Genomic DNA, 114,296 nt, shown 5'->3' with positions numbered 1-114,296 from the left:
GCAAAAGGTAATGTTGCGCATGACTGCCCAAGATTTGCTTATGGCCAGCAGCTTTCCATAGGATGTTACCGGATCTCATAGAGACTGATTGACTGAATGATTGACTAACTGATTGATTGAATGAATGATTGAATGAATTGAATTGATTCATTCAATTCAATTCATTGACGCATTGATTCGTTTATTTCATAGTGCAATCACTGGTGCTGGAATGGAACTGAAATTGTGGAGATACTACAATTTCAGCTTTAATTCAGTAGCTCATCTTTATGTTTCCGATGGTAATGCTTGGAAGGATTATTTATTGCAATAGCTAAAGGGGACGCACCATGGGTGGGTATGAGTATCTGGAGATTAAAGTAAATGGTGTTGCTTCCGCACACGTTTCACATAATTTCCTTTTCTACCACCTCTTTGCTACCCACGAAATAATTCATAAGGGAAATCACTTCCTCTGGCCAGTAACCCAGAATGGAGCGTCACGCAGCCCGCCTCCGCCGCTTTTCACTGTGTGAATGCCTAAAGGGGTGATGTTAAGCTGGTTGCCTCAGTAATGTCTGCACAGGTAGTGTATCTCTTCCCGCAAGGCACAGACTGTCACCACACCTGTCCTCGCCAGCCGCTTCCTGCAGCCTGACTCCTTGATTAACGTGCCAGTAGTAATGCACACAGATATTAATTACACACACACACACACACACACACACACACACACACACACACACACACACACGTCACCAGCACTCCCGTCACACTTGCCAAGACACGTTTCGGTTGCAGACAGGAATCTAGCTCACCAATATAGCGTTCAAGTATTGAACCCAGAGAGCAGCTGTGTCTCGGAGCTGCATGGACGTGAAAGTTGTTGTTGTGGGTACCAGTGTGTGTCCATCTTTGTGTCTTTACGCTTGTCTGTTTGTTTATTTGTTTGTCTGTTTTGTCTGTTTGTTGGTGTTTTTTTTTTTTCATTTGTCAGGCAGCCAGCAATTCAAATGTGGTCAATAAAATGGCTATCGGTCCTTTCATCCATTCATCGATCTATCTACCTATCAATCTTTCTCTTTATGTGTCTGCATTACTATCTGGTTCTACATTCACCTAACTGACTTTCAGCAGAATAGTTCATGAGACATCCTGCTCTCACTCTAAGTCACTTCACTTTACTTAGGCTCAGAGGAGGGAGGCATTTCAAGCGCCATATGATTCTCTCGTATTGTCATTTCACATCACTTAGTTTTATCACCAATGCCGAGAAGAATGAGTGCCTCGCGGGGAGAAAGTTAATATTTTGGTTGATTTTTTTTTTTTTTGTTATGTAGGATAGAGGGCCAGCCAAGGGCAAAAAAGAAAAAAAAAAAAAAAAAAAAAAAAAAAAAGGCCCACTTCGGTGCTGGTTCTCTGTAGGAAAGAAAAGCGTCAGCCAAAATTAGAAAGCAAATGCCTCGATACCTCCCTCTTAAAAGATTGATGCTGAAGTGTTTGGTTGTCGTGTGCGCCGTGACACCAACTAACACGTATTATGAAACTCTCTGCTCTCACACCACGACCATTTTCAAAGGCCACAGGGATTATCACCCTGTTTTTAGAGAGAATTTCCTTCCATTGATAATCTAAGAATTTTGTTAACCTGTCATTAAGATATTTAAAAATAATTCAAACCCGTGTAGCTTAAATTATACTAGTGTAATTACATGTCTTACTATTTATAGTTATTGACATCATCATTAATAATACTGTTGATACTATCAATATTATTATTATTATCATCACTATTATTATTTTTATTATTATTATTATTGTTATTATTATCATTATTATTATCATTATTATTATCTTTATTATCATTATTATCATTATTATTATCATCATTATCATTATCATTATTATTATTATTATTATTATTATTATTATTATTATTATTATTATTATTATTATTATTATTATTATTATTATTATTATTATTATTATCATCATCATTATCATTATTTTTATGGTTTTTATTATTGTTGTTATTATTATTGCTATTATTATTATTACTATTATTATTATTATTATTATTATTATTATTATTATTATTATTATTATTATTATTATTATTATTATTATTATTATTATTATTATTATTATTATTATTATTATTATTATTATTATTATTATTATTATTATTATTATTATTATCGTATTATTATTATTATTATTATTATTATTATTATTATTATTATTATTATTATTATTATTATTATTATTATTATTATTATTATTATTATTATTATTACTATTATTATTATTATTATTATTATTATTATTATTATTATTATTATTATTATTATTATTATTATTATTATTATTATTATTATTATTATTATCATATCATTAGAGTGGTACAATAGTAGTAGTGGTTTAAAGTTACCTACATGTCACCATGATACCCAGGTTTTAGGTGGTTACACTCAAGATGAGCTTGGGTGGTGATATGGGCCCTGATATGGGTACCACTATAAATAAAATTGCCTGCTCCACTAATGGGCGGAAGCTGAACAGCTCTTCCCATACACTCTTCAAGTGTGCCTACAGGCGCTTTAGGCCTTACCGTAAAAAAAAAAAAAAAGAAAAAGCAGTAGTAGTAGTAGTAGTAGTAGTAGTAGTAGTAGTAGTAGTAGTAGTAGTAGTAGTAACAGCAGCAGCAGCAGCAGTAGTGGTAATAGTTGGAGAGGTGGTGGTGATAAGGTGGTGAGCATGGGATGGGGCAGACGTCCACGCGTAGGTTCGAATCCCACTACATACCACTTTGAAGCTATGCCATTTGTCGAGTGGTTTAAAGTTACCTACATGTCACCATGATACCCAGGTTTTAGGTGGTTACACCAAAGATTCGCTTGGGTGGTGATATGGGCCCTAATATGGGCACCACTATAAATAAAATGCCTGCGGCACTAATGGGCGGAAGCTTTAACAGCGCTTCCCACATATGCGCTATAACTATGCCTACAGGCGATATAGGCCATAACATAAATAACTAAAAAAAAGTAGTAGTAGCTGTAGCAATAATAGTAATAGTAGTAGTAGTAGTACTAGTAGTAGTAGTAGTAGTAGTAGTAGTAGTAGTAGTAGTAATAGTAGTAGTAGGGGTAGGAACGGTAGAAGTAAAATAGTTATAGTAGAAATGTCATTAATAAACAACAAACTATAGATATGAAAGAAAAAATGAAGAAGAAAGGAATAATGAGAGAGAGAGAGAGAGAGAGAGAGAGAGAGAGAGAGAGAGAGAGAGAGAGAGAGAGAAGGAGGGGGAGAGGAGATGAGGAGATATGACTAATCATAAAGCAAACACGCTATCCCATTAATCTTTCATTAATCTTTCAAGGGCGTGCCACATCGTGATGAAGATCGAAGGACACACCGATGACTATTAGACCACTACAAGGAGGGAAAAAGAATCATCACTTCTCTTAATTCCTACATTTATTTTGTACCTGTCGAATAACTTCTAGTATATATTCATACCATAATTTCAAGCAAGGGATGAATTATGTTTGTGATGTTCAGGAATTGAATTAGGGACTATTATAATTTTTTTTACATGTATTTTTGTACGATATTTGGACAATGTAAGTGGCAGAAGGCGGAGGAGGAGGAGGAGGAGGAGGAGGAGAAGGAGAGAAGAAAGAGGAAGGGAGAGTGAAGAAAAAAATAAAGTAAGAAGATAAAAAGCTAGAAAGAAGGAAAAATAGAAAGGAAGGAAGAAAAGGAGGAAAAAAAGAAAGATGTTGAGCAGAATAGACGGGAAACAATGAAGGAAATAAAAAAAAGAAGGAAGGAAGAAAGGAGAGAAGAAGAAAGAAACATAATAATGATGTGGGCGAGGAGAAACGGAAGAGACAAAAGAATGCATAGCGATAGGAAAAGGTGCGGGAGTTTGAGGCATCAGTTGATATTTATTCAGAAAATTGTTAATTACGACATAATAGTGGTAGTAGTGAAGAAAGTGGTGGTGACGGTGGTGGCAGTCATGGTGGTGGTCGTAGTGGTGGTGGTGCTAAAAGTAACAGCCCACCCTTCCTACAGTTTTGAAATACTGCACAACTCCCAAGGCAGAGTGAACTAAGGTAACGAAAAAAGCAGGTGAATTCATAATCTTTCTTACACATCACCACTGCAAACTCATCATCTTCCGTAAGGTGACAATATGCTCTGGGCACCCTCGTCTTTGCTGTGCACCAGCCTGTTCACGAGTCGTCTTAAACCACTGACTTAATAAACCTAATGTACAAAACCATGTCATACAATTTAGCTATAGAATTTGTAACACTAATACCCCTATAATTATCTGGGTTTCCTCGATTTCCTTTCTTAAAAACAGTAAAAAGCTTAGCTCTCGACCACGGCATGGGGTACTGACCACTCATAAAAACTCTATTAAAAATGGTAACTATAGGTAAAAAGATGTGCATTGGTAAAAACGAGAATATGCCTGGTGGAATGCCGTCTGAGCCGCATGCCTTATCCGGCTTCAGATTCTGAATTTGGATAGACACTCCTTCAGGTGAGGTGTGGCAGTCCAAGACTGGTATGCTGATATCAGTACTAATATCATCATCAGGGGAACAAGTGGTGGATTAAGTATTCTCTCAGAGTGTACTTTAAACTTTTCATTGTTCGGTGCATTCTCTTCTCCATATACGTACGCATCAAAATTACCTCTCCAGTCAATAGTTCGCCAAACTCAAGCATCATCCCTGTCCTGTAGGAGTCTTTCTCATTTACCTAAATGACCATTCCCTACCTCGACATTGCTATTGTTGTTTTTACTCAATACAGCACAGGCGGTGGCCTAGTGGATAAGGTAGTGAGCGCGGGATAAGGAAGACGTCCACGCATAGGTTCGAATCCCACCATGTACCGCCTTGATACTTTGCTATTTGTCGAGTTGTTTAAAAGTTACATACATATCATCATGATACCTAGGTTTTGGGTGATTACACCAAAGGTACGCTTGGGTGGTGATATGCGCCCTAATATGGGTACCACTATAAATAAATTTCCTGTGCCATTAATGGGTGGAGGCTGAACAGCGCTTTCTATACTCTTCAAGTAAACCTACAGGCGATATAGGCCACATTATAAAAAATAAGTGACGTAACTCACTTGAAACCACAATTGCAAGATCATTCACATGATCTATATCAGTATTTATACTTACATCAGAAAAAACAGTCTAAAAAATCTGCCTATCGGTATTGTGGAAGCGCACGGGTCTCCTCGACAGCTTACATGCAGCATTAGGACTTTTTGCAGCTGAGCAGTTACCCAGATCTACAGCCCTCTCAAGCACATGGTTAAGGTTCACATCCATACAAGAAACAGTGAGGGAAATTGGGGCATGGTCCGATGGAAGAGCGCTCTGTTGCATTACATGAGAATCAGTAATGAATTTTAACGTATCAGGTGATGCCACACATGCATATTTATTTCTGACGTCCATGTGCCTTTCTTCTTGTACGTTTCGTTGTCAAGATAGTGTTTGAATGACGTTTTCAAGTTATTAATCACCAACAAATTATTCTTATAGCATAATAATGCCAAAAGATCCACATTGTCATTTACCGCAGTGGCATTATCTGACATTGTCGGGTAGGATAGAGACTCACTGTTAGGGACAGTAATATGAGGAAGCAAATCCCTGACTGACTTTCCAAACCGGGCATTCATGTCTCTCATCAGTATGCATCCATCCTCATTCTGACCAGCACACAACTTTTCCTGAATAGATGCAAAAGGTACATTGGAAATATATAGGGAATCACTTGGCGGAATATAACAAAAAACAAACCAAATTTTTCTCAAGTTCTTAAAAGTAAGCCATACCTGATCTCCTACACTTATGTCAACACTTTGCACAAGGTGAGCAATGCAAGCCTTCACACACACCACAACACCTCCTCTATCAGGTGTACCCACCACAGCACCACGATAGGACACATAACCAGGGATCATGACTGGTAAGCCTGTCTTCACTTCAGTAAAACAAACATCATATTGAAATAACACTTGCAACACATTTTTCTTCTCTATTGTTGTATGAAAACCATTAGCATTCCATGATATGATTTTCAGATGTAGACTATTCAGAAGAAAGGTTGCGGCTTCCAGCTATCAATAACACAGTTCAATGGCGGCAACACTAGGCGGTTGCCTAGGATCCCGAGTTTTTTTGGGTCCCATGAAACTCTTCCTACACTTATAGTTAATAGAGGTTTTATTATTTGCAAACATTATTTAGGTTTTTTATTTTATTTAAATCCATTTGCTAAAATGACAGCAGAATGATTATCCTATTAAGTGTGTCTCTGGGCCCGCTATGGATATACAAAGAAAACGGGGCCCCCTCTTCAGTCCCCACTATATTGGATTAGGTGAGGGGGACCCCAATGCCTACTTTTGCCTAGGGCCCCCAAATTCCTAAATCCGCCCCTGACACAGTTGTCCCTGTAGAGTTTTCTTTCACGTGTGTCGAGTCGAATCACAGCCTGCATTCTCCGGTCACTCCTCCATCTTCTCTGAGTCCCGAAGCCTTTGCCATTCCCTCCTCACAGATGGATGAACGTCTTTCTTAATGTATATTTTCCTGTATGGTTCACCATGTTGCTATAGCTTCTTGGCATAATCCAGAAAGCCACCGCGTAATGTCTTATCTGAGAGAGTCAGTAGTATAGGTCGGCAGCGGCGATTAGTTGCGTCGGGTCGCCCTAACCTGTGGTGCGTACCTGCCACAACGCCCGCATCCATCGCCGTCCATACCTTCCTAAGCAAATCGCTATCTGTTAACGCGCCGTCGAGAGCTTCACCATCATCGGGAACGCCCGGGATGACAACATTTGCTTCTCTCTCCTTCCTATCCAAACTCTTCATGAACAGTTGATGTTTTGCGATTATTTCATCCTGCTTCTCCAGCCTCGCTTCTAACACAGCGATCTTTTTGTTGGTAGCGCTCTCTGGCGATGTGACGAGGATTCTTAAAGATGCCAATTCATTCTTTATCTCAGTCAACTTCTTCGTGATCTCCAATAGATTATCCTTCTCATTATTCGCTGCTAGTATCACTTCTATCAGCTCCTCCTTATTTATTATTTGTAGCTGATTGCGTTGCATGCCTTTAAGGTCAAACAATTGTTTAGCCATCTTGTGTAAGCAGGTAAGGATTCAGTGTAACTAGCAGTCTTCAGAAGACAGGGTGCTCGAGCAGAGGGTAGGTGGTGATTACTTATGTTGCTAGGGACGCGTCGCTAAGTTCATCTGGGCATGAGCAGAAAGCAGCCGTCGTGAGAAGCAGGCCCCTGCTGATCAGTGGAAAATATTTAACTGATTTTCGACTAAGTCCAGCAACACTGTTTTTCCCTTTAGCCTGTTATGGGTTCCAATACCTCTCAAACACCTGCTGGTGCCCAGCTTGATTTGTTATGGAGCTCAGGGAGAGTATAAAACTGGCGATATCTGAGGAGCACTCACGCCTTTGTTTTCTTGCTACAACGCCCTCTAGCACACACACACACACACACACACACACACATGAAAAAAAAGAAAGAAAAACTATTCATCGAATTATATACGTAGTATTATAGTACCCTGTATTCCCTTCGCTAAGCGTCACAACACACTACGCGGGGAAGGGTGTACAATTCTAAGCCGAAAATTTTAAAAGTGACTAGAAATGAAATTCTGCTTTTTCGTTCCTTGAGTGTTGGATTTGTACTACATCTGTATCTTCCCGCCATTACATCATCTGTTGCCCACATTATTCATAATTTGCTTTAAGTCCATCTCTTCATCTCAATCTCCGTTTTCCATTGATCTGACATTTTTTTTTTCTTTTTTTGACAGCAAAATGATCAAATCAATAAAACCTTAACCATGTGAATTTCACCATTTCATCATTTTACTGATTAAGAGGGATCTAGGGAGGAGATGCTCTAGTCAGGAGGCTGTTTACATGAGGTTGCTTATCTTTAAATGCGGCAAACTGTTTGGTAGTTAGGGGACTATTACGTTACAAAGTGCGGCAAGACACCATGAGTAGTAATTTCGACCAAAGAGGGACAAACATCCCGTGAAAAGCCCACATGATGTAAAAAAAACATGTTATTTCGGTAAAAACAAAAGGTTAGTGATTTTTGACAAGAAACAGTTTCCACATGAGTTCAGAACACAGATATACAAATCTAAGATTATTCGTCTTGAAATTTCTAGCATGCTGTTCTTACGAAGACTTTCAGGTGCTCTTTCATCAGGTGTCCCACAAACTTTATTGAAATTGTGAAATCTTAGGAGCAGGATGATTCATGTTGATTGCTTCTTCTCACCTCTACTACGTTATTCTTTTTCTTTTATTAATACTGGAAGAATCATGGTCGTGCTCAAATCTGATAGAAATCCTAAAGACCGCAATCTTTACCCCTTCCCGCTCCCGCCGCCACCCCTGTGCTCCTCTTCCTGCCCTGGAGGAGTATCTCCTGCTAAGCCATCCCCAGAGCCTTCTTCCACTCCTCCCTCCCCGTCCTCTTCCAAGCAGTCCAGGGCCAAATGTCCCGTAACACACAGGCTCTTTCTCAGCCTGCTGCACTGCTGCCTGGTGATGACCCTAGTGGTGTTGTGGTGGCGGACGAGGGATCTTTGGGTCGGGATGACGTTTGGCCTGCTGCTGCTCCACTTCCTGTTGGTGCACTTTGACATTATTGTGCACAGCTGCGGGTGATCTTTGTGTCCAGCAGATTAATGGCGGAATAGAGAGCTTCTTTCGGGGAAAAAAGGTGTCCATGATAAACATTGAAACGTGTGACACCTTCCTTTAGATAACATTTCTATAATAACTGGTCAAAAGTAGTAATATAAAACATGAATGTTTTCATTGATAAACTCTGGCACTAAATTGAAATCATATTTGTATCCTCTTACCTTTTTTGTGATGCGAGTTAGTTTGAATATGTAGCTAGTTAAGGTTTCTATCTGTTTCTTCGCTCCCCACTTACAGCAGGATCGCAGAGTCCGCCATGATCTACGGAAAGTGAAACACGAAAACTGTAAGTAAGAGTAAATGTTTCGAATAATTTCCCACCTTTGACAAAGTTAGTTGTGATGATTGTTTGAGTAGTACTGGTAACACATAACAATTGAAAATAACTCAATAGTAACTTTGTTACATGGAGATCTCTTTTTTTATGCTGCTCTCAATCAACATCAGAGTTGCTGCATCTGTTAAAGAAAATGAGAATACCAGTCAGTTTTAACAATCCTCAACGTCCTGCTACAGGCAGTTCTCCTGTGTACAAGCCTTTTCACGATATTCAGTAAAAGGTTGAAATTCCTATTTCAACCCAGACACGTTTAGGATTTCTGAAAAAGAGAAGAGCGATCAGCTCAGGCAGTTAGAGAGTCAGGATACCACAACCTCAAATAAAAGAAATTCTTACATTTCCTTACAAGAGAAGGTCTTCTAGTGAAAACAGCACAGTGAACAAGATATCAATGTATAATAATGTGTAGCCGTCCTATATTTTAAAATAAACTGACAAATAAAACTAACACGAGCGATGAAAAAAAAGGAAAAAATTGCTCCACTGACAAACAGTAAAGTTAGCGAGATGGTTAACTAGATGGTGAAAACAGAAGTTTTGCTAACTATCATTCGGATGACTATTGGATTCGTGCCCACCTCCTGCATGAAACGTACCATGTATGTCACGCAAATTCTGTGAATTACTGTAATAAAATCATAGATGGCAACAGTAACACACTTCCAGTGGCCAGACATTCTCACCACATGGAAAAGGTTTTGCTGCGCTGTATCCCGGGAGACCGTGACGAAGGTGACCACAACTTGGAGACGTGGATGAAACAGAGAGAGAGAGAGAGAGAGAGAGAGAGAGAGAGAGAGAGAGAGAGAGAGAGAGAGAGGAGGGAGGGAGGGAGGGAGGGAGGAGGGAGGGAGGAGAGAGAGGAGGAGGAGAGAGAGAGGAGAGAGAGAGAGAGAGAGAGAGAGAGAGAGAGAGAGAGAGAGAGAGAGACAGACAGAGAGGAGGGAGGGAGAGAGAGAGAGAGAGAGAGAGAGAGAGAGAGAGAGAGAGAGAGAGAGAGAGAGAGAGAGAGAGAGAGAGAGAGAGAGGGAGGGAGGGAGGGAGGGAGGGAGGGAGGGAGAGGAGAGAGAGACACACACACACACACACACACACACACTGCGTAGTGTAGTGGTTAGCACGCTCTGCTCACAACCGAGAGTGCCCAGGTTCGAGTCCCGGGAAGCGGCGAGGCAAATGGGCAAGCCTCTTAATGTGTAGTAGCTCCTGTTCACCCAGCAGTAAATAGCTACGGGATGTAACTCGAGGGGTTGTAGTCTCGCTTTCCCGGTCTGTGGAGTGTGTTGTGGTTCCAGTCCTACCCGAGGATCGGTCTATGAGCTCTGAGCTCTCTCCGTAATGGGGAAGACTGGCTGGGTAACCAGCAGACGACCATGGTGAATTACACACACACACACACACACACACACACACACACACACACACACACACACCACATAAAACATGCCACAAAGACACAGGCATATACAAAGAGTAGCAACAAACAAGTAATTCGTGGAGACCATAAGGTGATAAGAGAGATGTGGTCAGCAGCTACCAAAGAGCGGGCGACGAGCCAGGACGCAGTCCAAGTTGTCAGGTGTCAGTAGGTACAGACACACAGCGAGTAGCGGCTGTCCTTGAGGAAGCAGAACACTGACTTCTGTGCAGGTCAGGCAGTGTTGCAGGGTATTGCCATTAGGGATGTAGCACTGAGGGTAGGAGGAACTGGGCCACATCCACTTCCCCATCGACTTGCCATAGCAGCCTGTAGCCTAACCGGAGCCTGTCTGACACCACATTGTGCCTCCTGATCATGAGGCTCCGGCGACGATACTTGTATCTGTGGTGACGGAAAGCATCGTGGTGGTGGGTGGAGACACTTGCCGGCCTCTTATGGTTCCTGCGGTGGCTGGTGTCCAGAAGGGCGGCAGCATGAACCTTCTTCAAGCAGCAGGAGAGCGAGGGTGAGGGAGTCAAACCACCAGCCGGTAGGTCACAGGGAATCTTAACTAGGCTGTTTATCATGTCACAGGCCAGTATCCACGGAGACGGGCCTCTTGGACAACAACGTCCAGGCCGTGGAGAATGCTACACACCGTCATGACGAGCATGCCTCCACCTGGCTGGAGAGGAGGCAGACGTGATCGAGGACACACACACACACACACACACACGCTCTCTGGTCTCAGTCCTACGAGCTCTGAGCTCTTTCCGTAGAGGAAAGACTGACTGGGTGACCAGTAGACGACCGTGGTGAATAAAACACACACACACACACACACACACACACACGGCCCGGTAGCTCAGTGGTTAGAGCACTGGCTTCACAAGCCAGAGGACCGGGGTTCGATTCCCCGGCCGGGTGGAGTTATTTGGGTGTGTCTCCTTTCACGTGTAACCCCTGTTCACCTAGCAGTGAGTAGGTACGGGATGTAAATCGAGGAGTTGTGACCTTGTTGTCCCGGTGTGTGGTGTGTGCCTGGTCTCAGACCTATCCGAAGATCGGAAATAATGAGCTCTGAGCTCGTTCCGTAGGGTAACGTCTGGCTGTCTCGTCGGAGACTGCAGCAGATCAAACAGTGAATTACACACACACACACACACCGGTAGCTCAGTGGTTAGAGCGCTGCCTTCACAAGCCAGAGGACCGGGGTTCGATTCCCTGGCCGGGTGGAGATATTTGGGTGAGTCTCCTTTCACGTGTAGCCCCTGTTCACCTAGCAGTGAGTAGGTACGGGGTGTAAATCGAGGAGTTGTGACCTTGTTGTCCCGGTGTGTGGTGTGTGCCTGGTCTCAGGCCTATCCGAAGATCGGAAATAATGAGCTCTGAGCTCGTTCCGTACGGTAACGTCTGGCTGTCTCGTCAGACACTGCAGCAGATCAAACAGTGAAATACACACACACACACACACACACACACACACACACACACACACACACAATAAGATGTTAATTTTCAGAAGCAGCAGACTAGCAGTCGTCACGGAACTCCCGTCACAATACCGCATCATATGTAGTTGTTTGTTTTCTGTGTTTTGAGAACTCTCGAAACTCAAATTCATACAGTAATTTGATTATTTATTTATCCGCATAATTACTATAATGGTTATGGTGCTTCTAGCGTGAACGATCATTCCGTGACGACTCTTTGATGTCTACACCGGCATTGCTTTGTATGTGGAATGCATGGGTCACCAGAAAGTAAGCACCGCTCGAGCGCCCTATTTGTATACCGAGGACATAAATATAGAATTTAAAGGACTAACACGACAATGTAATGTATTGTTATTACTCGGCACGTGACGAATGCTCAACACGTTGCGAAACACAGTTGTTCGAACCAAACCAAACCTGCTTGCTGGCAGAGACTCACTCTTGCAGTAATTGCTTTACGTGGACAACGACGTTTGATGTTAGTGTTCTTCCATTCTTAATCCTTGTCCGCTTAATATTTTCTTGATTTATGAATCACGTGCTATTGAACAGAACTCGTATTTTGAAACGCTTTGCCCTCTCTTTAAGATTGTTTTCTAAGGTCACTGACACGATTGGCCAAGTTTTCACGTTATGAACTACAAACCTTGCTAAACTTAAGATATTAAAAAAAAAAAAATCTAAATGACTTTCACTGTAGCATGATGAAACCTATCTGGATAAATGTTGAAGTGTTTGAAAGTAATATACTTACTGTTTCTGAATCCCATCGGAACTGTGTGTGTGGAGAGCAAAGCAAACATAACCGTATACGACGAGCTTGCAGACTCCAGACCAAGGGAAGGATGTAGAGAACCTTTCGTGGTGCTACAAATTTACGGTCATTTTATACTCTCTTTATTCATATAGGCCTCGAGACGTTTGCCACTGAGTCACGCACAACAATATAACGTCCAACGACCCAACCGCCTACGCACACCTACACACTCAACCACATCCACCTGTCCACCTGTCCGCTCATACATCCATCCATCCACCCACATCCATTAGATCATTCATACAGCCCTCACTTTTACCAGCTTACTCAATCACATCCATCCATCCGCCCACCCATCTATTCACTCACACCTACCCGCCCATCCATACCTTTAAGCTCACCCACCCATCCATCCATCCACGCACACCCGTCCACTTAACTACATCCATCCTCCTATCCATCTGTTAACAATAATTAGTCCATGCAATCAGTCAACAACTCACATCCACCCACTCAATCAATTACATACACACATCCATACTCAACAGCACAATCACATCCACTCACTCAGCCGCGGCGCCATATGACCATCGTTGTTGCGGCACCTAAAGTAAAATCCATCCATCCATTCCACTCACTCAGCCACAAATAGTATATCCCCGTGTGTGTGTGTGTGTGTGTGTGTGTGTGTGTGTGTGTGTGTGTGTGTGTGTGTGTGTGTGTGTGTAACTATTCGCTGGAAAGCTTATATTTTGTCACCATAATTTCCTTTGTATGACCTCAAGGGCGTAATAAATCAATGGGCAACAACGTTTTATCTTTTATCTTTTTTTTTATCATTCTTCTTTTAAATTAATTCAGCATGAAACAACTTGCCCAAATTCGAGTATCATTTTTGAATGATTGGCATGACATTAAAAGGGAGGAATAAAGTTGAAAGTGGCTTCATATATGCTTGAAAGATCAAATTTTCAGATGATATTTTAATTTGTATTCGTTAAACTTGTATTTTAGAACTAACTTGTGTGAAGCAGAAAATGGATGATCTTACCCTGCTCTCCCTTACCCTTCATAACCCTTTCTATTGCTATATTGTACATTATGAGAACATTCAACGGTTTATTACATTGATTATTAATACCTTGAGTCCTTGACAGACCAATCAAAACACTCTTGTTTAAACCTTCAGGAAGCAGAGATATGTATAAACTGTTTCATCCCAGTAAGATTGTTGTTGTTGATTTATTTATTGCGCCCTTGGCGTCTTACAATGAAAATTATGGGAACTAATCATCAAAGATGAATATCAATTATTGAAAACTACAGAGTTGATTAATGCATGAAACATTACTATATGCCATACCTCCAGTGTTTATCTGTGCCTATGAAAATGGCTCCTAAATTCTTCTCGAGAATACAGAGGCACAATATCCTCCACATAATCCCTGACTCTCATAGGACGAGTTTGCAGACTCTCGTCTCTCCTCTCTCTTCTCCTCTCTTCTCCTCTCAGTTCCACTAACACTAAATCCATCCATCCTCTCAGTTCCTTGAAACTTCTTATCATCTATGAACAATGTCCACAACGACTACAAGAGAATCATCAATGAACTCTTCTGCGATGAGAAGAATGGTATCTAGCGTCTCCTGGCATTTTTGTAAGGCTCCGGAGAGCACAATCACTTGTTCAACTGTCCCAAACGGATTGGGCGGCAGGATGCTGGGGAAGCTGTTGGTGATCATTTTTCTATTTTTTACTCTTCCTCCCTCTTCTGTCTACAATATTGTCAGTCTCGTTTTAAGGATACAATGAATTCTGTGATTTCACATTTTACTACGTGCTAATACGGAAAAGAAACGCGATATTTTTACTCGGCGTCTCTTTTCATTGTTGTTTGGTGTGATAAGGACGTTGTGTTGTTGTTATTGTTGTCGTTGTTGTTGTTGTTGTTGTTGTTGATTAATTTATTGCGCCCTTGGCGTCATACAATGGAAATTATGAGAACAAATTGTAAGAATTCAGCGAATAGTTACACACACACACACACACACACACACACACACACACACATTGTTGTTTGGTGTGATAAGGATGACCTGGTGACATTCGAACCACCCAGCGTGTTTCGACCTTATACAGTAAATGGCCGAAGCCGCGACCCAAGGCGAGCCTCGCGGGGAGGTCGAGCGAGGCTACCTGGTGCTCAGCAAGGGCAAGGTGGCCAGTCTCTGTCCATAACAGAAAGGTGTAAGGTAAGTCTTCGGTTGCTTTAATGACTACTTGTGTGTTTTAGTGAGTAGTGATTATTGTGTTCTTAATGTTACAACGGTAACTTTGAACATATGGTCCCTAAATGGTATGGTTTCAGGTGGTGGTCTCTGCTATCAACAAGAAAATGTCTCCCATTGGTGTTGTTGCCTTCCTGACTCTTCTGGTTCAGGTGAGACGTTAGGACTTGTTGGATGTAACTTTAACTTTTAGACTTTAACTTTCTCGCAATGAGCGTCGGTTGTGTGATATCCGTTATGTTCTAAGAATCGAATTTTTAAACTACGGTATTTAATTCCAGGCACACGGCCAGATCCCGTATGAAACTCATCCGTCTTACTACCCGCAGCCGGTGCATCCCGTTACCGAGACGGTAAGTGTCTTTGTAACTGTGGTTACTGCACCGGGGACTGAATGTACTTGATCTAGTAATTACTATATATATTTGGATATCTAATGGTTAGTTAACTTTCAAACACTGGAAGTGGCAGTAACTCTTGTTTGCATTACCGTCACCTGTAGTTAACTTTCAAACACTGGAAATGGCAGTAACTCTTGGTTGCATTACCTTCACAGGTGACAGTGACAGAGACTCAAACGATTCGCGTCCCCGTGACGTCAGATATCTGGGTGAGCACAGCGACTCCTTACACTGTGCGGGTGACGAGTCTCGCGACTGATTACACCTTCGTGCCCGCCAACGCTGAGACCGTCACTGCCGTCGTTGCCGTCACAAACACTCCGGTAGGTGTGCTTCAGTGGCGTCTTCTTTGCTGGGTGAAAGTTGAGGGAATCTTGTCTGTAACGGGTGCAACATGTATAATAATTCACATTAACAGATCTCCGTTGTGCGCGAGACGAGCTGCATCAACCCAGTGCGGACGGCAGTGTCTGTGTACACTACTTTCTTGACGGAGACGGAGAGGAAGGACTTGTACCACACCGTTACCCACGTCGATGTGCATCACGAGGTGAGGGGGGGAGTGGGCGTGTGTATTGTCTCGTATGTATCATTATGCAGTACATCTTTTAGATAACTAACCGCTATCTGTTGGCATATCCCCGGAGACTTCAACCTATTGTTACTTCTCCGCAGATCAACACCGTGGCTGTGCCGTCTGTCCAGACCCTTGTACAGAGGGCTACCACCACCACCATCCAGTTCACCACTGTCACCGTCACCTCCACTACTTTTGGCTACTACCATTAAATTGAAGTGGTTAGACATGAAATTGTGTTGATATTTCTAATGTCTATCAGTAAAAATAAAGTCTTACTCTACTGAATGTCCTGATTATAATTTACAAATATTCGTACGGCTGTTTCTTAAACTTCCTTAAACAGTACGTGTAATTTTAACTATGTGTAGTAAAGTAAGTTACCTCCATTCTCCCTCTTACTCAATGCTTGCCTCCATCTTTTCCACTATAACCTCTTAACATGTCTCGCACCTCCTCAGTGTTGCTTCCATCAGTCGTTATGCGGTTACTTTTTAACATGTCTCGCACCTCCTCAGTGTTGCTTCCATCAGTCGTTATGCGGTTACAAAAGTACCATAATAGTTGTATTGTAAGACAATCCACCTACATATTTAACGTGTACCTTGCTTCCCTTTCTTCTCGCGGTGAACACTTGCCTTTTCGATCTTTGTTTATCGACGTAATACAGTAAAACTTGTACACTTTCCCCTATAGTTAATTTGTTAAGTGGCTGGATTGTATGTAACCTTGTTTCAAGTCATTTCTGATCAGTTTGTTAAGTTTCTGTAGTTAATGTGAGTTAAGCAGTAGATGAGTTTCTTGTTCGGAGAATTGAAGACATAGCGGGGGTGGGGTGCCGGTTCTCTTGCGAGGTAATACTTGGATTCCAGGTTCCAGGCAATAATAAAATTATTAATTGGTGTTTAAGTGTTTTACAAGCAATCTGAACCGTGCATGGTTTCTATGACCGTTTACAATAAAGCGCTGTGGATTATAGCAGAACCTTAGTATATATACATTGTAAGGAAATGACAAAAGTTTGAGGACACGCGAAATAAATAGGGATTCCTCCAAGCACACCCACAGTACTTGGAGGCTTGTCATCGTCACCAGAGAGGGCAGTCTGTCCTTAATACTCTCATGAATACTGCAACGAACACTCGCTCATCCCTGAGCCAGACCATCGCGCAGCTCATTACTTGGCTTCTGATGTGATTTGACATGTGGATTACATTAATCGTGGCGACGTTATCGTGTAAGCACGGCCGTGAAGATGTTCATTGTAATATCTACGATAATAAAATAAACAATGATGCAATACACATGTCAAGCCGCCCCACACACAGACGAAGACACACACACACACACACACACACACACACACACCGCGTAGTGTAGTGGTTAGCACGCTCGACTTACAATCGAGAGGGCCGGGTTCGAGTCCCGGGGCGGCGAGGCAAATGGGCAAGCCTCTTAATGTGAAGCCCCCTGTTCACCTTGCAGTAAATAGGTACGAGATGTAACTCAAGGGGTTGTGGCCTCGCTTTCCCGGTGTGTGGAGTGTGTCGTGGTCTCAGTCCTACCCGAAGATCGGTCTATGAGTTCTGAGCTCGCTCCGTAATGGGGAAGACTGGCTGGGTGACCAGAAGACGACCAAGGTGAATTACACACACACACACACACACACACACACACACACACACACACACACACACACAAACAAACAGCGTTGACATCAACCATTACCTTGGGTCTAGAAGGCACGCCCCTGCAACAAATTCTTCCCATAAAGAATTACGACATTTAGCCAATAAAATTCCGTAAAAAGCCCATATTGTATAGACAAAATGTAATGTGAATAAGGCGTTCCGAGATCAGATTTTTGCTTGAAATTTTTATTTTTTTCATTAATTGAACCCCTTCAATACTAGGACACATTTTTTTCTTTGAAATCTGTATACGATTAGACCCTTTTATTGACCATAGGAAGGGTCTATGGAAGTCAAAAGGTTAATGGCCAGTCTTCATTATTTTACTCTCCACATAAGTTTCTGAAGCTGTATAAAATCACCAAATAGTAAGCAGAATGAATATGGAAACGCTTCATGATATTCAAGGTACTAAATGTACGGCATGGAGAATTCTTTTCATAGAAGAGATTAACATTTTGACAAGCCGACACGTGCGTAATGCCTGGTGTTCGCCAAGATAACCAGACAAACTTTGATTTGTGCTATTCCTATCAACGCGAACTGTAACAATGAGAAGAAAACGCGCGATCAAAGATGGTCATTACACAGCAGTTAATTGGTGGTGGTAATGGTTGGGTAGTTGACTAGGAAGAGGGCAGACTGAAGTGGTGGAGGGAGAGGGAGAGGGAGAGTGAAGGCGGGAGAGAATGGACGGGAGGAGGGGAACAATAGGAGGTGAGGATGGGGACTGGCCTGACTTCGTGCCTCATTCCACACACGGCTTTCATACCAGCGGAATCACACTCCGGCAAGGTAAGGCTTTGGCTGTGTTGTTGTGGTATTTGTGGCTGTGTTAATGAAAATAATCTGTTTTGGTGTGTGTTGTGGTGATGATTGTGGTTTTTATTTCCAACAGATGAGGTGTTGGGCAGCATTCCTGGTGGTTCTGGTGGCTGGATTCCACTTTGTCCCCAGTATGGTGAGTTTTTTTCATACACGTCGTCTACCACATCGCTAAGGTTTCGCTTGCTGTTAATGGTTAATCTTGTTGGCTAGGATTAAACCTTGAGTGATCCTTTATCTTGTGAATCTTTGCCCAGGGACAAACTTACGGAAGCGGCGGCAGTGGCAGTGGCAGTGGGTTTGTGTCTGGTCAGACGGGGACACCCGGCACAGCGGGAAGCGGTTCTGCATCAGGTCAAGGGGCGGGGCAGTTCAGCAACGGTGGCACTGGCAGTGGCTTCGCTGGGTCGGCAGGTGTTGGCCGTACCGTCGGTGCTGGTGTCGGAACTGGTGCTGGAGGACGCGGAGTTGCCGGCTTCCCTAGTTTCGTTGGCACCGCTGGCCAAGGTGGGACCGCTGGCACCGCTGGCCAAGGTGGGGCAGGTGCATTCCAGCGTGGCACGAGCGTCATCCAGCAACAACCTACACCGACGGTCACTCAGACTGTAACCATAGACAGGTTCACAACACTCACGGACATCGTCTTCCAGAGCTACGGTGTGACCCTAACTCAGTTTGTGGTGGAGACTGCCACCAGGCCTGTGCAGCAGGTGAGGGAACGAGTTGAGTTTGCCCTTAACGTGTGAGGAACTAATAACTTTAATATTTGTATGTAGTTCTCCAACTGATGTGGATTTAGTTATAGAACTGACTTTATTCGTAGGTTGTGGTGACCCCCGTCAATGACCAAGTGGCCATCACCACCACCGTGCTCCACCGCCCAGAATATATCACACTCACGGAAACTAAGTCTGACTTCCGCCTAGCCGTGAGAACATCAGTCAGCCACGTCACGCTCACCCACACCGCCTACAACATCATGCACGTGCCCTTCACCATAACTGCCACCGAAACGTGAGTAGCCTTAACTATTTCTAATGCGCAGACACGTTGACCAGTAGTGATGCTTGCGGATCGTAAGGTATTAAGGTAGGGATTCTTCCTAAGTGTTTCTCTTCCTACTGTGTTTCTCGTGTTCTTGTTCCTGGAACTTTTTCTCGTTTTGTTGCAGCGTGCACCTGACCTCCCCGGTGGTGAGGACCGTAATCAGCACACAGCGGCAAGTGGTCACAGACTTCCGCACCATTGTCAACACCATTTATGTTCATGGCGGATACCACTAATACCCGCGAAACATATTGTGGAATCTATTGTCTTAACTTGTAATGCCGGGTGAAGTATTAATAAAAGTAAGAAATTAAGAATTTTATTAATTTTGTGTTAATCGTGACATCCTGTAAGTAAATTCGTCCCCATTACCTTTGAAGACATCGTCCCCCAAATAAACATCGTCCCCATTACCTTTTCAATAATCTTGTGTTAGTTGTGACTTCCTGGAAGATTGTCCCCATTACCTTAACTTAGTGCTCTAGCAATCAATTTTTTTTTTCCATACGATCCTTTTTTTTTTTTTTTCGTGCGATCCCTCCCTTATTTATTGCAGCGATGTTTGCTGCTCTCATCCTCACCGTAGACAACGATGACGACGATGATAGTGGGAAACCGGAATAAGTTTCGGTACCTAATGCCTGTTCACGAGTTGAGACTTGCGGGCTGTTTAAATGCCTGTTAACGGGTTGAGACTTGCGCGGGTTAACGGAAGACTGAATATATAAAGGGTGGCATAAGCTATAAAATGATGTTTGTATCTGGGCGCATGTGACATCACCGTGGAACAAATGTGCGCCAGCTGGATATCTCGGGGCGACCCAGCTCGGGTGTGTCCTCTTTCTTCGTGCTACACTCGCATGGGATGAGGGATGAGAACTCGTGCCATATTAGAGGCATTTGTTACAACACCGTAGTGCCGCACAATTGCGAACACCGTGTGTGTCCATGGCAGATACCACCGATACTGCATGATTTCTTAGTGTGGAATAAATTGTCTTTACTTGTTATGCCGGGTGAAGTATTAAAAAACTTATCTTAAGATAGGAAGTCATAAGTCCTGTGAGTCGTGACTTCCTGGAAGATCATCCCCATTCCCATAAGGCCCTTCCACACGACGGGCAACAGTATGGCGGGCACTGATGATTTGCCCGTAATTTTCTCGCTTTGAAAGGGTTACCAGATCAAACGGTTAAATAAAGGCGGGCAGTAGGCATAACCAGCAGACTAAGCTCAGACACCGTGCTGTACACAGTCTTACTTCTGCCACCTCTGTGCGGAATTTTTTTGTACGCCCATCAGGTTTAGGCATTAAAGTTAGGATTCCCACTGCCCCGTGTTTTTAACTTTGTTTTTTTCACTGTCCTCACCTTAGCGGCAACAGGTGTCTGTTGCTAGGTCGTCAGATTCTTTCCTCTCACCTACGGAGGATCCGCCTCGGTGAGCGTGTTTTTGGGGTGAATTAACACCGTAGGTTTGACGGGACAATCTGACATTAGGTAACTTCTCCCTGACCACCTCCCTCTCCCCTCCTGCAGGAGAGGGGTATACCCATCCTCCATGCCTGACAGACCTTTCTACTTTCGCTGATCGACTATCCAGACTGCCAGACTGAATATAGACCCCAATAAAGCGATATTAGTGACAATACATTCCAAGACTACCACGCGCTTCTCAAGTCACCTCATTTATCAAAAAGGTAAATTGACTACCATAATGGAAATGTGAACAATGTTAAAAAAAAAACTTGCTAGTGGTGACTTGTCAGTTCACACACTAACGTAAATCAAGTCAAGTCACTTTTGAAACGCCAGCGAATCCATGACATCGAGATCGAGGCTTCGATTCCGGTGTCCATGAACTCGTGTCGGGGAGTCGCCTCCCACCGCGATTTTGTGGATATGGAACCGACCGAGATCGTCGATTGCATGACTGACCAGGATGTCATTGAAGCTCGTAAAATAACTAAAATGGTTGACGGTACCAGAAGGAGCACAGCTTCAGTCATTCTCACCTTCAGTGCTGCTAAGTTGCCAGAGAGGGTTCATGTAGGGTACGAGTCGGTTCCCGTTCGTCCCTACATTCCGAATCCTCTCCGTTGTTTCAAGTGCCAGCTTTATGGTCACCATGGCAACGCTTGTCGGTCTTCCCATGCTTACTGCGGTAGATGCGCAGGAGAGGGCCACTCTGTGGACCAGTGCACATCCTCGGTAGAAAAGTGCCGTAATTGTGAGGGTGCTCACTCCACTTTCTCACGCGATTGTCCCGCGTGGAAAGTGGAGAAAGAGGTCTGCACGGTTAAGGCTACTGAAGGGATGGATCTCTTACTATGAAGCAAGGATGCGAGTGAAGCAGACGCAGGCCGCGCCTGCTTCAAACGTCTCCTACGCTTCAACAGTAAGGGCTCCACCTAAGATGTGCACTGTTGCCATTCAGACTGACCAGCTGCCTGCCCCATTTACCAGCATGCTTCACCTTCAACCTCTCCCTCATCATCTAGTAAGACTACTACTACTTCTACTAAAAATTTTAATCCTATCACTTCCTCTGCTCCATACCTGTCTGCTATTTCTCGTACTCCCAGTAAGGGTGAGAAGACAGACAAGTCTAATAAATTAAATTTAACAAAACTTGAACGTCAACGCCCTTCTCATGTCGTCGCCTCTCCCGCGCCGTCGAGAAGGGTTCACGCTCGCTCCTCTCGACGAGCTCCGGGAGTTAACAATTGATGAATCGATGGATGTCACCATTAGTAAGGGCCGGGAGGTCCCCGGCAGCGCCTCTGAGCGCAAAAGGACTAAGAAAACGGCCGCCACCACAACTCTTAAGCCATAATGTTCAAGGTGTTACAGTGGAATTGCAGAAGTATTCGGAATAAAGATCCATATTTGTCACTTTTAGTGAACATACACAGGCCGTCCGTTATTTGTCTACAGGAGACGAGACTGCAGGATCAGCCTGATCCTGCAGTGCTAAAACACTACCATCCGTATAGAAGATATGAGGGACACGGCGTTGCCATATACATACACAAAACACTGACACAAACAGAAGTGACGTTGAATACACCTCTGGAAGCGGTCGCGTGCAGGGTGAGATTCAACGACACATATCTGGCTATCTGTTCCCTCTTCTTACCTCCCAATACCCCCATTGTTGATGATGACATTACATCTTTAATTAGCCAGCTTCTGGGCAATAGGCTGGTTGTTGGCGACTTTAACGCCCATCATCAACAATGGGGAAGTGAGAGGTCAAGTGTACGTGGGGAGCAGTTAGTAAACATTTTATTACAGACAAACCTCTGTCTTCTGAACGATGGAAGTGTGACTCGTGTAGATGATCAGACTAGTAATGGGTCTGCCATTGATCTGTCATTCATTGCTCTCGCCAAATATACTCCCTGACTTTTCCTGGGAAGTCATCAACGACTCCCACGGAAGTGACCATCTACCCATCTGTATCTTTTATACACGCGACATCCCGCCCACCCCGCACCTTCAAGAGAGCAGACTGGGCAACCTTCCGTGGAGTTGCCGACGTGGATATATCTGGCGAGGACATTGACACAATGGTTAGCAACGCAACACAATTCATGTTACACGCCACCGAGGCTTGTATTCCGAAGACTTCTGCAGTTTACACTAAGCATGGGGTCTCATGGTGGACAACGGATTGACGACAAACACTTCGTGAGCGAAATAGACGATACAGGTATTTCAGCCAGCAGCACAGTCAAGCAAATTTCATAGCTTATAAAAAGGCAAGGAAAGTCATCCGTAGTGTAAAGAAGAACTCATTCAGACAATTCATATCATCTGTTAACCGCACCACTCCTCTCTCCAAAGTATGGAAAACTATAGATATCTTAAGTAACAAAAACCATATATTCCTATCACTACCCTTAAAATAAATGATATATAATTGATAACAAAACAGAAATAGCAAATGCCATAGCCCACCAATTCCATCAGGCCAGCAGCACAACTTACTATGACCCTACCTTCCTTCCAAGGAAGGAGGCTGAACTCACTGTCCCAAACTTTGCCACGGGAGGCGTAAACTCGGATTACAACACAGAGTTTACGTTGGATGAACTCCTCTTTGCCCTGAATTCCTGTAAAGGCTCCAGTCCCGGTCCAGACAATATTTCATATAACATGTTACAACATCTCGGCCACCATTCCCTCTCAAAATTATTAACACTCTATAATAGAATCTGGACAACCTACACTTTCCCTCAGTCTTGGCGTTTCGCCTACACCATTCCAATCCCCAAAAGGACTGGACGCCCTACGGATTCCAGTGCATTTCGTCCTATTGCGCTCACGAGCTGTCTATGTAAGGTCATGAAACGTATGGTAAAGCGAAGACTACTTTTTGTTTTAGAAGCGAAGGGTTTGTTAGGTGATCAACAGTCGAGTTTTCGGAAGTACCGAGGCACGATGGATCACCAAACACATCTGGAGCATTGCATTTCAGAGGCATTTGCCAAAAAAAAATCATGATAAGGGTGTTTCTGGACATCCACATGACATGGCGACATGGTATCCTCATGAAACTCTATGCTCATGGCTTCAGAGGTAACTTGCCCATTTTTGTTTATAATTTTCTTCAAGACAGAATATTCTCTGTCAAGCTTCCTGGTAACGTAATCTCGGACGTTTTCGTCCAGGAGAACTGGGTGTCGCAGGGTAGTGTTCTTAGTCCCATTTTATTTTGTATAATGATTAATGATATATTTTGTCAACAACTCCCGTCCCAAGGAATCTTAAATACTCATTGTACGCCGACGATTGTGCGTTATGGCACTCCTCGCCTAACGCACAGTTCTCATCGGGCGGATTCAGGATGCTCTTGATTCCGTCCAGCATTGGGCCTCATTATGGGGATTTAAGTTTTCAGTTGCTAAGTGTATCGGTGTTGTTTCACTAGTTGCAATGTACCTGATTTGCAATTAACTCTTCAAGGCCAACCGATACCGTTTCAAAATTCAGTTAATTTCTTGGGTCTGCATTTTGACAGCAGACTCAATTGGAAGACTCATGTTAATCAATTGCTTATTCGTTGTCGTAAAAAAATCATTGTCCTTAAATACCTTTCTGGTACTTCATGGGGAACAGATAGAAAATCCTTATTAATGGTGTACAAGTCCTTAATTCGTTCTCATTTAGATTATGGCTCACCGGTGCATGGGTCTGCGTCGGAACCAACACTGAGGAAGCTGGATGTACTACAGAATGAATGTATGCGAATGTCTTGGAGCCCTGCGCCACCACCTTTAACATCAACTGGCTTCAGGGGAAGAAGGCTGTCGTTACCGAGGTGGAGCTCCAACACCACTTCCGGGCCCTCGTCGCTGGCCTCCCTCCATCCCTACATCTCTACACAGACGGCTCTAAGACAGGTGAATGTGTGTGTGCAAGTGTGTGGTCGTGTGAATGTGCCCTCAGGTTCCGACTGCCTACTCATACATCGGTGTTTTCCGCTGAAATTTTTGATATTGGCAAAGCCATAGATTACGGTATAAATTCACATCATAATTCAATAGTCACATTTTCGGACTCTATGTCAGCTCTTCAGGCAATAGAGTCCGGCCGCACGGATTCAAATGAAATCCAGGGAAACATCATTAATAAGTTGAATTCATGTCGTAAATCCTTCTCACTGATTTGGGTGCCTGAACATTCCAGTATACGCGGGAATGAACAAGCTGACATGCTAACTCGGTCTGCTGGGAGCGTGGAACCTCATGTCTCTCAGTTGTTAAATCATCAGCACTCCTGTGGCAGAGTCACTGGGACAACCTCCACCTCTGCACCATCAAATCCATCCTGGGCGAGTGGACCTCCTCCACAAGGCGAGAGGTGGTCCTCGCACGCCTCAGGATGGGCTGTACCCTCCCCACCCACATGTTCCCCTACATAGCCAACGCCACAGTGTTCCACCTGCAATGTCACCTTCTCTGTCGAGCACATCCTGTTTCACTGTGCGCTTTATCGTGAGGAGAGAGGGTCCTGGGTGGCGTATTGCCGGGGTCGCGGCCTCCCGCTAACTCAGACCTCCCTCCTGGGTGATGAACATCAGGATGTGGTCGATAGACTGATGATTTACCTGACTGAGACCAATTTAATCAGAGAGTTGTGATTTATGTGTATATATTTATTTTGCACTTGTAAATATTTCAGTAATTGTATATGTGTGTAAATAAAAGTATGAAAGTGTGTATGATTTCAGCCCTGCGAGATCTGAAGTGAATGTTATCCCTTTCATGTACATATGCAATACGTTGTGATGCTAAGTAGACACCCTGTGTGCTTGTGAGTTATCCCTGCCTACCCCACGTCCTGACAAAGGACAATAGTTTTGAGTTAGGAGTAGGATCCCTGAGCGAATGAAGCGTGTAAGAATTCTGAGTGAGTGCATAATGTTATTTCTTTTTAAACAATAAAAACAAAAATGAAAAAAATAAATAATTTAAATAATTTAAAAAAATTACATTAAACAAATAAAAAATGTATATATTAGAAATATTACAAGAATTTAAGGAAGCTAAAAAAAAAAAATGGCCTAATACCCATGCCAGGGTGATGGCCAAAAAAATAAATAAATAAATAAAAAAAATAAAAATAAATAAGCACAGGCAGGTGAACATATGACTTGGATCAGACGCAGGGCAGCGGGCAGTCAGAGCTGTGGCAGGCAACGTCGGCCAGTGGGGTGTTCGGTACGACAACAAGGGACGTAAAAATCGTAGCCAGACAGGTAAAGCTAAACGCATAGCTTTGTGTACAATGATTATTGCTGTGTGCAAGAAGAAAAGGGACAGGATAGACATGTGTTCACTCCATCTAACCTACAATTGATACAGATACCGACGGAGGCCACGGTGTTGACTTATAACGTCGTGTGTCTGGCAACGTGATTCCTAGTCAGGCGCCCATCCAGTGCCTCAACAACGGATGCGGGCACTTCGATAGTTTGCCCGCGGTTTCCTCGTCTATGACGTCATCTACACTCGTGATCGCCATTCTTACCACAAAGAATTCGTACAGTGTCTGCCCGCCGTGCATTTGCCCGTCGTGTGGAAGGGCCTTTAACCTAGGTGCTCCAACAGTTTTTTTTTTTTTTCTTTCTGTCTATAGTTTTGTGGGATCTATCACTATTTATTGCAGCGATGTTTCCATTTCAAGCTCTTCCTAACTGTAAACAATGACGAATAAGTTCGAAACCGAAATTTTTAGTAGTGCCTGATCACGTGTTGGGATTTCAGCGGTTTAACAGTTTAACAGCGGTTTCCATTCCGTGACCTTAAATGTATAGGAAGTAACTTACGCTATAAAGTGAGGATAAGTATCTATCTTGGCACCTGTGATTTCACCTTGGAACAAGAAAGTGAGCGCCAACCCGCTCTCTCTCCTGTCCTCATCTTTCTTCCTGTTGCTATTGTCGCGTGGGATGAGAACTCGTAATACTGAGTGCCATATTACAAGCCTTTGTTACAATTTTGAATTGTGTATGAATTATACTTAAATTCCATGTTGCAGGTGAGTATTATCTTTCCCGATGACAGGATGCTACTTACTATCATTACTACGCCTATGAATATTAAGTATTGTGTATACGTTGTGTGTATGTATGCATATCAAGACAAATAAACATTCTAGGTGAGTACACATACCTCGTGTACATAGCTTTGTCCTGGTGTGTGCGTGTGTGTGTGTGTATTTGTGTGTGTGTGCGTGCTCGTGCTTGTTTTACCCTCTCAGCCAGAGATTTGTCCCAGCCTTCCACTTGACTCCTTCGAGATGTTTGGTCGGTAGGTTCCTTTCAGGGTAGCGCGCGCGCGCGTGTGTGTGTGTGTGTGTGTGTGTGTGTGTGTGGAGACGCAGCATTCTAAGGTGTTCTGTTCCTCTTGGGGCGTCACGGAAATACTGTGGGGGCGATAGCTTGACCTGGACAATGTTGCTACCCACGAACTGAACCCTGAGTAAAGAAGCGAGTAATTACCAAGACTTACATCATTCCCAATGTCTTAGTCCGTTCCATGGCATGAAGGGAACACTAGTAATCTGGTCTGGAGTGATGATTGCCTTGGGGAAAGTCATCCAGAAGTCAGTGTTCTGCTCCCTCAAGAATAGCCGCTACTCGCTGTGTGTCTGTACCTACTGACACCTGACAACGGACCGCGTCCTGGCTCGTCGCCCGCTCTTTGGTAGCTGCTGACCACATCTCTCTTATCACCTTATGGTCTCCACGAATAATGTTTTTTTGTTACTCTTTATATATGCCTGTGTCTTTGTGGCATGTCTATGTGGTGTGTGTGTGTGTGTGTGTGTGTGTGTGTGTGTGTGTGTGTGTGTGTGTATCTGTTCGTTGTAATTTCCATTGTATGACGCCAAGGGAGCAATGAATTAATCAACAACAATAAACTTATGATTTCAATTAATTATTTGTTTATTACTCTCTGTATACACCTGTGTGTGTGTGTGTGTGTGTGTGTGTGTGTGTGTGTGTGTGTGTGTAACTATTTGCTGTAAAACTTATATTTTGTTGCCATAAGTTCCATTGTATGGCAACAATGGGGTAATGAATGAATCAACAACAATCTTCTCCACTAAACTGTTATGTTCTCATATTTGATACTTTTGACGCCTCATTTAACACCTCACCTCACCCCTCACTTTAACACAGTGACTCCCAAACTGTATTCCACGGCAGACTAATTTACCGAATCATCTACTTTGTTTGCCGCAAAAGTCTAGAAAATCTATAAAACAAAGGATGAAACACCAAAATGAGAGTAGGGAAGCGCTGGAGGAAATGGTGAAGCGAACCGGAAGTGGAAAACAAAGAGGAAATGGGAGTAAACCAGAGGACGGATGATAGACACAGAGAGGTTTATAATAAAAAAAAGAAGAAGAAAATGGAGAATTGCTTAAAAATAGACTTCACTATTTCATGACTGTACAATGCCATGAGTAAATAGGGAAACAAAAATTGCAGAGAAAAAGTCGTAAATTGAGATACTCACAAAGCTTTCTTCCCAAACGTGAGAGGGAAAAACATTGTTGGTCATGTTTTTAGAATACAATAGATTCTGTGACATATTTTGTACGAGCGAATACAGAAAAAAAAAAACGTTATATTTTCCTCTATTCTTAAGGCAGTTTTTGTAACTGCCTGGCGTCTGTTTCATTGTTGTTTGGGATAACAAGGATGACGTAGTAACACTGGAACCACCCAACGCGTCTCGACCTTATAAACAGCCGAAGCTGCGACCCAAGGCGAGCCGCGCGTGAAGGTCCACCAAGGCAACCTGGTGCTCCCGCAAGGGCAGTTCAACCAGTCTCTGTCTTCAACAGGAAGGTGTAAGGTAAATCTCAGTTTGGTATTTTTCTGCGGAGAGCGAGTGTTGTGATGTAAAGAATGTTATATTAGAAAGTTTGAACATGTGGTCACAGTATGACCATATTATTTATATGGTTTCAGGAGCTGTACTCTGCTGTTAACAAAATGTCTCCGTCTCCTGTTATTGTTGCCTTCCTGACTCTTCTGGTTCAGGTGAGACTTGCTTCTTTGTTGGATGATTGAACTAGGATTTTAACGTTCTCGCAATCAACGTTGTTTACGTGATATTGGTTATGTTCTATGAATCTAATTTTTAAACTTCGGTATTTAATTCCAGGCACACGGCCAGATCCCGTATGAAACTCATCCGTCTTACTACCCGCAGCCGGTGCATCCCGTTACCGAGACGGTGAGTGTCTTTGTAACTGTGGGCACTGGACCGGGGACTGAATGTACTTGGTCTAGTAATTACTATATATATTAGTAATTACTATATATATTTGGGTATCTAATGGTTGGTCAACTTTCAAACACTGGAAATGGCAGTAACTCTTGGTTGCATTACCTTCACAGGTGACAGTGACAGAGACTCAAACGATTCGCGTCCCCGTGCTTTCAAACACTGGAAATGGCAGTAACTCTTGGTTGCATTACCTTCACAGGTGACAGTGACAGAGACTCAAACGATTCGCGTCCCCGTGACGTCAGATATCTGGGTGAGCACAGCGACTCCTTACACTGTGCGGGTGACGAGTCTCGCAACTGATTATACCTTCGTGCCCGCCAACGCCGAGACCGTCACTGCTGTCGTTGCCGTCACAAACACTCCGGTAGGTGTGCTTCAGTGGCGTCTTCTTTGCTGGGTGAAAGTTGAGGGAATCTTGTCTGTAACGGGTGAAACATGTATAATAATTCACATTAACAGATCTCTGTTGTGCGCGAGACGAGCTGCATCAACCCAGTGCGGACGGCAGTGTCTGTGTACACTACTTTCTTGACGGAGACGGAGAGGAAGGACTTGTACCACACCGTTACCCACGTCGATGTGCATCACGAGGTGAGTGTGAGGGGTGGGTGTGTATATTGTCTATGTATCATTATGCAGTACATCGTTTAGATACTAACCGCTATCTGTTGGCATATCCCCGGAGACTTCAACCTATTGTTACTTCTCCGCAGATCAACACCGTGGCTGTGCCGTCTGTCCAGACCCTTGTACAGAGGGCTACCACCACCACCATCCAGTTCACCACCGTCACCGTCACCTCCACTACTTTTGGCTACTACCATTAAATTGAAGTGGTTATAGACATGAAATTGTGTTGATATTTGTAATGTCTAATGTCTATCAGTAAAAATAAAGTCTTACTCTACTGAATGTCCTGATTATAATTTACAAATATTCGTACGGCTGTTTCTTAAAAACTTCTTCAAACAGTACGTGTAATTCTAACTTTGTGTAGTAAACTAAGTTACCTCCATTCTCCCTCTTATTTAATGCTTGCCTCCACTAAAACCTTTTAACATGTCTCGCACCTTCTCCGTGTTGCTTCCATCAGTCAACGATCACTCTAAACAAGTCTTTGTTATGCGGTCTTTGTTATGCGGTTACAAAAGTACCATAATAGTTGTATTGTAAGACAATCCACCTACATATTTAACGTGTACCTTGCTTCCCTTTTCTCTCGCGGTGAACACTTACCTTTCCGATTTTTGTTAAACGACGTAATACAATGAAATTTGTACACCTTCCCCTATAATTAATTTGTTTCGTGGCTGGATTGTAACCTCTAAGTCATTTCTGATTAGTTTGGTGTTAAGGTTCTGTAGTTAATGTGAGTTAAGCAGTAGATGAGTTTCTTGTTCGGAGAATTGAAGACAAAGCGGGGGTGGGGTGCCGGTTCTCTTGCGAGGTAATACCTAGGTTCCAGGTAATTAAATTATTAATTGGTGTTTTTTAAGCGTTTTACAAGCAATCTGAACCGTGCATGAAGGTTTCTATGATCGTTTACAACAAAGCGCTGTGGATTATAGAACCTTAGTATGTATACATTGCAAGGAAATGACAAGTCTGAGGACACGCGAAATAAATAGGGATTCCTCCAAGCACACCCACAGTACTTGGAGGCTTGTCATCGTCACCAGAGAGGGCAGTCTGTCCTTAATACTCTCATGAATACTGCAACGAACACTCACTCATCCCTGAGCTAGACCATCGCGCAGCTCATTACTTGGCTTCTGATGTGATTTGACATGTGGATTACATTAATCGTGGCGACGTTATCGTGTAAGCACGGCCGTGAAGATGTTCATTGTAATATCTACGATAATAAAACATTAATGATGCAATACACATGTCAAGCCGCCCCACACACAGACGAAGACGCACACACACACACACACACACACACACACACACACACACACACCGCGTAGTGTAGTGGTTAGCACGCTCGACTCACAATCGAGAGAGCAGGGTTCGAGTCCCGAGGCGGCGAGGCAAATGGGCAAGCCTCTTAATGTGAAGCCCCCTGTTCACCTTACAGTAAATAGGTACGAGATGTAACTCGAGGGGTTGTGGCCTCGCTTTCCCGGTATGTGGAGTGTTGTGGTCTCAGTCCTACCCGAAGATCGGTCTATGAGCTCTGAGCTCGCTCCGTAATGGGGAAGACTGGCTGGGTGACAAGAAGACGACCGAGGTGAATTACACACACACACACACACACACACACACACACACACACACACACACACACACACACACACACACACACACACACACACACACACACACAGACACACAGACAGACACACACACACACACACACACACACACACACACACACACACACACACACACCCCTCGTAGTGTAGTGGTTAGCACGCTCGACTCACACTCGAGAGGGTCCGGGTTCGAATCCCGGAGGCGGCGAGGCAAATGGGCAAGCCTCTTAATGTGTGGCCCCTGTTCACCTAGCAGTAAATAGGTACGGGATGTAACTCGAGGGGTTGTGGCCTCGCTTTCCCGGTGTGTGTAGTGTGTTATGTGGTCTAAGTCCTACCCGAAAATCAGTCTATGAGCTCTGAGCTCGCTCCGTAATGGGGAAGACTGGCTGGGTGACCAGCAGACGACCGAGGTGAATTACACAAACAAACAGCGTTGACATCAACCATTACCTTGGGTCTAGAAGGCACGCCCCTGCAACAAATTCTTCCCATAAAGAATTATGACATTTAGCCAATAAAATCCGTATTGTAAAGACAAAAAGTAATGTGAATAAGGCGTATCGAGATCAGATTTTCCTTGAATTTTTTATTTTTTCATTAATTGAACCACTTCAATACTAGGACACATTTTTTTCTTTGAAATTTGTATACGATTAGACCCTTTTATTGACCATAGGAAGGGTCTATGGAAGTCAAAAGGTTAATGGCCAGTCTTCATTGTTTTACTCTCCACGTAAGTTTCTGAAGCTGTATAAAATCACCAAATAGTAAGCAGAATGAATATGGAAACGCTTCATGATATTCAAGGTACTAAATGTACGACATGGAGAATTCTTTTCATAGAAGAGATTAATATTTTGACAAGCCGACACGTGCATTATGCCTGGTGTTCGCCAAGATAAGCAGACAAACTTTGATTTGTGTTATTCCTCTCAACGCGAACTGTAACAATGAGAAGAAAACGAGCGATCAAAGATGGTCATTACACAGCAGTTAATTGGTGGTGGTAATGGTTGGGTAGTTGACTAGGAAGAGGGCAGACTGAAGTGGTGGAGGGAGAGGGAGGGGGAGAGTGAAGGCGGGAGAGAATGGACGGGAGGAGGGGAATAATAGGAGGTGAGGACGGGGACAGGCCTGACTCCGTGTTTCATTCCACACACTGCTTTCATACCAGCGGAATCACACTCCGGCAAGGTAAGGCTTTGGCTGTGTTGCTGTGGTACTTGTGGCCGTGTTAATGAAAATAATCTGTTTTGGTGTGTGTTGTGGTGATGATTGTGGTTTTTATTTCCAACAGATGAGGTGTTGGGCAGCATTCCTGGTGGTTCTGGTGGCTGGATTCCACTTTGTCCCTAGTATGGTGAGTTTTTATACATGTAGTTTACCACGTCGCTGAGGTTTCGCTTGCTATTACTGGTTAATCATGTTTGCTAGGATTAAACCTTGAGTGATCCTTTATCTTGTGAATCTTTGCCCAGGGACAAACTTACGGAAGCGGCAGTGGCAGTGGCAGTGGCAGTGGCAGCGGCAGCGGCAGCGGCAGCGCAGCTGGAAGCGGTGCTGGTGTCGGTGCTGGAACAGGTGCTGCAGGACGCGGAGTTGCCGGATTCCCTGGATTCGTTGGCACCGCTGGCACCGCTGGCCAAGGTGGGGCCGGTGCATTTCAGCGAGGCACGAGCGTCATCCAGCAGCAGCCTACACCGACAGTCACTCAGACTGTAACCATAGACAGGTTCACAACACTCACGGACATCGTCTTTCAGAGCTACGGTGTGATCCTAACTCAGTTTGTGGTGGAGACTGCCACCAGGCCTGTGCAGCAGGTGAGGGAATGGGTCGAGATTGCCCTTAACGTGTGAGGAACTAATAACTTTAATATTTGTATGTAGTTCTCCAACTGATGTGAATTTAGTTATAGAACTGACTTTATTCGTAGGTTGTGGTGACCCCCGTCAATGACCAAGTGGCCATCACCACCACCGTGCTCCACCGCCCAGAATACATCACACTCACGGAAACTAAGTCTGACTTCCGCCTAGCCGTGAGAACATCAGTCAGCCACGTCACGCTCACCCACACCGCCTACAACATCATGCACGTGCCCTTCACCATAACTGCCACCGAAACGTGAGTAGCCTTCTTAACTATTTCTAATGCGCAGACACGTTGACCAGTAGTGATGCTTGCGGATCGTAAGGTATTAAGGTAGGGATTCTTCCTAAGAGTGTCTATTCCTACTGTTTCTCGTGTTTTGTTCCTAGAACTTTTCCTCGTTTTGTTGCAGCGTGCACCTGACCTCCCCGGTGGTGAGGACTGTAATCAGCACACAGCGGCAAGTGGTCACGGACTTCCGCACCATTGTCAACACCATTTATGTTCATGGCGGATACCACTAACGCCCGCGAAACATATTGTGGAATCGATTGTGTTAACTTGTAATGCCGGGTGAAGTATTTGTAATGCTGGGTGAAGTATTAATAAAAGTAAGAAAATTTTATTAGTCTTGTTAGTCGTGACATCTTGTAAGTAAGTTCGTCCCCATTACTCTCAAATAAACATCGTCTCCATTACCGTTTCAATATCTCGTGTTAGTCGTGACTTCCTGGAAGATTGTCCCCCATTAACTTAACTTAGTGCTCTAGCAATCGATTTTTTTTTTCCATGCGATCTCTTACTTTTTTTCCGTGCGATCTCTCCCTTGTTAATTGCAGCGGTGTTTGCTCTCTTCCTCACCGTAGACAACGATGATGATGAATGAGTGGGAAACCGGAATAAGTTTCGGTACCTAATGCCTGTTCACGAGTTGAGACTTGCGCGAGGTTAACAGAAAACTGAATATATAAAGGGTGGCATAAGCTATGAAATGATGAGGTTTGTATCTGGGCGCCTGTGACATCGCCGTGGAACAAGTGTGCGCCAGCTAGATCTCTCGGGGCGACCCAGCTCGGGTGTGTCCTTTCTTCGTGCTACACTCGCATGGGATGAGGGATGAGAATTCGTGCCTTATTACAGGCCTTTGTTACAACACCGTAGTGCCGCACCATTGCCGTAGTGCCGCACCATTGCCAACACCGTCTGTGTCCATGGCAGATACCACCGATACTGCATGACTTCTTAATAGTGTGGAATAAATTGTCTTTACTTGTTATGCCGGGTGAAGTATTAAAAAAGTTAGGAAATCATAAGTCCTGTGAGTCGTGACTTCCTGGAAGATCATCCCCATTCCGATAAGGCCCTTCCACACGACGGGCAACAGTATGGCGGGCACTGATGATTTGCCCGTAATTTTCTCGCTTTGAAAGGGTTACCAGATCAAACGGTTCAATTAAGGCGGGCAGTAGGCATAACCAGCAGACTAAGCTCAGACACCGTGCTGTACACACTGTCTTCCTTCTGCCACCTCTGTGCGGAATTTTTTTGTACGCCCATCAGGTTTAGGCATTAGTTAAAGTTAGGATTCCCACTGCCCCGTGTTTTTAGCTTTGGTTTTTTCACTGTCCTCACCTTAGCGGCAACAGGTGTCTGTTGCCAGGTCGTCAGATTCTTTCCTCTCACCTACGGAGGATCCGCCTCGGTGAGCGTGCTTTTCGGGTAAATTAACACCGTAGTGGTTTGGCGGGACAATCTGACATTAGGTAACTTCTCCCTGACCCCCTCCCTCTCCCCTCCTGCAGGAGAGGGGTATACTCACCCTCCATGCCTGACGGACCTTTCTTTCACTGATCGACTATCCCGACTGCCAGACTGAATATAGACCCCAATAAAGCGATATTAGTGACAATACATTCCAAGACTACCACGCGCTTCTCAAGTCAACTCATTTATAATCAAAGAGGTAATTGACTACCATAATGGAAATGTGAACAATGTTAAAAAAAAAACTTGCTAGTGGTGACTTGTCAGTTCATACACTAACGTAAATCAAGTCAAGTCACTTTTGAAACGCCAGCGAATCCATGACATCGAGATCGAGGCTTCGATTCCGGTGTCCATGAACTCATGTCGGGGAGTCGCCTCTCACCGCAATTTTGCGGACATGGACTCGACCGAGATCGTCGATTGCATGGCTGATCAGGATGTTATTGAAGCTCGTAAGATAACTAAAATGGATGACGGTATCAGAAGGAGCACAGCATCAGTCATTTTCACCTTCAGTACTGCTAAGTTGCAAGAGAGGATTCATGTAGGTTACGAGTCGGTTCCCGTTCGTCCCTACATTCCGAATTCTCTCCGTTGTTTCAAGTACCAGCTTTACAGTTACCATGACAACGCTTGTCGGTCTTCCCATGCTTACTACGGTAGATGTGCAGGTGAGGGCCATTCGGTGGACCAGTGCACATCCTCGGTGGATAAGTGCCGTAACTGTGAGGGTGCTCACTCCACTTTCTCACGCGATTGTCCAACCTGGAAATTGGAGGAAGAGGTCTGCACAGTTAAAGCTACTGAGGGAATTTCTTACTATGAAGCAAGGATGCGAGTGAAGCAGACACAGGCCGCGCCTGCTTCAAACGTCTCCAACGCTTCAACAGTAAGGGCTCCACCCAAGACGTGTACTGTTGCCATTCAAACTGACCTGCTGCCTGCCCCATCTACCAACACAGCTTCCCCTTCAACCTCCAACTCATCATCTGCTCAGACTACTGCTGCTACTTCCACTAAAACTTCTACTGCTATCACTTCCTCCGCTCCATATCTGTCAGCTATTTCTCAAACTCCCAGCAAGGATGAGAAGACTGACAAGACTAATGAATTAAATATAACAAAACTTGAACGTCACCGCCCTTCTCATTTAGTCGCCTCTCCCGCGCCGTCGAGGAAGGGTTCTTACGCTCGCTCCCTCTCGACCAGCTCAGGGGAGTTAATAATTGATGAATCAATGGATGTCACCACTTGTAAGCGCAAAAGGACTAAGAAAACGGCCGCCACCACCACTCTTAAGCCATAATATTCAAAGTGTTACAGTGGAACTGCAGAAGTATTCGGAATAAAGATCCATATTTGCCACTTTTAGTGAACATACACAGGCCGTCAGTTATTTGTCTACAGGAGATGAGACTGCAGGATCAGCCTGATCCTTCAGTGCTAAAACACTACCATCCGTATGGAAGATATGAGGGACACGGCGTTGCCATATACATACACAAAACAATGACACAAACAGAAGTGACGTTGAATATACCTCTGGAAGCTGTCTCGTGCAGGGTGAGATTCAACGACACGTATCTGGCTATCTGTTCCCTCAACTTACCTCCCAATACCCCCATTGTTGATGATGACATTACATCTCCAATTAGCCAGCTTCCGGGCAACAGGCTGGTTGTTGGCGATTTTAACACCCATCATCATCAATGGGGAAGTGAGAGGTCAAGTGTACGTGGGGAGCAGCTCGTGCTTGTTTCACCCTCTCAGCCAGATTTGTCCCAGCCCAGATTTACATACACATGTAGATGTAGATGTGGGTCCCAGCCTTCCACTTGACTCCTTCGAGATGTTTGGTCGATAGGTTCCTTTTAGGGTAGTGTGTGTGTTGTGTCTTTGTGGCATGTCTATGTGGTGTGTGTGTGTGTGTGTGTGTGTGTGTGTGTGTGTGTGTAATAATAATAATAATAATAATAAACGGTTTATTAGTTAGGCAATGTAAAAAAAATACACTGAAAATGTACAGGGGGGGGGACATTACCACAATGAACTAAAAATGCTTAACCTAACTATGGATAAACTTAACCTAGAAATTCACTTATTTATTTAAAGCTCGCACAATAGTGGGCACCGCGCTGAGTCGGTACCGATCCGTGCGCGGTGCTCTCAAAGGCGCCACGCGATTATGGTGTCGGGTGGCGCGAGCAGGGGGAGGCACGTCGGGTGGTAGCAGGTGGCGGAGACGTGGATGACGCAGCAGTCCTTCCCCAAATTTTTCCAAGGCTTCCTGGTGTCTTGTGGCCAGCCTCGGCAGACTCAGGCAGGTCAGGGCGTCCTCGTAGGACCTGTAGGCAGGCCCAAGGATGACCCTGAACGCCCTCCTCTGAACCCTCTCCAGCTGTTGTCGTTGTGTGAGGTTCAGGAGGAGGACCACGCTGGGGCGGCGTACATGAGCTTAGGGAGTATAAAGATGAGGTACACTCCCCTCAGCTCATCTGCCGGTGCTCCCAGGGACCTGAGTCGGCGCAGTAAATAGATTTTATATGAGGCTGACCTGATGATGTTGGAAACATGCTGCTTCCATGTTAACTGATCATCCACCAAGACACCTAGAAGCTTGGTGCTGCGGACCACCTGGAGGAGTGAGGGCCCACAGAAAGCTGGGGAGGGGGAACTGCTGCTGTGGAGGTACAAATGTGCATCACCACGGTCTTGGTGTGGTTGATGGTCATTTTGTTGTCCTCCGTCCACGTCTGTAGTTGGTTTAGAGTGGACTGCAGTGCTGAGAAGTCTGGGTTGGTGTTGTTGACGGGTACGCCCACGGTGCAGTCGTCCACATACTTCCAGCGGTGGGGGGTGTGGACGAGAGCATCGTTGATAAGGATGAGGAAACACAGGGGACCCATCTTGGTCCCCTGAGGGACCCCGCATGTGAGCTGTTGGAAAGAGGAGACAGAGCCCTGATAACGAACGGCCTGACGCCTTCCCGTGAGGAAGTCTGCCAACCACGCTATCAGGTAGGGAGAGAGACCCAGAGTGATGGCTTTATTTATCACAACAGTGTGATCAACAAGATCAAAGGCCTTTCTGAAGTCCACAAAAGCAATAGCTAGAGAAGTGTTGCGTTTGTCCAGGTGGCTGTGGACGAATTCCAGGAAGCTGACAAGGTAGTGAGATGTGGAGGTGGATTTAATATTGCCAAATTGTTGTGTGTCAATAGAGTTACAAATTTTGTTATAGGCCCAGTCGAAAACAAAATCTTCACAGATAAGGCTGGGTATAGGGGTGATGGCGACTGGTCTTAGATCATTCAGTGACTGTGGATTAGAAATTTTGGGGAGGGGGGTGACGTAAGATGTCTTCCAGTCATCGGGGCAGGAATGTTGAGCAAGGGAGGCATTGATGATAGAGCAAAGGGGTGTGGCAAGTTCTGGGGCAAATTCTCTGTAAATTTTGATGGGGAGGTCAGTGGGAGTGGTGGATCTGTTTAGTTTAAATTTAAGAAGCTTCCTGTAAACATCAACCTCCTGGACAAGGGGTGGAGGGGAGGAGGCAGGGAGGTAGGCTGGGAGAGTAGTGGAGTGAAGGGGAGGGAGTGTCTGACAGATCGCAGCGAAGTGACCGTTAATCTCTTCGGCCGCGCTGTCAGGTGAAAGGTGTGAAACACAGGGAAGAGAAGAGGCTTGCTTTTGTAAACCACACAAAGACTTAATCTTGTCGTACCACTGTCTGTTGTTAGTAAGCTTGAGATGGTGAATTTTGTCTGGGTAGTAGCTTGCCTTGGCTTTTTTAATTTCCCTGATAACTCTGTTCCTTAAACTCCTGTACTGGTCAGGGCTAGAGTGGAAAGCCCTGTCACGCTGACGAAGGAGTCGTTTGATGCAGGGCGTCATCCAAGGGGCATCAGATGGGTCCACTGTGATGTCCTTGGTGGGAAAGTAGTGGTGGAACGCTTCCGTTGTGGTAGTGAAGTAGTTCCGCCATTTTGTGTGGACGTCTTCCACCTCCAGTACCTCGGTCCACGGATGAAGTGTTAGCCACTGCCCAAATTCCCTCATGGCGGAGTCAGGCATGGGCCTGTGGGATCTGGTGACAGTTGACCTGGGAACCGAGGTGGTGGGGGGTGGGTGTCCACAGGATGGAGAGGTGGGTGCTGCGTCCCATGGGGGGGGGAGTGGCTTGGGAGGCGAGTACTGCTGGCTCAGGTCTGTCATGATAAGGTCGAGGGTGGACTGGTGGTGGGTGGGGAAGTCCACGACCTGGGTGAGGTGTAGCTGGTGCAGGATTTCACTGATATCCAAGCGGTTGAAGTCCCCACAGATTACCAGCTTGGCAGCAGGAAATCTCACCCGTAAAGCATCAGCAGTCTCGATGATGTGATCAGTGAGCAACCGTGCAGTGGCGGCCCGTGGAGGGTGGTAGACAACACACACAATGATGGAGGCTGTGTTGCGGGGTGGCAGGGGGTAACCCTCACCCACAGGGCCTCCAATCCGGCGGGGACGTCGACGTGTAGGTGTGAGGGGCTGAGGTCAGAGCGGCAAAACAGGGCCACTCCTCCCCCCCTGCGTTGATTCCTGAGGTGGTGGAACAGCTGGAAATCTTGAATCATACACACCTCAGGAGTTATCTGCCACGCCTCCGTGATCGCCACAATGTCTGCACAGTTAGATCTCACTGACACTATCAACTCGTCCATCTTGTTCGCCAGTGATGTCACGTTGGAAAGGAGGAGAGAGGGAAGACTATACCACACGCGCGGAACTTCGAAGTGTTTGTATTCCTCTCCTCAACCTTCCGCCCTTCCTTACGGTAGATGTGATCACTTTAATGGGACGCACCACACTCCTTCCTCCCTTGGATCCACGATTCCGAAATAACTGTAAGTTTTTGAGGCGTTGAATGACCTCTGATGGAGGGTACCCAGCCTCACGTCTACGGCGCAGAAGGGCATTGCGTCCGTAGCTTAGCACTGCAGCACTCATTTCACTGTTTGTCCAGACGTGCACTCACTTATAATATCCAAAATTGTTTGTATTATAACACTATGGCGAGCACTAATTAACCTATTAATAACTTATACAAAGGGGAAGGGGGGGAGGCCAACAGGCTGGCCGTGGCTGCCCGAGAGCACACGTCCGACCCGAAGGTCACACGTCCGACCCAACAATAAACTTATGAGTGAGGTCAGCTGTAAAACTTATATTTTGTTGTGTGTGTGTAATGTGTCAACAACAATCTTCTCCACTAAACTGTTATGTTGACTGTACAATGCCATGAGTAAATAGGGAAACAAAAATTGCAGAGAAAAAGTCGTAAATTGAGATACTCACAAAGCTTTCTTCCCAAACGTGAGAGGGAAAAACATTGTTGGTCATGTTTTTAGAATACAATAGATTCTGTGACATATTTTGTACGAGCGAATACAGAAAAAAAAAAAACGTTATATTTTCCTCTATTCTTAAGGCAGTTTTTGTAACTGCCTGGCGTCTGTTTCATTGTTGTTTGGGATAACAAGGATGACGTAGTAACACTGGAACCACCCAACGCGTCTCGACCTTATAAACAGCCGAAGCTGCGATCCAAGGCGAGCCGCGCGTGAAGGTCCACCAAGGCAACCTGGTGCTCCCGCAAGGGCAGTTCAACCAGTCTCTGTCTTCAACAGGAAGGTGTAAGGTAAATCTCAGTTTGGTATTTTTCCGCGGAGAGCGAGTGTTGTGATGTAAAGAATGTTATATTAGAAAGTTTGAACATGTGGTCACAGTATGACCATATTATTTATATGGTTTCAGGAGCTGTACTCTGCTGTTAACAAAATGTCTCCGTCTCCTGTTATTGTTGCCTTCCTGACTCTTCTGGTTCAGGTGAGACTTGCTTCTTTGTTGGATGATTGAACTAGGATTTTAACGTTCTCGCAATCAACGTTGTTTACGTGATATTGGTTATGTTCTATGAATCTAATTTTTAAACTACGGTATTTAATTCCAGGCACACGGCCAGATCCCGTATGAAACTCATCCGTCTTACTACCCGCAGCCGGTGCATCCCGTTACCGAGACGGTGAGTGTCTTTGTAACTGTGGGCACTGGACCGGGGACTGAATGTACTTGGTCTAGTAATTACTATATATATTTGGGTATCTAATGGTTGGTCAACTTTCAAACACTGGAAATGGCAGTAACTCTTGGTTGCATTACCTTCACAGGTGACAGTGAGTGACAGACTCAAACGATTCGCGTCCCCGTGCTTTCAAACACTGGAAATGGCAGTAACTCTTGGTTGCATTACCTTCACAGGTGACAGTGACAGAGACTCAAACGATTCGCGTCCCCGTGACGTCAGATATCTGGGTGAGCACAGCGACTCCTTACACTGTGCGGGTGACGAGTCTCGCGACTGATTATACCTTCGTGCCCGCCAACGCCGAGACCGTCACTGCTGTCGTTGCCGTCACAAACACTCCGGTAGGTGTGCTTCAGTGGCGTCTTCTTTGCTGGGTGAAAGTTGAGGGAATCTTGTCTGTAACGGGTGAAACATGTATAAAAATTCACATTAACAGATCTCCGTTGTGCGCGAGACGAGCTGCATCAACCCAGTGCGGACGGCAGTGTCTGTGTACACTACTTTCTTGACGGAGACGGAGAGGAAGGACTTGTACCACACCGTTACCCACGTCGATGTGCATCACGAGGTGAGTGTGGGGGATGGGCGTGTATATTGTCTATGTATCATTATGCAGTACATCGTTTAGATACTAACCGCTATCTGTTGGCATATCCCCGGAGACTTCAACCTATTGTTACTTCTCCGCAGATCAACACCGTGGCTGTGCCGTCTGTCCAGACCCTTGTACAGAGGGCTACCACCACCACCATCCAGTTCACCACCGTCACCGTCACCTCCACTACTTTTGGCTACTACCATTAAATTGAAGTGGTTATAGACATGAAATTGTGTTGATATTTGTAATGTCTAATGTCTATCAGTAAAAATAAAGTCTTACTCTACTGAATGTCCTGATTATAATTTACAAATATTCGTACGGCTGTTTCTTAAGAACTTCTTCAAACAGTACGTGTAATTCTAACTTAGTGTAGTAAACTAAGTTACCTCCATTCTCCCTCTTATTTAATGCTTGCCTCCACTAAAACCTTTTAACATGTCTCGCACCTTCTCCGTGTTGCTTCCATCAGTCAACGATCACTCTAAACAAGTCTTTGTTATGCGGTCTTTGTTATGCGGTTACAAAAGTACCATAATAGTTGTATTGTAAGACAATCCACCTACATATTTAACGTGTACCTTGCTTCCCTTTTCTCTCGCGGTGAACACTTACCTTTCCGATCTTTGTTAAACGACGTAATACAGTGAAACTTGTACACCTTCCCCTATAATTAATTTGTTTCGTGGCTGGATTGTAACCTCTAAGTCATTTCTGATTAGTTTGGTGTTAAGGTTCTGTAGTTAATGTGAGTTAAGCAGTAGATGAGTTTGTTGTTCGGAGAATTGAAGACAAAGCGGGGGTGGGGTGCCGGTTCTCTTGCGAGGTAATACCTAGGTTCCAGGTAATTAAATTATTAATTGGTGTTTTTTAAGCGTTTTACAAGCAATCTGAACCGTGCATGAAGGTTTCTATGATCGTTTACAACAAAGCGCTGTGGATTATAGAACCTTAGTATGTATACATTGCAAGGAAATGACAAGTCTGAGGACACGCGAAATAAATAGGGATTCCTCCAAGCACACCCACAGTACTTGGAGGCTTGTCATCGTCACCAGAGAGGGCAGTCTGTCCTTAATACTCTCATGAATACTGCAACGAACACTCACTCATCCCTGAGCTAGACCATCGCGCAGCTCATTACTTGGCTTCTGATGTGATTTGACATGCGGATTACATTAATCGTGGCGACGTTATCGTGTAAGCACGGCCGTGAAGATGTTCATTGTAATATCTACGATAATAAAACATTAATGATGCAATACACATGTCAAGCCGCCCCACACACAGACCGAAGACACACACACACACACACACACACACACACACACACCGCGTAGTGTAGTGGTTAGCACGCTCGACTCACAATCGAGAGAGCAGGGTTCGAGTCCCGAGGCGGCGAGGCAAATGGGCAAGCCTCTTAATGTGAAGCCCCCTGTTCACCTTACAGTAAATAGGTACGAGATGTAACTCGAGGGGTTGTGGCCTCGCTTTCCCGGTATGTGGAGTGTTGTGGTCTCAGTCCTACCCGAAGATCGGTCTATGAGCTCTGAGCTCGCTCCGTAATGGGGAAGACTGGCTGGGTGACAAGAAGACGACCGAGGTGAATTACACACACACACACACACACACACACACACACACACACACAGACAGACACACACACACACACACACACACACACACACACAGACAGACACACACACACACACACACACACACACACACACACACACACACACACCTCGTAGTGTAGTGGTTAGCACGCTCGACTCACACTCGAGAGGGTCCGGGTTCGAATCCCGGAGGCGGCGAGGCAAATGGGCAAGCCTCTTAATGTGTGGCCCCTGTTCACCTAGCAGTAAATAGGTACGGGATGTAACTCGAGGGGTTGTGGCCTCGCTTTCCCGGTGTGTGTAGTGTGTTATGTGGTCTAAGTCCTACCCGAAAATCAGTCTATGAGCTCTGAGCTCGCTCCGTAATGGGGAAGACTGGCTGGGTGACCAGCAGACGACCGAGGTGAATTACACAAACAAACAGCGTTGACATCAACCATTACCTTGGGTCTAGAAGGCACGCCCCTGCAACAAATTCTTCCCATAAAGAATTATGACATTTAGCCAATAAAATCCGTATTGTAAAGACAAAAGTAATGTGAATAAGGCGTATCGAGATCAGATTTTCCTTGAATTTTTTATTTTTTCATTAATTGAACCACTTCAATACTAGGACACATTTTTTTCTTTGAAATTTGTATACGATTAGACCCTTTTATTGACCATAGGAAGGGTCTATGGAAGTCAAAAGGTTAATGGCCAGTCTTCATTGTTTTACTCTCCACGTAAGTTTCTGAAGCTGTATAAAATCACCAAATAGTAAGCAGAATGAATATGGAAACGCTTCATGATATTCAAGGTACTAAATGTACGACATGGAGAATTCTTTTCATAGAAGAGATTAATATTTTGACAAGCCGACACGTGCATTATGCCTGGTGTTCGCCAAGATAAGCAGACAAACTTTGATTTGTGTTATTCCTCTCAACGCGAACTGTAACAATGAGAAGAAAACGAGCGATCAAAGATGGTCATTACACAGCAGTTAATTGGTGGTGGTAATGGTTGGGTAGTTGACTAGGAAGAGGGCAGACTGAAGTGGTGGAGGGAGAGGAGGGAGAGTGAAGGCGGGAGAGAATGGACGGGAGGAGGGGAATAATAGGAGGTGAGGACGGGGACAGGCCTGACTCCGTGTTCCATTCCACACACTGCTTTCATACCAGCGGAATCACACTCCGGCAAGGTAAGGCTTTGGCTGTGTTGCTGTGGAACTTGTGGCCGTGTTAATGAAAATAATCTGTTTTGGTGTGTGTTGTGGTGATGATTGTGGTTTTTATTTCCAACAGATGAGGTGTTGGGCAGCATTCCTGATGGTTCTGGTGGCTGGATTCCACTTTGTCCCTAGTATGGTGAGTTTTTATACATGTAGTTTACCACGTCGCTGAGGTTTCGCTTGCTATTACTGGTTAATCATGTTTGCTAGGATTAAACCTTGAGTGATCTTTTATCTTGTGAATCTTTGCCCAGGGACAAACTTACGGAAGTGGCAGTGGCAGTGGCAGTGGCAGTGGCAGTGGCAGTGGCAGTGGCAGCGGCAGCGGCAGCGCAGCTGGAAGCGGTGCTGGTGTCGGTGCTGGAACAGGTGCTGCAGGACGCGGAGTTGCCGGATTCCCTGGATTCGTTGGCACCGCTGGCACCGCTGGCCAAGGTGGGGCCGGTGCATTTCAGCGAGGCACGAGCGTCATCCAGCAGCAGCCTACACCGACAGTCACTCAGACTGTAACCATAGACAGGTTCACAACACTCACGGACATCGTCTTTCAGAGCTACGGTGTGATCCTAACTCAGTTTGTGGTGGAGACTGCCACCAGGCCTGTGCAGCAGGTGAGGGAATGGGTCGAGTTTGCCCTTAACGTGTGAGGAACTAATAACTTTAATATTTGTATGTAGTTCTCCAACTGATGTGAATTTAGTTATAGAACTGACTTTATTCGTAGGTTGTGGTGACCCCCGTCAATGACCAAGTGGCCATCACCACCACCGTGCTTCACCGCCCAGAATACATCACACTCACGGAAACTAAGTCTGACTTCCGCCTAGCCGTGAGAACATCAGTCAGCCACGTCACGCTCACCCACACCGCCTACAACATCATGCACGTGCCCTTCACCATAACTGCCACCGAAACGTGAGTAGCCTTCTTAACTATTTCTAATGCGCAGACACGTTGACCAGTAGTGATGCTTGCGGATCGTAAGGTATTAAGGTAGGGATTCTTCCTAAGAGTGTCTATTCCTACTGTTTCTCGTGTTTTGTTCCTAGAACTTTTCCTCGTTTTGTTGCAGCGTGCACCTGACCTCCCCGGTGGTGAGGACTGTAATCAGCACACAGCGGCAAGTGGTCACGGACTTCCGCACCATTGTCAACACCATTTATGTTCATGGCGGATACCACTAACGCCCGCGAAACATATTGTGGAATCGATTGTGTTAACTTGTAATGCCGGGTGAAGTATTTGTAATGCTGGGTGAAGTATTAATAAAAGTAAGAAAATTTTATTAGTCTTGTTAGTCGTGACATCTTGTAAGTAAGTTCGTCCCCATTACTCTCAAATAAACATCGTCTCCATTACCGTTTCAATATCTCGTGTTAGTCGTGACTTCCTGGAAGATTGTCCCCATTACCTTAACTTAGTGCTCTAGCAATCGATTTTTTTTTTTTCCATGCGATCTCTTATTTTTTTCCGTGCGATCTCTCCCTTGTTAATTGCAGCGGTGTTTGCTCTCTTCCTCACCGTAGACAACGATGACGATGATGAATGAGTGGGAAACCGGAATAAGTTTCGGTACCTAATGCCTGTTCACGAGTTGAGACTTGCGCGAGGTTAACAGAAAACTAAATATATAAAGGGTGGCATAAGCTATGAAATGATGAGGTTTGTATCTGGGCGCCTGTGACATCACCGTGGAACAAGTGTGCGCCAGCTAGATCTCTCGGGGCGACCCAGCTCCGGTGTGTCCTCTTTCTTCGTGCTACACTCGCATGGGATGAGGGATGAGAATTCGTGCCTTATTACAGGCCTTTGTTACAACACCGTAGTGCCGCACCATTGCCGTAGTGCCGCACCATTGCCAACACCGTCTGTGTCCATGGCAGATACCACCGATACTGCATGACTTCTTAATAGTGTGGAATAAATTGTCTTTACTTGTTATGCCGGGTGAAGTATTAAAAAACAAGTTAGGAAATCATAAGTCCTGTGAGTCGTGACTTCCTGGAAGATCATCCCCATTCCGATAAGGCCCTTCCACACGACGGGCAACAGTATGGCGGGCACTGATGATTTGCCCGTAATTTTCTCGCTTTGAAAGGGTTACCAGATCAAACGGTTCAATTAAGGCGGGCAGTAGGCATAACCAGCAGACTAAGCTCAGACACCGTGCTGTACACACTGTCTTCCTTCTGCCACCTCTGTGCGGAATTTTTTTGTACGCCCATCAGGTTTAGGCATTAGTTAAAGTTAGGATTCCCACTGCCCCGTGTTTTTAGCTTTGGTTTTTTCACTGTCTTCACCTTAGCGGCAACAGGTGTCTGTTGCCAGGTCGTCAGATTCTTTCCTCTCACCTACGGAGGATCCGCCTCGGTGAGCGTGCTTTTGGGGTAAATTAACACCGTAGTGGTTTGGCGGGACAATCTGACATTAGGTAACTTCTCCCTGACCCCCTCCCTCTCCCCTCCTGCAGGAGAGGGGTATACTCACCCTCCATGCCTGACGGACCTTTCTACTTCCACTGATCGACTATCCCGACTGCCAGACTGAATATAGACCCCAATAAAGCGATATTAGTGACAATACATTCCAAGACTACCACGCGCTTCTCAAGTCAACTCATTTATAATCAAAGAGGTAATTGACTACCATAATGGAAATGTGAACAATGTTAAAAAAAAACTTGCTAGTGGTGACTTGTCAGTTCATACACTAACGTAAATCAAGTCAAGTCACTTTTGAAACGCCAGCGAATCCATGACATCGAGATCGAGGCTTCGATTCCGGTGTCCATGAACTCATGTCGGGGAGTCGCCTCTCACCGCAATTTTGCGGACATGGATTCGACCGAGATCGTCGATTGCATGGCTGATCAGGATGTTATTGAAGCTCGTAAGATAACTAAAATGGATGACGGTATCAGAAGGAGCACAGCATCAGTCATTTTCACCTTCAGTACTGCTAAGTTGCAAGAGAGGATTCATGTAGGTTACGAGTCGGTTCCCGTTCGTCCCTACATTCCGAATTCTCTCCGTTGTTTCAAGTACCAGCTTTACAGTTACCATGACAACGCTTGTCGGTCTTCCCATGCTTACTACGGTAGATGTGCAGGTGAGGGCCACTCGGTGGACCAGTGCACATCCTCGGTGGATAAGTGCCGTAACTGTGAGGGTGCTCACTCCACTTTCTCACGCGATTGTCCAACCTGGAAATTGGAGGAAGAGGTCTGCACAGTTAAAGCTACTGAGGGAATTTCTTACTATGAAGCAAGGATGCGAGTGAAGCAGACACAGGCCGCGCCTGCTTCAAACGTCTCCAACGCTTCAACAGTAAGGGCTCCACCCAAGACGTGTACTGTTGCCATTCAAACTGACCTGCTGCCTGCCCCATCTACCAACACAGCTTCCCTTCAACCTCCAACTCATCATCTGCTCAGACTACTGCTGCTACTTCCACTAAAACTTCTACTGCTATCACTTCCTCCGCTCCATATCTGTCAGCTATTTCTCAAACTCCCAGCAAGGATGAGAAGACTGACAAGACTAATGAATTAAATATAACAAAACTTGAACGTCACCGCCCTTCTCATTTAGTCGCCTCTCCCTCGCCGTCGAGGAAGGGTTCTTACGCTCGCTCCCTCTCGACCAGCTCAGGGGAGTTAATAATTGATGAATCAATGGATGTCACCACTTGTAAGCGCAAAAGGACTAAGAAAAACGGCCGCCACCACCACTCTTAAGCCATAATATTCAAAGTGTTACAGTGGAACTGCAGAAGTATTCGGAATAAAGATCCATATTTGCCACTTTTAGTGAACATACACAGGCCGTCAGTTATTTGTCTACAGGAGATGAGACTGCAGGATCAGCCTGATCCTTCAGTGCTAAAACACTACCATCCGTATGGAAGATATGAGGGACACGGCGTTGCCATATACATACACAAAACAATGACACAAACAGAAGTGACGTTGAATACACCTCTGGAAGCTGTCTCGTGCAGGGTGAGATTCAACGACACGTATCTGGCTATCTGTTCCCTCAACTTACCTCCCAATACCCCCATTGTTGATGATGACATTACATCTCCAATTAGCCAGCTTCCGGGCAACAGGCTGGTTGTTGGCGATTTTAACACCCATCATCATCAATGGGGAAGTGAGAGGTCAAGTGTACGTGGGGAGCAGCTCGTGCTTGTTTCACCCTCTCAGCCAGATTTGTCCCAGCCCAGATTTACATACACATGTAGATGTAGATGTGGGTCCCAGCCTTCCACTTGACTCCTTCGAGATGTTTGGTCGATAGGTTCCTTTTAGGGTAGTGTGTGTGTGTGTGTGTGTGTGTGTGTGTGTGTGTGTGTGTGGAAACGCAGCATTCTAAGGTGTTTTGTTCCTCTTGGGGCGTCACGGAAATACTGTGGGGGCGATAGCTTGACCTGGACAATGTTGCTACCCACGAACTGAACCCTGAGTAAAGAAGCGAGTAATTACCAAGACTTACATCATTCCCAATGTCTTAGTCCGTTCCATGGCATGAAGGGAACACTAGTAATCTGGTCTGGAGTGATGATTGCCTTGGGGAAAGTCATCCAGAAGTCAGTGTTCTGCTCCCTCAAGAATAGCCGCTACTCGCTGTGTGTCTGTACCTACTGACACCTGACAACTTGGACCGCGTCCTGGCTCGTCGCCCGCTCTTTGGTAGCTGCTGACCACATCTCTCTTATCACCTTATGGTCTCCACGAATAATGTTTTTTTGTTACTCTTTATATATGCCTGTGTCTTTGTGGCATGTCTATGTGGTGTGTGTGTGTGTGTGTGTGTGTGTGTGTGTGTGTGTGTGTGTGTGTGTGTATCTGTTCGTTGTAATTTCCATTGTATGACGCCAAGGGAGCAATGAATTAATCAACAACAATAAACTTATGATTTCAATTAATTATTTGTTTGTTATTACTCTCTGTATACACCTGTGTGTGTGTGTGTGTATGTGTGTGTGTGTGTGTGTGTGTGTGTGTGTGTGTAACTATTTGCTGTAAAACTTATATTTTGTTGCCATAAGTTCCATTGTATGGCAACAATGGGGTAATGAATGAATCAACAACAATCTTCTCCACTAAACTGTTATGTTCTCATATTTGATACTTTTGACGCCTCATTTAACACCTCACCTCACCCCTCACTTTAACACAGTGACTCCCAAACTGTATTCCACGGCAGACTAATTTACCGAATCATCTACTTTGTTTGCCGCAAAAGTCTAGAAAATCTATAAAACAAAGGATGAAACACCAAAATGAGAGTAGGGAAGCGCTGGAGGAAATGGTGAATCGAACCGGAAGTGGAAAACAAAGAGGAAATGGGAGTAAACCAGAGGACGGATGATAGACACAGAGAGGTTTATAATAAAAAAAAAAAAAAAGAAGAACATGGAGAATTGCTTAAAAATAGACTTCACTATTTCATGACTGTACAATGCCATGAGTAAATAGGGAAACAAAAATTGCAGAGAAAAAGTCGTAAATTGAGATACTCACAAAGCTTTCTTCCCAAACGTGAGAGGGAAAAACATTGTTGGTCATGTTTTTAGAATACAATAGATTCTGTGACATATTTTGTACGAGCGAATACAGAAAAAAAAACCGTTATATTTTCCTCTATTCTTAAGGCAGTTTTTGTAACTGCCTGGCGTCTGTTTCATTGTTGTTTGGGATAACAAGGATGACGTAGTAACACTGGAACCACCCAACGCGTCTCGACCTTATAAACAGCCGAAGCAGCGACCCAAGGCGAGCCGCGCGTGAAGGTCCACCAAGGCAACCTGGTGCTCCCGCAAGGGCAGTTCAACCAGTCTCTGTCTTCAACAGGAAGGTGTAAGGTAAATCTCAGTTTGGTATTTTTCTGCGGAGAGCGAGTGTTGTGATGTAAAGGATGTTATATTAGAAAGTTTGAACATGTGGTCACAGTATGACAATATAATTTATATGGTTTCAGGAGCTGTACTCTGCTGTTAACAAAATGTCTCCGTCTCCTGTTATTGTTGCCTTCCTGACTCTTCTGGTTCAGGTGAGACTTGCTTCTTTGTTGGATGATTGAACTAGGATTTTAACGTTCTCGCAATCAACGTTGTTTACGTGATATTGGTTATGTTCTATGAATCTAATTTTTAAACTACGGTATTTAATTCCAGGCACACGGCCAGATCCCGTATGAAACTCATCCGTCTTACTACCCGCAGCCGGTGCATCCCGTTACCGAGACGGTGAGTGTGTTTGTAACTGTGGGCACTGGACTGGGGACTGAATGTACTTGGTCTAGTAATTACTATATATATTTGGATCTAATGGTTTGTTAACTTTCAAACACTGGAAATGGCAGTAACTCTTGGTTGCATTACCTTCACAGGTGACAGTGACAGAGACTCAAACGATTCGCGTCCCCGTGACGTCAGATATCTGGGTGAGCACAGCGACTCCTTACACTGTGCGGGTGACGAGTCTCGCGACTGATTATACCTTCGTGCCCGCCAACGCTGAGACCGTCACTGCCGTCGTTGCCGTCACAAACACTCCGGTAGGTGTGCTTCAATGGCGTCTTCTTTGCTGGGTGAAAGTTGAGGGAATCTTGTCTGTAACGGGTGCAACATGTAATAATAATTCACATTAACAGATCTCCGTTGTGCGCGAGACGAGCTGCATCAACCCAGTGCGGACGGCAGTGTCTGTGTACACTACTTTCCTGACGGAGACGGAGAGGAAGGACTTGTACCACACCGTTACCCACGTCGATGTGCATCACGAGGTGAGGGGGGGGTGGGCGTGTGTATTGTCTCGTATGTATCATTATGCAGTACATCTTTTAGTTAACTAACCGCTATCTGTTGGCATATCCCCGGAGACTTCAACCTATTGTTACTACTTCGCAGATCAACACCGTGGCTGTGCCGTCTGTCCAGACCCTTGTACAGAGGGCTACCACCACCACCATCCAGTTCACCACCGTCACTGTCACCTCCACTACTTTTGGCTACTACCATTAAATTGAAATGGTTATAGACATGAAATTGTTGGTATTTGTAATGTCTAATGTCTATCGGTAAAAATAAAGTATTACTCTACTGAATGTCTGATTATAATTTACAAATATTCGTACGGCTGTTTCTTAAAAACTTCTTTAAACAGTACGTTTAATTCTAACTAAGTGTAGTAAACTAAGTTACCTGCATTCTCCCTCTTATTCAATGCTTGCCTACATCTTTTCCACTAAAGCCTTTTAACATGTCTCGCATCTCCTCCGTGTTGCTTCCATCAGTCAACGATCACTCTAAAACGTTTTTGTTATGCGGTTACAAAAGTACCATAATAGTTGTATTGTAAGACAATCCACCTACATATTTAACGTGTACCTTGCTTCCCTTTTCTCTCGCGGTGAACACTTGTCTTTTCGATGTTCGTTTAGCGACGTAATACAGTAAAACTTGTACACCTAACCCCTATAGTTAATTAATTTGTTTGTGGCTGGATTGTAACCTCTAAGTCATTTCTCATCAGTTTGGTGTTAAGGTTCTGTAGTTAATGTGAGTTAAGCAGTAGATGAGTTTCTTGTTCGGAGAATTGAAGACAAAGCGGGGGTGGGGTGCCGGTTCTCTTGCGAGGTAATACTTAGGTTCCAGGTAATAATTGAATTATTAATTGAAGTGTTTTTTAAGCGTTTTACAAGCAATCTGAACCGTGCATGAAGGTTTCTATGATCGTTTACAACAAAGCGCTGTGGATTATAGCAGAACCTTAGTATGTGTACATTGCAAGGAAATGACAAGTCTGAGGACACGCGAAATAAATAGGGATTCCTCCAAGCACACCCACAGTACTTGGAGGCTTGTCATCGTCACCAGAGAGGGCAGTCTGTCCTTAATACTCTCATGAATACTGTAACGAACACTTGCTCATCCCTGAGCCAGACCATCGCGCAGCTCATTACTTGGCTTCTGATGTGATTTGACATGTGGATTACATTAATCGTGGCGACGTTATCGTGTAAGCACGGCCGTGAAGACGTTCATTGTAATATCTACGATAATAAAATAAACAATGATGCAATACACATGTCAAGCCGCCCCACACACTGACGAACACACACACACACACACACACACACACACACACACACACACACACACACACACACACACACACACACACACACACATACATAAACAAACAAACAAAAAAAAAAAAAGAAAAAAGAAAACAAAGATGCACACGCTTGCGAGCGCGGACACACACACACACACACACACACACACACACACACACACACACAAACAAGCAAACAGCGTTGACATCAACCATTACCTAGGGTCTAAAAGGCACGCTCCTGCAACAAATTCTTCCCATAAAGAATTACGACATTTAGCCAATAAAATTCCGTAAAAAGCCCATATTGTATAGACAAAATGTAATGTGAATAAGGCGTATCGAGATCAGATTTTTGCTTGAAATTTTTATTTTTTTCATTAATTGAACCCCTTCAATACTAGGACACATTTTTTCTTTGAAATCTGTATACGATTAGACCCTTTTATTGACCATAGGAAGGGTCTATGGAAGTCAAAAGGTTAATGGCCAGTCTTCATTATTTTACTCTCCACATAAGTTTCTGAAGCTGTATAAAATCACCAAATAGTAAGCAGAATGAATATGGAAACGCTTCATGATATTCAAGGTACTAAATGTACGACATGGAGAATTCTTTTCATAGAAGAGATTAACATTTTGACAAGCCGACACGTGCATTATGCCTGGTGTTCGCCAAGATAACCAGACAAACTTTGATTTGTGCTATTCCTCTCAACGCGAACTGTAACAATGAGAAGAAAACGAGCGATCAAAGATGGTCATTACACAGCAGTTAATTGGTGGTGGTAATGGTTGGGTAGTTGACTAGGAAGAGGGCAGACTGAAGTGGTGGAGGGAGAGGGAGAGGGAGAGTGAAGGCGGGAGAGAATGGACGGGAGGAGGGGAACAATAGGAGGTGAGGACGGGGACTGGCCTGACTCCGTACTTCATTCCACACACTGCTTTCATACCAGCGGAATCACACTCCGGCAAGGTAAGGCTTTGGCTGTGTTGCTGAAAATAATCTGTTTTGGTGTGTGTTGTGGTGATGATTGTGGTTTTTATTTCCAACAGATGAGGTGTTGGGCAGCATTCCTGGTGGTTCTGGTGGCTGGATTCCACTTTGTCCCCAGTATGGTGAGTTTTTCATACATGTGGTTTACCACGTCGCTGAGGTTTCGCTTGCTATTACTGGTTAATCATGTTGGTTAGGATTAAACCTTGAGTGATCCTTTATCTTGTGAATCTTTGCCCAGGGACAAACTTACGGAAGCGGCAGTGCCAGTGGCAGTGGCACTGGCAGTGGTAGTGCTAGTGGCAGCGCGTTTGTGTCTGGTCAGACGGGGACATCCGGCACAGCGGGAAGCGGGTCTGCATCAGGTGGTCAAGGGGCGGGGCAGTTTAGCAACGGTGGCACTGGCAGTGGCTTCGCTGGGTCGGCAGGTGCTGGCCGTACCGTCGGTGCTGGTTTCGGTGCTGGAACTGGTGCTGCAGGACGCGGAGTTGCCGGATTCCCTGGATTCGTTGGCACCGCTGGCACCGCTGGCCAAGGTGGGGCCGGTGCTTTTCAGCGAGGCACGAGCGTCATCCAGCAGCAGCCTACACCGACAGTCACTCAGACTGTAACCATAGACAGGTTCACAACACTCACGGACATCGTCTTCCAGAGCTACGGTGTGACCCTAACTCAGTTTGTGGTGGAGACTGCCACCAGGCCTGTGCAGCAGGTGAGGGAATGGGTTGAGTTTGCCCTTAACGTGTGAGGAACTAAGTAATTTTAATATTTGTATGTAGTTCTCCAACTGATGTGAATTTAGTTATAGAACGACTTTATTCGTAGGTTGTGGTGACCCCCGTCAATGACCAAGTGGCTATCACCACCACCGTGCTTCACCGCCCAGAATACATCACACTCACGGAAACTAAGTCTGACTTCCGCCTAGCCGTGAGAACCTCAGTCAGCCACGTCACGCTCACCCACACCGCCTACAACATCATGCACGTGCCCTTCACCATAACTGCCACCGAAACGTGAGTGAGACCATCTTAACGATTGTCATAACTAAGTGGTGCATACGGGTCAGGAAGATATTGGTGTGGACGTTTTCCCTGTAAGTGTATTTGTTTCTACAACATGCTTTAATTGTTGCAGCGTGCACCTGACCTCCCCGGTGGTGAGGACCGTCATCAGCACACAGCGACAGGTTGTCACGGATTACCGCACCATTGTCAACACCGTGTATGCCCGTGGCGGATACCATTGACTTAACATCACTTATGCCCATGGTGGTTACCATTTAGTACTTCTAGTCTTGATTAATAATGTGGAATCAATTAATGTCTAGTTCATAATGCCAGATCATGAATAAACCGCAGGTGCTAAGAAAGTTTATCAATATCCTGTAGTAGCCGTCCTCGGCTGCGAGTCGTGAGCTTTTCCTGTACACATTCGTTCTTTTTACCTTATTTAGTTGGTCCACGAAAAGTTTTAATTCATATTGTTTCGTTTTTTTTTTTTTCCGTCTGGGTTAAGCACAGTGCTCCAGGTAACCTTTTTTTTTCAGTAAGATTTTTCGGTCTAGGTTTATTATTTTTTTTCCGTCTAGGATGAGCAGTGTTCCAGGAAACCTTTTTTTTCAGTCTAGGATTTTTGAGTCTAGGTTTAGGTTTTTTTCCTTCTAGGATGAGCACACAATGAGCACACAGTTCTTGTACCCCATTATAGAATAATAGTGACTACTACCATTACTTCGTACTAAGTATATACCACTACAACTTCTATTATTACTACCATTTTTTGTACACTACTACTGTTACTACTACTACTTCCTTTACTTAGTACAATGTATGTACCATCAGTACTATTTCCACCACTGCTATGATTCCATCATACTATATATGTGTATGTATGCGTGACGCCACACGTACTATGACTATTTTCGTGTGAGGGTGTGCATATCCTGTACAAAGCGAGGAGACGGAAATCAAGAGGGACGTGATGGTATTTATTTGATGTAGTTATGAAACGGGAAACATGATTAAAGTTCTCAGTATCAGTAGCCAGGATGCTACCGGGAATAATGGGCTCAAGCTTGTAAAAATTAAGTTTAGATAATGGGAAGGAATTGGTTCTCCAACAGTTGGAAGGAATTGGTTCTCCAACAGTTAAGTCAATAAGCTTCAAAAGATTTCCATGAATTTATGGATGAGGATGATAGTGGAAGTAGGCAGTTTTGTTTACACAGACTGCCACGTATAAGCTTGTAATGAAGATTTGCTGATAACTGCCTCTTTATCTTTCGAACCTTACGTAATAGCGGGTAAAAGTCACTTATCATTTTAAAGTAAAATGTACATAAAACCTATATGAGGACCACCTCTTGTGTTCTGCCACTCACTCCTAGCACATTTCACTGCCTTTTGATGTGGCATCCCAGAGAGAGAGAGAGAGAGAGAAAGAGAGACGTACAGTACTACTACGTATCACTCCGGTTCAAGCAGTGTCTCACCTCACCGCTGGACGTGGCCGAAACGGAGCCCTAATTCAACACCCGCCCCCGCCCAGCAAGAAGACAAGATGATGTGCATCGGCAGACCAAGAGGTGGAAAAGCAGATGAAGAAAGAAAAACGGAGAGGAGACTCTTAGAACGAAAGGTAAAACTGAAGGAAAGAAAGGGAAAGACAGGGAAGATAGCCAAATTAAAAGTTAACGAATAGGGCTTAGAGAGGAGTTAGATCAGATGAAATGGAGGAGAGGTGAAGATTTACGTAGATGATTAAAATAGATATTTACGATAACGTACAACAGTATACGCTATGTTAACGCAAATCGATAAAGTAGACCTAATAAACGAGAGGCAACACAAGTAGGATAACGCTACGTTTGTCTTCTGCCACCGTGACGTTACGAAATTCCTTTACACAGATCGGAAACCACGTATATTTTCAATAACATCCTTCTCAGCCCTAAAAACAACCTGGACACTATTAAAGGAAATAGATGAGTACTTTCTTTCAGTCATTACTAATCAGAAAAGCCAAAAGGTGCTACAAAGCTTCAATTAGAGGTACTTTTAGAAGACTGGTTGTGTCAGAAATCTCAGCGAGGTTGTGACACGGGTGGTGATGCACATGTGGCGGCAGATCGCGTGTGTATTACCATTTACTGTTGTGTTGTGGTATTGACGTGTGTTGCAGGGCGGTGTGGTGGTGCCTGGTGATCGTGGCAACGAGGCACTGAGGCGGCGGAGAAGTGTGGTGAGTGTTAATTATAAGTGAAACGAGGTGAGGTGATGGTGCTCATGCTGGTGTTGGTGCTGGTGATAGGGCCCTTTAAATCTGTGTTTAAATCTCCCTCCTTTTAAACTTCGATCCTTTTAAATCCTTTAATTATACGTAACGTGTTTTCTTTTACATGTTCTTATCTGTGTTATATTCATATCTTTAGTTATAATTGGCGAACCACCACCACTACCATCCCCTCCCTCCTCCACTTCTCCCGTTCTTCTCCTCTTCCTCCTCCTCCCTCTCCTGCTCTTATTTACTTTTCCATCGCATTCTATGTATACTAAATTGTATTCCGCTCTCAAAGAGACCGATATGGATATGTTTGTTGAATGCATGTGATACCGGTGCTCCCCCTCCTCCTTCTCCTCTTCCTCCCCATCCTCCTCCTCCTCCTCCCCATCCTCCTCCTCCTCCTCCTCCTCCTCCTCCTCCTCCTCCTTACCCTACACACTCATCACACTGAATACCATCATTCTCTCTCTCTCTCTCTCTCTCTCTCTTGTTAGTGGTAGACAGTCATTGTTTTTTCTCCAAAATCTAGTGTCCATTAAAGAAAGAAGCTAGAGTAAGTCTTCAGAGCTTTCTTCTTTATGCACAATGCTTGTATACTAGGGCTGGGCGGGATCCGAGTGCTGGATCCGGATCCACCAGATCCGACAAGGCAGAAGGGATTCGATTACCAGCCTCTGGTACTCGAATCCACTGACGATTACTTGCTGGCTGAGGCGAATCCTGACGAATCCGGTACTCAGATACATTACTTTCCTGGCAGAGGTGAATCCTGATGGATCTGGCGATCATTCACTATTGTTTTTCGCTTTTTGGGCTTCATGATTTAATTATTGGTAAAAAAAAAAAAGCAGAATTGGCTAGAAATAATATCTATATAAATTAGTCAGCGAGAGACATTTAGAATATGAATTTAGTGTTGCAATTCATGCCTCAATTTCTCCGAAGGCTGATTGGCTGATACGCTGTGACGTCAGAAAGTACCATATAAATAGTCCCGCGTATATATAAATAACAAAACTGAAATAAAGAAAAATTAAAAAATAGAAATAGCAAAAATGGCCTAATACCTATGCCAGGGTAATGGCCAAAAAAAAAAAAAAAAAAAAGTTTCAGTTGCAGCCTTGACACCACAGAGACAGGCGGGAACGCGACAGTCGTCTTCATAGCCATATGGCCATAGAATTATGTAATTGTGCAGAGCGAAATAAATTCTAATAAATCTAACATCCTTCCTCTATTAAACTGCGTGTTAATTGTTTTCCAGAAATTATTAGTCTCGTCAGTAGCCTTCGTCTGAAGGCAAGTACTCGAATCCCGCTGTGGGACTCCAGTACCACCGAGTCTAAACGATTACCGCGCGGGGAGACGAATCCAAGCAGCGAGACGATTACCGCGCGGGGAGACAAATCCAAGCAGGGAGACGATTATCGCGCGGGGAGACGAATCCAAGCAGCGAGACGATTACCGCGCGGGAAGACGAATCCAAGCAGCGAGACGATTACCGCGCGGGAAGACGAATCCAAGCAGCGAGACGATTACCGCGCGGGGAGACGAATCCAAGCAGCGAGACGATTACCGCGCGGGGAGACGAATCCAAGCAGCGAGACGATTACCGCGCGGGAAGACGAATCCAAGCAGCGAGACGATTACCGCGCGGGAAGACGAATCCAAGCAGCGAGACGAGTACCGCGCGGGGAGACGAATCCAAGCAGGGAGACGATTACCGCGCGGGGAGACGAATCCAAGCAGCGAGACGATTACCGCGCGGGAAGACTAATCCAAGCAGGGAAGAAGAATCCAAGCAGCGAGACGATTACCGCGCGGGGAGACGAATCCAAGCAGGGAGACGATTACCGCGCGGGGAGACGAATCCAAGCAGCGAGACGATTACCGCGCGGGAAGACTAATCCAAGCAGGGAAGAAGAATCCAAGCAGCGAGACGATTACCGCGCGGGGAGACGAATCCAAGCAGGGAGACGATTACCGCGCGGGGAGACGAATCCAAGCAGGGAGACGATTACCGCGCGGGGAGACGAATCCAAGCAGCGAGACGATTACCGCGCGAGACGAATCCAAGCAGCGAGACGATTACCGCGCGGGAAGACGAATCCAAGCAGGGAGACGATTAACGCGCGGGGAGACGAATCCAAGCAGCGAGACGATTACCGCGCGAGGAGACGAATCCAAGCAGCGAGACGAGTACCGCGCTGCTTGGATTCGTCAGAGGGCAGCCAGTCGGATCCCGCTCTCAGGCAAATCCAGCGCCGCGCCACCCCGTGCTCAAGTACTCGGATCCGGATTCGGATTCCACGGATCCGCCAGACCAAGTAATCGGATTCGTGAGTTCATAAAAGTCGGATCCTGCCCAGCTCTATTGTATACTGAATGTTCAGATGTACGTTAGCAGAGAAGCACGCAACGCTAAGCTGGAATACTCACCCTCACTCATTCACACCCGTGGCGTTATTATGCGAAGGAGTTAAATATCTGTGTTTGGCCAGGACTTCAGACTGTGTTGACGCTGTGCCTTGTCTCTTGAGAGCACAAAATATCCTGAGGTTTGGCTGATACCCCCAGCTATGCAGACTTAAGCCTATGATAAATTCACGATGCGGGACACGATGATACATACACGATGATACGTACACGATGCTGGACACGATGATATATACTCGTACGTACTACATGATGCGGGACATGATGCTACTATTATATACATGCACGATGCGAGACATGATGATGCATTTACGTTGCGTTGCGATGATTTGTAGGTGGAGCAAAGGACGGGCCTGTGTGTGGCTAAGTGCATGCGTATCAGCGCGGATACATATGGCATGGAGGGATAACAGAACAAGGATGAACGATTATAACCATAGTTCATCAAACACTCATTTTTCCCCACAATTGTTCGCGCTATGTATTCGTGAATCTCTCTCTCTCTCTCTCTCTCTCTCTCTCTCTCTCTCTCTCTCTCTCTCCTACTGGATCTTTTTTAACTTATCACTGTGAAGATACCGTGTGTGTGTGTGTGTGTGTGTGTGTGTGTGTGTGTGTGTGTGTGTGTGTGTGTGTGTGTGTGTGTGTGTGTGTGTGTGTCTGTGTTTAATTCTATTTTTTTTTTCGTTTTTCCCTTTTCATAATCTAGATATCCACGAGAGAGAAGATTGTCCACCTTGTTTCATTTACAATTGAGCATAATACAGTACAGAAACAGTGTACGTGTACGAGGCACTGTGTTTTACTTGTATTTTAATTTTCATTGAGCACTGTACCTTTAAACTGAATGATCACCTGTAGTTAAGAGAGAGAGAGAGAGAGAGAGAGAGAGAGAGAGAGAGAGAGAGAGAGAATAATTGTCTTAACTTGAAAAGAAAGAAAAAAAAAACAAATATTAGGTGCATGTGTGCAGCGAATTATCCTGCTTAATACTTATCCAATGTGTCCTGACGGCGATGCGATGCAGACGAGGAGAGGGCCAGCAGACTGAGGCGGCGTGGCACAGCAGGAAAGAGAGGCCGATGGAGCATGTGCTGTTACTAAGGAAATGTAAAGAGGGGTTTGATGTTTCTTGTCACCATTGATGGAGATGCAGGGAAGTTAGTCCTGTGAGGGCATGAAGTGCTGCTCTCTTTCTCTCTATCTGTCTTTGAAGTAGTAGCTAGGCGTGCAGATCTAGAGCATGGGAGTGCGGGGACTTTTCTTTTGAGGGAGGAGCAAAGAATGACCTGAGGTCAGATTCCTAACCTAAGATGACATTTTCACAACAGGTCTCCTGGCCTGGGCGGATACTCAGTTCTCTAGAGTTTGAGGGACCGGCTTATCACAGCCTTGCCCTCCCTTGCATGGAGGCGTGGCTGTTGAGTGGTCAACGCTACTCTCACCCAAACGCCTGCCACTGTAGAGTAGGACGGCGAGACAGTGCTGCCTTTCCACAACAAACACCTCATTGCAGATGCTACCGGCTTGGCCTTCGAGAGACACAAGCGCACACGACATTTCATGCTTTTTAGGAGTGAATAGCTGGTCTTCCAAATCGATTTTTTTTTTTCAGATTGAATAAAAGAAATAGACATTGGTTATTTTTGTGTAGTAATGGTTTATTGCTGGGTAAAGCATTTCGGACGAAAATATTGCCTGGTGTCGCCCAAATATGACTCGTAAAACTTTCTGAATGGGACTGTCTTTTTTTTCTATATTATGGCCTATAGCGCCTGTAGGTCTACTTGAAGAGTATAGGAAGCGCTCTTCAGCTTCCACCCATTAAGTGGCGCAGGCAATTTTATTTATAGTGGTACCCACATTAGGGCTTCCACCCATTAAGTGGCGCAGGCAATTTTATTTATAGTGGTACCCACATTAGCGCATCTTTGGTGTAACCACCTAGAACCTGGGTATCATGGTGACATGTAGGTAACTTTAAACCACTCGACAAATGGCAAAGTATTAAGGCGGTAAGTAGTGGGATTCGAACCTACGTGTGGACATCTGCCCGATCCCACCCTCACCACCTTATCCACTGCGCCACCGCCTCCCGCTATACATATGGGAGTTGAAAAATCAAATATCAAAACGTTTCTTTCTTTTTTTTTTTTTTTTTTTGCGGTGATTTTCACACAATTTCCGCGTTTTGGGTGCATTTCATCTCTGAGGGGTCCTTATTTACTTTCCTAGTCTGTCTACACAAACCGCAGATATTGTAATATATCGAAATAGAATGTATTGTTTAGCGATTATGGAGCAAGGGGGAAACTATGATGGAGGAAGCACGTCTTGCAGGTGTCCAAGGTCACATGTCATTCACAGAGGCGAGAGCAAGATCCAATCGACTCTCTCTGGAGTCTCACCACTGCTACAAAAACGATAAAAAAAAAAAACCCTGAATTAGCTATTTTTCTTGTCGAGAATCTCAAGTCCATGCTGAAAAATCTTCATCAGATTGATGATAATAATAACAAGGATAATAATCATAATAGCGATAATAATAATAATAATAATAATAATAATAATAATAATAATAATAATAATAAATAACACTAATAATGTATCGGGGAAAAGAACGCCGCTGTTACCACTTGTACTAATTTAAGATTGTTCACCTTTGCAACCACTTGCTTGAGAAGTAGAATGTTAGTCACCGCACTTGAGTTACAGCACGGCTGACAGTAGTATCTTGATTTGAGGTGATGAGGTATGCGTGCAAATGAGATTTAGTGAAAGTGAGGCGCCAACGTGAATCTTGAGAGCTGAATGAGAGGCTGGCGCGAATGAGAGAGTGAGCGAAAAATGAGAGCATTTACGAGTTGTGTGGAGGTGTACTGAAGGTTTGATGGTGGTGTATGCGTGTGTTAATTTTGAGAACGTTATTTTAATCTCTCTCTCTCTCTCTCTCTCTCTCTCTCTCTCTCTCTCTCTCTGAGGAGGAGGAGGAGGAGGAGGAAGAGATGACAATGACGGCTATGATGCAATATAACTCTCTCTCTCTCTCTCTCTCTCTCTCTCTCTCTCTCTCTCTCTCTCTCTCTCTCCTTTATTACTATCAATATTATTATCATTATTATTATTATTATTATTATTATTATTATTATTATTATTATTATTATTATTATTATTATTATTATCATTATATATTTTACATTGCATTTCTGCTGAACTTGCAACAAGTGAAGCAGCTTTATACAGAAAAAAAAAAAAAAAACCCTACGCAAATAGGCGTTCGATGAGCTAGCTGCCACCCTCCAAGAACTGTTTCCCTATCTGCAGGGTGTGTTGGAGGAGGATTGAATACTTGTGATGATTTAATTTGATCGCAATCGTCATCATCACCAGACGAAAGCATCTTGTTGAATAGTTGTTTGTTTACATTCACTTCCCGTCAACCAGCCGATACATCCCAGTCGCTATGTGTGAACGTGTTCTGACTAGAAGGTCTCAGTCGATACTTCTAGCGACTTGCAATTTTGTCGCAATTTGACACGAGTGAACCTACATTAAATCCAACTTAAACTAACACCTTACCAAACTTAATGGAGGGATTTTTTTTAGTTCTACTCAAAACTTATTTATTAGCATTAATATTGAATGAGTAATTCTTGAGGGAAAGTTTATAGAAAAGAAGTGTCAGACTAAAAATATGTGTAACTTTCCAGTGGTTCACTCTTTTTTTCGTGTCAGTGATCATAACTAATGTGTAGTATGTATCATAACGAATGCATAATATGATATATAAAGGTATAGGTTGTTAATTAAAATAAGGCACTATTGAGAAAACTTGCTCCCGTTAAGATCGTAGCGCAAGTCGCGCCTCCATTGTTTAGGTGTACAAAGTTAGGCCGACGAGTCACGAGTGAGACTCGACACACCCTTTCAAGCAGTAACGTTACTACTATTACTTCTAGAGCCTACCTACTCGCACCAAGCAACAACCACGTGACACCTCTGTGACGGTGTACTCGCAGTATACCCTTACCTACACCAGACCCCATCGGTTCTAATACAACAAGTTCAGGCTAATGTTAAGGAAGGTCTTCAGTGATTTAACTTGAGGTAAGGTCGCAGCGACAGCCATTAGCAACTGCAAGTTATATGTCAGTAGCACTCTCTTTCTCATATTTTTTCTAATTTATTTATTTTTTACCTTCCTTGTCTCCGCTCGCGTGGTATTGAGTCCCACGCAAGTTGAGACTGAGACTGACGGCAAACTCTGGAAATATCGTGTTAATTAATGTTCTTAATCTTTTTTTCTTCCAACAAACTTAGGGGACCTGCATGAGAATAATTGAGCTTATTTGGGAGAACAGGAAAACACAAATCTAAGTTCATGGTGGGGGAAAGCTGAAGTTGGACTCCTGAAAAGTTTAAGAATGAGATTCCATGTTTTAACAAAAAGAAAATTAATAGCCTGAACTATGTACTTATTTACCTACTTCTTTTTACTTTCCACCTAAGGACACTAACCTAACCCAACATTACCTATTAACCCATCAATTTCTAACCTAAGTTTAACGAGGGAGCTTCGCCAATGTGGATTCTATCATGACACTAACATAATTAGCACCTAACCTAATCTGACTTTCCCCACATGACAATCTAGCCTAAGAACACATTTTGTGGACTTAAAAGGCTTTGACATGAATTAGTGAATTAACCATAAGTAGTCACAGTCTTAAGTGTCTTTGAACCTTTACAGACATACACAGTAAGTATATTATCAAATAATGTGCTAAATCTTTTACAGATTATTAAAAGGGCAGTGTGAAGATTATTATTATTATTTTTTTAATGAATGAGGAGAAAACTGACTAAGGGCAACAAAAACAGTCAAACAAAATGTTCCACTGAGATGCTCGTTCCCAAACAAGGTCAAGAGAGGTAGCATATTTAGGTATTTTTCTATTGTTCTGATTATAGATTGCTGTCATATGTTGCAAAGTCTTTCTGAACTCCATCATATCTATTCATTAATTTCTTTCCTCCTTATTATTAGTTCATTATTTATTGATGCTTAATCAATCCATATAGCTATATTTTAATTTGTTTCATCCATATATATCAAGGGAAATTATTCAATATATGTTCATAAATCTTAGAGAAAATAATTTCCCATATAATTTAGTTTGTGTTTTGTATCTCTTGACATTAGAGCTACTGTACTGTATTTTTGCCTCTCCCCTCAGAGCAGCAACTGGTGTGTAATTTGGAACACCAAAAACTTCTCTCCAAGCCAAACTGTTTCCACTTTCTGTAGTTGGTCTGTCTCCTTTGCATTTCACTTTAGCATTGCTGAACTAGTCAGGTCTTTTCCATTTCAAATTTCTGAATTTTCCTTTTGACCAATTGATTGAAACATGATAGCTTCTCATTTATCAATCCTTCCTCTTAAGTTTCATGCAAACTTGAATTCTCTAGGTAATGTGGTTTCTGTGGTGAAGTCATGAAGAGAAGTAACTTTTTCAGACTGTTACATGTCATGTGGTTGCCTGGTCGGATCTCCTAGCCTCATTTATCTGCTTCACTCACCAGTATCTCTGTCACTTACTCACATAAATGCCTAAGTGCCAGCCATTTTATAGACACACAGAAGCAAATATTATTATTTCTGTCTGTCACTTATAATATGCAAAAAAAAATTGCAGTCTTTATGCTTGGGATGATGGGCATGAGTGAAACACAGTCAACAAGTGATTTATTTTTTCTGGTAAAACAACTTTCAAGACTTTAAGAGAGTAACTTCTAACTCTCACTATAGTACAGTGGAGACTCAATACTTGAATGTCTTAATAGTCAAACTTTTCAATACTCTAACACAAAAGTTCAATTTAATACACTCAATGGTAGAATGTCCACACACATGGTTAACATAACATAACATAACATAAATAATAGGATAACAAAGGGCCACCAGGGCCCATCTAGGTTATCCTGTATCAGTCGCACAGCGACCTCGTCATCAGTACTTAAAGATACACTTACAAGTGCACAATACATTATATACTAATTCTAAATATTTGGCCCATTAACAGGGCTAAGTCCTGCAGCGAATTCCTCTACAATCTGTGATCCCCATAAATGGGGATCATGTCTTGTTTAACTATAGTAAATTTCTTATATAAACTATCATGCAGCACTATACATAATTATAAATCTAATAAATTTAAGTGCTTATCTAATCTGTTTTTAAACATTGTCAAACTAGTGCTATTTACAACCGTCTCTGGCAATGCATTCCAGAAGTCTACCACCCTATGACTAAAGAAATATTTTCTTATATCTAACCTGCAGCCTTGCTTTCTAATCTTCCTGCCATGATTTCTAGTCCTATTTCCCTCCTCTAAGGTAAAGAAAGATCTCACATCTATGTAGTTTGTATCTGAGAACATTTTAAATAACTCTATCATATCCCTCTTATACATCTCCTCTCAAATGAAAACATGTTTAATTCCTTTAATCTATCTCTATACTCCAGGCGCTTTAATGCTGGTATCATCCTAGTTGCTCTTCTCTGAACTGCTTCTAACATGTTGATATCCTGCCTATAATGGGGTGACCAGGCCTGTATGCAATACTCTAAATGGGGCCTAACATAGGAATTATATAAGCTACGCACCACTTCCTTACTTTTATAACTAACATTTCTATTTATAAAACCCAGGATCCTATTTGCCCTATTTCTTGCTTCTAAACATTGCTTTGAAAATTTCATAGTCCTGTCTATCACTACTCCTAAATCCTTTCCTCCTCTACTGCCTCTAGCCAACATCCCTCCATCTCATAGTTAAAGTTTGTGTTGTCTTTACCTAAATGCATAACCTGACACTTTTAGAATTAAACTCCATCTGCCACCTGTCTGCCCATGCTATCAGCCTGTCCAGGTCTCGTTGTATTCTGTAATTGTCCTTTTCACCCTGTACTGCACATGCTATCTTAGTATCATCTGCAAACTTTGATACTTTGCTACTAATTCCTATATCTAAATCGTTAATGTACACCAAGAAAAGAAGAGGTCCTAGCACTGATCCTTGGGGTACCCCACTAACCACTTCCTTCCACTCAGACATTGCCCCATTTAATACTACTCTCTGTTTCCTATCAGAAAGCCATTCACTAATCCAATCAACTAACCTACCCCTATCCCATGTAGTCTCAATTTGTACACTAGCCTCCTATGCGGTACCTTATCAAACGCCTTGCTAAAATCTAGATATATAACATCTATGCTATTTCCATCATCTAACTCCTTGGTAATATATTCTAAGATATCGAGCAAATTTGTAAGACAGGACCTCCCTGATCTAAAGCCATGTTGGGTATCTCTAATTAATCTATTCTCATTTAAATGCTCCCAAATACTACCCTTAATGATTTTCTCTAGTATCTTACATACTATACTAGTTAAACTGATCGGTCTATAATTATTCGCATCATCCTTCCTACCTTTTTAAATATTGGAGTAACATTAGCTAACTTCCAGTCCTGAGGTATCTCAGCAAACCTAAGTGATCTTTCAAAGATTAACTTAAGTGCTTCAGAAATACTGTCTACACCCTCCCTAAGTACTCTGGCATGTAGCTCATCAGGACCACTAGCTTTCCTATCGTCTAGTTCAAGAATAAATTTCCTAATAATTCCCGGTTTTATATCAATATTTTCTAAAGCTCTTAAACTACTCGTCGCACTGTTTGTAACAGGATTTCCTATTCTTTCCTAGTAAATACTGAAGAAAATTGTTCATTCAATAATTCTACTATGTCTTCATTTTGATCCACTACTACACCATCTTTTCTGAGTGGTCCAATCCTATCCTTATTTCTTTTATCACTGACCTTGTAATAACTATATAATTTTTGGGATCTTTACTCCCAGCTCTAGCTAGTTTTATCTCTGCCTGCCTTTTACTTTTTTTATAACCTTACTCAAATCATCCCTGACCTGTCTGTACCTAATCAAATCTACATCTTCCCACTTTTCTGCAACTCTCTATATGCCCTCTTCTTCTCTCTGATCTGTCTACCTATCTCATGAGTCCACCATAATGGCTTCCTGTTTCTCTGCCTTATATCTTTGTAAGGGATACACTGCATCACTATACCCTTTACTACAACCTTAAAAATATCCCACATCTCCTGTGCAGTTTTATTTCCAAAACTATCTTCCCAGTTTACCTCTCCTAATAACTGACGTAACCTACCATAATTGCCTTTCTGATAGTTTGGGACTCTAGTCTTATTCACTATATTATCCCTACTGGAATTAATGATAAATCTAATTATATGATGGTCACTGTTTGCTAAAGTCTCTCCTACCTCAACTTCCTTTAAACAATGCTCAATATTTGTTAGTACTATGTCTAAAACGTTCCTCCCCCTAGTGGGTTTATCTACCATCTGCACTAAATAGTTATCCTGAAAACTTTCCATAAACTTATTTTCACTAGCATCTCCTACCATCCTCTTCCAGTTTACTGACTTAAGATTAAAATCCCCTAAGATAATTGTCTGACTAGTACACCCCCTATTTATCTCCTCTACCATAAGGTTGTCTACATCTGCTGACTGGTTAGGTGGTCTATAAAAAGCTCCTACTCTAATAACCTTACTTTTGTTTACTCTAACATCAAGCCATAAGGACTCTACTCTGTTATCTACCTTAATACCATTAACCTGACTGGAAATGAAGGATTTTTTGTACATAAATAACTACTCCTCCACCTATCCTACCAAACCCCCTCTCCGCCAGTTGTGCTGTTGCGGTCATCAGAGTAACATTTTTGTGCGTTCTGTCTGTAGTTTTTCATTTATAAACTAACATTAACACCAAAGTCTTATTAGTGGTGAAAATGTCTGGTAATTGAATGACTGCACACATGGTTCTAAACAAAGCTCTGCCTTCTCCCTCCCCACAGCCACCATTGTCCCATTTTGGTATTGGTTTTACCAGCAATGCCAGTAAAACGGTATACCGGATACCGGTGCACATCCTCAGTCCTGCCGCAGTCTTGTAAAAGCAACATTCTTCTGGATTCTGTCTGTAGTTTTTCATTTGCAAACTTATAATGGCACCAAAAAGGCTTAGTGGTGAAAACAAGGAATCTAGTGAGCAAGTGTTAGTGAGCAATAGCCCTCCGCTAGTGGGTTCACAGGAATCACGCCAGGAGAAAAGTTACTGACATTTTCATCCTCCGACGACCTCCCTCCTTTTCCCCCACAATTCTAACCTCCTCTTCTATGTTATCCATCACCTGCTTTCACTTACGGTATGTGCAAATCAAATTATAGAAAAGATCACATTGAATTTTTTATAAACTTGAGGTTTTGCTAAGATTGGAACGAATTACCTGATTTATAGTTATCAATAGTCGAACTTTTTGATACTTGAACAGCCATTTAGAAGGAATTAAGTTTGAGTGTTGAGTCTCCACTCTATTTTCAATAAGAGGCTGTTTTGGAGCATACAGGCATTTCTCGATTTATATGTGTTTAGAGTATGTGATTTTGGGATAACACAAGGAAAAGAAAAAGAAAAAAAAAGTTTTTTTTCATATTATGCAGATTATTTAGAATAACACAATGTCAAATATCAAGTTTCATGGCTGGATTAGTTCCGTAATGTGGACTCTTGTCAACATTGTGGGAACATGGCTTTATGTACCATAACACAATCCCCAATGGTTTTTATTATTAATTTAACGATAAATATCAGTAATGATGACTAAATATGTCTTTCTTTGATGCAATAATGTATTATTATAAATAACTGCCGGAAGGGTATGATCAGTTTTCCCAAAACTGAAACAAACTTTGCCCTGAGGAGGCCTGCACATGTTGGGCTGTTGGGAGTAATCTTTATCATGTTTCTTTTTGTTTGGATACACTGTCTAACTACTTCTAAAAGTAGTAATATTATGTCAAAATAATTGAGATTAAATATAATGATGCCCAGATTCCATTTCTATACATATTTAAAGTTGACATAGAGTTCATAGAGTGACCATTGGGAGTTCGTAAGACCTGACAATAGAATACAGCCCTAGGTGTCACCATGTGTACTGCCAACATGCTGTATCCTTCAGCTTAATGTCAGCTGAATGCAATCCTCCAGACTTAGTAATTACTGTAGAGTTTAGTTTGATAATCATGTTCACTTTACGCGATTTTTACATTACATAGTCCCTTCAGGAACGTATCCCTTGCATAATTTGAGAAATCCCTATCCTTGCTCTTGTGTGGTGTGAAGTCACTGGCCTACTTATCCTCATCTTGGGAATGAAAGGAAGAGGAATTATTTTTCTCTGTAGCTATTAGTATAGTTTGTGAGACACAGGCTTAGAGGGAGCTGAAAGGGTAAGAGGTTTGCAGATAGAAAAAAATGTACATAGAACTTCGATATTAAGCTCATGAAAGGCACACCGGTTATAGTTTCCACCCATCCTCTATGTTGCATCAACTATAAATGTACCTCTAAGGTTGAAGTATGCTAAAGTTTCATCTCCACTGTAAAGTCCTACAGTACAATCAAATCAAGCATCAATGTTTCATATTTGTATTAGCTTGCCTCTGTTGGCAGAATCAAATGCTTTCAGAAAATTTATAGCTATTCAAACTTATTTTACCTTCCATCCTTTTGCATATTTAATACAATAACCTTACTAAGAATATTATCTTCCTGTCTCTCACCTTTTGTCAAGCCTGATTGCATCTCATTTATTTCTCATTATTTTTCAGATGTACTAATATATACTGTCGTCAGTGAGCCATTAGCATCGGCCTTTTAGGATGTCAGCAGAGTCAGGTGAGGTACCAATATGTGGAGGCAAGCCAATGTTGTACCCATATTTAAGAAAGAAGATAAAACCCTAGCCTCTAATTTTAGATCTGTTTGCTTAATCTCAGTTGTAGGTAAATTAATGAAGTCAACATTAGGTGAAGAACATAAGGGAGCACCAAGAGAAAAGTAACTTGATGAACCATTCTCAGCATGGCTTTATGAAGGGAAAGTTGTGCCTTACTAAATTGTTGAGATTTTATAGTGAAGTTTATGAAGCAGCAGATAATGGTGATAGTTATCACATCCTATACCTAAATTTTAGTAAAGTAAGGTACCACATCAGAGTCTCTTCATAAAGGTTAGGACTTAGGGGTTAGAGGAAAAAATATTAGGCTGGATAAGATTGAGGGTAGGTAATACTATTCAGCAGTAAAAAATGGCTCTAATTCCTAGTGAGAGTCAAGTAATACTAATTAATGGGATGCCACAGGAATCAGTTTTAGGGCCATTGTTTTTTCTAATATATGTATATTAATGATTTGGAAAGTGGGATTACTAGTGCTATTAGTAAATTTGCAGATGACATAAAGATAGGTAGATTGATTAGGTCAGATTCGGATGTCATTGCCTTGCTGGCAGATTTAGATAGGATGAACGAATGGACAAACAGATTGCAAATGGGGTTCAAATTGGATGAACGAATAGACAGACAGGTCGCAAATGGAGTTCAACATTAACAAATGTAGAGTACTTAGTGTAGGTAGAGGAAATACACATAATAGGTACACGATAAACAGCAGGGTCCTGGTAGGTTCAAAATATGAAGATGATTTAGGAGTTATAGTTAGCTGATCTTAGTCTAAGAATCAATGCATTGAGGTGAGAAAGCAAATGAGGTAATAAGATTAATTTTTTTACTGCATTTAGATTATGTGGTACAGTTCTGGTCCCTACATTATTGGAAGGATATAGATCTATTAGAATAGTTGCAAAGGAGAATGTCATAGAAAATACAGGGAATGAGAAATATTCCCTACTAAGAGAGGTTGAAGAAAATAAATTTTAGTTCTTTAGAGAGGTGTAGGTTGAGAGATGTAATACAAATATTTAAGTGGTATAGGGGTTATAATAAAGGAAACATGAGCTAAGTTCTTAGGATCAATAAATAGGAAAGAACCAAAAATAATGGATCTAAGTGTGAGAAATTCAGGTTTAGGAAAGAAATGGAAATGAGTGGTTGATGAACGGAATGGACTCAGTAAGCATGTTAGTGATGGGTCAGTAGGGAGCTTTAAAAGATGATTAGATAAATTTACAGATGAGGGTGATAGATGGAATTAATTAGCTTTATTTATACAGGGACTGCCACGTGTAGGCCTGACAACTTCTTGCAGCTTGCCTCATTTTCTTATGTTTTTATATATTTTTTTATTATTAAACTATTGAAGTTTACATATAGTATCCTACATTTGTCAGGCCAATTGCTCTTAAATATCTTTATTTTGGGGATCTTGTTTCTTGTTAAAAGTATAATTTTTGATGTTTTTGATTGTTGGGAAGCAGTCTTTTTCCTATAAATTAATTCATACTCTAGATTAATTCTTAAATACAGATCTTGCTTCCTCCAAGCCACTTCCACATTTCAGCTTTTAATGCATTTAGCTCGGGCTGTTTATTGCTTTTCAACATATTTAACTCCTTGTATCATCATCTGTAAAGACAACGTTTCCATCCTCTGCAGAGATCTATCATCTGTTTCACCTTTTATCACATCAAAGTATTCTTCTAACACTTGTGGAATGTTGTCATAGCTTCTCTCTTCTAGTACAGTTCCTATATCATTTTATTACCTGGAAATTCTAGTCTTTGTTCTCTAATCATACTAAAATGTTTATCTAAGGCTTTTGGAAAGATAAGTTCTAGTGTTTTCAATGGTTTGTCATAGTTGATATGAATACCCAGTTCTGTTATTTCTATCATTTCCTGTTTATATCCTCTTGAGTTTATCATTCTACACAATGTATATTATTTAATGCTTTTGATATATAAGAAGTTAAATCTTCAGCGCACAGTTAACTGAGATTTCTCACCGGTATCATCATAAAGTTTTTTTTATTTCTCAGTTTTTCTCGCTCTCTTCAAAATTTATGGCTGCATAGAGGATATATTTGTTATTTGGAATACCTTGGCACTCAGTATGGAATCAGGTGTTAATTGTAAAGGTCACATAATAATCCTATTTCACAATCTATTAATATCATTTTTACCATATGCTTTCTTTTCCTCTTGACAGATTTATCCTGTTTATTTATTTCATCAGCAAATTCATCTACCATTGTTCCATATCACACTGATTCTTCAGTTGATATAGATTATTGGTGCTGCTGCCAACTATGATGCTCTTTGTTACTTTACAGGGTACCACATGAAGCTAGGGCATACCAGGCATAAAACATGCATAACACAAAGTGTTTGTATCCACAAGTGGCTTGCAAGGTTTTCTTCTACATATATCAATTTGTTTTGATTTTAACATTTTTTTTATTTCAACAAATTTGTATTCTGTGTTCATTTGTGATTAAGTTAGTAAGTTTGAGAATTGTTATTCATTCCTGAAATCATAGGTGCATTATCTCCTTAAAGCTTCCATATTTTCCATTTGATCTGTTCAGTGTTGATCATATCTTCTTGTAGTTGATTACGTTTTGCCTTTTCGTCTAATCTCCCTTGTCTGCTCTTCTTACTTTACCTTCCATCTTCACTTATCCTTTCTCATCCTGTGCTTTTCCAGGTCCTGTCTTTGTTCTTTGACTTAGTATATCTCCCCTTTTTTCATGTCCTTTTAAAGTATTCTACCTTTTGCATCATTATGATTCTGTTTCTATTTGGGGCCATTTTTGATTAATTTCTTCAATCTAGGTAACCCTGTTGTCCACCATTTCAATTTCCAAGTTCTATATACCACCTGTCACAATATTGTCCTCTTTCGTCCTGGGTCTTTCTCTCTACCTCCTGCTATCCGTTTCCATGTCCATTGTTTACCTTTCCTAACTCACCTTTTTTTTTTTTTCTCCTTATAACATGACCAAACCATCTCAAACGTGCCTTCTGCATCTTCTTACTCATACTTGTTACCTTAACTGTACCTGATATGATTTAATTCTTAATTCTATCCTTCCTCGTCACTCTACCCATCCATTCATCCATGGTATTCTTTTGTCACAGATGATACTGACATATGATGCTATTTTTCTATTCCAGTTGTATCCTGGTAACTTCCACCTTTTCATTTCCATCTGCCATAATAGTTGAATCTAAATATCTAATGTTCCTTACATTGTTCAGACACTGACTATCTAGAATCATGCTCCTTGTGTCCCTATTCTTGGCTTGATCCTAGGTTTCACCATATATTCCATCAACTTGTTTGCATTCTTTGCCTTTCCAGTGCTGTATGCCACTCCCTCCCTCTTCTCTACATCTAGTTTTGATTCACCAACTAATACCACATCATCCCCATTCATTCCCCATGGCATTCCTCTTCTTACTTAATAGTATGTACTGTTGCATTACCTTAATGATCATTAGTTTTCTTCTGGAGCACAATTCATTTTGCAAAAAACTGAAGACATGTCCATGAGCTGTCTGTCATTCAACACTCATCCCATTACTCTATTGCCTTCAGGTAGGTGTGAGCTTGTCCATCTTGTGGTACTTTGGCATTAAAATTTAAATTGGATTAATTATTTCATAGATTAAATGAAGAATTTAGATTGGCAATATGTTCTCAATTCCTTTATATTCTCAATTCTTTTAATATAAAAAAATCTTACTCTAATTATTGGGCTATTCTTGCTTGGTAGTAATTGACATGTGCAATATAGTTGTATACATATAAGTTTAAAATATCAGCTATAAATAAGACTTCATTAAAATTTCCATCTTATGTTGTCTACTTTGGGGATTACATTAGAACACTTGTTAATGCTAACAGGGATTAGTTTGTATTAGCTGTTTCCCTTCAGGCCATCACTCATCTGTCCCTCGGTCAAATGTTTTTCTCCCACTGTCGATACATTTTTGGCAATGGACTAATCATATCTGCCATGTTGGTTACATTAAAGAGCTAGTCAGTAAACTTTTTATTTTTCTTTTGAAATACAATTCAAAGTTATTGAAAAATCAAGAGTACATATAACAATCTTAACCTTAGTATATGAATGAATTGCAGGCTTGCAGATCCTGAGCAATGAATGGGCATTCAGTGACAACTGGGAACTCTTCTATGGCAAGGACACCTTGTATGCCTGGGATGATGTGCATTTATCACACCAGGATGTTCAAATTTTGACTGGAACACTTGAGCGGGAAGTAAATGCGGTGCAGAGTTTTGTCCATTTGTCAGGAGAGAAATGGTTTGTAAGAACCATAGGGAAGACAGAATAATTAAGGGCAAGGAATAGCTTCAATGTTTGTTATACAAACTGTTGAAGTATTTTGAATAAGATAGATTTGTTTAGAGGAACAAAGTATTTTGAATAAGATAGATTTGTTTAGAGGAACAGTGTGTTGAAAATTTTGATATCTTTGTGTGAACAAACTCGGTCAGATATGTCAGGGAAAACATTTAATCTGGGAGGTTAAAATTGATGGCTATAGTTTCATAAGGACGGAAAACAGGAAAGGAGGTGTAGTGGTGAATGTTACGGACACGTTGCAATGTTGTATTAACAGTAGAATTAAGACACAGTTCTTGTGAGTGGATATAGATCAATAGTAATAGGGTTTATTGTACAAGCCACCAATTGCTACAAATGAAATTGACTCCACTCTTGTGGTCATTCAAGATAATTTTTTAAAATGGGTAGTTTTAGAACCCACATGAGGAAATGATATTCTAGATTTAATTCTGACAAATAGGAAGTAGTTATTCAGGTAGATGCTGGTGTGCAGCTAGGTAACAGCAATCACAGTGAAATGGCATGAAGCTTTTAGAAACCAAAAACACTTGAAAAGTACCTGACTTTAAGAGGGCAGATTTGGAGGGATTAAGAAGGTATCTACATGGAGTTGATTGGCAATGAGCAGGGAGGAAAGGTCAGGTAAGGTCCAGAATGAAGGTGAATGAGTGAAGGCTGGGTCAGAGAGGTGAATAGGGAGAAGAGGAGAGAAATGACAGACAGAGGGGTGAGAGTGTGCTCAGCGAGGTGGGGTCTGAGTTAGATCATGATGAGATGGACGATGTGAGGATGGGGGAGATTGAGAGGGCTGAAGTAGGGGGATTTAGACAGGGAAATGTTGGTGAGGTGTATAAATACCTCCTTGATACCATGTACAGGCCAGGTTGCTAACATGTCATGTAGAACAACAAGACCATAGAGGAATTACCCTAAAGGCCACTGGTGCAGCGATGGAGATCAAGGGTTTGTAGCAAAGGTGGTGCGGGCTCCGCCCTTCTCCAGCACGAGTCCCGCGTTGCTCCTGATCTCCCCTCCGCCGTCTGTGAGTGAAAAGCCAGCACGGCAAGGGAGTGTGCGTCGTCGGGGATCTACCTACAGGGTCCGCGCAGCGCCATGCTGAGAGGTTGGCACGACGGTGGGGCCAAAACGGCTCGGTGTTGCCTGACGAGGGCTGAGTACACATGGTACCGGTGATGTTAGCCCTTTCGCCGCTCTAGCTGAGCTCAGACCAGCGTGTCTCTGGCCCTCCGTGAACATGCTAGGCTGCGTGGGTGCGGGGGTGCCGGCTCTCTCTGCCTCTGGCACGAGCAGTAGCCGTCCCCCGCTCCAAACCCACTTCGGCTAGCGCCCAGCAATCAACTCAGAACTGGCATGGACCAGGGGAATCCGATTGTAATTAAAACAAAGCATTGCAATGGTCAGTGATGGATGTTGACACGATGTGATTTCTGCCCAGTGCTCTGAATGTCAAAGTGAAGAGATTCAACCAAGCACAGGTAAACGGCGGGAGTAACTAGACATCCAAACGCTTCTGTGAAGAGGATAATAGACCTAGTTTAACCCCCTCAGTACCGTCCCGTACACCCGTACGTGATGGGGAGGTATGGTACTACATACCATCACGTACACTGGTACGGGATACATTCGGAATTAAAGTTTAAAACGGTTTGGCTGCCTTGTTTGGCATCTGGCATGGTGGTATTAGCAACTAGGATGGTCTAGGCTCTGCCTACTCTGTGACAGCAGCAAATCAGTGAGTGATACATCACGACACGTCACGATGGGGTGGCGTGAACCAAGAGTGACGTAACATAGTGCCGGTTTGTCTGATAGTGAGTTACTGGAGGAGAATGAGGCGGTGGTTGACTCTGGGTGGACGTTCCTGGCTGACATATTCAATGACGTTCGCCCTCACGCCATCCCTGAGTTCAGTGACCTTGACTGGGGGATAAATGGACATGTGCCAAAGTTTTCGTGTGCACGTGAGGCGTTTTGTTACTTTTTTGATAATCACCCAAGTCATGTCACAGTGACCTGTGACCTGACAGCTTATACCTGACCTCTACTCTACAGCACTGTGGTGCAGTCTTTTTTTGAGAGAGGGAACACCTCATACTATAGAGTTTTTCATAATTATTATTATTATTATGTGTATTATGTGGAAATCATTTATATTCATATGTACAGTGCACTTATACAATAAAAATGAATGAAAGTGACAAATATGAGCAAGTTTAGTGAGTGATTATGCGGGCGGTATAGAGGCGAGTCTCACGCCTAAGGCGATCAGTGCTGAAGGGGTTAAGGGAAAGGGCCTGCACGTGGCCTCCTGCCGGGCAATGCTCCTAAACTTTGGGAAATGATCCCAAAGTATATGAGCAGCTAAAACTTTCCCTCCCCCAGAAGCTTTCTGTATTTTGCTTTTGGTGTAAGTGATCTGCCACACTAAATACAAGTTTGTCTTGAGCGACTGTGAAGTCAAAGCTTTCTAGTCTGTTTAGACTTCACAAATATGGCAGATGCACAAGAGGGTAGGAGTCCCAGCTCCCCCACGTGTGCCTGGACCTTTGCCAACTATCAGGGAAGGCGGGTGCATGAGAAGTCGCAGCACCCCTCCTCATTCCATGAGAGTGAGGTGGCGGCTCTGAAGATCGAGTGCCGGAAGGTGAGGTGGGATCCTGAGGAGCTGGCTATGATGGCGGAGTATGAGGCTAAAAATCAGCGGGCCAAAAACGTCAATCAGCTGATTATGCAGCATGTGCTCCTGCATCGGACTATCGAGGCTATTAAAGGAGCCCGCTGTTCGGAAAGCTATAAAACCCAAGTCCATGCGGCTGCTGCGTCAAGTGCTCTGCCGTCGGCGTCGGACCCCTGGGGTCCTACCTCGCCTGTAACATCTCTCGGCAGCTCTCATGACACAATACCATTCAATGTGTCAGACTCTCCTAACTTAAGACCTTCTGGGAGAACTGCTGCCGGCAGTCCCCAACCACCTCCTCCTCACATTAGATCTGAGGAAGAAGTCCACGCTTGCATGTAGCAGTCATCGTATGCCCTCGGACTTTCCGTCCCGGCCTGCATTGACGAGGTGGAGCACCAAGTAGACCTATGGTGCCCACCCAGTGCTTATGTTATAGACCTCTGAGAAGTCAGAAGTCAGAAAAATAAGGCTATTAAAAGAAGACAATTTAGAAGAATTGAAAACATGTGGCGTAAAGAGAGAGGCCAGGCCATCAAGGAAATACTCACGGGTATTCCAGATGGCCCACCTGAGATCCTGCCCAATATGAAAGCCTTCTGGGCAGGCCTCTTTCAAAGACCTTCTGTGAATGAGACACAATCACCAGCTGCAATTAACCCAACTCTAAACGATAATGGACAATGAGATAAGGCATGCTATAAGATCCACTAAAGTTGCCACAGATCCCGGACCGGATGGCAGGGGACTTGAGTGCATACATGCACTTGAACTAGGAAAGTTAAGATGGGCATTTAATGCCCTCTTACTCCTTAAAGAAGTCCCTTGGAGTTGGGCCAAGAGACGCACCACTCTTAATCCCTAAAATGCCTGAGGTTAAGGAGCCTAGTGAGTTCCGCCCACTCACGATAACATCTATCCTACTCAGGCTCTTTAATAAGATCTTAGCAGCTCGTCTCATGGCAGCGTCACCCTTGTCTGCACAGCAGAAAGGCTTCGCGCCCAAGGCGGGTGTGGCAGCCAACATCCTCCTCGTCCAGAGGTTAATACAAAAAGTCAAAGCCCATTATAAGAACTTATCAGTTGCTTTTAGACTTTAAAAAGGCCTTTGACTCCATGAGCCACCCATCCTTGGCAGCCACGACCAAGAGATGGGGTTTTCCACCTGTGCTCACGGAGCTAATTTGCAACTTGTACACTAAAGCAAGCACTGACATCTTGGGGGATGAGATTAATATCACCAGAGGAGTGCTCCAGGGAGATCCTCTATCTCCCTACCTCTTTAACATCACGCTAGACTGGGCACTTACCTCTTTGCCAGCAGACGTAGGGGCGCATCTGGCTGGCATGCCACTAAGTTATATCACCTACGCAGATGATGTGGTGCTAACTGCTTCCACCCCCCTGGGTCTTCAGGCCTCAATCGATGCACTGGTCATTGAGGCCGAGAGGATGGGGCTGGAGTTGGGCCATCAAAAATGCGCCACTTTTACCATAACCGGGGACGGAAAGAGGAAGAGGTGGTTGGTTGACTCCTTTCGAGCCGATGAAAGCAGGTTGAGAGCGCTGAAGCCCGGCGAGGTATATAACTTGGTCTGGAGGTGGGTCCGATCAGGAGCCGCACCGAGCCAGGTCAGGCCCTGGCAGCCCTAGTACGGGACCTGGGATCGCTCCAGAAGTCTCCCCTAAAGCCCCAACAAAACTGTGGGTCATTAAGAACATTGTCGCGCCCAAACATCAGTACCAGAGAGTATTAGGCCGGACCAACAAAGGCACTCTAAGAAGATTTGATTTGAAATAAGATCTCTCCTAAAATAGGCACTCCATCTGCCGAAGGACACCCCCAATGCTGCCTTCTACACTTAAGTTGGCCATGGGGGTTTGGGGGTGACCAAATTTGCTAAGAAAGAAGACATCTTGGTGGATAGCTATTTGCTTACATTCACTTCCTGCCAAGGCACCAACTAGTTGATACTTTCCAGTCACTATGTGTGATTTCCGACTAGAAGGGGTAAGTCGATATTTCTAGTGACTTGTAATTTTAGTTGCAAATTGGCATGTGTGAACCTGCCGTAAGTGGATGAAAGATACATGTGACAGAAGAAGTACGTAAAAGAGATTAAAAGTAGATGAGGTTTTAAAGCAACAATATAGCAAATAAGTTACACATTTAGAGGTTAAACAGGAAAGCGAAAAGCAATTATGAGTTGAGGGTAGCCAGCCAGGTAAAGAAAAATCCAAAGGGGGTTTTCTTAGGTATGTGATAAAAAACTAAAAACTAGAGAAGAAATAGGTCCCTTAAAGACAGCTAATTAGTTGTGGGGAGAAGTTAGTAAAATTATGAACTAGTATTTCTTTTAACTTGTCTTCACTCAGGAAAACATGCAAGAAATTCAAGTTCACTAGTGAACAGATATTTAGAGCAGAAGAGGGTGAGAAGCTGAGAGATATTCACATAACTAAGGAGATGGTAGAACAGATGTTGACTAAAAAAATTTGTCACCAGATCTGATGAAATGCATCCAAAAGTACTTACAAGACACGCAAGAAGGTTGTCAGTGAACTGTTAGCATCGTTCTTTAGTACGTTGCTAGAGTCTAGACAGACTCAGGTTGGTCTACCTGCATTAGCAAGGAGAGATACAGGTTAGCTACCCGGTCTAGATGTTCCACATAGTGTATTCAATCCCATGAGGCGTACAGGGCGAGAGATTAATGTACCTCTCTGCGTGTCCAAGCGAGCATGAGGCCAATCCTGCCTATGAGCCAGTATTTATACCTTCCATGATGTCACTAATCTTTATACATGTATTCCCTCCCTATTTGTCTCTCTTGTTCCCCACAACTAAATATTCCTTACTCTAAAAACAGTAATACATTTAATGGGTGGGTGGTGTAAAGAAACTCAGGGAGAGCAGGAGCACTTTATTTCTTACGTTTTGCCCATAGGGCTTCTTCTCTGAAGAAGCCCTATGGGCGAAACGTAAGAGAAATAAAGTGCTTCTGCTCTCCCTGAGTTTCTTTACACCACCCACCCACCAATCTGTTCTACATTATTAGAATACATTTAATATTCGAAAGTGCCGAGTATAAGGATTTTTATGGTGGCTCCTTAAAAAAGAATCTTAAGGCCTTCCTCTCTCTCTGGCTTGACCAGTACATGGCTTTCCCTTTTGAAAAAGATAAATCCTTGTACTCCAGCTCTCAAACGTAACAAAAGTGCTTTCCCTTTGAAAAAAAAATCCTTGTACTTCAGCTCTCAAATGTAACAAAAGTTAGCAGTGTTTGACACATTACAAGGCCTGTGTTTTCACATTTGTCTTTTATTCCACCTCATCTCACTTCTTTTTATCTTCTTCGATAATTACTTCTATCTTTGACAAGACTGCAGGTCAGACGAGACCCGTCCTCCTGTTCGAAACATGCGAGTTCCACTCCCACCAGTCCTGGCAAGCTGAGCAGGGTGATAGTCCTCAGCATGTGGGGTGAACTTCCAATTCCCAGGTTCCCTGGGACTGTGGTGATCTCTGCTACAGCTACAGTGTTTCAGCTCCGCATCTCCACCCAGGCTGCAAAAGACTTTATGGGCATTAACTAGGTTCTTTACTTAACTCGGGGGTATGTGTACTGTTCATTTCCTACTTAGCATTCCTCTATGTAATGTCTCATAGGCCAGTGTGCTCGTGCTCCGCGTGGTTCCCCTATGTCATCCTCATCTTCAGAGGGTAAGATGATTTCACTCATGTATACTATATCATGCATGATACGTGTGCACCTTTCCTAGTACAATCTGTCCATCCCCATCACTTCCGTCATTGTCCCATCACTAATGATACAATCGTAGGATTAATTAACTATATCATTCACCATTTAGTCACCCATACGTCACATCACTCCTTCAATACATTATTATAAAGCTTTCCAGTACATTACCCGTCCCATTATGTCCCTGCCTTCCACTCTATTGACATCCATACACTGAGCAGGTGGAAGTGGAGCGGTCAGCGTGTTGGCAGGACTCGTGGCTGGTGACAAAATGGACACCTGGTGATGGTGGTGGTGGGTGAGTGAGAGAGGGAAGCAAGGAGGAGGATGGGTGTTAAGAGGAGGGAGGGGATGGTTGGAGAGATTTAATTTAATTTGAGACTTTTATTTACAAATCAGGAAGTACATACATATAATACAGTAAAGGAAAGTAAGGTATATAGGCCTATACATAATTTGTGAATGAGACATGGCAAGAGCCTGTACAGTAGCTTCGGCGCTTAAGGTCAACACGATGTCGACACTTTAGAGGTGGGCAATGCAATTAAAGATTGAAACACATATACACAGACTTACTCGTACAAACATAAGCAGAGTTTGATTAAGAGTTGATGTAACAGAAGGTCTAAGGGGCCCACCAGCAGACCAACATGTCCACAGCATCACACTGGCCCATGATTGTCTACCCATTACCTCACATACGCCCACCAACATGTCCATCACTTCTGCTTATCCTTAAAAGTTCTCTCCATTTCAAATAGTACTGTTTCTTGAGAATGTTATCTATTCTGTCTCAGAAAATTTTCTCTTTGCCAGAAAGTTGCATCTTCTAACACTAATTTCATGCTAACTGCTTTTCTGATCTTGCTAACTACTGCATGTCTCCTCTCCTCCCCCAATCCTGCTACAGAAGGCTTTCTTTTTCCTCTCACCCCTATTCTGTTAAATTCTGTAATGCAAGAGTTAACCAGTACTCTCAATCATTCATACCTTTCTCTGGTAAACTCTAGACTACCTGCTTCTATATTTCTAACTTCCTATGACTTCACTTCATTAAAGAGGGATGTTTCAAGACATTGATCCCCTTTGTTTTAGCTATCATCTCTTTCAGATCTGTAAAGGAACTGGCAAATAAGTGGGCCCTTTTTCTTTTAAGATTCTTTATTTGCCCTTGGTCAGTTTTTCTTACATAAAAAAAATCTCTACCTATCAATCTCTGTTCTCCTGTCTTCTACCTATTTGTGTGTGTGTGTGCATCTATCTTCTACCTATTTGTGTGTGTGTGTGTGTGCATCTATCTACCTTACTGTCTCTCTGTACGTCCATCTATTTATCTCTGTTTCTTCCTCCCTGTTTGTCTGTGTCTATCAATTTTTTCTCTCTCTCTCTCCCTGCCTGTATGTCTATATATCTCTTGTCTGTCTCTATCTTTGTTTCTCTTTTCCTGCCTGTATGTCTATATATCTATGTCTATCTCTCTGTCTGTGTACAATTTTTTTCACCACGGTCGCCAGCCTTCCCCATTATGGAGTGAGCTCAGAGCTCATAGACCTATCTTTGGGTAGGACTGAGACCACAACACACTCAACTCACCAGGAAAGTGAGGCCACAACCCTTCGAGTTATATCCCGTACCCTACTTGCTGCTAGGTGAACAGGGGCTACACATTAAGAAGCTTGCCCATTTGCCTTGCTGCACCCAGGACTTGAATCCAAACCTTCTCGGTTGTAAGCCAAGCGTGCTAACCACTATGTGTGCGTGCATGCACGTTACCTGACAGTCCAGTAGGGGAGGCTGAGGTCAATGGGTGAACCGTCCAGCCACATCCAGGGAGAGGTTTTGTTCTGCCTTGTCACTCCTAACCAGAAGTCAACGGTCATCTCTGTTAGGTTAGGTTGGAGTAGGATGACCAATGATAGTCTAAGCAGGGGCTGTAACTTCCTTTGCTTTTCTTTCCTAATGTTTCAACCTGTAAATCACAAAAAAAAAAAATTACTAGAGATACAAAATTACACACACACACACACACACACACACACACACACACACACACACACACACACACACACACACACACACACACACACACATAGTGTAGTGGTTAGCACGCTCGACTCACAATCGAGAGGCCCGGGTTTGAGTCCCGGTAAGCGGCGAGGCAAATGGGCAAGCCTCTTAATGTGTAGTCCCTGTTCACCTAGCAGTAAATAGGTACGGGATGTAACTCGAGGGGTTGTGGCCTCGCTTTCCCGGTGTGTGTTGTGTGTTGATGTGGTCTCAGTCCTACCCGAAGATCAGTCTATGAGCTCTGAGCTCGCTCCGTAATGGGGAAGACTGGGTGACCAGCAGGCGACCGAGGTGAATTACGCACTCTTTCAAGACACAAACATGAGTAATACATTAAAACCAGGGGTTCTCAACCTTGGGTACACGTACTCCCAGGGCTACGTAAGAAGAATCTTAGGGTATGTGGCAGGTTTCAAAATACATCACTTTTGAATAACTGTAAACCTGTTTGTAGTATTCAAAGTGGCCTAATGTGCTCCATGTGAACCAGGACACATTAACCCCTAAAGGGCCGGAGGCGGCTATAGCCGCTTTTCCACGGAAGGGCCGGAGGCGGTTATAGCCGCTTTGCTTTTTTCGCGCTAAATTTACTTACTTTTCGATAATTTTCGATGACCATTCATTGCCAACACTGCCAGAGATATGTTTAGGCTACTGCTTCAGAATCTTGCCCGCTCTCACGATGGACAGGCGTACTGACACGGATTCTGACGCGTCCGATTTCATGCCAGACCCTGCCGAGCCCAGCACCTCAACGCCTAGACATATTCCCGCCCAAGCTCGACCACGTGCTTCACTTCTTAGCGACAGCAGAATACTACGGAACTCAATAGAACTGTCTCCTCGTACTTATCAAGTGATCCCGAGGAACTTGAACTAAGTGACGTGAGCATAGAGAATGAAGGTAGTGAAGATACAGATACAAGTACAAATGATTCTGATTTTGCTCAATCAACACCTGAAGCAGCTTCAGAAGAACCTGCACGTCCTTTTACATCTACTGTGAGGACAGTCGCTGTTGATGATTACATAGAGAAAGCTTAGAGTATTGACTATATATAAGAATTAGAGCATGGGGGCATCCGTTTTCATTACGCACTAGTCAAGGCCACACAAGCGAAACGAACGCAGAGCGGGCAAGAGCCTCGCTAACTCCAAAAGTCTCTCCTCTTCAACTCAATATTTCTCCAAAACCACAGCACATAGAAACGTTTTCATGCAATAATTAAAAAGAAGAAGAGTTGATGATGACTATGACTACAAAGTAATTTGTTATTGCATTGTAGTTCAGCAGAATCAAGTGTGTGAATATAGGCTATTTTCGGTGTTTGGTGCTGAGGTGCCGGTCCTGTGGATGTTGTAGATGACCACCCAGGCCGGCCCTTTAGGGGTTAAGAACGTTAACATGTTGGAGTTAAGTCACTTGAGAGAAAGAAAGCTCTCTTGGTTTACAGTTGCCACACAACCTTGCAAACCTATAATATTCAGTTCCGATTTATCATTTTTAAATGCTATTCACACAAACAGTGACTTACCTATCACTGTTACTGGTTGCAAGCAGCACACTATTTCACTGCCACAATGATGGAAATCTGTGTGATATAGTTTAGTTGCATTTTGGTGAATGTATTGCATGCTAGTCACATAGCGTTTCCCTGTGAAGTATTAGTTGCTATTGACACTACCTCTTATTAATTAAAAATTTTGTCTGCTCCACATATATAACAATTTAAACTTAATAAACTAGGTCAATAAATCATGCATTTATTTTTATTCTCCCTGATGCTACATTGTGGGTAAGGGGTAAATAAAGAATACTCTAAGGGGTACGTACATAAGATTAAAAGGATGAAGAACCATTGCATTAAACTGTCCAGAACCAGACTGGATGAACAACAGAACAACCATGGTTCACGCTAGGCAATTACCATTATCGTGACTCTCAATACTGTTGGGTGGGGTTGGGTTGGGTTTCATTGGATATGGTTGGCTGGGTTTTGTAAGGTTGGGTTCTACAGAAATGTTAGAAAGAGAAGACAATAAATAAATAAACACACACACGTAGTGTAGTAGTTAGCACGCTCGACTCACAATCGAGAGGGCCGGGTTCGAGTCCCGGCGTGGCGAGGCAAATGGACAAGCCTCTTAAAGTGTAGCCCCTGTTCACCTAGCAGTAAATAGGTAGGGATGTAACTCGAGGGGTTGTGGCCTCGCTTTCCCGGTGTGTGGAGTGTGTTGTGGTCTTGGTCCTACCCGAAGATCGGTCTATGAGCTCTGAGCTCGCTCCGTAATAGGGAAGACTGGCTGGGTGACCAGCAGACGACCGTGGTGAATTACATACACACAACCCAAAATCATATGTACAGTACCTATTTACTTAGATAGGTCAATAACATCATACATTCACCAACACAAACACACCCACCCACACACCTGGTGCGCCTAATGTCACGTCATCAAACAAGGAGCAGGTCTGAACATTGGAAGGGGAACTTTACCTAACCTGACCTGACCTGACCCTAAGAACAGTAGTAATAGTAGTAGGAGGAAGAAGCAGAGAGAGAGAGAGAGAGAGAGAGAGAGAGAGAGAGAGAGAGAGAGAGAGAGAGAGAGAGAGAGAGAGAGAGAGAGAGAGAGAGAGAGAGAGAGTGAGTTGCATGGAAAACAAAACAAAAAAAAAACTAAGATCGCAATAATTACCATGTCTTTAGAGTGCTGTGCCGGCATGACATAAAGGAAAACGGGGCAGTGGTGAAAATGCAGTGGCTCACGTTGGAAAGCTGCTCTCCCTCCTGGATGTCGGATATATCATGACCATCCCGTGGCAAAACAAGGACTGGGTTGCCTACTGTTGCTTCCCTGCCATTGAGGAGAGGTGCTCTCATCACAACAGTTTGAGGCTCTAATTTTCATTTCTTGCAATCTTTGCAAAGAGTAACCGAGTCCAAGGTCGAGGTCTGGAAATGCTAGGAAATTTGCCATTTTAATATTTGGAAGTGAGAAGTTCTGTTATTAGATTTCTTTTAGTGCTATATTTTGTTTAATTTAATTTCGTATTTGTTTCGTACAATTGTGTAATCAAGGAAATGTATGAAAGTTCAATAAATTTGGTAGAATCTCATGCACAGCTTAATTACCACATCTTAGCCACAACACATCCACAGCAAGACCCTACACCAAAGGAGTGAAAAACTCTTTGATTACCCCAACAGCTATATATATAGGCAAAGAACCCCGAAGGAGCCCAACACAACACTTACCACTATGCCAGCTTGGGGACTTGACACCTCAATGACGGTCTTCTGACCGTTGCTGCTGTTGGGCAGACCAAACACCGCTGAGGGGATGGTCCTTCAAGGAGAGGATCCGGGCGACTCCACGTACTTGTCAATGTCTGGCGGAAAATTACACTCTCAGAGAGACAGATTTATTGGAAGTTAAGGTGAGAGAGGAGTTAAAGAGAGAATTACACGCTTTTCAGGAACATTCAGCGATAGGTTAAGGAAAACTACAAAAATTATATCAGTACTCATAAGAAATGCATATGGCAAGCTAAAATTATACTTAATCTTAAAGGACAAACTTTCCGCACATCGCTGAGCTTAATTATATTCGTGAGACAATATGCATGTTCATGTATGCCAAGAATAACAAAAGTATGTACTCTTGAATAACACCATAACTTCTTTAGGCTGCTAAATGTAGAGGTGAAGGGCTGAGAAGTTTAAGACAGACAGACCGTAGAGTGACAGTGACAGTCCAGTCCTCACTTTCACAGTTGAACTTCCTGACAAGTCTGTATCCTGGCCGGCACTGGCATTAGTATGACTGTCCATTGTTGACGCACAAGTGTTCACACCCGCCATTCTTCTCCTGGCACTCGTCAATCCCACACAGCTGCACAAATTCATCCTAGACTTTTCACAAAGTTGTTAAAACCGGTTTTAACATAAAGGAAATTGGGAATATTGGTATCCTGCTACATTGATGATTGTATATTTATTGCAGCATCTCAGGAGGAACTGTTACACAATGTGACTTATGCATTACACCTTTTTGATTCTTTGGGACTCACTGTTAATATGTCCAAATCAGTGCTTGCTCCTGTGCAAGTGGTTCATTTTCTTGGTGTTATCTTGGATTCAGTCACTATGACTAACTTTACCTGAGGGAAAAATTTACAAGATTAAGATTCTAGGTGCTACCTTACTGCGTAGGAATGTGTCCTCTATTCACGATTTGGCGTCTTTCATTGGACAGGTAGTTTTTGCAGGCATTGCTGTTCCTCAAGCGCCATTAAGATACAAATATCTGGAGATAGTGCGTAACATGGCCCTTATTAGAAGCAAAGGTAACTATAAGGCAACCGTTTGTCTTGATGTTCATGCTCGGGATCTGATTGCTTGGTGGGTAAATAATTTGCACTTTCAAAGGCAGTCATTATGCTCTTCCCCACCGGATTTTGAACTTCAGACTGATGCCTCTCTATCAGGATGGGGAGCCAAGCTTGGACATGCAGTAACCAGTGGACATTGGGATCATGTGGAGTTAGACCACATCAATTGTCTTGAGTTGAAAGCTGTCTTACTGGGCTTGAAAGCTTTATGCAAAGACTTTACTTAGTAATGTTCATGTTAGATTAAGATCTGATAATATGACCACCATTGCTTGCATTGATCGTTGTGGCAGTACAAAAATTTCTTTGCGAAGTATTGTTGCACAGATTTTTGAGTGGGCAAACATGAGAAATATAATTATTTCTGCTGAACATATAAAAGGATGTGACAATGTAGTAGCAACCAAGAGTCTAGAGTTCAGAATTTCGATTCAGAATGGAAGTTGGACCCTCTTGTTTTTAGGAAGGTATGCAGACTGTTTTTATTGCCTGACTCGGATTTGTTTGCCACCAGGATAAACACTCAGCTCTCGAGGTTTGTGTCTTGGAAACCAGATCCTGATGCTTATCATACCAATGCTTATACTCTATCTTGGACGGAAGGTCTTAATTATGCGTTTCCACCTTTCAGCATCATAGGAAGGGTACTGAAAAAGATCCAGGAGGACAAAGCAACTCTTTTGGTTATTCTTCCACTCTGGCCAACACAAACGTGGTTCCCGACAGCGCTCCAGTTATTAGTGGCGGAGCCAGTACTACTACCTCGGGAGTGTGTGTTTCTCCCACAGAGTCCGGCTCTTGTTCATTCACTGTCAAGCAAACTCAGACTTGCGGCAATGGTGTTATCAGGAGATTATTTGAAAGTCAGGGAATTTCGTCGGCAGTTGCGGAGTTTCTACTTGGATCATGGAGAAGTGGCACAAAACAACAATATGGGCTTCATCTCACGAGATGGTTGTCGTTTTGTTTCCATGGGGGTTTTGATCCATTTCAACCATTTGTAAATGTGCTTCTGGAATTTTTATTTCATGAATTTAGAAGTGGCAAAGGTAGACAGTATAGTTCCATGAATTCATTGAGGTCAGCTATATCCTCTGTCGCATGTATTGATGGCAAACCTGCGGGTCAACATCCCCTGGTTTGCCGCTTCATGAAAGCCGTTTTTAATGAGAAGCCTGCTCTTCCTCGTCATAACCTTACATGGGACCCTCAACTGGTACTAACCTATCTTGCAGGCTTGGGACCCAACAAACGTCTTAGTATCCTTCAATTATCAAGGAAATTAGTTATGTTAATGTTGCTTCAGTCTGGACAACGTGGTCAGACCCTGCATTTGTTAGATACCAGAAATGTTTTTTACACCTTCCAAAGTTACCTTTACATTGGGAGATCCTCTGAAAACCTCAGGGCCAAAAAGTCATTTATCACAAATAACTTTTAAGGCTTATGCCCCAGATAGAAAGCTTTATGTGCACACGATTCTTGTTAGTTATTTGAAGAGAACCTTGGACACTAGGGGAAAAGTAACATCGCTGTTTTTAACAACTACAGTTCCACGAAAGGCAGCTTCAAGGGACACTTTGAGAAGTTGGACAAGGGACCTCATGGGTAGTGCTGGTGTTGATCTTTCCATTTTCTCTCCTCACTCTACCAGATCTGCCTCGTCTAGCACAGCTGCTAAATACCTTCCTCTGTCCACCATTGTGAAGGCGATAGGGTGGTCCAAGGCATCTACTTTCACAACGTATTACCACAAACCTATCCAAGACTTTCGGTTCGCTGATGCTGTTCCAGCAAGCCCAGAATAATTCCAGAATATTTTTTTTGTTTTGTTTACATGGGTATTTGTAATAGGGAATTACATGTGTAAGCTATTTGGTGTTCATGTTTGGATAAAAAATTTCATGCTGATTCATATAGTGCAGGGTTTCTGTTGTATTAACAATTGGTGCTCTTGTCTCGGGGTTAATAAACTGGTGATCGGTCTTCACATTTTTGTTATCCTACTATGGAGTAGTTTTGAGCAACCACTCTAAAGCTCTCATTGATTTGCCTAGTGTGCAGTCAAATTAGTGAAGTGAAATTATGAGATTAAGCGAGTACTTACCAAGTATGAAGATTAATCATAATTTCACGAAGATTTGACTGCGTCACTTAGACAATAAATGCCCACCCTTCCCTACCCGTCGTGATTTTATTTATTTGTGCAATTGTTTGGTTCCTGGGATTCTTCACTATCCTATACTGGTCCGCTCAAAACTACACTCTAAAGACTGATGCGTGGCGCGGGGCAGGGCATCTCATTGATTGCCTAAGTGACGCAGTCAAATCTTCGTGAAATTATGATTAACCTTCATACTTGGTAAGTACTCGCTTAATCTCATAATTTTAATGGGTCGCAGGGACAGAGGAACATTATCATGCTTTCAGTGTTTCAGTGCATTTCAGTTAGTTAATTGAATTATTCTTCTTTAACCACAAATTACTTTTGTTATGTATGTTCATCTTGCCCCCACCTCCCTCCTCCTGGGCCCCACGTAATGGTGTCTCTGACAGGAATGACTCCTGTATCAAATGCGTATGTTGGACTGGCAGTAGGGCCATGCAGGCTCGGGTACATAACTATATATCATTGTACATTTTCTTTCTCTTTACTTTACTCTGGGTCACGAAGGAATGAAATGTTCCAAATAGGGTCGCTCATGAAAACGTTTGAGAACCACTGATTTAGACTATCTAAAGGTAAATTTTGATGGATTAGATGGTGTTTTAAAAGAGAGAAACAATAGCAGTAAGTTATCACAATTATGTTCATCTTTGCTGTGCGTGTTTCTCTTAAATACAAATAACCGGCAAACAATAAAAACTATATTCCCACATCAACACTCAAAGGTTCACATTAAAGTTCCCTACAATTAAAAAGATTGCCCAATGTCATTCACCTCTACGTATATTGCGAATCACATGAAATATTTGTCATTATTTTCATCTTAATGCTCTCCTGCTTACGTACTGTGAATTAACCCCACCCAAACAAAAATATATGGACTCAATGATTACTTCCAAATTATCACTCACAGACACTCACTCGTCCTTACAATATACCAAAACGATTGTTCAATTTAGTGTCCATATCAATTTGGAACACTGCCGAACCTTTTATATTGGTCAAGAATTTGGAATTATTGAAATAAGCTTTGCCTCGTCACCTTGGAAACTGCTACCATGTAACACCTCAAAAATACCAACAAACCCACTTAGAATTTACTAGAAACACACAGTATACACCAATACAAACACCACACCACAAAGCACATCCCATACACACCCGACACACACTCAAACCACTTAATTCACTCAAAACTAACGCCAAAAACACCATGCAAAAACTCAATATATAAAAAAGCGCACCCAAAACAAACAAAAGACAAAGTTACCAATATCATCCCTACACACACACACACACACACACCCACCCACCCACACACGACCCCTGCCCCACACAAAAAACACTTAAAGCACTCAACATTATTTCAAAACACACTAAAATCACCATGCAACACTTCAAAATGATACCCCACACACACACACACACACACACCACTAAAAACGCGCAATATATATTGAAATCTTCCCCATACACATCCCCTAATACACACCAACACCACTTAAAACACTCAAAAGTAACCCGAAACACTCTTAAAGCACCCTACAACCCCTCAAAATACTCCCAAAACTCCCAAACATAAAAAAAAAAAACAATGAAACACGAAACGCACCAAAAACATACTTGTGACACTCAAAACGCCCTGCAACACCACTCAATACAGTTAATAAACCGCAAATTTATCCCAAAACCAACAAAATGCATTATAAAGAACGTTAGGATTAAAAGGGACACTTACCTAAATATCACACCTTGGCTCCTCCTATTCCGCCTCCATTTCTCGTTTCTTCTTCGTCCTCCTCCTTCGTATCTCATCCTCCTCCTTTCTATTGCTTCAATCTACACGTCTGAGCCCAGAAACACATCGAAACACTAGATAATACAAAAAATATTGAGGAAATGTAGGGTGACTTAAGTATTATGACTTGGCTGCTCATCTTCCTCCTTCCTTCCTCCTTATTCTCTCTCAATTCTCCCTTCTTCACCCCAGAAAACACACTAAAGACAAAGTTACCAATATCATCCTCCTGCCCCCACTCATGATCCCTGCCACACACAAACTCTTAAAGCACTCAATATTATACCAAAATACGTTAAAATCACCATGTAACACCTCAAAATAATACTAAACACACACACACACACACACACACACACACACACACACACACACACACACACTACTAAAAACACAATATATATTGAAATCATCCCCATACACATCCAAGAGACCTCTAATACACACCAACACCATTGAAAACACTCAAAAGTAACCCAAAACACTCTTAAACCACCATATAATCCCTCAAAATGCTCCCAAAACACTCAAAACATGCAAAAAAAAAAAAAAAAAAAAACTCCACAAACTCAATGTATGTAAAATATTCCTAAAAGAACTGAAACACTCTGAAAACACACGGAACGCACAAAAAACATACTTGTAAAATCCAAAACGCCTTGCAACACCACTCAACACACTTAAAAAATCGCAAATCGCAAAATCGCAAAAACCAACAAAATGCATTATAAAGAACGTTAGGATTAAAAGGGACACTTACCTAAATATTACACCTTGGCTCCTATTCTGCCTCCATTTCTCATTTCTTCTTCGTCCTCCTCCTTCTTTCTATTGCTTCCATCTACACATCTGAGCCTAGAAACACATCGAAACACTAGATGTTAGAAAAAATATTTACGAAATGTAGGGTGACTTAAGTATTATGGCTTAGCTGCTCCTCTTCCTCCTCCTTTTCTCCTTCCTTCCTCCTTATTTTCCTTCATTTCTCCTTTCTTCCTCCTCCTGCTACTAATATCTACACACTTGAACCTAGAAACACACGAAAACACGTACAAATGACTAGATATTAGGCAAAATATTGACGAACTGGAGGGTTTGGAAAAAAGACACCAGCCTGGGGCTATGATGAGTCACCACCTGGCCTGTGGTCATCAGAGAGAAAGGGGAACGGGGTGACTCGGGTAAATTTCGTAAATAATTTAATTTAAAAAATGACTTTCAGAAAAAAACAAAGCCACGGCCGAATTCATATTTTATGACGTGATAAATATTTAAACTAATTTTCAAAATATCAAAATATCTCCAGCTTAACTAGCTTTTAAGAAAATCTAAATTAATTACGTTAAAAGTATAAAAACCTGTTAACCAATAACCAATAACTTTCCTAAAACGTCCTGGAAATTTAAGCCATTATCCCTTGGCGAATATTCTAACACATTTCACGGATTCTGAGCTGAGCTATCTTATCTTCTAAGGCATTTTACAGCGAGTTGATAACACACACACACACACACGCACGCACGCACGCACACACACACACACACACACACACACACACACACACACACACACACACACACCGAAACAATAACTTACTCCCAGTGAGATCTAATAGCACTAGTTCAGGAGGTGCTGTGAACCTTCCATTAAAGCTAGTTGTGATCTCGTTGAACGTTTCCCTTTGTGTCTCACAACTCAAGGGGTTAGTCACAGCCTACCCTCTAAAGACAACTCTCCTTCTTCACACAAAACTACATGCACTTACCATACATACACCCTTCACTCCAAATCAAAATTTAAAAGAAAAATGGGACCCAAAATAAACAACGCCTCGGAGTCCCCTCTGGGAGGGACCAAAATGTCCCCAGGTCGGACACCTCTCCTGTTGAAGACCACAAATGCCTTGACACCTCCCTCAACTTTTTCTACATTAACTTCTGCAACATTCGCGGTCTTAGATCTAATTTTCAATCTGTGGAACACCACCTCTCCTCTACTAAACCTCATCTTCTTTTCCTCACCGAAACACAGCTGTCTGAGGCAACTGACAGTAGCCCCTTCTCTGTTCCCTCCTACTTTCTCTATTCTCATTTTCATTCCAAAGCTGGATGTTGCGTCTATGTACGCAACGACTTAACTTGCTCTCGTGCCCACGCTCTTGAGTCTTCCGAATTTTCCACCATCTGGCTACGACTTAACAGTCACTCTCAAACTAAATTCATCTGTGCTGTTTATCTCTCCCTAACTCTTCTGACTATAGTAATTTCTTCGACTACTTAACTTCTAAAGTGGAGCACATTCTGTCCCTCTACCCTTTCGCTGAGATTTCCATTCTTGGAGATTTCAATGTTCACCACCAGCTTTGGCTTTCCTCTCCCTTCACTGACCACCCTGGTGAACTAGCCTTCAACTTTGCTATCCTCCATGACCTAGAGCAACTGGTGCAACACCCTACTCGTATTCCTGACCGTCTTGGAGACACGCCCAACATTCTTGATCTCTTCCTCACCTCTAACCCTTCTGCTTATGCTGTCACCCTTTCATCTCCGTTGGGCTCCTCCGATCACAATCTCATTTCTGTATCTTGTCCTATTTTTCCAATCCCTCCGCAGGATCCCCAAAGCGAAGGTGCCTCTGGCGTTTTGCCTCTGCCAGTTGGGGGACCTGAGGAGGTATTATGCTGATTTTCCTGGAATGATTATTGCTTCCGTGTCAGAGACCCATCTCTTTGTGCTGAACGCATAACAGAGGTGTTAGTATCTGGCATGGAGGCGTACATTCCTCATTCTTTATCTCAACCTAAACCTTCTAAACCTTGGTTTAACTCAGCCTGTTCTCGTGCTATACATGATAGAGAGGTTGCCCACAAAAGGTACTTGAGCCTTCCATCTCCTGAATCTCATGCACTTTATATCTCTGCCCGGAATCATGCCAAGTCTGTTCTTCAACTTGCCAAACACTTTCATAAATAGGAAATGTCAAAATCTTTCAAACTCAAACTCTCCTCGTGACTTCTGGCATCTAGCCAAAAACATCTCAAATAACTTCACTTCTTCATCTTTCCCCTCCTTTATTTCATCCTGATGGCACCACTGCCATCTCTTCTGTCTCTAAAGCTGAACTCTTCTCTCAAACCTTTGCTCACAACTCCACCTTGGACGATTCCTCTCCTCCTCCCTCTGACTATTTCATGTCTACAATCAAAATTCTTCGTTATGATGTTTTCCATGCCCTTGCTGGCCTAAACCCTCGAAAGGCTTATGGACCTGATGGGGTCCCTCCTATTGTTCTCAAAAACTGTGATTTACATATATATCAATGTACTACTACGCATTTCACGGAGAGTGAGTGTCATTGTTTTTCGCAAATATCTTTCAAATTAATGAATTGATCGGAATGGTACTTTGACACTGTGTACAAGACACCTTCCGCTAATTTTTGGTCATACTAAGCAATGCCAAATGGTATTAGTAAAAGCGTTTACTCTTGACGTTTGAAGCCGAAGTCACACGAGTCGCCAGAACTAACATACACAATCGAACGGAGAGTGGGAGGAGGAGGGGGGAAGCGAGCGGGAGAGAGGAACGTAGGGAGGAATGGGATGGGGGATTGTAGACGTTCGTATGGATAGGTTGGCGAGGCTCGGCAACACCGTATATCTCAAGAGTAAACGGTTTTACTAACATTATTTGGCATTGCTTAGTATGACCAAAAATTAGCGGAAGGTGTCTAATATACAGTGTCAAAGTATCATTCCGATCAATTCATTAGCTTGAAAGATATTTGCGAAAAATAATGACTAACTCTCCGTGAAATGCGTAGTAGTATCTTGTCGTGACCAATATGCACTAGTACTCGGTGTGGACATGCTGTACTACTAACGTGGTAGTCAGTGGATCTGCCTGCACCTTACCTTGTGCGTTTGGCAGTGACGGAAGACCTCCATCCTCTGGACTATCCACTGTCCTCTAATGGCGACGGGAGCGGACAGTTTGATGGTTTGCCCGCTGAAACAGATCGTATACGGGCAAAGCCTTCGTGCCCGACGAACACTGCTCGACCGTGTGGATTATGCCACGTCCACACGGTCGAGCACTGTCCGCCGGGCACGAAGGCTTTAAGGGCCATCCACACGATAGGGCAGTGTCCTCGAACACAAGCGAGTGGTCTACCCGATGACGGACTTCTCGCTTAGTCCGCTGAACAACGAGTAGAATATAATAGCTGTTCGAAATCACCGAGCACTGCCCGATCCCGGGAGTACGATGTCGCTGCCAGACACACGGAGTTTCATTAGGAGGCAAGGGTCTGTGGTTATCAATTATCACTGTTGGGCTAGTAAAAAGCGACACGTCTGTCTCTGTACCCGCCAGAGAGCAGTAGTCGAGAACAGCGATTATTCATTTAATAGAGCTGTATCATCAAAACCCATGTTTATGGAACGTGAGACTAGTCACAGATAAAGACAGGAACAAGCGAGCAGCTGCTCTCGAGACCATATGTGATGAAATAGAAAAGATCGGCGTATGCCTCAGTTGATGAAAAAAAAAAAAAAAAAAAAAGACACTTCGCAGCCAAGACAGACAAGAGCTTGCTTTTTCCACTCGCATCATTTTTTTCTTCACAAAGAATATAGTAACAAATATGCTCCATAATGCAATATTCTCTTGCGATCCATTTTGGTGATCACCATAGTTCTCGTACTGCACACAGCCCGGCCGACCACTGTCTTTCGCTGTTGTCCGAGCTTGACTGGGGCAGATTAACTACGTCTGGACAAGCAGTCAATTGTGTCAGCGGAGTTTGCCCGATAGTGGGCTGTGTTCGACGAACTTTGCCCTATCGTGTGGATGGGCCTTTACTCGTCAACGGGCAATTTCAGCTAGCAAACCATCAGACTGCCAGTTCCCGGCGCCATTTGCAGGCAGTGGATGGAGGACTGACATCACTGCCAAACGCACGAGGTAAGGTGCCAACACACCCACTCAGTACTGACCTAAGTTAACACCATGTCCACACTAAGTACTAGTGTACACTGGTCTCGACAAGGCACAGTAACATTAGTTGATTTACATAGAGCAAACGAAGTTTATAACGTGAGGTGAGCTGATTATAAAAAATAGACAAAAGTGCTGCATCATTGAAACACACCATAGACAACAAGCAGGAGTGATGTGAAAAAGATATTAGATTCCATCAGTAATCAACATCGGAGGGAAATGAGGCCAATGCAGTGATATGTAGGAACACCCAGTAGCCAGGCATCTGACAGTTGCCTCTAGACGTGCTATTGGTGCAATGCTTTTCTTCATTATTGCCTCTTGCCTCTGTATTCTGTATGTGTGACTCCACTTTCGACACAACATAATTATAAACTGTTTATGTTCATCCTCATGTAATTGCGGAACAAATTTTCATTTTCATGCTGCAATTCACGTAGGATTGTCAGAACTTTCCATTGCATCACGTCTTTGCAATCACTCCCGGCACCAAAAATGTCTCCGTCATCTCTTGTTTTTTCTTTTTAATGCAGGCAACAATTATAATGCTATAAAGTGCTATCTTCTTTCGAAGTATGGTGCGCACCATGGTTATCGTACCGCACTAAACCACTCACTCACAACCCCTGCTTATAGCCAAATAACCTCCAACCATGGGCACCATCGCCAAGCGTGTGAACACAGCCTGCCAGACACAGCTCGACTGTGTGGACGTGACATAACACCTAACCACACGACGCATTGTAACCACCATACGCCTAAACTACCCTTCAATAGCTAATTGTCCACATGTGACCAATGCACGATACACCTTACTACTTTTTTTTTATAGTACAGCCTGTCCATACCATCATTGTCCCATCACTAATGCAATTCAGCATTAATTAACAACCCTTCACTATCCACTCACACACCCACACGTCACGTCACCCCTTCAGTACATTATTATACAGCTTTCTAGTAAATTATTCGCCCCATTACCGTCCCATCACGTCCCCGCTTTCCACTCTTATTAGACTCACCCATACACCGAGCAGGTGGGGCAGGTGGAGGTGGAGCGGTCAGCAGGACTCGTGGCTGGTGGTGAAATGAACGCCTGGTGGTAACGGCGGTGGCGGTGGTGGTGGTGGTGGGTGAGAGTGAGAGGCAAGCAGGGAGGAGGAGGGGTGTTAAGGGTAGGGAGGTGGGAGGTGGGAATGGTTTGGGAGATTCAATTTAATATGATACTTTTATTCACAAATCGGGAAGCACATATCTATAATACAGTAAATAAAAGTAAAGTACTCGTATATAAGCCTACATATAATTTGTGAACGAGACTTGTGGCAAAAGCCTATACAGTAGTAGTCTGCGCTCAAGGTCAAGGTGGTGTCGGCACTTCAGAGGTAGGCAATGCAGTTAGCGATTGAAACACATCTACACAGGCATACTCGCGCAAACATTAGCGGAGTTCAATTAAGAGTTGATGTAACAGAGGGTAGCTAAGAGGTACTGTTTTATTAGCACTTTTAGCCTACCCATTACCTCACATACGCCTACCACCACCACACTAGGACGCCCACCAGCACACCGACACGTCGAAAACACCAGGCACGCTCATGTTAACCTACCCATTACCTACCATACGCCCACCAGCACACCAACACGCCCACAGCATCACACATGCCCATCACCACGTCTGCTATCCATAACAACTCTCAATCATCTTGAAATAGTATTGTTTTCTGAGAATGTTATCTATCAGCTTATCTCCTTCATGCTTAAGTCTTCTTTACCTCCCACAAACCCTATCCCCTTTCCTACCGATTCTTCCAGCCTCTCTTCACTGATTTCACTCTCTTTGTGTTACACTGCTACTCAATTTTCTCTACTTCGCTGCTTCTGTCATTCCTTTTCCTTCAATTCACTGTCTTCTGCTCAGCTCATTTCTACTCGTTCATAAGTCTCTCTCTCACACACACACACACACACACACACACACACACACACACACACACACACACACACGGCCCGGTAGCTCAGTGGTTAGAGCACTGGCTTCACAAGCCAGAGGACCGGGGTTCGATTCCCGGCCGGGTGGAGATATTTGGGTGTGTCTCCTTTCACGTGTAGCCCCTGTTCACCTAGCAGTGAGTAGGTAGGGGATGTAAATCGAGGAGTTGTGACCTTGTTGTCCCGGTGTGTGGTGTGTGCCTGGTTTCAGACCTATCCGAAGATCGAAAATAATGAGCTCTGAGCTCGTTCCGTAGGGAAACGTCTGGCTGTCTCGTCAGAGACTGCAGCAGATCAAACAGTGAAATACACACACACACACACACACACACACACCGCGTAGTGTAGTGGTTAACACACTACACACACCGCGTAGTGTAGTGGTTAACACACTCGGCTCACAATCGAGAGGGCCCGTGTTCGAGTCCCGGGAAGCGTCGAGGCAAATGGGCAAGCCTCTTAATGTGTAGGCCCAGTTCACCTAACAGTAAATAGGTACGGGATGTAACTCAAGGGGGTTGTGGCCTCGCTTTTCCGGTGTGTGGAGTGTGTGTTGTGGTCTCAGTCCTATCCGAAGATCGGTCTATGACCGTTTTCCCCTCCTACATACAAAAAAAATTCTCCATATCTCTATCTGTCTATCTATTTCTCTTCTGCTGTCTTCTATCTACCTCCTCTTTCCATCTCTCCATATGAATTTTTTTTCTATATCATCTCTTGTCCTCCCTATCTATGTCTGTCTGTCTGTCTGTCTGTGTATGTCTGTCCGTCTATCTATCTACCTCTCCCTGTCTGTCTGTGTCTATCTATCTATCTATGTCCTCCTGTCTGTTTGCGTGTCTTTATCTATCTCTGTCTATCTGTGTCTGCGTGTCTCTATCTATCTCTGTCTATCTGTGTCTGCGTGTGCATCTATCTTACTGTCTATATGTGCGTCTGCGCGTCCATCTATCTATCTGTTTCTCCCTGTCTGTCTGTGACTATCTTTCTAAATTTCTCTCTCCCTGTCTATGTCTATATATCTATGTCTATCTCTCCGTGTGTGTGTGTGTGTGTGTGTGTGTGTGTGTGTGTGTGTGTGTGTGTGTGTGTGTGTGTGTGTGTGTGTGTGTGTGTGTGTGTGTGTGTGTGTGTGTGTGTGTGTGTCCCTTCCTTGACGGCCAGTAGGGGAGGCTGACGTTAATGAGTGAACCGTCCAGCCACATGCAAAGAGAGGTCTCCTTCTGCCTCGTAACTCCTAACCAGAAGTCAGTGTGGTCATCTCTGTTAGGTTAGCTTAGGTGGGAGTAGGATGACCAATGATAGTCTAAGGCTAAGCAGGGGCTGTAACTTCTTTTGCTTTTCCTAATGTTTCAACCTGTAAATCACACAAAACGAATATAATATTACAAGAGATATAAAGTTCAACAGTAACTCAGTATTTGAGTGAGAGATTCAATATAAGTTTTGTTTACTTCAATCTTTGTTCATGGCTTAACAGCTTTTCCATATATACCTTTTTTTTTCCACTTTCACTACATCAAAATCACACGCCCTTTTTTTTTTTCTGTGAGCGGCAGCAATACTGTTGCCACATCGTCTGGTGTAGACGAGTATTATGTCTTCTAGCGTGCCTCGGATATCAACAGGTTTTTGTGATTGTTTACCGCGCATTCCACACACGCGCGCACCGCCCCCTCCCTCCCCGACACACACACACAAAGAAAAAAAATCTAAGGAACCATGTAGCCTAGTACTATAGCCCCATGTATTTTCTTCGTTCAATAATCGGCGAAGCTACGGGATGAGATTCCATCGTCCTATACTAACTATAACTATACATACACATCAGAAGGAGGCAAACCTCACAAGACGACACACTACGCGGTACAATGTGTACAATTCTAAGCCGAAAATTTGGAAAATGACTAGGAATGAAATTATGCTCTTTTTGTTCCTCGAGCGCTGGATTAGTGCCACATCTGAATCTTCCCCCCATTACATCTTCTGTTGCTCTCATTATCTTTAATTTGCTTTAAGTCCATCTCTTCATCTCAATCTTCGTCTTCCATTGATCTTACATTTTTGGCAACAAAATTATCCAACCACTAAAATCTTTCTTATTTGATCTTGTAAATTTAAAAGTTCATCATTCAGATTATTTGATTGCTCAATATTGCAAATGTAAAATAACTGTTATATCAAACTTTTAATGATTAATAGGGATCTATGAAGGAAAGGTCTTAATCGGGAGGTTGGTTACGTGAGGTTGCTTATCTTTAATTGTGACTAACTGTTTGGTAGTTAAGGTACTATTACGCGACACTAAAGGGGCTTGGTGCGGTCGTTGTGGGATATTACGCCAAAGTGCGGCAAGACACCATGAGTAGTAATTTCGACCAAAAAGGGACAAACAAAGGGTTAGTGATTTTCCACATGAGTTCAAAACACAGATATACAAATCTAAGATTATTCGTCTTGAAATTTCTAGCATGCTGTTTTTAAGAAGATTTACAGGTCCTCTTTCATCAAGTGTCCCACAGACTTTATTGAAACTGTGAAATCTTAAGAGCAGGATGTTTCATGCTGATTGTTTCTTCTCACCTCTAGTACGTTATTATTTTTATTAACGCGGGAAAAATCATGGTCGTGCTCAACTCTGATGACAGTACTGATGACCACAGCACTTACCCCTTCCCGTTCCCGCCGCCACCTCTGTGCCCCTCTTCCCGCCCTAGAAAGGCACCTCCTGCTAAGCCATCCCCAGAGCCTTCTTCCCCTCCCCCCTCCTCGTCCTCTTCCAAGCAGTCCAGGGCCAAATGTCCCGTAACACACAGGCTCTTTCTCAGCCTGCTGCACTGCTGCCTGGTGATGACCCTAGTGGTGTTGTGGTGGCGGACGAGGGATCTTTGGGTCGGGATGACGTTTGGCCTGCTGCTGCTCCACTTCCTGTTGGTGCACTTTGACATTATTGTGCACAGCTGCGGGTGATCTTTGTGTCCAGCAGATTAATGGCGGAATAGAGAGCCTCTTTCGGGGAAAAAGGTGTCCATGATAAACATTGAAACGTGTGACACCTTCCTTTAGATAACATTTCTATAATAACTGGTCAAAAGTAGTAATATAAAACATGAATGTTTTCATTGATAAACTCTGGCACTAAATTGAAATCATATTTGTATCCTCTTACCTTTTTTGTGATGCGAGTTAGTTTGAATATGTAGCTAGTTAAGGTTTCTATCTGTTTCTTCGCTCCCCACTTACAGCAGGATCGCAGAGTCCGCCATGATCTACGGAAAGTGAAACACGAAAACTGTAAGTAAGAGTAAATGTTTCGAATAATTTCCCACCTTTGACAAAGTTAGTTGTGATGATTGTTTGAGTAGTACTGGTAACACATAACAATTGAAAATAATTCAATAGTAGCTTTGTTACATGTAGAGTTCTTTTCTATGATGCTTTCAACCAACATCAGAGCTGCTGCATCTATTAAAGAAAAGGAAAATGCCAGATCTTCAATGGCCTGCTGCAGGCAGTTCTCCTGTGTACAAGTTTTCAGGATATTCAGTAAAAGGATGAAATTTTTATTTCAACCAAGGCACGTTTAGAATTTCTGAAAAAGAGAAGAGCGATCAGCTCAGGCAGTTAGAGAGTCAGGATACCACAACCTCAAATAAGAGAAATCCTTACATTTCGTTACAAGAGGTCTTCTAGTGATAAACAGCACAGTGAACAAGATATCATTGTATAATAATGTATAGCCGTTCTATATTTCAAAATAAACTGACTTCAATAAAACCAACAAAATTCTTAAGCGATTGAAAAAAAAAAAAAAAAAAAAAAAAAAAAGGAAAAATTGTTCCATTGACAAATAGTAAATTCAGCGAGATGGTTAACTAGTTAATGAAAACAAATGTTTTGCTAACTATCGCTGAATGATACACGCAATATATTCACGCAAATTCTGTAAATTATTGTAGTAAAATCATGCGATGGTTGCGCAACAGTAACTCTCAGAGAGAGAGAGAGAGAGAGAGAGAGAGAGAGAGAGAGAGAGAGAGAGAGAGAGAGAGAGAGAGAGAGAGAGAGAGAGAGACCCCAAAGAAACCTTAACACGAAAACCATATAATAAAAACAACAGCAAAAATAACAACAAACACCACATCCCTACACACTCACACTTCCAATGTCGAACACGGAGATACAGACTTTCCCGACCTTACTAAACATGTGTGAGCAGTCAGCGTGGTGCATGGTGTTGCTGACCTATACCGTGAACTCATCGCCCATAGCTTCTGCCACGCCCAGCTTACTCAGCCCCTCGTCATCCGCACACATTGATGAAGGAAACCTATCATAAGGGCCCATTCACAATGAGACGGCCTGCTTAGAGCCTAAAAACTTACTAAAAATACCTCGCAAACACTAAAATCACTCCTACACACCCAAGACACCCTCCACATACCTAAACCTCTTAAAACCCCAACAATATCCCAAAATATACTAAAAGCACAAAGCAACAACTCCAAATACCACCAAATACACACCAAACTGACTAGAAACATCTAATATAAACTCACATCACCCCCACACACACTTGTACACACTCACACCACTTAAAACACGCAAAACTAACCCAAAAATATAGAAACCTTCAATATGGTCCAAAACACACTCAAAACATCTAGATACTCAGACACCTCCACACAAGGTACAGTATGTAAAATATATCTAAAATATCTAAAACACACTGAAACACAAAATGTACCCAAAACACCCTGCAACACTACTGAACACACTTAAAACTTCCCAAATATATCTCAAAACCAACATAATGTATTGTAAAGAACTTTATGATTAAAAGGAAAACTTAACTAAACAATACGCCTTGGTTCCTGTTCCTATTCCGCCTTCATTTCTCCCTTTTCTTTGTCCTCCTCTTTTGTTTCTCTTTCTTTTTCCTTCTCTTGCTTCCATCTACAAGTCTGAGCCTAAAAATACATCAGAACACCAGATATTAGAGAAAATACTGAGGAGATGGAGGGAGACAAGTATTGTGGTTTGGCTACTCCGCCTTTTCCTCCTCCTTTTCTCCTTTCATCTTTCTTCTACTGCTACCATCCACACCTAAACCTAGAAACACACGAAAACACATAGAAATCAATAGATTTTAGGCAAAATATTGACGAACTGGAGGGATTGGAGAGTGACGCTAGGCAGAGGCTATGATGACTCACCACCTTGGCAGGGAGAACGGGAATAGCGGTGACTCGGCTAAATTACGTAAATAATACTATAAAGAAAATATTCATAATAAAAAAGTCACGGACGAATGTCTGATATTTTATGACTATAAATACTTAAACTAATAACCAAAACCTCAAAACATCTCTAGCATAATTAGTTGTTTTTTTTTTTATGTCTAAAATTAAGTACGTTTAAAGTACAAAAAACATTTCCACTTATATCTCTGCTAAACTGTCCTGTAACGTCAAGTCATTTTTATTTGATGAGTATTATAACACATTTTACGGAATTTGAGCTATCTTTTAAGCCATTATACACGAGTTAGACGGAGAAGCAAAACCGTGAGCAAATAAAATAAAAATAAATAAAACTTACGTTTAACTGCACCAAACACCATTTCAAACTCCATATATTTCATTCATTAGATTGATTTCACAGTTTAAAAAACATAGGCGACTCTTTGATAACATAAAGGACCAGTTATAGCTTGAAATAAAAAAACTCCAAATGGAAATTAAAAATTTTTGACCGTAAACTCATATTTACCCCATAAAACATCACTAAACGACATATACTGTATTTACCGAATACAGGCGCGGAACACACTTCAAACACAATGGAACATTTATAGAAACCATAAAGACAAACCATGGAAGCGTAATATTATCGTTAGAAACTACATGAATAAAGTATTTGACCCTGCAGGCTTCCCAGGGGAAGGTAAAGGCTGGGAGAACAGGGAGGGTGTCAACATCCGAGTAAAGCAACGTCGCTGGCTCCATGTGTTGCCTTTATCTTCTCACCACACTAAAATTAAGCCATAAAGGGAATTTTTGACCGCGTGCTAGACTAGTAGCTACATTCTGACACATATTTGGCTTATGGTAGATGAAGGAAGCAAATATCAGCTGCTAATGTATACACCTTGCTTCCATAATGAGGGTGGCATAATGACTCAAACAAACTCTGTGTCAAGGCAGGATATGAAAATTACATCAATGTTTATGAATCAATTGAAGTCATTCATCATGAATGTGGACAGGCTGCCACCCAGTGCTGGCTGGTCAGAGAAAAAACTGCAGAGATATCAGTGCACCACATTCTGTTGCTACCAGGGAAAGATATTTGATATATGGGAAGCATACAATCCAATATCAATTACCCATGGCCACTCGGCCAGCTTCTGGAGCAAGTATCAGCTTTTAAAGAGTGCAAGCGATGATGGTGACAGTTGATCAAAATAGTATTTCAAATATTATACGAGCTAATAGATTACGTTTAGTATTGCTAAAAACTCATATTTCAATCATCAAACTATGAATTATGATAAAACTTTAACATACTTAAAGAGAGCGGGTGTTCTATATTCATGTGTGTATTTAAATTTTCGTATCAGGTTTTACCTAAGAGTTAGTAATAAAATAGTAGAGAAATTTAAAGAGAGAGCATTTTTATATGCCCATTTCCATCATCTGTATCAATCCTGAAAAAAGTCGTTGGAATTTTAGACAGCGTTTAAAAGTTCCGTTGAATATTCACTATCGAAACTGCACACCGCCGAATCTGTTTGTGTTCATTACAGGACAACTGTGCTGTACAAGGAGGCTGAATAACAGAAGGCGGCATGACGCCACAAAAGTGAAGCCAGCGCACTATTGGTCCACTTCTGCCCCTATCTCCCCTTTCACCCAAAACACTGCCGACAGCCCATTGAAAATACATGGTGAACGCTCGAGTTACGTTTCTTATTTTCCGTCTCATGTCCATGTTTCGAGGTTGCCTACCATACATATGACCTTAAAAGACTCATGATAGTCGTGGCATACAGTGGCACGAAGATTTATACGGCAAATCATATCTACAAATAAGATAATACAGTGTTTTCCAGCTTTGGTGGACTTGAATGAGAGGTGAGGAAGCTGTGTTTTGAGGCAAACGTATGACTGAACAAGATCATGTACACATGTAAATATAAATGTGCATGTAGACATAAACATGTACGTATATATGTGCATATAAACGAAGGATAAATAAATTGTGAGTCAGATGAAAGTTGGCCTGAAGGTTTATTTTTCTTGGTATAGCAATTACTTAATTAACACATGTAAAATTCTCTCTCTCTCTCTCTAGCTTTTATTTAGAATGCTGTGTGATTTCGTGTCACTGTGCATTGAAAAGCATCAATCACTGAAATCTTATTCAATATTTGTTCCTTGTCATGCAATAAACGAGAAAAAGTAATCTTTTTGCCATAATTTCTCCCGGAAACGTCCTGCTGTATTTATTTCAATATTGTAGCTATTTCGTATTAACACCGTTAATAACAGGTCTACATGACATAATTAGGAAACTATAATGTAGTTTACATAAGTTAAACCATTAGTTCTTTTCTAGTTTTCCCCTAGTAATGAAAAAGAAAGCGGGAATTTCCCATTGCTTTACCCGGGAGAGGGCAATGTTTTGGGTTAAGTTGCGATCGTAAGCTCCGCCCACTGCCTCATAGGCTTCGCCCACTGGCTTCACTTTTTCTTTTTTTAGTTCAGCGTGATAGGCGCTTGTCGTTCCTTCAATCTAACCTCCTTAGTACTGTATGTGGTAGTAAATTATCCACAAACCCCAGAATAACATATTAATACAAATGTAATCTTTTCACAACCAGAAGGTTAAATAGACTGGAGGGGAAGTCTTGATGGCACAATTTACCCAGATAAAGGAGGCCTCAGTAATGGCCAATACCATACAATGCCATGCCATAAAATACCACACTGGCGTACCTAGGGGGGGCGGAGGGGCGTAGTTCGCCCCCGGCGGTACTTTGATCCATTGCATAATTGACAAATATAATTGACAAATGACGTTACTTCCTATTACCACCTTTTCCGTTACAGTGCCTCCTTTTTTACATTTTTTTTACATTTAACAAGTTAACAAGTACTCGGGTTACTAGAAATAAATCACGAGAAAACTGATACGTTAAAAATAACAAAATATATACCTAGGCATGGACTATTCTACGCTGGACAGCAAACGATCTCAGCTCGCTAGGCTTTCACACTCAAATGGAGGCCGAAACGGTGACACCCAGAAAACAAATAATGGTGATATCTAGCTGATCAAAAACGTAATATTATTATTTTTTGGTTTGTATATATATATATATATATATATATATATATATATATATATATATATATATATATATATATATATATATATATATATATATATATATATATATATATATATATATATATATATATATATATATATATATATATATATATATATATATATATATATATATATATATATATATACACACACACACACACACACACACACACACACACATCAGCATGGTGGTCGACTTCAGTGGTGAGAAAGAGCTATAGGCTGCCTTCTCCCTACTCCCAACTCCCCCCACGCTTCCTGCTGTGTGTATGTACGTCCCACCACCACTTCCTGCTGTGTGTACGTCCCATCGCCCCTTGTACTATTTATGTACCATTTTTTGTTCCAGATTATACATTTAATGTGCTTTCATACATTGTTTTCTTACCCATTTGGGTTATGTACTTGTTTTTCTCAATTTATAAGGGGTCGGGAAAGGAAATTCCGCGTATCCGGCAGGGCCTTAGCTGCTATAATCCGGATGACAGAATTTCACAATGTTTTTTTTTTTCTTTTTGCTTTTAGTCTAACCTATCCTAGCCGACGGGGCTAAGACAGCTCCGCTCCGTCCCCACCCCTAAGACAGTAACCTAGCCCTATCATAAATGTTACTTCACACAAGGTAACGCCTAAAAAAAAACTACACCGCTATGCCTTATCGGTGAGGTGAAAAGCACAACTGCTGACTCATTACACAACCTTCATGTATCGACAACAAATATTCTCTTGTAACTATCAAAATTATTTATGAAAAAAGTCACCAAAGCTTCGTTACTTCAAACAGTGTTAAGTTAATGGCTACGTCGTTGTTACCCGCCCACAAACACGGCCATCACCTTCCAGCACCGTCCCTGCTGCTACTGTTTTTTTTTTTATTTATTTATTTGTTTTTCATTTTGGCCATCACCCTGGCATGGGTATTAGGCCATTTTTATTTTTTTTTATATTTCTTTTAATTTACTTTTGTTTTTTGTATATACAATTTCAATTTTTTTATTATTCTATATTTATAAATATATATATCTTTATTATTTTATGATTTAAAAAAAAAAAAAAAAAACACTGTACATTCACTCAGAATTCCATACACGCTTCATTCACACAGGGATCCTACTCCTAACTCAAAACTATTGTCCTTTGTCAGGGCATGAGGAACTGCTACTGCCGCTGTCCGTCGCTTTAATTTTCACCAGTCGTTCGAACTCCTGAGACCTGAAGCAGCTTCGTTCATTCTCGTGTGAACTAGCTGAAAAAAAAAGTATGTATATATTGACAAACACGAAGCAGAAAACATAATAAATGTACCAGAAAAAAGAAAGAATAGACAGAAAATGAAATCAACGAAATGGAAGAACGACCAACGACCGAAAGTTAAGGAAATGAAATGTGAAAACTTTTGTGTAATAACTACTTACTTTCTTCACAATCTTGCCCCTCATGTTCTTCATGATCTCTGATTAGTATTTATCTGTGTGTGTGTGTGTGTGTGTGTGTGTGTGTGTGTGTGTGTGTGTGTGTGTGTGTGTGTGTGTGTGTGTGTGTGTGTGTGTGTGTGAGAGAGAGAGAGAGAGAGAGAGAGAGAGAGAGAGAGAGAGAGAGAGAGAGAGAGAGAGAGAGAGAGAGAGAGAGAGAGAGAGAGAGAGAGAGAGAGAGAGAGAGAGAGAGAGAATTTGTCATGGGTGATGGACTAGAGGGATTAGCATTAACACTTGAAGGGTCGACCACTATCTACCCGGCAGTGTTTATCGCGTCGCCAAAACAATGTCAAACCCTTCGCTACTCCTAAGAACACCGCCACCCAATGGAAAGAACCAAACCTACGTCGTAAGGGAGGTTCTTGTACTTCCAGCGATCGTGAACGGGACTTACTACTACTACTACTACTAATACTGCTACTACTACCAACAATATCATAAGAAGTAGCAGAAAAAAATAATAAAAAGAATAAGAAATAAGAATAAGGACGACGATAAAAAAAAAGATGAACAGAATCTGAAATACAACAACAACAACACTGCCTATCACAGTTACCCATACACACACAGTAAGGTGAGAAAAATGAGACTAGACAATTGAAGACATGACAAAACGTGATGTAACGTGATATGTATTCATACTACTACGACCATAACATTTCAAGACACATTACATCTTAAAACACACCACCACCACCATCTCCCCCATTACTACTACTACTACTACTACTACTACTACTGTATACGCTTTATTAACTTATCGGGTGTGTGTTGTATTGAAGTAATTAGCAACGGGAAGGAAAGAGGAGGGGAGGAAAGACTGGGGCGTGGTGATGAAAAGAGGGATGGGAGAAGTGACGGGAGTGAGAGAGAAAAAAGGTGGGAAAATTTTGAATATAGGAAAAGATTGGAGGGCGTGGTGAGAAAGGTGTGGCGGGGTGTGGGTGGTGGAGAGGGTGTGGTGATGTGTGGGTGGTGGAGAGGGCGTGATGGAAAGAGCACGGCGGTGTGGGTGGCAAGGTGCGGGCGTGCAGGTATGGTAGTTGTAAGAGTGGGTGAGGATAGAGGTTTGAGAAGCTTGAGTGTAGTAATGTAAAGGAAGTAATGTGGTTTCTGAAATTATTCTTTGCAAAAACAGAATTATCTAATGGAGAGAGCAGAAGGAAAGGGGAAGGGAATCATTATTATTATTATTATTGTTATTATTATTATTATTAATAGTAGTAGTAGTAACAGTAGCAGCAGCAGCAGCAGCAGCAGCAGCAGCAGCAGTAGTAGTAGTAGTAGTAGTAGTAGTAATAATAACAGAAGTAGTGGTAGTAGTAGTAATAGTAGTAATAACAGAAGTAGTAGTAGTAGTAGTAGCAGTAGCAGTAGCAGTAGCAGTAGCAGTAGCAGCAGCAGCAGCAGCAGCAGCAGTAGTAGCAGTAGTAGTAGTAGTAGTAGTAGTAGTAGTAGTAGTAGTAGTAGCAGTAGCAGTAGCAGTAGCAGAAGTAGCAGTAGAAGTAGCAGTAGCAGTATGTCTCATAGGACTCCTTTTGAAGTACTATAGGTAAAGTTGGGCGGTTCTTGTGGGTGGTTTTCTCATTGACGATACAGATTCCTTATTAAACAACCACTATAATCCAATAACTTCCACTAGCTGAATGGAAGTTTGGGAATATGTGCCTGTGAAGTGAAGGGATGCACGTAATCCTAGCGTCATGTTAACACAGAAGATCTATCTAACTTTTTTTTATTTTTCCGTTTTCTTAAGCACTAGACACGTACGCGCACACGCACGCATGCATCCACAGGCACACACATACTCTAGCGCGAGCGCACACGCACACACAGACACAGACACAGGCACAGACAGACACACACACACACACACACACAAACACACACACACACACACACACACACACACACACACACACACACTTCACACCAGAGGACCTCAGTGGTTAGATATTTGGGTGTGTCTCCTTTCACGTAGCCCCTGTTCACCTAGCAGTGAGTAGGTACGGGATGTAAATCGAGGAGCTGTGACCTTGTTGTCCCGGTGTGTGGTGTGTGTCTGGTCTCAGGCCTATCCGAAGATCGGAAATAATGAGCTCTGAGCTCGTTCCGTAGGGTAACGTCTGGCTGTCTCGTCAGAGACTGCAGCAGATCAAACAGTGAAACACACAATAAAGTCGATGAATAAAGAAACAAGCAAACAAACAAACACGTGAATAACGAACAGGATGAATACTTTCTCCTCAGCTTAATGCAATGGTCTTCTGAAACAAATAACCAGTAAAAAGTAAAAACCAATAAGGATTAATGCAAGAAAATAATTCAAATAAGAATATTTAGATAAATATCAGATTTAAAAGATAAATATATTTTTATTATCTACTTATTTTCAAGAAAAACACTATTTTTTTCAAGGCTACATACGACTTACTTCATTTGTATCCTCCATCAATCGAACGGCTGCCAGACAAACCTCAGTCTCGCTCATTCAAGACTATAACCTCTCATGTGACAGCAATCAGAGCAATATACCACACAAACATTAGTATATGTAAACGTATTCCATATACACATTGTATATACAAGTTGTGTTTCCAGGTATGAGAGCAATATATATATATATATATATATATATATATATATATATATATATATATATATATATATATATATATATATATATATATATATATATATATAAAGATGCAAAAAAATTGGTGTTCTCATAATGATGAGGTGTTACAAGACCATTTTCGTCTCGTAAGGGTTTCTAAACTTCAGTTCAAAGTTTGCTGTTTTGTTTGACGTGTTGCGTGTGGACTAAACGTTCACTCACTCAGGCAATACTGACGCAAAGTTTTGTTTCATCTGGCTGTCGAGAGATTGAGTCACCGGCGCCGATAACATAGACCAACAAAAGTGGTGCTAAGAATTGGGTGAATTGTACAGCTTCTGTGTTGGACAGAGGCTACAGTATATATATATATATATATATATATATATATATATATATATATATATATATATATATATATATATATATATATATATATATATATGTATGTATGTATATATATACATTATATGTGACATTTAGGATCGCATAATGTTGCTGATAATTCAAACTAACATAGAAATATATAGGTCTTCGAATGTACTCACTGGAGCAGAGCCGCTGTCTAGCGAGAAAAAATATTTATCCCATTTAAATTAACAGTTCTGTTATCCTGCTCTGCTGAGTGTGGAAAAAGCTGAAAATCTTAACTGACAATATCTTTTATTGGAAAAAAACAAGAAAGTAGTAATTCTCATGTAATACCATTATTCAATATTCAGTAAAACTAATATACTTGACGTATTCTTGAGTTGACATTAAAAACGTTATCTAAAAGAAAGACATCATATGATTAGAGGGCAAGACTCCTGGATTTGCCATGGACTTCCCCCCCTTCCCCTCATCCACAGCTACGTCTCTATCCTTTCGCTACGCTGTTAGACGAGAAAATCAGCAAGCTTTTGGGGTTTTGGAGCCATGTTCAATGATGCCACAGTGCACCAGCAACAGGTGGAGAATCAGCAGGCCGAACGCCACCCCGCCCCAATTGTCATCGGTGCGCCACCACACCAACAGGCACACCGCCACGCACAGGTACAGCAGGGAGAACTTGCGGTGCTGCACCTTGGAGTACTTCACCATAAACTTTTGGAGAAGAGACGAGGAAGTGGGAGACGAAGACGGCTTGGGGTTAGGATCGGCAGACGGAGGAGGCCTTGCTGGCTGGAATCTAGGGGAGGAGGATGACGGCGGGAGTGGAAAGGGGTAAGGGGGACGCCCAGCAGATTCATCATCGTGTGCAACCATGACTGTTTTGTATTTGATTTAAAAAAACCGAAAAGGAAATGTGAAGAGAGAGAGAGAGAACGACTTACAATTCCTGTATATAATTTGAAGAAAGCATGAAGGGGAAGATCGAGAGAGGGATGGAAAGGGAGAGGAAGAGGTCGACATGCTGCTGCGGTGTTGTAAAGGAAAAAGAAAGAAATAGAATAAGGCAAAATAAAATACATCAACAAAGTAAATATACGAATAAAGTCAAACCAAATCAAATAATAAATAAATGAATATAAATTAATAAATCACGGCAAGAGCAATCGAACTATTTCTTGACACAGTACTCAGTGTTATGTAAATCACACACAAAATCCAGGCATTGCTTGCTTGATAAATACCACACTTAATTACACTGATGGATCGACACACAGCAAGGCGCGGCGGGTGTACGAGTATACAGGGTGGGTGGTAGAGGTGGCGGCCAAGTGTGCAGACGCCATCATAGTACCTCCACAACCAACACTCCGCCTCCACCACGCGCTGGACGGTGGAACAATAGTGTACTTGGCTGCCTCTCCTCTATCCTCGCCTCAGCTGTCTCCATGTAGTGCCCAAACATAAGCTTATTTCCCTGCCCTTCGAGGTGATTTGGTTCATTATCACTTTTTTCATTCTCATTTCATTACCATTGTTATTATTATTATTATTATTATTATTATTTGAGGTTTTGTTGTTATTTAGTTTTGTGTCTGTCATTTCACTGTCACGTTTTTTTGGGTTTTATTTCATTGTTACTTGCTTTTCTTTTCACTATCATTTCACCATCATTATTTTTGTTATTTTTTTTGTCACATGGTACTTCACTATCTCTTCACTGTCATTCAGTTTTCCCTTATTTCACTATTGGTCGCTGTTGCCGCACTGTCACTTCCCTGTCAGTCCGTTTTCACTGTCATTTCACTATTGTCATCACTAATTCATTATCGTGTCGCTTATTCACTGGCCGTCATTCGTTGTTCACTATCACTCCACTATCATCTCACTATTACATCACTGCTTCACAATGTATCACTCATTACATATCCATTAGTTTTCACTACTACACACCTCACTACCTCACCATCACCTGTTACTGACCCCTCACCTCTTTTCACCATTACCGCTATCTCACCCCCATTTGCCCCCGCAGGTATACCAAGTGGTGAAGGGGCAGAAGGTGAGTCATAGGAGGTCACTAAAGAGAGTCGGTGAGATGCCGATAATGTGGAGGTAAGCCAATGTTGTGCCCATATTTAACCCCTCCAATACTGGGACGCATTCTTTATCTAGAGCTTTGGGTATGATTAGATGATTTTATTTACATTAGGAAGGGTCTATGAAGATAAGAAAATTAATGGACAGTTTTCACTATTCTAATCCTCTTATAAGATTCTGGAACTGTTTAAAATCACCAAATAGCATGCAAAATAAATATGAAAACACGTCCTGGTACTGAAGGGGTTAAGAAAGTAGATGAAATCCTAACGTCTGTCTGCTTAACTTCAACTGTAGGTAAATTAATGGAGTCAATAACAGCGAAGAACATTAGGGAGCACCTAGACACACACAACTTGATAAAACTACTCTCAGCATGAAAGAGAGAGTCATGCCCTTACAAAATTGCCGATTTTTATAATAAAGTT

General features: G+C 42.8%; 7 protein-coding genes and 1 long non-coding RNA gene across 14 annotated transcripts; 7 read left to right on the top strand and 1 right to left on the bottom strand.

Annotated features, from left to right (window-relative positions):
* Positions 1-10,747: 10,747 nt before the first annotated feature.
* On the top strand, positions 10,748-16,356 carry LOC123519017. The gene is made up of 7 exons (XM_045280137.1): positions 10,748-10,778; positions 14,942-15,054; positions 15,171-15,242; positions 15,372-15,443; positions 15,647-15,814; positions 15,910-16,041; positions 16,167-16,356. The coding sequence occupies exons 3-7, from the start codon at positions 15,198-15,200 to the stop codon at positions 16,278-16,280; spliced, it is 531 nt and encodes a 176-aa protein (XP_045136072.1). The 5' UTR covers positions 10,748-10,778; positions 14,942-15,054; positions 15,171-15,197; the 3' UTR covers positions 16,281-16,356.
* Positions 16,357-18,467: 2,111 nt separating this feature from the next.
* On the top strand, positions 18,468-19,945 carry LOC123519013 (translation initiation factor IF-2-like). The gene is made up of 5 exons (XM_045280132.1): positions 18,468-18,554; positions 18,658-18,720; positions 18,842-19,294; positions 19,408-19,598; positions 19,756-19,945. The coding sequence occupies exons 1-5, from the start codon at positions 18,483-18,485 to the stop codon at positions 19,865-19,867; spliced, it is 891 nt and encodes a 296-aa protein (XP_045136067.1). The 5' UTR covers positions 18,468-18,482; the 3' UTR covers positions 19,868-19,945.
* Positions 19,946-23,281: 3,336 nt separating this feature from the next.
* On the top strand, positions 23,282-30,360 carry LOC123518758. The gene is made up of 9 exons (XM_045279760.1): positions 23,282-23,345; positions 24,806-24,861; positions 25,560-25,704; positions 28,901-29,007; positions 29,124-29,195; positions 29,320-29,391; positions 29,645-29,812; positions 29,908-30,039; positions 30,162-30,360. The coding sequence occupies exons 1-9, from the start codon at positions 23,282-23,284 to the stop codon at positions 30,273-30,275; spliced, it is 930 nt and encodes a 309-aa protein (XP_045135695.1). The 3' UTR covers positions 30,276-30,360.
* Positions 30,361-32,840: 2,480 nt separating this feature from the next.
* On the top strand, positions 32,841-34,206 carry LOC123519016. Its single transcript, XM_045280136.1, has 5 exons — positions 32,841-32,903; positions 33,007-33,069; positions 33,188-33,532; positions 33,646-33,836; positions 33,994-34,206. Exons 2-5 carry the CDS (start codon positions 33,007-33,009, stop codon positions 34,103-34,105), a joined length of 711 nt encoding a protein of 236 aa, XP_045136071.1. The 5' UTR covers positions 32,841-32,903; the 3' UTR covers positions 34,106-34,206.
* A 10,626-nt stretch (positions 34,207-44,832) lies between these two features.
* On the top strand, positions 44,833-46,183 carry LOC123519015. The gene is made up of 5 exons (XM_045280135.1): positions 44,833-44,868; positions 44,972-45,034; positions 45,153-45,509; positions 45,623-45,813; positions 45,971-46,183. Exons 2-5 carry the CDS (start codon positions 44,972-44,974, stop codon positions 46,080-46,082), a joined length of 723 nt encoding a protein of 240 aa, XP_045136070.1. The 5' UTR covers positions 44,833-44,868; the 3' UTR covers positions 46,083-46,183.
* Positions 46,184-47,732: 1,549 nt separating this feature from the next.
* LOC123518757 lies at positions 47,733-52,010 on the top strand. The gene is made up of 7 exons (XM_045279758.1): positions 47,733-48,060; positions 50,660-50,766; positions 50,883-50,954; positions 51,079-51,150; positions 51,294-51,461; positions 51,558-51,689; positions 51,814-52,010. Exons 1-7 carry the CDS (start codon positions 47,733-47,735, stop codon positions 51,925-51,927), a joined length of 993 nt encoding a protein of 330 aa, XP_045135693.1. The 3' UTR covers positions 51,928-52,010.
* Positions 52,011-53,907: 1,897 nt separating this feature from the next.
* LOC123519014 (cell wall protein IFF6-like) lies at positions 53,908-55,388 on the top strand. The gene is made up of 5 exons (XM_045280134.1): positions 53,908-53,999; positions 54,080-54,142; positions 54,262-54,732; positions 54,846-55,036; positions 55,158-55,388. The coding sequence occupies exons 2-5, from the start codon at positions 54,080-54,082 to the stop codon at positions 55,267-55,269; spliced, it is 837 nt and encodes a 278-aa protein (XP_045136069.1). The 5' UTR covers positions 53,908-53,999; the 3' UTR covers positions 55,270-55,388.
* A 25,344-nt stretch (positions 55,389-80,732) lies between these two features.
* Positions 80,733-92,813, bottom strand: LOC123519012. 7 transcript variants are annotated; one of them, XR_006678955.1, is made up of 8 exons: positions 92,676-92,813; positions 91,856-91,964; positions 86,815-86,948; positions 86,255-86,520; positions 85,090-85,146; positions 83,261-83,456; positions 81,656-81,766; positions 80,733-81,291 (listed from the first exon to the last, which is right to left on the bottom strand). It is a non-coding gene; the product is annotated as an uncharacterized LOC123519012 (long non-coding RNA). The 7 variants fall into 7 exon arrangements; XR_006678957.1 differs by having other exon boundaries at positions 81,656-81,747; XR_006678953.1 differs by having other exon boundaries at positions 80,733-81,747; positions 92,676-92,810.
* Positions 92,814-114,296: the final 21,483 nt, after the last annotated feature.

This window comes from Portunus trituberculatus, chromosome 44 (assembly GCF_017591435.1).
Source record: "Portunus trituberculatus isolate SZX2019 chromosome 44, ASM1759143v1, whole genome shotgun sequence".
NCBI classification, from domain to species: Eukaryota; Metazoa; Arthropoda; class Malacostraca; order Decapoda; family Portunidae; genus Portunus; species Portunus trituberculatus.
The sequence above is the reverse complement of the archived record's forward strand: the minus strand, read 5'-3'. Positions and strand labels throughout refer to the sequence as shown.

What these genes read in the sequence shown, in the direction of transcription:
- LOC123519015 (XM_045280135.1), top strand. Translation starts at nt 44,972, where the DNA reads ATGAGGTGTTGGGCAGCATTCCTGATGGTTCTGGTGGCTGGATTCCAC. An exon ending in TCCACTTTGTCCCTAGTATG is followed by an intron (nt 45,035 to 45,152) that starts GTGAGTTTTTAT and finishes ATCTTTGCCCAG; the next exon opens with GGACAAACTTACGGAAGTGG. An exon ending in CCACCAGGCCTGTGCAGCAG is followed by an intron (nt 45,510 to 45,622) that starts GTGAGGGAATGG and finishes CTTTATTCGTAG; the next exon opens with GTTGTGGTGACCCCCGTCAA.
- LOC123519013 (XM_045280132.1), top strand. Translation starts at nt 18,483, where the DNA reads ATGGGGACTGGCCTGACTTCGTGCCTCATTCCACACACGGCTTTCATA. An exon ending in CCACCAGGCCTGTGCAGCAG is followed by an intron (nt 19,295 to 19,407) that starts GTGAGGGAACGA and finishes CTTTATTCGTAG; the next exon opens with GTTGTGGTGACCCCCGTCAA. An exon ending in ACCATAACTGCCACCGAAAC is followed by an intron (nt 19,599 to 19,755) that starts GTGAGTAGCCTT and finishes GTTTTGTTGCAG; the next exon opens with CGTGCACCTGACCTCCCCGG.
- LOC123518757 (XM_045279758.1), top strand. Translation starts at nt 47,733, where the DNA reads ATGGATTCGACCGAGATCGTCGATTGCATGGCTGATCAGGATGTTATT. An exon ending in GGTGGATAAGTGCCGTAACT is followed by an intron (nt 48,061 to 50,659) that starts GTGAGGGTGCTC and finishes CCTTATAAACAG; the next exon opens with CCGAAGCAGCGACCCAAGGC. An exon ending in CTTCAACAGGAAGGTGTAAG is followed by an intron (nt 50,767 to 50,882) that starts GTAAATCTCAGT and finishes ATATGGTTTCAG; the next exon opens with GAGCTGTACTCTGCTGTTAA.
- LOC123519017 (XM_045280137.1), top strand. Translation starts at nt 15,198, where the DNA reads ATGTCTCCCATTGGTGTTGTTGCCTTCCTGACTCTTCTGGTTCAG. An exon ending in TTGCCGTCACAAACACTCCG is followed by an intron (nt 15,815 to 15,909) that starts GTAGGTGTGCTT and finishes TCACATTAACAG; the next exon opens with ATCTCCGTTGTGCGCGAGAC. An exon ending in ACGTCGATGTGCATCACGAG is followed by an intron (nt 16,042 to 16,166) that starts GTGAGGGGGGGA and finishes ACTTCTCCGCAG; the next exon opens with ATCAACACCGTGGCTGTGCC.
- LOC123519016 (XM_045280136.1), top strand. Translation starts at nt 33,007, where the DNA reads ATGAGGTGTTGGGCAGCATTCCTGGTGGTTCTGGTGGCTGGATTCCAC. An exon ending in TCCACTTTGTCCCTAGTATG is followed by an intron (nt 33,070 to 33,187) that starts GTGAGTTTTTAT and finishes ATCTTTGCCCAG; the next exon opens with GGACAAACTTACGGAAGCGG. An exon ending in ACCATAACTGCCACCGAAAC is followed by an intron (nt 33,837 to 33,993) that starts GTGAGTAGCCTT and finishes GTTTTGTTGCAG; the next exon opens with CGTGCACCTGACCTCCCCGG.
- LOC123519014 (XM_045280134.1), top strand. Translation starts at nt 54,080, where the DNA reads ATGAGGTGTTGGGCAGCATTCCTGGTGGTTCTGGTGGCTGGATTCCAC. An exon ending in TCCACTTTGTCCCCAGTATG is followed by an intron (nt 54,143 to 54,261) that starts GTGAGTTTTTCA and finishes ATCTTTGCCCAG; the next exon opens with GGACAAACTTACGGAAGCGG. An exon ending in ACCATAACTGCCACCGAAAC is followed by an intron (nt 55,037 to 55,157) that starts GTGAGTGAGACC and finishes TAATTGTTGCAG; the next exon opens with CGTGCACCTGACCTCCCCGG.
- LOC123518758 (XM_045279760.1), top strand. Translation starts at nt 23,282, where the DNA reads ATGGGGTCTCATGGTGGACAACGGATTGACGACAAACACTTCGTGAGC. An exon ending in TGCATCCCGTTACCGAGACG is followed by an intron (nt 29,392 to 29,644) that starts GTGAGTGTCTTT and finishes TTACCTTCACAG; the next exon opens with GTGACAGTGACAGAGACTCA. An exon ending in ACGTCGATGTGCATCACGAG is followed by an intron (nt 30,040 to 30,161) that starts GTGAGTGTGAGG and finishes ACTTCTCCGCAG; the next exon opens with ATCAACACCGTGGCTGTGCC.